Source organism: Perissodus microlepis, chromosome 11, assembly GCF_051167445.1.
Source record: "Perissodus microlepis isolate ML-2025 ecotype Zambia chromosome 11, ASM5116744v1, whole genome shotgun sequence".
Lineage (NCBI taxonomy): Eukaryota > Metazoa > Chordata > Actinopteri > Cichliformes > Cichlidae > Perissodus > Perissodus microlepis.
In genome coordinates, this window is record NC_140471.1 from 32,121,493 (window position 1) to 32,257,749 (window position 136,257).

General features: G+C 39.7%; 6 protein-coding genes, 1 long non-coding RNA gene and 1 other non-coding gene across 9 annotated transcripts; 2 read left to right on the forward strand and 6 right to left on the reverse strand.

Annotated features, from left to right (window-relative positions):
- The first annotated feature begins 17,015 nt into the window (after window positions 1-17,015).
- On the forward strand, window positions 17,016-19,265 carry LOC146378251 (uncharacterized). Its single transcript, XM_084944824.1, has 4 exons — window positions 17,016-17,748; window positions 18,160-18,357; window positions 18,526-18,736; window positions 19,004-19,265. The coding sequence occupies exons 1-4, from the start codon at window positions 17,016-17,018 to the stop codon at window positions 19,263-19,265; spliced, it is 1,404 nt and encodes a 467-aa protein (XP_084800950.1).
- Window positions 19,266-24,017: 4,752 nt separating this feature from the next.
- On the reverse strand, window positions 24,018-24,136 carry LOC146378252 (5S ribosomal RNA). Its single transcript, XR_014801760.1, has one exon. It is a non-coding gene; the product is annotated as a 5S ribosomal RNA (ribosomal RNA).
- Window positions 24,137-25,800: 1,664 nt separating this feature from the next.
- On the reverse strand, window positions 25,801-26,862 carry LOC146378253 (uncharacterized). The gene is made up of 5 exons (XR_014801707.1): window positions 26,783-26,862; window positions 26,642-26,707; window positions 26,479-26,567; window positions 26,256-26,361; window positions 25,801-26,189 (listed from the first exon to the last, which is right to left on the reverse strand). It is a non-coding gene; the product is annotated as an uncharacterized LOC146378253 (long non-coding RNA).
- Window positions 26,863-27,055: 193 nt separating this feature from the next.
- Window positions 27,056-39,491, reverse strand: LOC146378254 (uncharacterized). The gene is made up of 8 exons (XM_084944729.1): window positions 39,243-39,491; window positions 29,887-29,915; window positions 28,981-29,254; window positions 28,713-28,753; window positions 28,135-28,408; window positions 27,860-27,960; window positions 27,602-27,772; window positions 27,056-27,527 (listed from the first exon to the last, which is right to left on the reverse strand). Exons 1-7 carry the CDS (start codon window positions 39,484-39,486, stop codon window positions 27,761-27,763), a joined length of 975 nt encoding a protein of 324 aa, XP_084800855.1. The 5' UTR covers window positions 39,487-39,491; the 3' UTR covers window positions 27,056-27,527; window positions 27,602-27,760.
- Window positions 39,492-40,710: 1,219 nt separating this feature from the next.
- Window positions 40,711-41,833, reverse strand: c11h7orf78 (chromosome 11 C7orf78 homolog). The gene is made up of 2 exons (XM_084942654.1): window positions 41,264-41,833; window positions 40,711-40,863 (listed from the first exon to the last, which is right to left on the reverse strand). The coding sequence occupies exons 1-2, from the start codon at window positions 41,696-41,698 to the stop codon at window positions 40,711-40,713; spliced, it is 588 nt and encodes a 195-aa protein (XP_084798780.1). The 5' UTR covers window positions 41,699-41,833.
- Window positions 41,834-51,366: 9,533 nt separating this feature from the next.
- On the forward strand, window positions 51,367-78,353 carry vwde (von Willebrand factor D and EGF domains). Of its 2 annotated transcripts, XM_084944204.1 has the most exons (31): window positions 51,367-51,644; window positions 53,061-53,251; window positions 55,100-55,331; window positions 55,836-55,910; window positions 56,494-56,723; window positions 57,334-57,423; window positions 58,569-58,716; window positions 59,553-59,767; window positions 59,859-59,932; window positions 60,077-60,350; window positions 60,469-60,665; window positions 61,122-61,927; window positions 62,193-62,329; window positions 63,737-63,901; window positions 65,213-65,317; window positions 67,922-68,036; window positions 69,426-69,682; window positions 70,871-71,090; window positions 71,909-72,046; window positions 72,124-72,330; window positions 72,590-72,985; window positions 73,327-73,422; window positions 73,532-73,627; window positions 73,735-73,830; window positions 73,965-74,060; window positions 74,289-74,384; window positions 75,045-75,140; window positions 75,227-75,322; window positions 75,981-76,076; window positions 76,879-76,976; window positions 77,696-78,353. In XM_084944204.1, exons 1-31 carry the CDS (start codon window positions 51,569-51,571, stop codon window positions 77,708-77,710), a joined length of 5,229 nt encoding a protein of 1,742 aa, XP_084800330.1. In that variant the 5' UTR covers window positions 51,367-51,568; the 3' UTR covers window positions 77,711-78,353. The 2 variants fall into 2 exon arrangements, 1 of the variants encoding a protein (XP_084800330.1); XR_014801662.1 differs by lacking the exons at window positions 73,965-74,060; window positions 74,289-74,384; window positions 75,045-75,140; ... (2 more) ...; window positions 76,879-76,976; window positions 77,696-78,353 and having other exon boundaries at window positions 73,509-73,627; window positions 73,735-73,828.
- Window positions 78,350-82,672, reverse strand: seraf (Schwann cell-specific EGF-like repeat autocrine factor). Its single transcript, XM_084944206.1, has 5 exons — window positions 81,590-82,672; window positions 81,258-81,353; window positions 80,740-80,844; window positions 79,555-79,650; window positions 78,350-79,127 (listed from the first exon to the last, which is right to left on the reverse strand). Exons 1-5 carry the CDS (start codon window positions 81,795-81,797, stop codon window positions 79,015-79,017), a joined length of 618 nt encoding a protein of 205 aa, XP_084800332.1. The 5' UTR covers window positions 81,798-82,672; the 3' UTR covers window positions 78,350-79,014.
- A 2,630-nt stretch (window positions 82,673-85,302) lies between these two features.
- tmem106ba (transmembrane protein 106Ba) lies at window positions 85,303-97,533 on the reverse strand. Its single transcript, XM_084944205.1, has 8 exons — window positions 97,238-97,533; window positions 93,282-93,483; window positions 92,435-92,498; window positions 92,132-92,291; window positions 91,734-91,874; window positions 90,506-90,555; window positions 90,367-90,420; window positions 85,303-86,503 (listed from the first exon to the last, which is right to left on the reverse strand). Exons 2-8 carry the CDS (start codon window positions 93,469-93,471, stop codon window positions 86,383-86,385), a joined length of 780 nt encoding a protein of 259 aa, XP_084800331.1. The 5' UTR covers window positions 93,472-93,483; window positions 97,238-97,533; the 3' UTR covers window positions 85,303-86,382.
- Window positions 97,534-136,257: the final 38,724 nt, after the last annotated feature.

Sequence of the window (136,257 nt, forward strand, 5' to 3'; positions counted from 1 at the left end):
GCAAAAAGTAAACCGAAAGATGAAGCAGTAAAATTTGCATCTTTGGGGCAGGACAAAGATGGATTTGAAGTGAAATTCATAAATTCAGTAAAAGGTGAGATACTAGGATACTTGTTGAGGATTTTTGGCACAGTCATAAGTTTAACCATTGCAGTAGACCAATGTTGACATTTTCTCGAGGAGTCGAGGAGTGTTTAGTAGGTGCAACTATAACAAAGGAGACTTCCTTCTGGAATATCAAGACGTTGTAACCCAGAAGGAATATGAAAAGAGAACAAGATTGTACCATGACGCCTTAAAGGTTTTTCTTTTTGAATTCCGGTACAATGGAAAACAATTATGGTATGTAAATTAGAATAATTAATTTTTCAGCCTACTTTTTGCAAAAGTTATGACGACCACATTAAGACAAACTGCTGGTTTGCTACAAATCCATATAATTAAAAATGTAATCAAATTGTTCAGCCTTTTTATACAGCTTGTGTAATTTTGTGTCTTACATTTTTTTGTTGTTTCAGCATTGATGCAGCCAGAGAGGATGGCTCCTTGGGCAGACTGGTGAATGACGATCACGTGAGCCCAAACAGCAAAATGAGGACAATCACAGTAAATGGAGAGCCTCATCTCTGTTTATTTGCCATAAAGGACATCAAGCTGGGGGAAGAAACAACATACAACTACAGTGACTCTGACTGGTCATGGAGAGTAAAGGTACATATTTATATTTACATTTACCGTAGTGTAGCTACGTAACTGTATTGTATAGTCTCAACGTATCTGTGTTGAATGGATGTTAATGTACTTTTGTGTTTGCTTGCACAAGGTTTCAGAGCACCCTGACTGTCCTCAAGCTGATGTGCCCATGGCATCGTCGTCCCTTAAAGATGATGAGCAGGTGACTAATTTTCTGCTGTTGTTATTATTGCAACAAGAACACAGCAGAGTTGTTTGGATGTTGAGTGAGGGTGTTAGACACAAGTCCTATAGTGTTGGTTAATGTAAGATACCTACATTATGAGGACTGTGTGTGTTTTGAATGTGTAAGTCTACTGAAAGATGATCTCTTCCACAAAATTTTCCTGATGTTTTCCAATGTTTTAAATCAACAGCTAAGCCACTTGATTTGCATTTAACTGAGACTTCAACTTAAAGTCAATGAGCAGTGGTTACATAGATGCTCTTTTACTCAAAAAGTATAGTCAGTCTATCAGAAAATATGCTTAAATCATGATGGGGAAACCCTGAAATGTTGGATCTTACTGTATGTATTCATGTCACATGGTCGCAGCAAATGAGTGAAGTTTCTGCATGGCATGAAAGAATTGAAAATGAATGGTATAAACTCAAGGAACTTTGTTTTTCAACAGAACTGCAAACATGATGTGGTGTATTCGTCAGAGAAGATGTTGAAAAAATGTGCCTTTTGTAATGCACATTTTCCTGCTTTCAAGTTGATTTGCGTGAAATGTAAAGGTGAGTATTCTTGTCCTTTTATTTTAGATGATTGTCAAGATATTACTCTATTAACAAGAGGAAGTTATTACCTGTAATATTTAATTTATTGTTTCTGCTGACATTATTTATTCGCTTATCTTGTGTTTTTTTAAGTTACTGGCTCTACACTACGCACCAGCTTTCTTACATTTGTCTGTTTTTATTCTGTCATCTGCCAGTGTATAATAACTTGGGGTACGGTGTGTGAATTCTGCTTAACAGAATGTAAACACATTCATGAGCAAAACATTGTCACGCTGGCAGCTTTCTAATTCTTATGGAAATATTCAACTCATTTCAATTTTAATCTGATTCTTATGTCAAATATTAATGACACAAGTTATTCAGTAACCAGTGAAGACATACAAACAGGTTTTAGAAGTAAACTTTTAAGTTCTGCTTTCCTGACTACATCAAGCAGCATTCTGCTTTTAGTATTACCAGCTATTACAGGCCTTTTAATGGAGTAATACCAGTTTACCAAACTACGGCAAAATAAAACTCCATCTAACCTTCAGTCATTGACTAAAAAAAATGCAACGTGGTCATTATTAGTTGACCATTAAAATCAATTTATGTAAAATAAATATTGTGACACCATTTGTTCCACTACTTTGATACTTTAGTACCAACTCGTCTTGAACATGTACAAGTTAATTACCAATTCTCAAAAACCATCCCTAAACAAATGTCTTTTGTATGATATGTAATTTTTGCTTTTGTTCTGGGAACCTAAAATCATTAAGCTGCATGGAAGTACTTGAATATCTTTTGTAATGTAAATGCATAAACACGTTCTGTTTTTCATCTGTCTCGTGTGCTCTTGTATCTGGCACAAGTCCTGTTACATCAAAAGCACAAGGCTTGGACTTGAACTGGTAGGTTATTGTAAGAATTTATATTGTTAAATTTTAGTACTTAAAAAAATGAAAAATAAGTCTACATCATGTATTTTTTTTTTTTTTCAAGGTTAGTGAAGAAACTAGTTCAAGTGAAGAGATGTCAGGGGAAGAATATATACCGCATTCTAGCAGTTACTCAGACAGTTCAGCTGAAATTACCCCCCTACGTTCAAAACCTTTAAATATGCTCATAGTGGAGGATTGCAGTGAACTTTCGCCAGAAATTCCAAAAATCAGAGACAGCACAGAAATTGTCTTGGTTGAAGGGCCAGTGTCTAAAGGTGCAGATACTACAGAGAAGCAGGTGAAAACTTGCTTGCAACTTGCAAATCCAAAAAATTATTGTTTCATCTGTGACAAACCACAGTCAAAATTGGCCCGACACTTGAAGACCCATGAGAAGACGAATGCTGAAGTTGCTCAAATTTTAGCACTCCCAAAAAACTCAAAATATCGTAAAAAGATGCTTGAAAAAATTAGGAATAAGGGTAACTTTAAACACAACACAGATGTTTTAACAAGTAGTAGTGAACTGTTAAAACTAAAACGTAAATCCAAGAAAAACTATGATGTGAAACAGTATGTGCACTAGTGATGTGCGGATCGATCCTGAAATATCGATTCCTCCGATACCAATCATTTATGTTCTAGAATCCATTCTCACATTAAAATATCGATATTTTAGTAATTTAGAGTAAATTTGTAGTTTATCATTAACAGGAACACAGTGGAAACAAAACTATAACATTGGATTGTCTACATTCAAAGGAACTACTTCCTCTTCCGCCTTTCATAGTCATGTGCGAAATACGGCTGTATAAATGTCTCGCAGCCCCTTGGCGTGCGCATTCACAACAATGGCTGAGCGTAATCGGAGTCATGTGCGGACTTATTTTACCTCCACAAACAGCTGAGACGTGGTTTGCGATACATGTGGCAAAAAAGTGCTCCAAGAGTGAGGTGTTGTGGCCATACGCTCACCAGACCTAGAGTACCTGATGATTAAGTGCCGGCCATTCTGGCTACCGAGGGAATTTACAGCAGTGATTATTACGGCTGTTTACATTCCCCCACAAGCCGACACTGACCGAGCACTCAGGGAACTGTACAGCGCGATCAGCAGTGAGGAAACCACACACCCAGAGGTGGCGTTTATCACAGCTGGAGACTTTAATAAGGGAAACCTGAAGAAAGTTTCACCAAAACTCCACCAACACATCCATTTCAACACTTGTGGAGACCGGCTACTTGACCACTGCTACACCTCTTTCCGGGATGCGTACAAAACCCTCCCCCGCGCCCCATTCGGCCAATCAGATCACCACTCCATCCTGCTCCTGCCTCCTTACAGGCAGAAGCTGAAACAGGAAGCTCCAACCATGAGGGCGGTGCACCGTTGGACAGACCAATCGGAGTCTACGCTGCGGGACTGTTTTGATCACGTGGACTGGGAAATGTTTCACGTGGCTGCTAATGGCATTGATGAGTACACAGACTCAGTCTGCGGATTCATCAGGAAATGCGTGGAAGATGTCGTCCCATCCAGAACAGTTAAATCCTTCCCAAATCAACTGGTGGCACGGCGCACCGCTTTTGCCTCCGCGAACACATCGGACTACAAACACGCACATTACCAACTCCGGAAGACGATCAAAGCAGCCAAACGTGAGTACAGGGACAGGGTGGAGCAACAGTTTGACAATCCTCGGAGTATGTGGCAGGGACTAAACACAATCACAGACTTTAGAGGGAAAACCAGCACACCGCAGACCACGGCCTCTCTGTGTGAGGATCTAAACGTATTCTACGCTGGATTCGACACAGCGAACACCATGAGACCGGACAGTGTGCGCACCGCGGATGACGTCAGTGCGCACACTGTGTCTGAGGAGGATGTGCGGAGGTGCTTCAGGAAGGTGAACGCGCGCAAAGCTACTGGTCCGGACGGGATTCCCGGCCGAGTCCTTAAGTCATGCGCCGCTCAGCTGGCTGGAGTGTTTACACACATCTTCAACCTTTCTCTCTCTCTGTCTGTAGTACCAGCCTGCTTCAAAATGGCCACCATCGTCCCTGTACCCAAATCCTCCACCATCTCCTCATTAAACGACTGGCGACCTGTAGCCTTGACCCCCATCGTAAGCAAATGCTTCGGGAAGGTTGTCAGGGACTTCATCTGCTCTGCACTACCCAACTCACTGGACCCTCTACAGTTCGCATACCGCCACAACAGGTCCACTGATGATGCCATAGCCCTGACACTACATACTACCCTGTCACACCTGGAGAAGAGAGACACGTATGTGAGAATACTATTTGTAGACTACAGCTCAGCATTCAATACGATCGTTCCCTCGAAGCTGGACAGGAAACTGCAGGATCTAGGACTGAGCAGCTCCCTCTGCAGCTGGATCCTTAACTTCCTGTCTGACAGACTCCAAGTGGTCAGGCTGGGCAGCATCACCTCATCCCCCATCACACTGAACACTGGTGCACCACAGGTGTGTGTACTGAGCCCTCTCCTGTACTCACTCTACACCTATGACTGCACGGCCACTAACAACTCCAACATCATTGTGAAGTTTGCGGATGACACTACAGTGGTGGGTCTTATCACCAAAGGTGATGAGACGGCCTACAGGGAGGAGGTCAGCGCCCTGACCCACTGGTGTCAAGACAACCATCTCACCCTCAACGTCGCAAAGACAAAGGAGTTGATAGTGGACTTCCGGAGGTGCAGAGAAGTACACAACCCCATCACCATCAACGGCGCTGCTGTGGAGAGAGTGAGCAGCTTCCGCTTCCTTGGTGTACATCTGGCTGAGGATCTTACGTGGTCAGTACACATAAACAAAACAGTGAAGAAGGCGCAGCAGCGCCTCTTCTTTCTCAGGAGACTGAAAAGATTTGGCATGAGCCCCCGCATCCTCAGGACCTTCTATTGCTGTGCCATTGAGAGCATCCTCACTGGATGCATCACCACCTGGTACGGCAACAGCACCGCTTACAACCGCAAAGCTCTCCAGAGAGTAGTGTGGTGCTCTGAACGGATAATTGGAGGTGAACTTCCCTCCCTCCAAGACATCTACAGGAAGCGGTGCCTGAGGAAAGCGGAAAGGATCATCAAGGACTCCAGTCACCCCAGCCATAAACTGTTCAGACTACTTCCATCAGGAAGGAGGTTCTGCAGCATCCGGTCCCGTACCAGCAGACTGAGGGACAGCTTTTTCCATCAGGCCATCAGACTGCTGAACACTTCATAAGACACCTCACCTCCACTACTGGAACTTCAACATTATGCACTACATACTGTACATTAATGCCACTGTTTTGCACATGTCTCAACCAACTCTGTATATTTTTTTATATATTTTATTTTATTGTTTACTCTATTTAATTTGTAAAATATGTATACACACACACACACACACGTAGAAAAACATTTAGTATACACATCCAGTAATGCATATACTATTATATATTGTACATATATTTATTAGTCTCAGGTTTAGCCATTCTTATATTTTGCTTGTTTTACGTTATTGTATTTTTGCACAACTCTGTTGCTTGTGAAGCTTGCACACAAGAATTTCACTCACATGTACTGTACCAGTGTACCTGCACGTGTGATGTGACAATAAAAGTGATTTGATTTGATTTGATTTACTAGGGAGACATTCAAAAGGGCTGTTGGGGGGGTAAATACATTTTACAGGGTTTATTTATCGGATAAAATACGTTAAATGTCACCGTTATTATTGGCCGGCCTGGAAACAGCGGGGGTGTCCAAATTCAGAGGCTGCTTCCACCTGAGGACCCGGCCTTCGCAGTCTAAAGAAAGCCGGGTAGTACGTCACGAACTCCCTCGGTGGAGTGAAACTCTGCTGTCTGCTCCTTGCTATCTAAAATATAACCGGGCACTGACGTAAACTCTTCTGTTTAATCATTTTCTGTTTGACGTTTATTCAGCTGTGTGAAAACCCCAGAGGAACCCTCCCGAGGGATTGATAAAGTTAATCTAATCTAATAACTTTAATCTCAGCCAAGCCGATTTACTCACGAACAAATAAAACACTGAAAAAGCCAAACAATAAAAATTTTAAGTTATCAAAGTGACTTATATATCATGTTTAACCCGAGTAGCGAAAGACCGCGGGGGTTTGAAAACGATGTGTCGGTCTGCTCAGATATTTGAAGTTTACACAGCTACATTCTCACCTGAAAATATGTTAAAAGTTTTTTTGCGACCCAGAAAGAGAAATAAGAGTAATATTAAAACTAAGTCGCTGCCGCCATTGTTGGAAACTGGAATTGGCTGGAAACTCGCAGAAACTGGAATACTGCGATATGGTTTTTCAATTTTGTTGTCCAGGTGGAAAATCGGGAGAAATTCGGGAGAATGGTGGCTCCGGGAGATTTTCGGGAGGGGCACTGAAATTCAGGATTCTCCCAGAAAAATCGGGAGGGTTGGCATGTATGGTTGTGGCAACATCACTAACCTTGTCAAACACCTCAGAGTAAATCATATCACAGAATATGACGAGTGTATGTTGAGGCGAACTGAAGAGGAGGAGAGGGACAGGTGCTGCTAGGGCGAGACAGACGTCTCTTATGGAGTCCTTTAGTGCTGCTGGCAGGCAAGGTGTTCAAATAGCACACAACTTCAGTTTTTTTATTTCTATATGATGAACCCTGCATTATTAAGTGATAAGAACAAGTAATCTGATGTCCTGTAATCATTATGATGCTATAATTTGAGATACGATAAATAAAATAACTTTTTGTACAAAGTATCGGTATCGGATCAGTACCGTCAATACCACCCTGAATATTACTTGGTATCGGATCGGAAAGAAAATCAGTGGTATCGCACATCACTAATGTGCACTGCATGTATTGTCAAGGAATGTACCTTCGGAGAGACCTCGTAAATGTCTCTCAAAACGATGGAGGCTGATGAAAAGGCAGGAAGAAAAAGTCTTGTCCTTGTCCATGATGGTGGACTCAACACTGTGTCAACAAATATCCCATGGTGTATGGAAGCTTTTAACTGTGATGAAAGATGATGAAGTTTCTGCTGCTGTGCGAAGTCACTTTTACATTCTTCTCAAGGAAGATTCGATATACAACCTTGAGGATGCGATCAGACCTGCAAATTTTCATAAACTTATCCAAGCTGTCAAGGAGGTGGCTGGGTTTGATGAAGACAAGCTCTCCTATAAAACTCCAAGTCTTGCTCTAAAGTTGGGTCACTCATTGCACAAGATATGTGACATCATACAGTGTAGGGCTCTGACAGCAGAAGACAATGAGCTGGAAAAGTCAACCCAGTCTTTCAAAAAACTGTACGCATCAAAATGGTCTGAGCTTATCCTTCACAGAGCTTTAACAACACTGAGTGACAAGGACTTTAACAAGCCATCCACACTCCCTTTCACTGAGGATGTGCAGCATCTTCACCAATATCTTGAAAAGATGGCAAATTCAGCATCAGAGAAATTGAAAAATAATCCATCACCACAAGCCTATGGGGAACTTTGCAGAATAACTCTGTCAAAAATTATTTTATTCAATCGAAGAAGAGGAGGAGAGGTTTCAAAGATGCAGCTGGAAGCGTTTCTTCAGAGGGACACAGCTGCCCTACATAAGGATGTTGCAGTTGGCCTCTCTAAGTTTGAGCAAAAACTGTGTGCACATTTCAGTCGTGTTGAAATTAAGGGTAAAAGAGGCCGAAAGGTTGCTGTACTGTTATCACCAGACATGGTTGAAGCCCTAACGCAGCTCATAAGCAGAAGACTAGAGTGTGGAGTCCCGGAAGAAAACCCCTTCCTCTTTGCAAGACCCAACTGTTTGACTCCTTACAGAGGACAGGACTGTCTCAGGATTTATGCAAATGACTGTGGTGCACAAAGTCCTGAACTTCTTAGGTCAACACAGCTACGCAAACATGTTGCAACTTTGGCTGTGTCCGAATTCAGGGGAAGGATGCTTAAAATGCCATATTTGGATGCAATGACGTCACAGCGACGTGGCAAAGGCTGTCCGAATTCAAAGAGCACTCAAAATGTGGCGACAAATGCGTCCTACCTCTCTGCGAATTTGAAGGTTAGTCGTGTCCGAAACCGGGGGAAGGATGCGCCAATGCCACATTTGGAGGCAATGACATCACGGCGACGCGACGAAGGCTGTCCGAATCCAAAGAGTACTCAAAATGTGGCGACAAATGCGTCCTACTTTGCCCTGAATTCTAAGGATGGGTCCGATGTATCCTTCATGTCCTACTATATCCCAGGAGTCATTGCGGGCCACCTGCTGCATAAATTCCGAACCAGTAGAAGGATTTTGGATCGGAACAATGGCGGGCGAACCGGGCGTGACAGTGGGAGAGGAATCCGCATTCAAATGTAAGTACTTGAAAATCTGGTGTTACTAAAGTGAAACCCCTGTAGCGGTTCTGTTGGTAGTCTCTGGGCATATGCCTGTGTTTAGCTTATAATCCATAGAATCCCCGTGATAGATTGCACGTGAACTAGTATGGTGGCCCCAGCAGTTTGTCATGCATTGCCACTCACATACAGCTACGTTATATCTTGCTAATTAATCGGTCTGTGATACGTTGCAGGGAACAAAGAGCAAACAACTCTCCTCATCAGATTGCGAGGTTGCAAAAACGACCACCTCTTCACTGGGGTGAAGAATACTGCCACTGTGGCATGGAGGTACAAGAACAAATCAATTCACACCCATATATGAGTGTAGTTTCATGAACCCTCATGCTGCACAGAACCTGTGATGTCCATTCGGTATCACTCTGGCGTGCTGATGTGCAAACATTCGGATGTGGGGATCAACATAGTTGCAAAGGTTTCTGTCTGCTCTTATTTTTCAGGTGTGATCAGGACTATACTGGAGAAGATGGGCTTGCAGGGGACAGTCACCCCCTTGCAGGCAAGGAAAAAGTGGGATAACCTCAAGACAAAATACAAAGTATATTCTTCTCAAGCAGATAAGTCACGAGGACACAAGTTAGTAAATGTACACCTGCTAAGAAGTGTTGTGGTGTTATCATGTGTTAACTGTCGTGTTTTTATTTCCCCTGCCTTTAGGACTGCAAGTATCCAGGGTCAGGAGAGGGTGTAAGTGGGAAGCCCACTGCTGCCACTTGGCCCTGGTATGCCCTCATGGACGAGGTAATAGGACAGAGGCCGTCCATCAGGCCCCGTCCTACTGTCCACTCTCCCTGAGGACACTCCAGGGCCAAGTTCAGCAGTGGGTGACCAGAACGTAGCAGAATCTGACACTGATGAGGGAGACAGTCAGCCACCGACAACAGCAAGGAAGAGGAAATGGGATCGGGATGACGAGCTGCTCAACCTCATCAGGGAGGACATGCAGCAACAAAGGGAGGCAGAGGAGAGAAGGGCGCAGGAGAGCAAGGAGCGAAGGGACAGACTTTTTTCAATCCTGGAACGTCTGATCCCAAAATGACTGCTGCGCCCCTCTAATTTTCCTTTGACAGTTCTGTGACATTTGTGTGTTGAGATGATTTTCCAGGCACCAGACACCTTCTATTTCCTGCATTGCAGACACTTTCCTTTAAATCATTTGGTGACATTGTGCCCTTTGTTTTGGACGTTACAAGTCTTATTTTCGCAATAAACAGAATCAAACAGTAATAGTCACTGAATCCATTTAATCAACAGGTATTGACATGATGCCAAGTCATAATTACAAATAAAGAGAGTACATATCAGCAACAACAACAACAAAAAACAAATGTGCAATGCATAAGCAGCATTTGAAGACTACAATATTTGCAGCTATGTACATGTGTCCACACGAGATTAACCTGAGTGTCCTGTTCCCGGACCATTTCTGTCACAACTCCAATACATGCCAGGAAGTCCCTGGCAGTGTTGCTGGATCTGCTGAAGATAGATCAGACATGGATGGGGTGCTGCAACTGTGACCTGCGGTTTGTCTCATCTAGTCAGCGAGTGGAGAATCACACAGGGTGGTCTGCAAAGAGAGCTTAAGGATGCATCCTCCCACTGTCCACTGCAACGTCCATCCACAGGTTTGCAGGGCTGGCTCTATCGACGGCTGCTGCACCACTAAGATGTCAGAGATATGCAAGCAGGAGTGCCATGAAGTGTACTTCATAAACACTGAAAGGTGGTGGATTGGCCAGATGCTGGGAGGTGTGTAAAAATAACTCAATTGTTTGGTGGTGGCTATTGCAGAGCCACCACCAAATGTTACTGAATCCACAGATTCAGTAACAGTAGCAAGTGGTGGAGGCCAGCAGATGTAACACGCTGGCAGGTGGATGACGGAAAGGCAGGAGGAGCAGAGACCCGAGGCGGTGAACTGAACTTCAGGTAAGAAGTTATGACCTGCAGTCTATCTGGGTCAGATATAAACCAAGTTTAGGTGTAGTTTATTTTTGTTATGCTGACTTTTTACAGTCAGTTACAATAACTTGTACTGTGTACTAGCTAGCATGACGGAGTTTCTATATTGCTGGGCGGGTGCTATGATATTATTGATGTTGAACTTGTTTTATCTTATTTTATTTGTAAGGTTAGTTATTAGAGTTTCCAACCGTCCGGTAAAAAACGGAATCGTCTCGTATTCAGAGAAAATATTGCGCGTTTTGTATTGAGGTGAAAAGGAACGCAGTTTGTCCCGGACTTCAGCTACAATGAAAAAGACACAAAGTTGGAGTTATTCTGTCTTTGCTGCACAGCTGCCTCTTCTTCTCTCATTTTCTCCCCCTCCCTCTCCTGTTTCTGCTTCAATCATGAAACTGATCAATGATCAGCTGATCGGCTTTTCTCTCTTGTTTGTTTATCAGTGGATGTCACGCTAAACAACAGCAGCACGTTTAAGCTTGATCAGCTGTTGTTAGAATTTATTTAATATTAATTTCTAGTATCAGCTGATGTTTGCTGGAGCCACAGCTGTAAAAGCTGCTGGTCATGATGTCGGTTTGGTTATCTGGTGAGAGGGAAACATGCAGATGAAACCAGGAGATGTCCTTACTGAATCATCAGAGCTGAACAGGTGATGGAGAAACAGGTTTACCTTTTAGGTGAAATGAATGAGTTGAAGGGAAGTTATGAACTGTTTCTGAGAGACAAATAACACCAGGATCCTTTTCTAAGCAGCTGACAGCTGGTAACTGTGCAGGGGCGGATCTAGCAAAGTTTTGCCAGGGGGGCAGGTAGGGCATTAACAGGGAGAGGGGGGCACAAAGAAATACTTTTCTTTCTTATTCTCATTTAAAATGTCTCGCTTTTAACAAATAATTATCTGAATCTTACAGCAAACGTTTTCATCTGACGTAAAATGTATAGAAATCCATTACTGTACATAGTAATTTTTTTTTAGGGTCAAAATCATATTTTCCTCAGAAGTAGCTAAGTACTGTATATGATGCCAGTATTTTCCCACATTTTCTAGATACTGTACCAGTACTGTGTGTAAAATGCCATCAAAAAGTCAATTAAGTTTTGTTCTTTCTCACCTGTCTTTCTGTCTCCTTTCACTTTTTAAAGGTTGCCATGTTAGAAAAAATATTTTGCCCTGCCATGCTGTTTATTGATGTGGCAAATGAATGGTTTATGAAAATATATCCAAATCTGTCATCAGTAATGATCATGTCTCACCTCTAGTCTTCTCTGTCTTAATTTCAGGTTTTCACCATGTGTTGTAGATAGTTCAGGAGGTTAACTCGACCAAGCAGTCTACTTTCGGGTACTGTTTAGTACTGTTTAGGATGGTGTAGGTTTAAGTTTATTAGATTGATACATATATACCAACAAGACAGTGTACATCACTGTGACAACAGCGTTTTCATTCAAAGGCTTTATGGTTTTTCCTATAATACCTGGTGGGCTCGTCTCTAGTCAAAATGCCCGGGCCAATTTTCTGTCCCAGTCCAGCCCTGAATACACTAGCTTAGAACATGAATTTATTTTAGGTCTTTGTAGTCATTGGCCTACTTGGTGAAAACCCTGCACAATACTTTATTATTATTATTATTTAATTTGAAGATTTATCTGACCTATTCACCATGATCATGAAGTCCTTTTAACTTGTGGAAAAACAAACTGAGCATTTAAACCGAACTGATTTTGTAATATATATTGGAAGAAAATTGGAGAGGGATAAATATGCCCCAGCACTGATAAGTGAAATTTCAATAGGTTGTTGTTGTTGTTAATGAAAAGGAGAGAGAGAGAGAGAGAGAGAGAGAGAGAGAGAGAGAGAGAGAGAGAGGGATAAAAAGCCGTTCAGAGTGCTGGATAGTTTCTGGCCTCCAGGCATTTTTATGACAACCCTGATAAAGATGTTAATTGCTCTGACAATGTTTGTGCAACATTTTCTTTAGATTGGGTCTTTATCTCACCGTTCTTGACTTGCCCACCCTAACGTAACGTAATATAATGATTGGACACTGGGAAAATAACCTGTTAGAAAACAGCGGAATCTTTCAGGATGTTAAACTTAAAGCAGACTTGCATGAAAAACATTGATTTTAGCCACATCACAAAAAACTCAAAGCCTGTTATTGCATTACATTCTGTTAGGTTCAGAAATTAAATAAAAAAACAAAAACAAAAAAAACAACCAAAAAATAGATTTTTGTTGTTCAGATCAATATGTTAGCCAGATAATTGGGATCATGATCATTCACATTATTTTACTAAATTTAGGTTATTCTGTTAGTGTGACACTCTGTTGTTTATGTAAGAAGCTGTTGAAGGTGTTAAAGGTTGTTAACGATTGTTTTCACCTTTCACAGTTGTTTTCATCTGTGTCCAATCACTGGTGCATATGGTCTCCACCTTATCATTTATCACTCTGTTCTCCTTGTGCATGTTTACCCATGTTTTTATTTTTATCAACTCTTTGCATTTTATATATTTTTTCAGGTTACTTTCGTCACAATACTTTATTTGCATTGCTTAGGAATTCTTACAATACACAAGAATGAACGTTTTTAGGAGTCTTTAGAAAAACTAATTGAAAAGGAAATCGAAGAGTTGCATTTTCTGGTATTTATGTGTCCATTGCAGAGAGTATGTCCACATAATGACCAGCTTTTCTCTCCTGGCTTGTCTCACAGCTGATTCACATTCTAAAAATCAGCAGTGTCTACTCTCATGTTGATATACAGTAACACAGTGATATGAGGACAGCTTACCTCACTGTTATGCTTCTTGGCCAGCTTCACTTCTTCAGCTTAAAATAGATCTGACGGAGCTCAGCTGCACTCAAACAAAATGAATAAAAATGACCAAACTAGAGTTAAAGTGTTGATTTTTGATTATGCTGATGCAAACTGCTCATCACTTCTTTGATAAAACAAAGTTTTTACAAACATTACATATTCACTTTTAAAAAGTTGATATGACTTATCATCAATGATTGATTCAACATTATGCACGAGTTTATTCTTTGTGTTTCAAAGTCTTTGGGCATCTTCATGTGACAAATCTATTTTCGTGCATTGAGCCAGTAGAGATCTGAATTAAGCTAAATTTACGCTGTAAGATTTTTTCATATAGAATTTATTTTTTGTTGCCCCCAAAAACATTTTAACAAACTGACTGTGATTAAGATTTTAATAATAAAAGATAATATTACAATTATTTTAACCATTTTGTTTCATTTAAATTAAAATTTGTTTTCAGGTATTTTTTCAGGTAACTGATTAATTTTCTAGTAGACAGATCAGTCATGCTTAAGAGGATAGAATTGCCCATAAATACTGATTCTGAGCCACGATTTTTATTAAATAACACTTAAATAAATTAGATTTTTTTCTGACTCTGGTACTGCTTCTTTAATAGTTTCCTTTAAATGGCACCTATGTTTTCCCATAGTTTTTCCCATTCTCACATGCACTTCTGTCCTTTAATGTGTAGAACAGTGTGTAGCTTTTTTGCATGTCTGAAAACAGCTGACTGGTTTAGACCAGGCATGAACTTTAACCCCTCTTTTGGGGTCTTTAGCTACAGAGAGCTGTTGAGACTCGTTGACCAAGCCGGCCCTGAGACGAATACATGTAGATTGTAAACAGCAGATAAAGGTTATGCAGGTTTTGTTTAATTCACAGTTGTACGACGCCCTCTCGTCCCTGCTCTCTCTGTTTCTTTGTTATGCTAGTGCATCATTAAAAAGATGTTTGCAGTGGTTTTGGTGGGAGAAAGTGGTCGATACTTCTGTTAAAACCATCTCACAACCACTAGATTCCCCGAGAGCTACTGTCCTGCAGCTTTTAGACACATCCCTACTCCAACACAGCTGAATCAGATGTGCTTCAGCGTGCCATCAAGTTTGGCAAAGGCTTGATAACAAGCTAGCATTTGATTCAGGTGTGTAGCTCTCGAGGACTGGAGTTGAACACCCCCGCTCTAGCTGCTCTAAAAGGATTTGGAAGAAATTAATCATCATCATCTAAAGATTAGATCAGTTCTTACTTTAATTGGACTGTTTTTGTAAGTGATCATGGATAAAGTTAAAGTGCATAAAAAAATAACCTACTACAGAGTAGTCACACGTGTATGTGTGACTCCATGCAGATTTTGGGCTGCTGAAAATAACTTATGCTAAAAACAGATTTTTGCTGGCCTCTGAGTTAGCTGATATACAGTGATGGACTGCAGATAAGATCTGTGTAACTATTACAAAACCTTTGGTGCTGTAGAACATTCAGTTATTACAAGCTTGAAATAAACTCTTTTAAATGAAACATTGAAAATATTCTTTACTTTGATTTACATTTAGCTAAGAAAAAGGGACAAAAATGGGTGGCTCAGTGTGACTGGTGTTGTTTTCTAAGTGTGCTAGTTTAGACGTTTTACACAGGAATTCTGCATGAACACATGCAACAGCAATATGTCATGGTGAGCTTTCAGATGCGTATTAGAAAGAGAAAGGACATGAAACAGTGAGTGGGGTGTGGAGACATGTAAGTGATGTGATCAAGCAGTCTGGAACACAACAATGGAGTGATGAGCTTTAGGCTACGTCCACACGTACCCGGTTATTTTTAAAAACGTAGATTTTTCTATGCGTTTCCACCTTTCGTCCACACGTAAACGGCGTTTTTGGTCACTGAAAACGGAGATTTTTAAAAACTCCGGCCAGGGTGGATATTTTTGAAAACTCCGTTTTTGCATTTACGTGTGGACGAGAAAAACGGAGAAAACGCAGAAAATGCAGCGTCAAAGGTGTGCGCATTTTTTGACGTCACACTGTGCGCCACGTTATTGTTTCGGTGAAATGAATTTATACAATACTGTTACTGTTAATTCTACTCTCTGCAGTGTTTAAATGCTTACATATACACACACAGTTACTGTCCCTCCACACATACGACTCGGTTCTGCTTCTATGCCCCAGCTTTGTTTACTTTTTCCCACCGAGGCTTCTAGACTTCTGATTGGCCAACATTTCTGCACGGTTAGGAATATATCGCCACCTGTTGCTTTGGCATGTTCATAGCAGCGTTTTCCTTCATTTCTGCCTTTACGTGTGGACGGGATTATTTTTTAAAACGAAAACGGAAAATCTCCGTTTTCAAAAATACCCGTGTACGTGTGGACGTAGCCCCAGCCTCAAGCACGTTTGATTGACCTATCGAGAGTTGTTGAGGTATAAAAGGAGTCGTTTACACACCCCACTTGACTGATGATGTCAACAGCAGACAAATAGGAGGATATACAGGGATTATTTTATTGAAAAAGTCATATGTTAATTAAGTACCAGCAAGCTTTTTAAGGGTCACAGACCAGGGATGGTCACTCTGCTTTGGCCCAGTGTGTGTGCAGGCTGGAAGAGCTTCTTCATCTGCTCCTTACTGGATTTGAACTTTTCAGAAAGGTAAGGATTATTCTCTACCACAAACTATAATTTGCTGTGTAGTTCAAGTTTACCTGTTGTAGCATCTCTGCTGGTTAGATGTACTGCAATGCTGTTTTTGTCAAGTTAAGCATTTAAAGTATGGATAGATCTTTACTGACCTATTTTAAGTGATTTTGGGAGTGAAAGTGGTTTTTCTGTTAAAATACATCTCAGATTATCCTTCATTTGTTTCTTTTTGGCTGGCTGTAGGGAATTAACATGTGCATGAAATGCTTTGTGAAAATAATCTAGGATTGTAATAATAATAATATGACTTTTTATATCCACGTTTCATGAAGCCAGACTGAGTCAGAGATTAATTTATTTGTTTGTTTGGAAATAAATACAAGGAGGCCTTGTTTTCAGTGACTCACAGGCACAAGCAAATTTCACCTCAACAAGCTTCTTTAAATTCACATGGCAACCCACGAGGACGTTGGGATAGTTATTTCATATTACCATCTTGCTGGAGGTGTGAGGCTTGCCTGAATAGTTTGGGGCAAAAATAAACACCTTTTACATTAAAAAAAAAGAGCTTAAGTGAGGTCTTGGTCATTTTTTGTTTAGCCTGAGTTGTAAACTGTTGTTGTTCCCTTTCCAGGTGCTCCTACCTTTCAGCGAATCAGTTACTCAGTGACAAAGAACTATTAATTGTAGGTCTGCAGCCTCTGCATTGGTTGAATTTGTGTAAGGAATTGAGGTGCAATGGCTCAAACAGTCAACATGAAGGTCCCGGAGCTACCATATCTGCCACCTGAAGTTTGGGTTTTGGTGTTCGGCTACTTGAACACTGAGGAAAAGCACACAGCCCGCCTCTGCTGCAGACACTTCAGAGATCTCATCGACCACCCGTCCCTGTGGAAGGATTATACAGCAGGACTCTCCAACTTTCCTCGCTACACATCTGGATTCTGGGACACCGTGCAGTGCCGTGGGGTCAGCCGTGCCACAGTGCGACATTTACGACCCAAAGATTGGAAAATCCTCAGCAAGTCCCTCCCATCGCTCAACACCATTGTCTGTGTGAGGGAACGGCGATATTACAAGATGAAATACTTAGACAACCTGTGTGAATTCCCCAACCTGACGAGTCTTGGGGTACGAAACGCCACCTGGGTTGGGCCGTTACTGGTGCAGTGTCAGAGTCAGCAACTAGCAGAGCGGTTGACTCACCTCAGCATCTGCAACATTCAGATGTCCTGCGACAACACTGTGGCGTTCATTAACAGCGTGTCACACTTGGTCAACCTGGAGTACTTGCTGTTCCACCAGCAGGAAAGTGAAGGGCTTGAGAGGATGAGGCCAGTGCCCTCTTGCGTCTTCCACAACCTGCTGCTAAGCCTGAAGAAACTCAAACACTTATCCTGGGGAATGAAAGGGGAGCCACCAGTGCCACTGCCCAACAACTACTTCTACCCACTGGACCCAGAAAACCCAGGTAAGCCAGTCTCCTGATTATATTTTACACTTGCAAGCATCAGAACCAATACAGTCACTTTTTACACCTTTGACAAGAGCTTTTCATCAAGAAAATACAATATTTTCTTGACATTATGCCTTAATATTGGAACAAAACCCATCATATTGAAGTCAGTTGAGCTGCACACATGCTACATGATCACATATATTTCACCTCTGTAATATTCTTGATGTTTATAATTGAGCGATTTGTATATATTAGTGCTATTTCTTAAATTTTGGAAACTGTATTGTACTTGTAATATATTTTATTATTTAGTTTAGTCTATTACTGTTACTATCTTGGACCAACTGTAACCCACATAATTTCCTTAGGAATTATTACTGACAGAGACTAAATGTTTAACTAACCACCTCTTTTATCCTGTAGGAGAGTACGGCGGCCCAGAACTGATCTCTTTGGAGTTAGTCAATTACACAGAAATCATCCTGTCGGAGGACGCGCTGAGGGGTCTGACTTCACTCAAGTCGCTTGCTGTCCACTACAGGTACCCCTGGGATGGTCTCCAGTGCCATATCTATTCCTGGCTCAGTCATCTGCAACAGCTGGAATCACTCTCAATCATTGGTGAGTCAAAACATGCATTTAATCTTTGTATTGTGTGTAAGTGTGTGTAGTAAGCAAAAATCTGTTGTCTTGCATGCATCTCTTTTTTTGTTTTTTTGTGAAGCTGTGTGAAGCTCCAGGCCAAAACTGTTTTCTGTAACTTCTGTCCTGTCATTTCTTTCCTTATAGGAGGGAATTTTCTTGCCTCTTATACGGAAGACCTTCCATCCCAGGTGACCAGTCTGACCCTGCGAACATCTATATGCGCGTGCCAGATGAGCTCCATTGCATCTCAACTCCAGCGAGTTGAGCATCTGGACATAGATAAGAACCGCTTTGCTGACAGTCTCTGCAAACAGCTTCCTGCACTGTTTCCTCAACTCAAGACTCTCAGGATACGGTATGCCCAGCAGATTTTTATTTTTTATTACTATTACAAAGTAAAACTTCCATTCGATGGTTTATGTGTGACCTGCAGCATCAAATCATCTCACTTGAAAAAAGTGACATCATTTACATTTTGCTGCAAATTAAGCTTTTTTCTGTCATGATTCCTTAAGTGCAACTGAAACACTACAGAAAATCTTGTCAACAATTTCCCATTATGGGCCTATAGTTGCCAACATGCAACTAGAGCTGACGTTTTTTCCTGTCTTGTCTTCTGTAGCTTCCACCGTGAGGAACCAACAAGAGACCTGCTGTTCCTCAACAAGCTGCGACACCTGGAGCGACTGGAGCTGATCAAGAGACAGACATACATTCTTATAAGTGACGAAAACAAAACTTGGCCGAGTCCATCTTTGGAGGGACTGATCAAAGAGCTGCGGGAGATCTCCAGGAACAGGTTCAGCATCCTGACCACAATGCCCGAAAGGGATGTTTTTCAAGAATGCGACTGCATTTGGGAAAGAGAGGAAACACGATTCTAATCTTGAGCAGTGCAAAGTGAACAATTATTATTATTTTTTCTCCTCCATGGACTTTCATATAGATGCAGCAGGTCCTCAGTTCTGTAACTGTCAGTAACCCAAGGACTCGCAATGCATGCAACACTACCTTTAAAATAAATGAAGGTCAGAGCAAGAAGCTGCAGCTTTTTTGCTGCAGAGAACTTTACACATAGTTAAAATGATGTGATGAAATATTCTGGTTTTTTTTTTAAAGGTTTGGTTCAACAATGTTACGATGACAAATTCTCTGGTTCTGTGAGTGTTTATGATGTTTTTGTTTTTTTTCGATCAAATAAAAACTAGTTTTCATAAAGAACTGCATTATTGTTTTTCTGTGAATTTAGTTTATTATTTCATTTAACAGCTTTCAAATGAAAATACAGACCTTCAAGTGATTGTATAGAAAGCCTCCCTTCTAAGAAGGATATTATCAGTGTCACGCTCATGTCTAGCTGTGGAAATTCGGTTCAGTTAAAAAAAATTTTCAGCAAAAAAGACAGTAATCCAGAGAAACCCAATCACAACAACCCTGAGTGCTTGTTTTTTCCATTGTACCAGTGTTTCCACCTTGGGAAGAAGGGGTGTTGTCTACTCGGATTGGCAACACCTGTGTGTAATCAATGTCTACGGGGATTTAAGACCAGAGCTCACTTGAACACTTCAAAAGGTGGAAAGAGGCAGTGGTGGGAAACAGGGGAAGGATGATACAAACTAAGGAAATTACAGACCTATAGCTTTAACATCGAGTATCTGTAAAACGATGGCGCAAATGATAAATCAAAGTGGGTTCAGAAGAGGGAGAAATTCAAGGGATCTGGTGTTGTGTTTGGAACACAAAGTCAGGAAAGCACAAATAAAGAGGGTCGTGGCAGTGTTTTTTGTTTTTTTTTTGATATAGAAAAAGCCTATGACATGATGTGGAGAGAAGGCCTACTAATTAAAATCAGTTAATTGAGTATGATGGGGTCAGGCAGAGATAAAGAGTATGTTCTCCCTGTCACAGTTTGATTTAGTTCTCTTTCGTTAAAGTTTTTATTGCACGGTCCTAGGGGCCGCTGGATCAACCAGATTTCTTCTTTAAGACTCCTGTTCAACTTCTCTGCTGCTCTTCTCCTTCCCTCGATGGTCCTCTTTGGAATATACTGTAGTCGATCCCTTATGACTGACTGGTTCTTGTATTAAATGATTGTGAAAATATTCAGCTTCTGAGCTAACGGGAAGTGTGGTAGATATAATAAAATATAAATTCTAATAAATTAACTAAAAACACTATATTAAAACCAGAAAGGCAGACAGATTCCTGCATTAAATTGTGGAGGTGATTTAGCCTCCACAAGACACTGAGTGCTTTTGTGCTTTATTTTGTTTAGTAATCAACATAACCACAATTCCTGCGGGCGGTTTTATCCTTCAAGCTCGGGTCCTCTACCAGAGCCCTGGGAGCTTGAGGGTCCTGCGCAGTATCTTAGCTGTTCCCAGGACTGCGCTCTTCTGGACAGAGATCTCCGATGTTGTTCCCGGGATCTGCTGGAGCCACTCGCCTAGCTTGGGAGTGACCGCACCTAGTGCTCCGATTACCACGGGGACCACTGTTACCTTCACCCTCCACATCCTCTCGAGCTCTTCTCTGAGCCCTTGGTATTTCTCCAGCTTCTCATGTTCCTTCTTCCTGATATTGCTGTCATTCGGAACCGCTACATCGATCACTATGGCCGTCTTCGTCTGTTTGTCTACCACCACTAGGTCCGGTTGGTTAGCCACCACCATTTTGTCCGTCTGTATCTGGAAGTCCCACAGGATCTTAGCTCGGTCATTCTCCACCACCCTTGGGGGAATCTCCCATTTTGACCTTGGGACTTCCAGGTTATACTCGGCACAGATGTTCCTGTACACTATGCCGGCCACTTGGTTATGGCGTTCCATGTATGCCTTGCCTGCTAGCATCTTGCACCCTGCTGTTATGTGCTGGATTGTCTCTGGGGCATCTTTACACAGCCTGCACCTGGGGTCTTGCCTGGTGTGATAGACCCCAGCCTCTATGGATCTTGTACTCAGAGCTTGTTCTTGTGCTGCCATGATTAGTGCCTCTGTGCTGTCTTTCAGTCCAGCTTTGTCCAGCCACTGGTAGGATTTCTGGATATCAGCCACCTCCTCTATCTGCCGGTGGTACATACCGTGCAGGGCCCTGTCCTTCCATGATGGTTCCTCGTCTCCCTCCTCTTTCTTGGGTTTCTGCTGCCTGAGGTATTCACTGAGCACTCGGTCAGTTGGGGCCATCTTCCCAATGTATTCTTGGATGTTCGTTGTCTCATCCTGGACTGTGGTGCTAACACTCACCAGTCCCCGGCCCCCTTCCTTCCGCTTAGCGTACAACCTCAGGGTGCTGGACTTGGGGTGAAACCCTCCATGCATGGTAAGGAGCTTTCTTGTCTTTATGTCAGTGGCTTCTATCTCCTCCTTTGGCCAGCCTATTACCCCAGCAGGGTACCTGATCACGGGCAGGGCGTAGGTATTGATGGCCCGGATCTTGTTCTTACCGTTCAGCTGACTCCTCAGGACTTGCCTGACCCTCTGCAGGTACTTGGTGGTTGCAGCCTTTCTAGCGGCCTCTTCATGGTTCCCATTCGCCTGCGGGATCCCCAGGTACTTGTAACTGTCCTCTATGTCTGCAATGTTGCCTTCTGGTAGTTCAATCCCCTCAGTTCTGACTACCTTCCCTCTCTTTGTTACCATTCGACTACACTTCTCCAGTCCGAACGACATTCCAATGTCATTGCTGTATAGCCTGGTAGTGTGGATCAGTGAATCGATGTCTCGTTCACTCTTGGCATACAGCTTGATGTCATCCATGTACAGGAGGTGGCTGACAACTGCTCCATTCCATTCCGTAGCCAGTCTTGAACCTGGGGGTTCAGGCCTATGCAGAACAGCAGTGGGGACAGAGCATCTCCTTGGTAGATCCCGTACTTGATGGTGACTTGTGCTATGGGCTTGGAGTTGGCCTCTAGTGTTGTACGCCACATCCCCATTGAGTTCCTGATGAAGGCTCTTAGGGTCCTGTTGATCTTGTACAATTCTAAGCATTCCAGTATCCAGCTGTGGGGCATTGAGTCATAGGCCTTCTTGTAATCAATCCAGGCAGTGCACAGGTTGGTCAGTCTAGTCTTGCAGTCTCGGCTGACTGTTCTGTCTTCCCACTCATGTATTGACCCATGTGCCTGTTCATCTTAGCCGATATGATGCCTGACAGGAGCTTCCATGTAGTACTGAGGCAGGTTATTGGTCGGTAGTTGGATGGGACCAGTCCCTTCTTGATCAGGACCGTTCGACACCCGGAATGGCTAACCGTTCGACCTTCGGTTAGCCATTCCGGGTGTCTCTCGTTAACTAGCAGCTGGTTCATTTGTGCTGCCAGACGCTCGTGGAGTGCAGTCAGCTTCTTCAGCCAGTAGGCGTGAACCATGTCGGGCCCTGGTGCTGTCCAACTCTTCATACTGGAGACCCTTTCTTGGATATCTGCCACTGTGATGGTTACTGGTCCCTGTTCAGGGAGGTCGCTATGGTCTGCCCTCAGATCCACTAGCCACTGAGCATTGCCGTTATGGGTTGCGTCCTTCTCCCATATGCTCTTCCAGTATTGCTCCGTCTCTCAGCCTTGGTGGTGCTGTTCTCTTATTGTTCCCTTGCCACTGAGAGTACACCTTTGCTGGTTCTGTGGAGAACAGCTGGTTTATTCTCCTGCCTTCTATCTCTCTGGTGTACCTGAGGCTGGCAAAGGCTGTGAGTCTTTGCTTGGCAGTTTCAAAGGCCTCACTTCAGGTATGGACAGTTTGCTGTATTTCTTATGCACCTTCTTTGTCGCACCTTTCTGCAACTCCGTTAGTTGGCTCACCTCCCTCCGTGCTACGTTGATCTTGCCCTCTAGCCTCCTTCTCCATGGAGGGTACTGCCCCTTATGGCCAAGCATCTCACTGATCACTGCTGCCGTATTGTAGATCAGCTTGTTAGTGTCGGTAATCGTGGTTGTAGGTATCGTCCGTAGTGCTGCATTAACATCATCTAGCACTTCACGTAATCTTGGTAACCGGCTACGGGGGATCCAGGTTTCAAGCTTGGCCATGATCCTATTTTTCAGGTCAGTTCCTCTCGCACTCAACAATCCTTCTCCTATCGCACTTGGGGCTATGTACCCAATCTCGGGTGGGGGTGATGATATCTCCCCCCTGACCTGGCGTCCTGACTCCTCCTTGCCGTAGCATTTATGTTGTACCTCGTCAATCTCTAGCTGTGATAGCAGTCCCTTCTTTCGAATGTTGGAACACTGAGCTACTAGTTGTTTCGCCGTCATTGTGGATGTTGGGTATCGAAGAATCCATAGGTCCCTCATCCTATTCATGTAGCCCCTTCCGCCAGGGTTACTTGCGTAGTAGCATTCCAACAACGCCCTGTTTTCGTCTCTTGCCCACCGATGCCTTCTTGTTCCAGTAGCCCACTTGTCGTCAGGGTGCCCTGGTTCCTCAACACCTGACGCGGACCTTGTTGATCCGGGCGACGTCCGAGCCGGCATGCCTTCATATTTATCTGTCTCGCTCATGTCTGCGGTAGGCTCGCTTAGCATGGGGGGTCTAGCCTTAGGACCCTTACTGGATACAGACGCCCCAGGCAGGAATCGAACTTGCGATCCTCTGCTCCAAAGGCGTATAGTCTAACCACTACGCTATCCAGCTGCTTCTCTTACGGCACCTGGTGTTCCCAGGCGGTCTCCCATCCAAGTACTGACCAGGCCCGACCCAGCTTGGCTTCCGAGATCAGACGAGATCGGGCGTGTTCAGGGTGGTGTGGCCGTAATATATATATATATATATATATATATATATATATATATGTATATATATATATATATATATATGTATATGTGTGTGTGTGTGTGTGTGTGTGTATATATGTGTGTGTGTGTGTGTGTTATCTTCCCTCCTTTTACACCTGTTTCTAAATAAATAAATAGGGTTCCAAAAAAAAAAAAAAAAAATGCAAAACAGAACTCACTAAGCTGAATCTATTTGTCAGTCCTGAATGGGCTTAGTTTGGCATATTCATTATATTTTCCTCCCTACAGTATACCTTAAAAACCTTACACGGCTCGCATCCCTTCCCTGACACTAGCGGTACTATCATCACTGCTGTTATGTTCATTCAGGTCCAGGTTACAGTTAAAATTAGGATGGAGGGGATCAGAGCGGGCAAGCGAGACTCTACTCCTCTTTACCGCTTTTTCCCGTTGTTCTGGGGGTTCTATCGTCATTTCCCCCACCTCCTTTTTACCTGTGTCTATTTTGTTTTAATTCTGAGCTGGTTATGCTGGTTAGCTGCAGGCCGGTAAATCTTGTGCGGCGAATGTAACCCCGCCAGGCTAGGTGGACGCCGGGAGCGCGGAGGGGCTGAATGAGGCGTCGTCAATATAGGAGGTGCCGGTGACCGGGCGAAATCCACCCCTGCCCCTGAGTGTGCCAAAAAGGAAGCAGAGGGAGATGCAGGTAACTCCTCCAATCCCTGTATTCAAATCTACAGCCACATTAGAGCAAACCATCTTATTGGGATGAATCAGACCCTCCCTCCCCACTGTCCTCCTCCCTCCCTCCTTAGCCTTCAACTTCGCCTTAAAACTAAACTCCCCACCCTCCCCAAGCGAGGTGCGGGCATTCCCCTCCCCATATTTCTTTACCTCTTGTATCTACTCCATTAGCGTTTTCCATTCACCTAGAAAAAGTGTGTTTTTTCGAGCAAAATCCAATTTTACGGGAGCCTGAGTCGGCAACACTGGAAATTGCTCCTCATCATTTAAATCTATTCCTAGTGCTTCAACCGCTATTCCCTCTCCATTTTCTGCCTGTGGATGCCCGCCCTCCAACTGTTTCCCACGCTCGTCGTCTCTCAAAACCAAAAGTGATTCCACAATTGTAAAAGTGGAGGCCTTCAACCGGGCCCCATATCTCTTCCCTGCCCACCCTTTTGCAATATCGAGTGACACCTTGTTCATTTTCACATATTTCAAAGACTGTATCACAACTTCATAATATGCATACAGAATGTTCATGTTCTTCATCCAGGAGTCTGTGTTATGCTAGTTGCGCTTTAACCTTATCATTCAGTGCTGCTGGTTTGATAAAATCAGAAAGTCTGGTGGCCTGCTTTACCATGGCCCGTGGGTAAATGCCCGTTTCCAATGCGTCCTTTACCACATTTTTATGATGTACAGCTTGAATTAGCTTGAAGGTGTCTTTTGCGCACTGTCTGGTGTTAATATCGGGTGCATGGTTTATTCTAGCAGGTGGCACATCGGCTCTCCGACTCCTAAACCGTTTCACCACAGGCTTGTCTGGCCTCACCGGTACTTCAATTTGTCCCGTCCCTCCCAGCCCCACCTTGCGCGTTCCCGGACCAGTCTGCACTGGGCTTTCCCTCTGACCCAATTCATTATAGGATCTAACTAAATTACCGGTGAGCTCACCTGTGTTGTCCTGCGCGTGCCAGCCCGATCCCAGCCTGTCGGGTGGGTTCTCCCGCTTTCTCCGGCGTTGTGGGAACAACGCGTCATGTTCCACCTCCTGTCATTGCTCCTCTGCCGATGCCGCATAGCATGCTGTCATCCCGGGTGGTGGTTCTCCTGTTCCTCTCACACAGAGTCTGTTTGTAACGAGGCTCAGCAAAAACAATTAATCCACATCCACATATGTCACAATGAGGATATACACAGAAATATTTTAAATGGAGGTCCAAATGCCGTTTCTCGGGTATACCTGAGTTTTGGATCAGAGAGAGCGCTATGTCCTGTCTGAGCCTGGTAACCCCCTCCTCGTCAACAGGGTAGAGTATATTGGTCCCCGAAAGTATTTGTTCTGCAAGCTGAACATTGTCTACTCATTAGAATCTGTCCATTCAGGTACAATACACCATGAGCATTTTACCTACCTTGCATACAAAGACGCCACAGGATGTTAGGTCCTGCTGTTATGGATGGGCAACAGTTGAGCACGTCCATTTGCCGATGGCTGGACATTTTCTCCTAACCAGAGCTCTGGAAAAAAAAAAAGAAACGGGTACTGAATGTTATTCAGTGCAGCAGCCTTATGTAATTCACATGTACAAGTTAGAAAAATGACTGCTGTGGTTAACTTTAGCCTTTTTTGCTTACCTTGTTACATCCCTGCACTTATCCATTTGTGCTTGTGTTGCCCCAAATGGGTCAACAAACACAACCCGCATCTCTGTTAGATACATTATCTTGAAAAACAAATGGAGATCATGTTAAACCTAGTAATTTCACTTCAAATTCTCATGGTTGTGTGATGTCTTACAATGAGTGTCCAGTGTCTGTTGTCACAGACTGCCCCAGCTGCCACGTCATAATTCAGCAGATCCAGCTACAAAGTGAAGATCTTGGAATTAAATCATGAATAGTCTTAAATGAGGATGTTTAAATGTCAAAGCCAACTCACCTTTCTGAAACCTTTTGTGGACCCCTGCCAAACTGATGTAATGAAATAGGAGTCCATAATCAATGCAGTGTGTTGTCGCCCCACCAGTGTCAAATAGGCATTTATGATCTAGGAGCACAAACGGTGCATTGTCATTTCCTTCCAATGAGGTGACCACTCATATGGAAAACATTTACAAACCTCACTTTCCAACTCTTTCCCAGGGGCCAAATCAGCAATGTTTTCCGAAAATAGCTTGTAAGGCCCAATTTTGGACCACAGCACCTTTCCCCTTGCAGGGAGGCGGTGACACTGGTGGTGCTGATGGACCCTCGCAGGGAGGCGGTGACACCGGTGGTGCTGGTGGACCCTCGCAGGAAGCAGACAAGTTCTTCAGTTTTGCTGGGACCCTCTCCTCAGGCTGGAAGTAGTGTGTCAGTTGGTCGATGTTGACCTTCAGAGTCCTCTTGCCCTTCTCTGACACCAAGTCAGCACTTTTGCCGTCCAGCTTCACTATCTTCAAGGGTCCCAGCATATCAGCATCCAGTTTGCCACCTTTTCTCTGTTCTTGCCTCACATTTTTGCAAAAAACCAGGTCTCCCACCTGAAAGCCATCCTCCTCTCCCCTTTTTGCCTTTCCCCTGCAGATTTTGTCTTGGGTGGTTTTAACATTTTTGGTTACTTCAGCGTATACCACCTCCTGGGATTGTAGGCCCTCACACACGTCTTCATTTGAAATGATTTTAGTGACCATGTCTTCTGTAATCTGCCAAAATAGAATGACTGAGTAACTGGATTAGGATTGAGACATTTTCTCTCTTGTAAATTACACCATTTTACCTTGTATTCCTTTGGGATCTCCGATGGATACCTTGCTTCTCTGCCGAACATGAGGAAATATGGGCTGTATTTTGTCGTCAGCTGCTTTTTTTTGTCCTCAGTCCAAACATGGTGGACTGCAGAAATTTGTCCCAGTTCTTGGGCTCGTCACTCACCAGTTTATTGAGGGATCTGAAATGTGAATGCATAAGAACAATATACTTAATAGCCAGCGTTGTGACATAGTTACAGCACAAAACATAAATGACAGTATTGTACCTCTGGATTGTGCCATTTAATCTCTCCACCATTGGTTTGAGGATGGTATGGTGAGCAGAGGCTTCTTTGGATGCCCAGGGTTTTACACAGCCATAGTTGACCTTGAAAAGGTGATCACATTAGTCATCCAAGCTTACATTACATATTTGCTTGAGCTATTAATCCTTACCTTGTTGCAGAACTCTGAGCCCTGGTTAGCAGTCTTTCAGTTAAAAATAATCCCACCATATTTATTGACATTATTACAGAAACTCTGACAGATTATTTTCTCTTACCTTTGAGTCCTGAGCTGCTCTCTGACAGCCTCTGCACCAGATCAGTTCTCTGCATGTCTGTTAAAACCTCCCTGATCACCTCCACAGACTGATGACCAAGTTTATCAATCATATCATTCACTATTTCTCTTCTGTCAGTTCTCAGTTCGATTTGTGGAAGACTCTTCTGAAACCGAGTGAACTGCAGGAACAACATGAATTTGTTGAGATCCTGATCACTCAAATCCTCCAGTGTTTCTAGAAGCAGATCTGTAACAGCTGCCATTGTTGCAACCTGGAAAATTCAAAGCAAACATTCATAAAGAAAAAATGTTTCCTCACTGAGAAAATTACAGATTTATGTTTTTGTAGCTGTTTTAAACTTTGAATGTTTTCTCTGAAACACTTTGTTTTCTTTTATTATCTTATTTATTAAGATGTATTTATGTAAACACACTTTTTAATAATGTTTGATTTTTAATCTAAATACATTTCTATGAAAACTGTTTAATCTAAATGATGAAATTATGATTTTCAAACTGCATCTTATTGAATCAAAGCTGAACTCTGCAGAGTCAGACAGATGAGACGTTACTCACTTTATGGATCAGTGCAGACAGATGTTCATCCAGATGTTTGTCTGGAAAAAGAGAAAATAACAGAAATAGAAATAAGTGTTTAATAAAAGCTAATCGAGCTTTTAAAAAATACACAGAGATCAACAAAAAAAAAGTTACATTTAAACCTGCTGAACATCATTTTCTGCTCGTCAACAATGCTCTCTTTTCTCTGTAAATCTGACCGTTTAGAATATGAACTGAAGCAGAAACACTTTTATGATTTTAACATGTTTTGTCTTTATCTTACTTTGAGCTTCTGAGCTGCTGTCTGTCAGCCTCTGAGCCAGATCAGTCCTCTTCATCTCCTTTAAGACCTCCACGATCTTCTCCACTGACTGTTGGCCAAAAGTCCTCACCATCAAGAACACCACGTCCTGCACGTCTGACATCTCAGACAGACTCCTTGGGACCAGTGACCCACGTTTTCTTCTCAGGATCTCGATGAAGTCTCTGACCTCGCTGCCTCTCAGATCAGCCAGTGTCTCCAAAAGCAGCTCAATAAGAGACTCCATCGTTTCTACCTGGTAAAAACAGATGTCACATGACAGGGATGCACCATTCAAATATCTGTTTGATTTTTAATCAACAGAAACATTTTAGTGTGCTAAAAATAAATTCATGTTTGAATCCAATTCTTTCTAAAAACCTGAAAAGATGACCTTTGACCTGCAGACATAAAGCTGCGTCTTTTTAAGGTCATGACCGGTCGACCAGATTTAGAGCAGAAAATAACCTCCATGAACATCTGGTGCTCGGTGGGTACCTGCTTGGATTCGTTTTTTATTTCTTTGCTCATTTTTTCCTCTTTTTGAAGGATTTAGTTTTCATGAACAGGTTTGTGACTCTGTTTTACTGCCTGACTGTAACTCTGTCAAAGACTGAGCTACAAAAACTGCAGTGAGTCTCCTGATTTTACAAACAGAGGGGAGCTTTAACATCTTTACTGATAAACAGAAAGACTTGAATTTAATCTGCTTTTAAAATGTAAATAAGGTTTAATATTTCTATATCAATCATGTATAAAACTCATGTGTACATGACATAGCTGCAGCTTGAATTTCATGTGTATGATTTCTGTTTAAGATCATTTTCAGTCTTCATCTACTGAATCAAAGCTGAACTGTGTGAAGTCGACTGATGTGACGTTACTCACTCTCTGGCTCAGTGGAGGAAACTGTTTGTCTGAGGAGAAAAGAAAGAGAAAAAGTCAGATTAGAAACTGTTTTATCATCAAGGTTTATGAGGATTTAGAACACAAAAGATATCCTTCAAGCTCGGGTCCTCTACCAGAGGCCTTGGAGCTTGAAAGTCCTGCGCGGTATCTCAGCTGTTCCTAGGACTGCGCTCTTCTGGACAGAGATCTCCGATGTTGCTCGTGGGATCTGCTGGAGCCACTCGCCTGGTTTAGAAGTCACCGCACCGGGAAAGACTCAGGAGAGGTAAGTGACGGAAGTGACGGGGAAAGGTAAGCGACCCATGTTGTAGGTGACGTCAGACGCCGGAGATTTGGCGGGAAAAAAAAAAAAGCGAATGGTAGCATAGAATTTAACAAAGTTTCTTTAAACTTCAGTATTGCCAAATAAACTAACCAACTGTCATATAACTAACAACATCTGTCCTATCATCTCTAACACCCTGGAGGACAACGAGGAGAGTTTAGACGCTCTCCAAGAATACATCGACCGGTGCTTTGAAGATTTAGTAATGAAGAAGGCCCAGAGCGCGTCTTCCCCGGCCAAAGCTGAGACGCCGTCATCTAAAAGATATCGCCCGGCAGACTCCCCCGGCACAACATCGCCTGCCGGCAAAGATATCGTCGACATCCTGGAGTCAATCGATAAGCGATTGTCCAGTTTCGATGCAAGGCTGTCCCTGGTGGAGATCTTACACCGGGAATTTAAATCTCTAAAAGAATCCCTGGAGTTCAGCCAGCGGCAGGTGGAAACACTTGCTGCGGAAAACGCCACGCTACGGGACTCGGTCAAATCTCTAACCGATAATGTGACCCAATTAAACATAGAAAATAAAAAAATAAAAGAGACCGTTATAGATTTACAAGCCCGTAGCATGAGAGATAATCTGGTGTTTTCTGGTATTCCAGAGTCTGCCGGAGAGGACCCGGAAACGACCGTGAGAAGCTTCATTAAAATCCACCTGAAGCTGCCGGAGGACACGGTGAAAAACATAGGGTTCGATAGAGTGCATCGCATAGGGGCTCCGAAGACAGGAAGTGGGAGACCACGTCCTATTGTAGCCAAATTCGGCCACTTCAAGCAGAAGGAGCAGGTGAAGAGTCGCGGCAGAGAGCTGAAAGGAACGGATTTCAGCGTGAACGATCAGTTCCCCAGAGAGATCCTGGAACGACGCAGGGTCCTCTTCCCAGTCCGACGTAGTTTTATCCAGAAAGGCTCCCGGGCTGTCATCGCCGTGGACCGGCTCTACGTGGACGGACAACTCTACCGCGACCCTGGCACCACTCCATGGCTGTATTGACCGCACACCGTATTGACTCACACTCTCTTGTATTAACTTTTGCTTAACTATGTAATTTCAGTTTGCTAATTTAGTATAACGTCACCATCACTCTCCGCCAATGCTTTAATTGGAATGTTTCTGTTTTTATTTCTTTTTTCCTCTCTCTCTCTTGTCGCGCACCTTGCTCTTTGGTTTATTTGCTTCTCTTTTCTATCACTATGTCGATCACCTGTTTCCCTATCCATTCACAAACGACACTGTCTATTTCTACATGCTTACTCTGCACGATCACGCACACACATGCGTTTAAAGGCAACACATTTACAACAGCCACACAGCGCACACAGATATAGGACACATGCACACATTTGCTCATATTAGTTATTATGCACACACATAGTCAGACCTATGGAGCTTCTTGCCGCGCATTTTCTTCTCTTTACTTACCAAAAAAAAAAAAAAAAAAAAAAATGATGTGTTTCCATTTTCCTCACCCGTCTAAGCGAGACACACAGCGTACATCATTAGCCACAAACACACAACTATGGGCATGCTAAGATTTGTCACATGGAATGTGCATGGAGCTGGCTCTAGGGAAAAAAGGTTAAAAATACTTAACCAACTTAAAAAATTACAGGCAGACGTTGTTTTATTACAAGAAACCCACATGCCTGTCACAGGTTTGAATAAACTTAAAACACCTGAGTTTCCTAATGTGTTCTCAGCCTGTTATAATTCTAGACAAAGAGGAGTAGCAATTCTAATACATAAAAATATTAATTTCACAGTACTCGATACAGTTATAGATCCAGAGGGCAGATTCCTAATCGTCAAACTATCTATACTTAACCAAAAGCTAGGTATTGTAAGTATATATGGTCCAAATGTTGATGACCCCTCATTCTTCCACGGTTTTTTTAGTACACTCTCCGAACACCTAGACTGCACAATTGTTCTGGGGGGAGACCTCAACCTGGGACTAAATGAAGAAATGGATAGGCTCAATACAGCAGGAACTCAGCGTAACTGGCAGTCCACAAATATAATCAAACAGTATATGAGCGACTTTGGTCTTTGCGATGCATGGCGCTCCCTTCACCCCAATAGTAAGGAATATACTTTCTTCTCACATGTCCATCACTCCTACTCTCGTCTGGATTATTTTCTGGTCAGCAGCTCACTGCTGAGTAACATTACAGACACTGAGATTCATCCTATAGCTGTCAGCGATCATGCTCCTGTATCTTTAACACTAATACAGATGAATAATACTACACCAAGAAAAAACTGGAGATTTAATACATCACTGCTCAAAGACGAAGAGTTTATCAAATACTTTAAAAAAGAATGGACTCTATATTTAGGCTTTAATGACATTCCTGGAACATCAGCATCTGTCCTCTGGGAAGCAGGGAAAGCCGTGATGAGAGGTAAAATAATCTCTTTCTCATCACATAAGAAGAAAGAAGAAAACAAAAAAATTCAGGAACTAGAGAAAAACATCAAATCCTTAGAAAAAGCCTATGTGTCACACCAAGATCAAGAAATATTAAACAAAATACGCAAGACAAAACTAGAATTAAATGAAATTATTAATAAAAAGACTAAATTCTTAGTACAAAGACTTTGCCTGCAAAATTATGAACACGGTAACAAATCCGGACAATTTCTTGCTAACCAGTTAAAAATCAATAAAGAAAAAACAACTATATGTGCTGTTAAAGATTTATCTGGGAATACAATATATGATCCTAAAAAAATAAATAACATTTTTAGGGATTTCTATGAAACTTTATATACACCACAAATAAACCCATCTAAAAACGAAATTGATCAATTTCTCGACAACATAACTCTTCCAAAATTATTAGACACCCAAGCAATAGCACTGGATTCGCCACTGACGCCAGGTGAACTCCAGGAAGCTCTGATAAGTATGCCCAATAATAAGGCTCCAGGTCCAGATGGTTTTCCAACAGATTTTTACAAAGAATTCTGGACAATTCTGGCACCAGTTTTTCACAGGATGTTGCAGGAAATCAAAGAAAATGGTAGACTACCACCAAATATGAACTCTGCAAATATCAGTCTCTTACAAAAACCAGGCAAAGACCCTGTATATCCCTCAAGCTATCGTCCAATATCCCTTATTAATGTAGACCTTAAAATAATCTGCAAAGCTCTCTCAAAGAGATTAGAGAAAATAACCCCCCTTTTAATTCATCCTGACCAAACTGGTTTTATAAAAGGTAGGCACTCATCAACAAATACACGTAGATTACTTAATTTAATAGACTACTCATGCAGTAAAAACACTGAAACCATAATATTTTCTTTAGATGCAGAAAAAGCATTTGACAGAGTTAACTGGAAATTTCTATTTGCAACTTTACATAAATTTGGTTTTGGACCCTGTTTCATAAACTGGTTAAAAATATTATATAACTCCCCACCAGCTTGTGTCAGAACAAATGACCAAACATCCTCCCGCTTCTCTCTTCTGAGGGGCACCAGACAGGGATGCCCACTCTCCCCTTCACTGTTTGCAATTTTTATTGAGCCATTAGCAGCAGCAATTAGACAGGCTACAACAATTAAGGGCATAAAATGTAAGAATATAGAACATAAAATCAGCCTTTATGCAGATGATGTGTTACTTTTTCTCCAAAACTCACAAACCAATATCTCTGGGGTAATTGCATTGATAAATTCCTACTCAAGTGTCTCAGATTATTCAATTAACTGGTCGAAATCAACAGTTCTTCCGATTAATTGCTCCTTCCATAATTCTTCTCCTTCCCCACTGCAATGTGGAAATATAAAATATTTAGGTATCAATGTCTCTCCTAAACTTTCAGAATTAACTAAATTAAACCACATCCCACTTTTAAAGACAGTAGAAGGCGACCTGGCTAGATGGAAATCTTTACCCATATCACTCATGGGAAGGGTCGCCGCTATAAAAATGATGATCTTGCCAAAAATAAACTATTTATTTTCAATGATCCCAAATAAGCCATCACAAGATTGGTTCAGATCTCTAGACTCGTACATTTCTAAATTCCTTTGGAAAGATAAACCCCCACGTATCAGCTTAAAAACACTACAAAGGACCAAGGATAAAGGAGGATTAGATCTGCCTAACTTTAATCACTATTTTTTAGCCAACAGGCTTCAGTTCATCTCTAGATGGTTTAAACACACCTTCTTAGATGAACCTTGGATAGATGTAGAACAGGCACTATGTAATAACCTAGAAATTTCAGACCTACCATTTATCAGCTCAAACATCAAACGACATGAATGCTTTAAAAGCATCAATATTAGCTCTTCTCTGACAGCATGGTGGGAGTTTCTAAAAATGACAGAGTCTTCATTAATCCCATGCAAACGTACACCTATCTGGAACAACCCGGACATATTACAAAACAATAATATGATAAACTTTTCAGATTGGAGTTGCAAAGGAATTAAATACTTGGAACATATATTGGAAGGAACAGACTTTATTTCGTTTGACAGACTAGTTATACAATATGGGATCAACAAGAAACGATTTTTGGAATATCAACAAATTAAATCCATAGTAAAAAAGAAATTTAATCCCAGTGAAGCTGAATTACAAACACCACCAAGTGTGGTACAATTTCTTAGTCTAAAACCCCCCAAATTATTGTCTAAAATATACAGAACACTTTCTAAAATAGATGAATCAATATCCCTTCCTATTGCAAAATGGGAAGCAGATTTATCAATCAACTTAGACCCAAACCTTTGGTCTCAGATATGCTTAAAAACCTTTCAATGGATCAGAAATCCCAGTTTGCAATTAATACAATACAAAATATTACACAGAGTGCACTATACTGGTCATAGGATGTTCAAGATGGGCTATACGCCTTCCAACAACTGCTCACACTGCACAGCAAATACACCGGACAATTACATCCACGCTCTTTGGTTCTGTCCACCAGTTCAGAAATTTTGGCGTGAGATATGTGAAGACTTATCAAAGTGTCTGAAATGTAACATTCCAGCCTCCCCTTTAGTATGCTTGCTGGGCAACTTGGATGAGGTCACTGCAGAAATAAACACAGCCCACGTTGTTTTTACGGCCCTATGCATTGCCAAGAAAATGGTCCTCATTAACTGGAAAAATAAAAATAATCTTAATTCTAACCAATATAAAAACCATCTAATAGATCACATTAGTCTTGATACAACCTCTGCCATCACATTTGATCAATCCCTTTGGGCTCCTTTGATCGGCTTCATCACCTAGTGGGGGTGGGGGGTCATGGTTTGATCCTGCCTTCGCTATTGTGGTTGATGTGGGGGTAGGGACGGCCTTAGGGCGTCTGGGGAGTCCCTAGGGACGTTTCCCTGGAGGGCCTAACCTGGGGGCTGTGGCCATGACCTGGTTAGAAGCTCTGGGGCTCTTGGATGGTGTTTTCCTTGTGGCTGCGTACAGCAGAGATGGGGGAGGGTCTGTGCTGGCGGACGTTGGTTACTGGCCTGGTAGCCTGGCTGCCCCTGGGAGGGTCCGGGACGGGCGTGGAGGCTTGGGGGTCTGGGGGTGCTCCGCCCCCCGGTCTGGGGTGCTGGCCGGGCCTTGGGGGCTTGGGTCCTGGCTGTTGTGTCGTCGGAGCAGTGGGCGGGTGGGTGCAGGGGGGCTCAGCCCCAGTGCAGGGGACCTCTGGTGCATCGGCCCAACTAGGGGGCTCTCTAACTGGTGGGGAGGTTGTTACATCTTTGCAGGTGGTCTCCTCACTACAGGAGCTCACTCTGCAGGTGGGGGGAGAGATATAGGAGAGGGGGAGAATGAACTCAACCTGGGTGTCTATTGTCTTGTGTAGTTTGGGAGATGATTGGATGATGGGGTGGGTGCAGTTTTCTCTGGGGTGGAGTCGGGTGGGCTGCCCCGGACTCTGTGGGGCTGGGCAGTGCTGCTGCTGCGAGCCCCGGTCCGGATGGGCCTGGGCCTCCTTGCCCTGGTGGGTTCCAGAGCGTGCCTACTGGGGTCAGCGGGGGAGCTGGCCCCAGGGAGGGGCCGCTTGCCCCTCCCTTTCTTCCCTCCCCATCCTCAGCTGCCTCCCTATTCCCGCTCTACCACACCCACCCACACACGCAGGGCTTGGGGTGCAGGTATGTCACCAGGGTGCAGGGGAGGCACTCCCCCTCTGTCCCCTTCTGGCCGCCTGTGCCTCAATTTTATTCTGCAACCTAGACATCCACATTACTCACACTCTCACATAACACATACATATAGGGCCTTGGGGGTGGGCACGTTTTACAGCATCCAGAGGATGGTCGTTGTACTCCAACCCACCTCTGGCGCTGGTGCCCTACACTCAATTTTAAATGCATTTAGACACTGAGGGTTTTTGGGAGGAGCCGTGCTGCTCTCTGAGAGGAAGCTAGTACCATGCTCTCCTGAGTTTTAAATGCACTTTAGAACAGCACACAACAACATTACATATGAGCGGGCGTAGGGAGGTTTGAGGTCTTCACTCACCCCGGTTCTGTTAGCCGTCAGGGCTGGGGGGCTGGGAGGAGGTGCTGGCCGTCAGACTGGGGTCTGGGATGCGGGGCCTCCCTGCTACTGCAGATAAGGAGGTGGTCCGCTTGCCTCCACCCCAGAGAGAAGGGTTACATCTCCTGAGTCTAGGTGCGGCTTGCCCCTCTGGGGGCGGGGGTACCTGGACCTGGGATATAGAGTATGTTTGGGGAGTGCGACTGTCTGTGCAGTGTCTATTTGTGTCTGTCTACACGTTGGGTGAGTGCCGAGTATTTGGTTGTGCATATGGGGGTGGGAATGCACGTCTGTGTCCGCGTGTGCCTGTTTGTCTGTGTCTATATGTCAGGTTGGGTCTTAGACTCAACCTCTCTGGGTACATCTCAGGCCCTCTAAAGTACGGAGGCCTATCTCCCCTCACCACACTCCCTGCCGGTGGCTGATGCCCTTAGACGTTGGTGTGTTGGTGGTCCTTGTCATCTGGGGCTGGGCGCTCATGCATGTACCGGCTCACTCCTGGTGGCCGATTGGCGGGGCCGGGCGCCTGTGGCCCGGCTGGGCTCCTTCCGGGGGGTGGGATGCCCTCAGGCCTCTGGCCTCTGGGCCTGAAGCTCGGTCCTCTCTGGCACAGCTGGCTGCCGGCGGAGCCCGCGGGCACGCCACTGCAACCCCCTCTGGCCTCTGCTCCGTAGCTGCGGGGTGACCTCTCGTTTGGGGCTCTACTCAGCTCTTCCCAGGAGGGTGGCACGGTTCCCCCCCCCTTTGGTGGTCCTCCTCGGGTCCTTGTACTCTGGGGCCTCTGGATATCTGGGGCCTGGATCTCCTCCATACCTGCTTCATACCCTGGTGGACGGGGCTATGGCTCCCCACACTCCCTAGCAGATCGTTACATGGAGAAACCTTTGGAATACAAGCATGCTGATCCACACAGGTATGCACACAGGTGTACACACGGGTGTTCACAGACGCGGACTACACCTTTCTTGGCTGCTGCCTCAAAGCACATTGTGCGCTGTCTATCTTGCGTGCTGCACAATATCGTTTATTATTTAGTATCTACTGTTATCTACTGCTAGCTAGTTTATTGTGATGGTGCTGTTTTTATTATGTTGCTCTTTGTTGTTTGCTTTCACTTCTATTTTTTTTCTCCATACAGGTGATCCAGGCGTTTTGTTTGTTTGTTTGTTTTTTCCTTTCTTCCCCCCCTTCTCACCGTCTCTTCTCCCCTTTGGTTTTCTTTCTCTCCCTCTCTTTCTTTCATTCTTTCTCCCTGTCCTATCCCCCAGTCACGTCTGTCCCGTTTGTAGCAACCGAAAATAAAATAAATACATAATTATAATAAAGGTCAATCAAATGGACCAATATGGCAAGGCCATGATGATCCACTTGGTAAAATAAATCCGCTTGGCATCTTTCTTGGCCTTAAGACAACAATTCTGATGGCTAAAGATCCAAACGGGACACAAAAAAAAAAAAAAAAAAAAAAGAAGTCACCGCACCGAGTGCTCCGATTACCACTGGGACCACTGTTACCTGCACCCTCCACATCTTCTCGAGCTCTTCTCTGAGCCCTTGGTACTTCGACAATTTACTTTACTTTACTTTATTGATTTATGTAGCACTTCTCACGGGATAAAAACCATGAAGTGCTTCATAATAATTTAAAACAGATAAACATAAAATAGCACAAACACAAATCTAGTTAAAAGCTAGTCTAATTAAATGAGTCTTAAGATGGGTGTCGGAAAGTTGACTCAGAAAACTCAGAAAGATCAATTGGAGAAAAAGAGTCTAACTTAACATCAATGGTACTAAGAGTAGCTGTAGATAATATTACATCTGTGGGATGATTATTGGTAATTTTTTCTCTAATGATTAAAATTTTATTTGTGAAGCAGTTCATGTCATTACTAGTTAACGTTAAAGGGATGGTTGGCTCAACAGAGCTCTGACTTTTTGTCAGCCTGGCTACAGTGCTGAAGAGAAACCTGGGGTTGTTCTTATTTTCTTCAATCAGTGACGAATAGAAAGATGTTCTGGCTTTGCGGAGGGCTTTCTTATAAAGCAGCAAACTATTTCTCCAGGCTAAATGACGATCCTCTAAATTTGTGACACGCCGTTTCCTCTCCAGCTTACGACTTTACAGAGCATGTGACCTCTGTAACTGTCTAACTGTGAATAAGAAGAGTTTCAGTGGTTTGTTGTAATTGTGAAGTCCTGAAACAGTCACATAATATCACTGCACACCGGCTATAAGCTGCTATTATTTTGTAGTGTGCTGTGTTTGAGCCTCCTGTAATGAGCCAACCTGCCTGACCTGCACATATTCTGCTCTAATCCACGTTATAAAAAGCAGTACTAAAATATAAACGTCTTTGTTCATCATTCACTACACAACACAGAGTCAAGAGATTTTTCTATCAGTCAGCACCTGGTTTCATATGAATGTGATAAACTATATGCAGTATTCTCACATATTTAAGTCTTTGTTCTCTTATTTGCGTTTCATGAGGGGATACCTGATAATCTCTGCACCAGATCAGTCCTGTTCATCTTCATTAAAGCCTTTCTGGTCTCCTCCACACTCTCTCCTCTGTATGTCTCCACCATCAGCTCCACTACATCCTGTGTGTTTGCTGTTTTCAGTCGACCCCTTGGCTTGGATGATAGATCTTTCTCCAGTTCAATGAGTGACTTGAACTCAGCAAAGTCCTCTGGACTCAACTGGTTCAGTGTTTCAATGAGCAGCTTCTTAGTCGTCATAGTTACCACCTGGAAAATGAAGAAATCATATTATACATGAAGGACAGCATGTCTGCTGTTTGTTCATCTGATGGATGGAAACTGACTGCTTTGTATTTCACTAATGACAACATTACTGACATGGACGTTTGTTACTTTTCTATCACCCAAATGTAAAACTGTGATTGGACGTGAACGTCAAACATCAGCTTGAACCTCATCTAAAATTTGTGTGATAAAAACAAAAAAAACATGCAACCCACAGAAGTGTGTGAGTGTGTGTGCTAGAGTTCGGCTTGTTGGTGAGGCGCACCACAACAGTCTCTTTTTCTCACGTGGCTCCTTGAGACAATTTATTATGCACCCCTGGTTTATGCAAACTTTTTAAATTGAAAAGACCTGTAGATTCTCACTGATCTATATGTTTATATATACCTATTGTGAGGAGAAAATTGTTAGAAGGCAAAGAAACTCAGACTCAGATATCTATTTTACATGTACATGGGCGGTCACGGTCCGATCTGCTCTGCACCAACGTGTGCACAACAGATGTGACACAGAGAAACCGCCCAGGGCTCTCAGCACATTCTTTATTTATACTTCAAGTAAGCTTTCAAGGAAGTAGGAGTGGCATGTTCAGAATACAAAAACATTTCCTTAAAAGGAGAGAGACTGTTAGCTTGTCTGCTGAAACAGGAGGTAGCTTGGTATGTATAGAAACTCAAAAACATTTCCATAAAAGGAGAGAGAGAGAGAGACCGTTAACTTGTCTGTTAACACAGGAGGTAGCATGGTATGTCACAGCATTTTTCTGCACATATGGTCTCACTCCCTTTTCCTGTGGTGGTTCCAATTCACAAGCTCTTCTTCCTTTAAATGAAGCTACAAATAAACGTAACACAAAACTAAAAATCTTCCATCAAAAAGAAACAAAACACTACATTTTAGTAAATATTTGTGGGTGTTTTCTTGTTTGTTTGTGCTGCTTGAACACTAAAGTGACCTTCACATGAGATGACAGTGCCCACAGATCATTTAAGTTTGAGACCCCTGATTGAGTTTAAACTTCTCCTGCAGAGGGCTGTAATCTAAAGAAAAATTGTATTTTCGTACTTTGTTGCACTCACATGGCCTTTAAGCCTTCCCACAGAACATAATCTGTGTAACGATTACATGATTTGGGTTTGTTTTTTAGATAACAGCCCCCTGAGACTTAATAAAATTAGCTACTTTACAGAACTAAAATCAAGAAACTCTACTGACAGTGTAGGAAGCTGATTTTGGAGGCCAGGGAAGTGGAGGGAGAAAGAGTTGGGCATCCCATTTTGGCTCTGCAGGTTTATAGGTATCCATCCATGTCTTGGTGTCTCGAAAACTAAAATCTGTCTCAGACCTGATCTTCACTAGAAGAGAAATAATATTAATCAAGAGAAAAGAGGCTTTTGATGTTGTCACAAATCAATTTGTTTCACTAAATGTTGCTGCCTAAATAGAAAAGCAAGATAAAGCTGCAAATCAAACTCAAGAAAACTACTCACAAGTGTCCAAATGCTTTAATTTTAACTTCAAGTTGCCAGGATCTCTCTCATGTGCAGTTATCATGTCTGGAAGCTCCTCATCAAGTTGAAATCGGTGATTTAAAGCAAAAAGTCCAGTGATCATGTTAATGTTTTGTCTGCATCTTCCTCTTGTGTTTAAACCAGATATTGTGCTCTAAAACACACTGTGTTGTCTGCAGTTTGCATGTGTCTGTGTTTCAAAAAGGTACTAAATCCATGGACTGTTTGGGGACACTTACTGGTCTGAAGTCGTGAGGTTTGTGGTTCTTGTACGTCCCAGAATGATACTTTCCAATCTTGACAAACATCAGTTCAGTCTCCAGAGCATCAGGAGGCCTGTGTGAAGTGATGAACTTTGGAGGTTCTTTTCTCTTGGGACTTGAGGACAGAGAATTTGGTAGAAATGTTCGATATTGCCTCTTCATTTCTTTGGGCTGAGGTGCAACTATCTTTATATTTTTCTTTCTTTCCCTTATTTCTGAAGTAGACAGACTGCTGTACAGTTTCACTGAGAAATCTGGTGGCCCGATGCTCTGCACATCACACTTCCTGTCTGTGTTTCTAAGCCTAAAATATTTGCTTCTTGCAAAGGAGAGATCTTGACACGCAGCAAATTGTGTTTGTCTTTCAAAAGAAACTGAGGACAATGGCTGTAACAACTTGGTTGGAATCATTTTTATTTGCTGATGTCCAAATAATAATGGAGGTGCTTACCCTGAATTTCAGGAAGATTTCTCATTGCAGACCTAAAATATGAATCCTCTGAGTTTGAATGTAATGTCCTTGTACTGGTTGTGCAGATGTCCAGAACCCAGTTTTAGCCTAAGAAGAAGGAAACAGAAAGGCTAACTGCAGACACATAAAACAAGCTGCTTGGTAACCAGTGTCCTTAGCCTTCTTAACAAAAAGAACTGGGCTGAGCTCAGCAGGACATTCAACAAAACAGAAAACAAGAACTTGGCAACGCTGCAAACAATGTGGCCTCTGGATTACAGAGACCATGGCACCCTGCAGTCCATTTTATTTGTTTTCAATAATGCAGTAAACCTTCAGTTTTACACTGTCAAATACAGTATTTTGAAGTCAAATTCAACTTTGTCAATTTTGTAAAATGTAGAGGACATACACAGGCTCAAATTGTCCTTTCCCCCAGCCAACTGTGTGCAGCTAAATAAGTAAGTTTAATTGAAAAATGAAGTAAAGCAGAGAGCTATGAAATCATGAGATATCAAGCATAATATGAATTGCATGAGATATGTTAACGGCCATGTACAATTATTATGATGTGTGTATATATATATATATATATATATATGTATATGTGTATATATGTATATGTGTGTATATATATATGTATATATATATATATGTATATATGTATATGTGTGTATATAGATATATATGTGTGTATATATATATATATATATATATATATATATATATATATATATATATATATATATATATATATATATATATATATGTGTGTGTGTATATATATATATATATATACATGTGTATATATATATGTATGTGTGTATATATATATATATATATATATGTATATATATATATGTATATATGTATATATGTATATATGTATATATATATATATATATATATGTATATATATATATATATATATATATGTATATGTATATATATATATATATATATATATATGTATATATATATATATATATATATATATATATATATATATATGTATGTATGTATGTGTATATATATATATATATGTATATGTGTATATATGTATATACATATATATATGTATATATACATACATATATGTATATATATATGTATATATACATACATATATGTATATACATATATGTATGTATATATGTATATGTATATATATATGTGTGTATGTATGTATATATACATACATACATATATATATGTGTATATATATGTAGTGCCCGAAATCTGAAAAATGGACTTGTGGATACATCTAAATGCTCTTTGTTATGGGGTTAATTACTGGTCTGAGTTAACTACCTGATCCTGTGGAATAAATTTGTCTATTCTAGTTTATACAGACACACTGTGGAGGTTTAAGACTGGTTTTAATTGCTGTAGTTTTGTATAAATTTAAGCTTGTATATAATTTGGACCTGATCAGTTATGTCTAAAGCCCCTGTATCTCGCAGCCTTTTAATCATTATAATCTTATTAAAATTGTTAAGTAAGACCTTGTCAAGTAAACCAAAAGAGTGCAGACAACATCCAGTAAAGGTGCATGAAAACCAAGAGTACTTGATTGCAGATTATTATTATTTATTATTACTTTAAGCTCACTTCAACTAACCAGGAATTAAAAATCACATTATTTTACAATTTGAAACTGTTACTATATAAAGAGTTTAAAGCACAGATATTCTTATATTTCTCAAAAAGTCCTACCACAAATAATTGTGTGTGATATCTGAGTGACCGCTAGATGGCAGCAGATATTGTGATCCTGCAGCCGAGAAGCCGAGAATAGCTGAAGTTCACAGGTATGACATGCTTTTTCATTGTTCTATCAGGAGCAAACTCTTCATTCCTATCTTTCATTTCCTGGCCTGAAGTACTAAAGTTCATCCTCAGAGAAACTCAGAGATGTGAACACAAACCAATGTGGTATAAACCGTTCAGATGGCTTAGAGCACATACAGAGTTAGAGGAAAGCCAGGATGTGACAAACAGTGATGCATCTTCCAGATTCAAGGTGCAGTCAGTCTGTTAGAGAATACTGCTTGAAAGTTTACGGCTGCTACACAGCAGATTTTTATTGACTGAACCACACAGTGGAAAGGAAGCCCACTCTTTTTCCTTCATGCCAGACGTTTTGTTTATTAGAACCATAACACCAGACTTCCCAAAGTGACCACATCTCACTACATAAAAATAATATTAGATTAAATTATTGCTTTCATTTTTGTTGTTTTTTCTTTATTCAAAAGGTTTTGAATATAATTCTTATCAAAATGTCTGTTTCTTTATTATTATTATTATTATTATTTTGTTGTTGTTTTTGTTGTTATTACGTTTCATGTTTAATCTTTCAATATTTATTTGACCAAGAAGTGAAAATAAGTGTAATTAAGGATCTTTTCTGAAGGAAAATGAAACGTGAGACTGGATGTGAAAAAGAAAAAGAACATTCTATTAAACTCAAACTATACTTTAAAAAATAAACTTCTTCAAACAGTATTGTATATCTATAGATTTCACTAAGATAAAATAAAAATGTTTAAAAAAATAGTCAGATTTGGATGGTAATCATCAGGGAAAGATTTAATGTGTTAGAAGAAGCAAACCAAGATGACAAAGTTAAAAGGACTATGACTATCAGCGAACTAATAAAAACTGAACTGAAAAAAGCAAATCCAAATCCATCCAAAAACATCTAAAACTAAAGCAAATGTTTTTTAAATAAAATAATTAATTTAAAAATAAATGGAAAATTTCATACTACTGTGTAATAATAGTGGTAAGAGATAAGAAAAAAAATCCAAAACAAAAATCTACTTTTGTGGCTCTAAAATATTTGAAAACTTACTCCAACATATATGTTTATAACTTTAGGCAAGGCAAGGCAAAATGATCCAGATGACCTGAGGGATCTGGAAGGTTCATACTGGGTCAGGAGGTCACTGATGTATTTTGGTCCTAAACCATTCAGAGCTTTATAGACCAGCATCAGAACTTTAAAGTCTATCCTCTGATGGACAGGCAGCCAGTGTAAAGACCTCAGAGCTGGACTGATGTGGTCCATTTTTTTGGTCTTAGTGAGGACTCGAGCAGCAGAGTTCTGAATGAGCTGTAGTTGTCTGACTGATTTTTTAGGTAGACCTGTAAAGATGCTGTTACAATAATCAAGCCTACTAAAGATGAATGCATGGACTAGTTTTTCCAGGTCCTGTTGAGACATCAGATCTTTTATCCTTGATATATTCTTGAGGTGATAGTAAGCTGATTTTGTTATTGTCTTAATGTGTTTTTCTAAGTTTAGGTCTGCATCCATCACTACACCCAAATTTCTCGCCTAGTTTGTGGTTTTTAGGTGTATAGATTGAAGTTCTCTGGTGACCTGTAATCGTTTTTCTTTGGCACCAAAGACTATTACTTCAGTTTTGTTTTTGTTTAGGTGGAGAAAATTGTGGCACAACCAGTCATTAATTTCCTCAATGCATTTACCAAGAGCCTGTACAGGACCTCGGTCTCCTGGTGACATTGTGATATATATTTGTGTGTCATTTGCATAGCTATGATAGTTTATTTTGTTGTTCTTTATCATCTGTGCCAGTGGGAGCATGTAAATGTTAAACAGAAGGGCTCCCAAGATGGAACCTTGGGGAACTCCACATGTGATACCTGTCTGCTCAGATGTGAAGTTACCTATTGATACAAAGTATTTCCTGTTTTCTAAGTATGTTTTGAACCAGTTTAGTACAGTTCCTGAAAGACCTGCCCAGTTCTCCAGTCGTTTGAGTAATATGTTGTGGTCAACTGTATCAAATGCTGCACTGAGATCCAGTAAAACTAAGACTGACATTTTTCCACTGTCTGTATTCAGACATATGTCATTAAACACTTTGGTCAGAGCGGTTTCAGTGCTGTGGTTCTGTCTAAAACCTGACTGGAAGGCATCATAGCAGTTATTCTGTTTTAAGAAGTAATTGAGCTGTTGAGAAACTGCTTTTTCAATGATCTTACTTAAAAATGGGAGATTTGAGATCAGCCTGTAGTTGTTCATTTGTGTCTTGTCAAGATTGTCCTTTTTCAGTATAGGTTTAATTACAGCAGTTTTTAGTGGTTCTGGAAACACACCTGACATTAAAGAAAAGTTAATCTGTAACAGGTCTGACTCCAAAGTCTTTGAGACCCTTTTGAAAAAAACTGTTGGCAGGACATCTAAACAGCAAGAGGAGGAGTTCAGTTGACCTAAGATGTCCTCCAGGTCTTTGCTGTTAATAGTGTGAAACTGTTTGATGGTGTTCAAACAGTTTTTCGGTGAACACAGTATATATCCTGAATCTGCTGTTGATGTACCAATTGCTTGTCTAATCTTTTGGATTTTGTCTGTGAAGAATTTGGCAAAGTCATTGCATGCCATGGTCGAATGAAGTTCAGCTGCCACTGACACATGAGGGTCTGTTAGCCTGTCAGCTGTAGAAAATAAGACCCGAGCATTATGACTGTTTTTGGTGATGATGTCAGAGAAGTAGGACCTCCTTGCACTCCTCAGTTGTAAATTATAATTGTGAAGTTTCTCTTTATAGATGTCATAATGAACCTGGAGGTTTGTTTTTCTCCATCTGCGCTCAGCTTTCCTACACTCTCTTTTTTTCATTTTTCACCAGTGTGGAGTTTCTCCATGGAGACTTTTTCCTTCCAGAGATAACCTTCACCTTAATGGGAGCAATAGTGTCCATGAGATTTAACATTTTAGCATTGAAGCTATTGACGAGCTGATTGACTGAACCTCTGGACAGGTCAGGTGTTAATGGGAAGACCTGGTTAAAGATCTCACTACTGTATTCAGTTATACACCGTTTTGTGATCACTGCTGTTGATATATTTGTGTGGGCTGAAATTTTACTTTCAAAGAAAACACAGTAATGATCAGACAGGCCCACATCAGACACAGTAACCTTTGAAACGCTTAGGCCCTTGGAGATCAGTAGGTCAAGAGTGTGTCCTCTATTATGTGTGGCCTCTGTTACATGCTGAGTCAGCCCAAAGTTGCCCAGAGTGTTACTCAGGTCTTTAGTCCCTTTGTCCTGAGGGTTGTCCACATGGATGTTAAAATCCCCAACAATAATTATTGTTTAAACCTAAAACCTGAAAGATTTTTTTTTTTTACCATATTTCAAAATTAACTCATCATAACAATAAAATACCCATTTTATTTTATTTTCACAATAACAAAAAAAGAAAAAATAACATCTGTTGTGTTTTAGAAGAGGCTGACAGTAAGTAGAAGCAATCCCGTCATGTAAACACTGATCTGTATGCAGCACCACAGTTGTTGCAGCAGTCACTTTGTTTGTAGCTTGGACAGCTGACATCAGACAGCAAAGGCAACAGGAAACCTGAGCTGAGACCAAACAGCGCCTGTGAAGGAAACTGACCTCACTGAGCCTGTAAAATCAGGAGCTGCCACCTTCAGAGGCTCCGGTCGACCTCCAGGCCCTCAGTCCTGTTTCTGAACAGCCCGACCACTGAACCGAGTAACATTTCACCTGTCAGGTAATCAGGAGTTCCAAAGAAACACTTACAGGATCCGGTGGTCAGACATGAAGACCCTTTATCTCCAAGTCACTCAGACAATCTGGCTTTGTTGTTTTAACACCAAGAGAAGATGTAGCACAGATAAATTCAGAGAGAGAAGTCTGCAGATGACAGATGTGTAATTTCTTTTAAGGAAAATACTGATGTAACATGGAGTTTCTCATGTTCCCATCCCAACGTCTGACTGACCTTCAGGGCCTCCATCTGTTTTTACGCTTGTTCGAGCACTGCAGCTGAAGCAGGAGTTTAAGGTTACATTGCTGCTTGTCCCATAAGATCAGTCTCTCTTCCTTCCTTTTCTTCTTTGTGTTTATCTTTGTTCACATAGAATAATAGGGTGAGGAGTGTGTTAATGTGGAGGCAAATCAGTGAATAAAAAACGTCAAATTAAATACAACCAGTCAGAAAATTAGAAAAGGTTTGAATTTATGAATGATAATGTGGAGGTCAAAAGGAGCAAAATTCTGTATTTATGGACATGTAATGTTTGTTTATCAGTTCAAAAGGTGGGCTCACACACACAAAAAAATATAAATATCTTGTTTTATAGATATTATTGATTGTTTATGTATGTTTAGCATTTTAGGCTCCTATATCAACTGGTCTTAACTTACAGCATGTTTGTCCATGATGGGATTTAGGATTCTGATTAGCTGAATCAGAGACTACACATATAGTTTGCATTGTTTTTGGGTGGTGTTGATTGCTCCGCCTTGGTCGGGGAATGCGACGGGAGGTTGGATGTCGGGAGCTGAAGCAGGAATAGCTTGTGTCATCGTGACGCAGCTGCTCCAAGGTCGCATCTGTTCCTCACAAAGCAGCTCCCTTTGTAGCATGAGCAATTACAGCAGATCTATTGTTATACGAGGCTTTGCAAATATTTATGAACCACGTGGACAATCTGTGTATTGAATCTGCAGTGTGTTCATTTTTCTTTAATGTGATCTTTTTTTGGTTTTGTCTATAATATCTGACTCTTTGATTTCAGTTTTCTGCTTTTGTTTGTAAAATGTGTTTTTACAGGCACCACATAAAAAGTTACTATCATGTACACTGTTGTTTGACAAGCTAACACTGTTAAACAGGAAATGTAAACTTTTTACCCAAATGTTTTGTTAATTATAGCTCTGTTTGGCTGTGACTGATTATTTTTTACTGATTCTTAGATTCAGATTCAAATGCGCATCGAGAAGGTGAATGTAAGCCTTTGACTTGCACATCTTTTTTTCCAGCATATTAATTCATTGTACCAACAGGGTGATTAACAGAACTCATCACCAGTATGCTCGGGCCTAAGTCAGCAACCTCGCCCTCACCCTGGCTGTAAATCAGAGCACAGACTTACAAACTTACCTCTTCCTTTTTACTCTGTCTTATTTCACTAACTCCTGATGTTGTGCTGTTTATGACTAACTATATTTGTCTCATATTTGTTCATATGTTTTTCCCATCAGTGGTGAATGTTACAGTAATTATTTAGTTTACCTGCATAGTGTATATCACAGTTCTCAAAGGGACACTGCAGTGCAGCCATTTTTGCATTATTACTGATTATAATGAGAGAAAATTGGACACAATTAGCTTGTATGATTAGCTTAAGCTATTAGGCAATTATGCCAATTTTCCTTTCAGTTTTTTCTTGCCTGGATGTAATTTGGCAGTTACACAATCCAACATATCATGCAAGTATATATGTATGCTTGACACTGATACAGGTTTTCCCTACCTGATTGAGCTGAGGCAAATTTGCTTCAAAATCTGTAAAAAGAAAAAAAAGAGCCAAAGATCATAACTTTCATTGTAATTAAAAGCCAAAAAGCCAAAGTGAGAAAAACCCCACTATCATTATAACAGTCACGAACAACCTCGGCTTCTGTATTGAGGTTTAATCGCTGGTTGTGTAAGACGAGGAAGGAAAGTAAGTGGGTTTTACCTAATGGCTTTTCCAGGCTTTTACCAGGTTGATGGTCCAGGAGATTTATGAGGGAGGGCTTAAGTCCTCCAAACAGATGAGCGTCTCAACAAGACAGTCAGGCAGCTTCATGTTGCTCAGGGGGAAGAGAGGAGGAGGTGCGGTCCACAACCTGCTTAGCTGTTAGGTATCCACTGCTTCTGGTTGGCTCTGCTAGTTTACTTATAATTAATCACAGACCTTTGTCTTCCTGCTCTTAGTGAGACTTTACAGTTTATTTAATCTGGAAATAACCTTCCTGCTGATACTTGAATGTTAAAAATGTGAGACCACAGCAGTCCTGCAGATGTATAATAACTTAGTTTAACAGCTTAAACTGCTTTTAGAAAGGAAAGTAGGAACTGAAACAAAGTTTTGTTTGATTAATAATTTGTCTAACTATTCAAGCTGATATATCAATCATTTGGTGGGACTAATTTGTAAGATTGTAATCTTAACCTTTCTAAATTAGGGTGGATAAAGAACACATAGATGTCCTTCAACAGTTTTATAGAAGAAAGAATTGCAGCATCACTTCGTTTCTTGATGCTCTTAAATGTTAAAAAAATAAATAAAACAACAACAACACAAATCCCCCTACATTTTCTTTCCCTGTTTCTTATATTATGTCTTCTTTGTATATTTTGTTTTGAGAGCCATCCATTTTTTTAACAACTAGAATTGAGCTATCACTTCCTCTTTTTCATATTTTCCCCTGAACAGATCAGTTTCAGGTCTTTTAACAGAGCAAACAGCTTCTCAGCTCCTGCCGGCAAAAAAATATCTGAGGCACACAGCTGCAGTAAAAGCATGAGAATGGAAACAAGCAGCTTGGAAAAAAGATGTTAATGTGATATCTGGTTTATACAAAATCCCACTTTTTGGCGAGGATCAGTTCCCTAAAAAATCGAGCACAAAGGCCATCTGTTTTAGCAGTTTGGAGTTGTGACTAATGAAATACCACTGACTGGCCAGTAATAAACCTCTTGTGATTAGTCCTTTGGTCCTTTTCTTCCCATTTAGAAAGACAAGAAAAAAATGTGGTGAAGGCAGTTTTACAAGCTTGAGCTGACTGAGATTACTGATTATTAACATGCATTTCCCTTCAAATAAAAATATGAAAGAAGCAAAAACAAGTTGAATTTCATTTGCTGTCTTTGTTAATTTTCCATCGTAAATTGTTGCAGAAAAAAATGCAAAAGTTTCTGACCCACAAAACATCCTGGGGAAGGATTCCATCCCTGAATAACAGCAGTTAGACTGATGAAGGTTTGCCTTTAAAGCTTACCCAAGGAAATATATATATTGTTGGATTTTCCTAACATTTGTTAGTTAAAATAAGTTAATATCTAGTTACTTAGTTGAAATAATTCAGACTTGTGATGTTTTAAATTTAAAGGTAGGTAAAATTAGTATAAAAATTACTATTAGCTGAAATTCTCAGTGGACAGTATAACTTGTTATACTTTGATAGCTTTTCTCTTGGCCTTCATTAAGCTCAATGAGAAAACGATATTGTTAGATTTTATTTGAACCGCCTTATTGTCTACAACCTTTCTTATTTTAGAATCACTTAGAAACATTGATGGGTTTTGCTCCTCTGCATTTATCCACTTGAGGGTGCCCAGGGTTTTTCCAGAACCTGGTGAACAGTGTCCTCCTGTTTTGTGCCTTGGTCATGGAATGATGTTCAAACCAGAGATAAATATTTTTGTGTTGTTTGTCTTCTGTACAGTATTCACTGCTGTTCCCGAGCTGCACTTCATCAGCTCAATTATTGGAAATAATCAATTGTTTCTGATTTGAAGAAAAAAAAAACACTCACATGCTGTGGCTTACATTTCTATGCTCATGTTTAATTTCTCAATATTTCCTGGTGTTAGATGATACCTCCTGAGGGGAAATCATTAGAAGATTATATGACAATGCATCCGTTTTGAGTTGCAGCACGATTACGATTAATTTGGATCTTTCAGCATCTGAAACAACTCTTTTTCCACTCGTGCGGATATGTGCAGAGGTTTGGGTCGTCAGTAGGTTTGCTCCTCCTAACACACTGTAGCAGTGCAGCGTGCAGCAGTTTGAGGTCAGCCGCTGCAGTCCAGCATCTCCGGTGAGCTTCTTCGTCTTCCCTCAGCCTGAAGCACCTCCGGATTTCCTGCTGGTCCGTTCGTTTTTGGCCTGAAAGCCGATAGAGAGAGAGAGGGGTGGGGGGGGAGTGAGAGGTCTTTTGGCACAACAATCGCGCTGTTTGGTGGCAGAGTCGCGTGCTGGACACTGAGGGACGATGAGACCTGAAACTCTTCCCAAACTTCTTCTCTGTGTTGCATTTTCACTGCCCAACGCAATGCACGTTCAAACGGGTAAGCTCACAGCTAAGGTAATCAGAGACACCGTCTTTGAGTATTTAAAGTATTTAAGTGTCATTTTGTCATTTCATATTGCCACATACAAATAACTTTTAAGGCTATTCTCGGTTTAGGGGGATGCAGGAGGTTTTCAGGAGGGTTAATATAAAGACAGCTAGCTTTATTGTTGCTGCATGACTTCTTTAGCAGTGGCAAAAATAAGCTGACGCCTTTCCATCTATCATGAAGGTATCCAGGGCCACATAACCTCCAAATATCCCACATGACGTGTTTTGCTCTCAGGCTTCCCCTCAAATAGGCAAACAGGATGTGGATTCTCTAAGTTCCTGTTCAGCTGACGAGGACTGTAGTGACCAGGTGTTGATTAGAAAGGATGCTTGCTTTGAAAGCTGCCGTCCTGGCTTTCAGCAGCTTGTCTGCCTGTCACTGCTGTGCAGGCTCTTTGAGGATATTACCTTTCACTTTGACCTCTCAGGTCAGGAAACTTTACGGTGCCAAAAACAAGCTAGCTCTTCTTGGTTACAGCCCCCCCCTCCCTCAGTACATGCTGAATTTCAACTTGGTGTCTCTGTTTGTGTCTCACAACAGCAGTCGCCTAAAGGTGCTTTAGATTGTAAGGTGATATGAATAATTACACAAATTGATTGAATTAAAATCCAGTGTGGTGAAGTCAAAATTACAAAAAAAATAATTGTCCAAAAACCTATAGACACAACTATATATATTTAAAAGGAAATGTCTTTATTATCTTTTGAAATGTTTTGCTTGGGAAAGAGCTAAATATTTACCATTGCCATTAGGTGTTTGCAGTAACATTCAAGTCTAATGGTAGCTGACATGTACCCCAGTGATTTTTGAACAGGCCTATAGAAGTACCCATCTTTGAAAGTAAAGAGAGGCCATTCATCAGCTTAAAGTATGACCTATGAAGTATGAATTGGTTTTGGAGATTCTGCATTCACAGATGTTTACTGCAGCTGTCCTTGTGTGTGTTGAGGTCAGCAATCCACCAGTGCACCTTGGGAAAATATCTCTCCAAAACTGGACACTATGTCATTTAAACTAGCTACATTTGCAAAGTGGACTTTGCACATACATAATTGTAACCATGCATAACAGTTTATGATGAACTCTGTTTTGTGGGCATTTGGTCTAAACTTCATGAGACAGCAATGCACTGGCTTCTCATCCTACATTGGCTCGAGATGTCCATAGAGTTTAGTGAGTGTGTTATCACCTTTCAGATTCACTTTGAAATGTTTCTGTTGAACATAGGCCAGCTGGAGAGTTGATGTCCACAATGCAACATTTGGCCAGCAGAAAGCTTTCCGTATACAGTATTTGAACATTGCTACTGACAGTCTTGGTGAGAATCCAGTCCTTATGTTGTCTCTCTGGCTGTGCCTTCAGTGCTTCCTCCAGAGTGTGCGCCAGGAGGCCACTCGGTCCTCCAGAACCCCTACCGTAGCACCACCTTCAGCTCCAGCTGGCTGCAGCAGTCATCCCTGCAGGACTTCATTTGTGACCACTCCCTCACACCGGGCTGGTACCAGTTTCAGATTTTTGACAAGCCAGCGAGTATGCCCACCCAGTGTGTGGAGGTAAATGATGTTTTTGTAAAAGATTTTTCAAAGAGAGTGAGATCTGTTTACAAGTGTTGTGTTTCTTATAAATGAGCTTCCAAGGATGTTGATGCTGTGAGGAACTATTCTATTCTTTTTATCTGGTCTATTTCCTTCATCTACTATCTTCCCATGGAACTCCATTAATTTGATTTTGTTATTCAAACCATTTAGCTAACTCCTTACATTGTTCGAGTTACACATAGTCCAATAGTGTCACCATACTATAAGATATGTTAAATGTACATTAGAGGAGGCCTATATGCTCATTTCAAAATCCATATTTTTATTCTTGCATTCTAATAAAGTAGCTTTGTGTGAGTCAAAGTTCAAAATAATCTTTGTTTATGCTTCACTGGGCTTTGGTGCATGCATGTTTATTACCTGCCTCGAAATATCCACTTTTAGTGACATCATAGAGATCCAAGTCAGGAAAACTATATAAAACTAAGCATTTAGAGCAGTTTGAAGGGTGAGCTTCAGGCTCCCAGGGATTACTTGCATGTACACTGGCCTAATTATTTGACATATCGTCATTATGAGCAACAGTCATTGTTTAGAAATTTATAGATATTATGTAAGGTCAATCATAAAAACTGCATATAACTCAAGTGCACAATCTTTTTTCACATTGCATAGAACTGAGGTAAATCAGCTTTATTAAAAGACTGCAGCTAAAAGTCCAAAATGATTAGCTGCATTTGAAAATTTCCAATAAAAACTTCAAATATACCAATGAGAAGCTGTAAAAACACTCCAACTGTCCCCATATCCATCTACTGCAAGTAATTAACTGAACTTAGTTTAGGAATCGTAACCTTTCTATTTCTCTATCAGCTTGTATAATTTGTTAAAACATTGATTGTTCTAACTTTGAGGCTTGAATTCTAGATGAAAGTCATTTTTTTAACCAATGTAGGAATTTTTCACCAATTTTTAGAACAATTTCACAGGTATACTGCACAAATTCAGTCACTCATTGTGACCTCTATTAAAGGTCATAAAAAATAAAATAGAATTGCTTCCATTTCTTTGTTTTATATTCATGTGATAAACTTAAATGTATATGTATATAAATTATATGCTTGTTTAATTACAAATATAACCTGATAAGATGTGAAAGCCCTTGAGACCCCATCCATGTCCTCATGAGGGGAAACTCTGAGGTAGCCTGCCTGTCATGCGAGTTGTGTGTTTGTGTGTATACACATATTTATGAAGGAGAATGAAAGGAGAGTTGGAATATGTCTCATGTGTTGTGGTTGGCCTGCTGTGAGCCTGCAGGATCCATCTAAAGTGTCACCCTCTCAGCCTCCTGCTTTCCCGGGGCATCGCTGCTCTCCTTGGGTGATGGATAACTACAGGAGTGGGCGGAGGAAGGAAGAGAGGATTGCTGTGAACATGTGTTACATAACAAGGCAATGTCTTTTTGATGATGTTAGCAAATAAAGAGTTAGATGTGTCAAAGCCAAGAACCTTTTGTCTTTAAGGAGAACCAAGGTATAATCTGTAATGTTATCAGATATCTTATTTTGGACATTTTCTAAATTATTCAGTTGCAAAGTTATTTAAACCATTTCACTCATTGATTGATTTCAGTTTTGGTGTCTGTGGATGTTTCAAACTCAGGTTTTCAGGGCATGTGTGGCAGTACTGTGCTTACTTTCTGGCATTTGTTGTTTTTAGTAGAAAATCTCTATTTCTCTTTATTCCAAAATAGCTTTTACTGGTTTTCCTCCATTCTGGAGGATTAGTTTTGTGAAAGAATGACCATAATACATCCATACATACTGATTCCCCCTGCCCCCTCTGTTTCCAAACATCTAGGTAAACCACTGTGGGACTCAGGCCCCGGTATGGCTGTCTCTGGGTGAGGGTGAGTCCCTGCCGGGGCCGCTGGAGGTCAGGCAGTTGACAGCCTGCGCTGCCTGGCAGTTTTTCTCGAGCAGCAGCAAAGAGTGCTGCATGTTTCGCATCCCAGTCACTGTCCGAAACTGTGGAGATTTCTATGTTTACCTGCTCCAGCCCACACAGGGTTGCATGGGTTACTGTGCACAGGGTAAGTAACAGTAATTACTGTATGACTGTAATGTAAAGCATGATTCTTATGCCGATACACTGCTCAAAAAAATCAAGGAAAGACTCAATCATAGCAGCATAACAGTAATTCAGTTTAGTATTAGTGGCCATATGATGCTTAAAGAACAGGGAACGGATGCTGGATGCTGCATAGCTGGAGGCTTTTTGTGTGAAGTTTGTTCTCCTTGTGCCTTCGTGGCTTCTCTTTCTCTTTCCACAGTCCACAGACATAATTTCTCAGTCTAAATTTGCTGTAGCTGTGAATGTGACGGGCCAGGGTGTACTGTCTCTCGCCCAGTGTCAGCTGGCATAGGCATCACTGTCCTTTGATTTCTACATTACGTGCTAATTTATAATGAAAAATGAAAAGGGGAAGAAATGAAATGTGGAAGCAAGGATGTATATATAAAGCGCAAAAACATAATTGTTTTGAAGTCATGCTATTTTATAATTATCTGTTATAAATCTCCTGTCTCCCTAACAGGGATGTCAGACACTTTGCCCACATCATCGCTGCTCTGCGGTCCTGGTGAGGTGAACGTCGGTGGATCGTGTAAAAGTGAGGACCCCGCTGTTGTGTTTTTATGGCTCTCGCTTGTCTCCTCATGTTAGATTAAATACCAAAACACTTTGGAGGTCAGGGAGGTCATATGTTCAGGAACACACCTCTCCTCTTAATGACCTGAGCCCGTGTCCCGCTGTCCTTTGGTCCCGGTCTCTAGTAGTGACTCAGACTGTGAATTATGCCAAGCCAGGCTTTAGGAAGTAGAGGTTGAAATTAGGGAGAGAAATAATTACAGACTACTGAAAATGTTCATTAGTGTGCTTCAAATAACAGTATAAATCTCAGATTTCTGATAATTAAGAGAATTTATAATTGCTAAATTAATTCATCTTCCTGTTTAATTCTTTGCTGTTGTGGGATGTCTGTAATTGTTCTTGCCTTGAAGAACTCGCACCCAACAGGCATCCCATGTAAATAATGGAGCACATAGAATACCAGGCGTATGTTCAAAAATATTTAAAATTAGAGAATGATGATAAAAATGTGGATAGAAGTACCTCCACATTTTTCAGAGGACCTTAAAAGTGCCCATTAGGCTTCAATAACCTGCCTCGTCTTTCTGCTCCTCCCCCAACAGCTAATCAGCCCCTGACTCCGTCAGTGCCAGTGATCGTCTCAGAGGTGACAGGTAACACTGTCTACCTGAAGTGCAGCTTTGAGAGCAGGTCTAACAGCTCCCTGGGTTATGTGGTGGCCTGGTCCCGCCTCTCACCTGAGGGCCGGAAGGAGGAGCTCAAACAGGAGACCACAATCCAGACCTTCGCCTTTATCGAGCTCGACGGCTTCAACCTGCGATTAGGAGACAAGGTGTGCATGTGGGTGAACTAGTCCTTTAAAGAGTGGAGTGGGACTGCTGTTTAGCCACTCTGTGTTAGAGGGAGTTTTTTAAAACCAAATTTTAAAATGATTCAAAAATCTAACAAAGTATGTCTTCAGAAACTGTTCAGCAGGTTTTTGCTGGGTGGGCTTCTCTTATTTTTTAAGGATTTATGCAACCTGCCACTCGTCAGTCTTCTGCAAATAAGATCTGCTATATAAACAAAGACGAGGTTCCTGGATTTCTAAGGCAGCAGGGACTGAAGGAATTACCGATGCCTGTCAACATGTCATTTTATTTTACTGTGAGCTGCTCATGTGTTTAACTGGGCCAAAAGCCTTCGACACAGTCTGGAGTTTTTCTCTGCTTTTATTTCCTATCTCTACTCTCCTTTGTTCAATTCATTTTTTCTTTATTACCATAACATTTGCTTAGTGTGGTGCTGTCAAGGCCTGTTGTATGAGGACTAGGACATAATATGCTTAAAATAAGGAAAGAGTGCCTGGAAATTGCAACATAGCACACTATATTAAATACTTCATCTTTAAAAATAAACTAAAATGGAAGTAATATATGTACATCTCCCTCCCTCTGGCTCAGATTTACTGCTCCAGCTCCAGTTTCTTCTTGGACTCGCCCAGTGTCCGGGGTATTTCGGTGGAAAGTCAGGAGTTCTTTGCTGGGATCAGGGTAAATAATATTTATCTGACATTTATATTTGTGATCTCTCTTTCTAGTAATTTTTTTTGTTGGTCATTAGTCTGCAGACATGTACAGGTTTAGATGGGTTTTGAGCTTTCTGTCCTGTAAGGTAGTCTGACTCTAGCGTCAAGGAAGGTGTTAGGTGAGCAGACTCAGCAGACATTTGGGTTCCCATAGATGAGCGATTTATTTACAGTGAAACTTAACAAAACTCCCCCAAATTAACGTAAGTAACAAAAGTCAAACACAGCAACACAACTCAGCTCTCCTCCCTTCTCTGAATCAAGCAGAGACTGGCTATATATAAGGCTATCAAGTTCTTTTCAATTAGTCTAGCCAATACCACTAGCTTGAGCTGAGGAATCTAAAACTCAACACAAATGACTGAGAATTAAATAAAGCTCTCCACTCTTCTGATTAACACATTTATACAACTAAATGGCCCTATATAAGAAGAAATATTCAGCAAATCCTTTTGTATTTTGAAACAAACAAAAGGAAGCATTCCTATGGTAAAAGAAACCCCTCCTCTTGGTTTAACCTGCTGATGTCACACATGACATCATCAGTACTTTAAAAATCAGGAAATGCTGGGCGGGCCTTTCCCCACACCTGACCTACATGAAGACTGAAAACAAAAGAAACAATGTAATTATGCACAAATGACTTAATTCTGCAACATAATAAAATACAATGCAACATGTAACTGAGTGTTTGCTTTAATTTCTGAATGTTTGGTTTGCTGGCAATGTAATGCTTACACAAACGAACCCGGGATAGTCAGTAAGCAATGTTACTTTGACAATACCAAATCATAGCAAATAAATATATAGAGAGAATAATGTGCATAATGTGCAAAAAGTCAATACTTCTGGGACAAGTGGAGAGGATTACAACTGCTCATCCACTTTGTCACATGTCCATGTAAATAAAAATTAAGAGACGTGTACACAGACATAAAACATATTAAAAAAAGAGAAGATTATGCTTTCATTTAGATTTTGGTTGTTATTTTGACTCGGATCACTTAAATATCAGCTTATCGTAACTGTCTTCTTCTAGATGAGTTGTGGATAAACACTCGGTATAAAAGACCTAACCACCCTCTCTTTCTAAAATCATGTTTTGTGCAGTTAAGACCAGAGGCGAGCAGTGTATCTGAGGATGGCAGATTGTATGAGATGGTGGTTGAGAGCACGGTTCCTCTTCCATGTCCAGAAGGGTCTTCAGCTTCTGCAGAGCAGTGCACTCTGTCCCTGCAGCTCAGCACAACAAGTGAAGGTGACCTGGTTGATCTGTAAAAATGACAGTGTGTACTGTTGCTTTCTAATAGCACAGGCTGTACTGTAGGCAGTTTACAGGGAACATTAATGCAGATTTTATGCTTAAAATGCATTTTTAAACAGCAGGTTATTAACTTGCAGTAATCTCTTAAATGATCCAATATGTGGATTTGATTATTAAATATAGCATATGATGCCATGTTAATTCAATGCTGTGCAGTGAGCCTAACATTAGGGTCAAATAAAAAAATATGATATATATAGTAATTTGATTACTTTTTGTTATACTTAAAAGGTATTGTACCTGTATGATGTTGTATAACATTTAAATATAAATATTTTTTATAAAAATATCAAATTACCCACTGAAACATATTCACAAATGCATTTCAGGTTGATGTCACAAAACTATTTTACAGCTGTGATCTAGTAAAGCGTTTGTTCTTGTGTTCAGAGATGCTAAATATGTTGTGCCTCTTGTTTGCAATCAGTGAAGGGCTGCTCCCTCCCTCAATCTATGTGCATAAGAATAATTAAATCAGTGTTTGGAGAAGCTTTAATTGTGGTTTAAGGCATATTTAATCAAATTTACTATGCTTCATTTATTTCAGCCCATAGGAAAGTCTCCACCACTTTTTTTTGTATAAATCTGTAGAAATAAATGAAAGGAGAAGGGGCTGATTACATGTTAATAAATCTTTGTAAATGTCTCTAACAGCAGGACCATTTAAATGCTGTGTTATTGCTATTTAGCTATAAAGAAATGTCTGTGCAGTACTTTTTTGGTGTTCTTTAATCCTTCAAATGAAGTGAAAATAACTCCTTGTATTGCAGAGGATGGTTTGCTGGGTGCAGATCTGTCCCTGTCTTCCTGTGTCGTGGATCTGTCTCAGGGTCCCTGTCGCGAGGGCATTTGTAGCCGGGCTGTGATCCACTTCAGTCCTGTAACCGACTTTGTTAAAGATGGCAACAGGACAACTGAGATCACTGTTAAACCCATCATCACACAAAACTTTCTTTGGAATGGATACTCACCAAAACCTGTCCAGGTGAACACATCAAACTATTAAACTCACACTCCCTCACCTCATCATGTATAATTTCTTTTAAGAAAGAATGAAATTGATTTCTATATTTCAGATAACGGTTAAAGATGTTCCCTCAGCCTACTGCTACTCCTTCACTGATCCTCACATAATCACATTTGATGGCAGGTACTTTAATTCAGTTAATAAAGAACCTTACTTCTGTATTTATGCTGTGAGCTGTACTCTAGTGAAATAAACTCTATTACTTATGGAAGTTTTAAATTGTCCATAATAAAAGATGAGCTTTCTGTCTCGTTTTGCATCTTACAGATACTATGACAACTACCAAATAGGCACCTTTGTCCTGTATAAGAGCAGCTTTTGGCCTTTCGAGGTCCACGTCCGTCAGTGGGAGTGCGGTAGCGTTGTGCATGCCGCCTCGTGTGTGTGTGGATTCGTGGCGAGGGATGGGGGAAATGTTATTGCTTTTGACATGTGCAATGGGGAAATGGGTGAAACCAAGCCTCAACTGACTGTGAAGAACAGAGACTTGAGTAAGAGCGGCATTCGGATCACAGAGTCCTACCAAGGACGCAAAGTCACTGTGAGTGAAAATGAGTTCACAAGCTAAATAATTTCACAATTTAAGCTACCTGGTAAACTTCTTGCCTTTCTTGGTTTTAAAGTTATATTTTCTTTTGTCAATATTTGACTTTTTGCAGATGACCTTTTCTTCTGGAGCATTTGTTCGTGCTGATGTATCTGACTGGGGAATGAGTCTGACACTGAGAGCCCCCATTTCCGACTGGAGGCACACTGAGGGTCTGTGTGGGACCTATGATGGACAATCGGACAATGACTTCCACTTAGCAGGGGGCGCCAAACTGGAGGATCTACATGCTTTTATCTCCGAATGGAGGTCAGGCATTCATGTTCTAATTGCTGTAAGCAATAACAGCTTATAAGCTACGTAGTGCTCTAGCTATGCAGGAAGAAGAAATCCTCAATCTATATATACAGCTCCATATATCAAATGCTTTCCTAGAAGTTTTTTTTTCTTAAATAGGCCTGTCCACTCATTTTCAGCCCATTTTTCACACATTGAAAGGCAATGTTTGACCATGAATATTGCCAAAACTATTAAAGATACCCACTGTGGGATTGTATTTAGTAGTATGGGTTTAGGTTAGAGAATGTATGTTTGGATTATTTCACTTGGACTTCACATCCCAAAGGCTTAAATAAACTTGAAAGCTGCAGCCAGCAGGGACCACAATACTGATATTGCCACTATGAACAATTTATTGCGACCATGCAGAAAAACAGTTAGTAACATTTGTTACCTCTTTACTGACATTGTTTCCTTCTCTCTCAGGTTACCCCCAGGCAATAGCCTGTTTGACACTGTGCCATTCCATATTAGTACACTGAACTCCCGCAGGCACTGTACCTGCCAGGAAAAGATGCCCCGCTTCTCATCTCCCAGAGCCCCGTCTCAGCCAACTAGCTCATCCGACCCCAGCTGCTCTAATCATGGCAACATGCGTTTCCCCAGTGTCATCCCAACTCTGGACGTCACAGCCGAGTACATCACCTCTGTGGAACTACTCAGTGAAAATGAAAGAGAGCCACTTCCCTCGAGAGCCTCAAGAGTTTCAACCTCAGCCTATCAACAACCCAGAGGCAGGCGCAGTGCCCAACGTTTCATTTCTAACTCCCCACATCAAAGTCTCAGCCAGTCTGATCTGGAAGGCTTTACCTACTTTTTCCCAGAAGACCACGAACCTGCAGTTCAGCCAGAATCTCCCCTAACGTGGCCCACACCCTCTGGCCTCACCGAGCAGCAGGCCCAGGCCCAGTGCCGGCAGACTGTGGCAAACTCGAGCATAGTGATGGGTTGCAGGAACCTGCTGAAAGAATTAATAGTTAACCATGCCGTGACCATGTGTGTTACTGACCTACAGCTAAAGGACAGGCAGTCGTGGTTGAATGCGACTATACCGCTGCTAGAGAACGAGTGTGAGAGGAGGCTGCTGGAGGAGGGGGAGGGAGAAGAGAAGTACCAGGATGCTGTGGCCATCCTGAAGTGTCCAAATCTTTGCAACGGAAACGGCCAGTGCTCAAACTGGGGTTGTGTCTGCTTCCCAGGATTTAGCTCCTATGACTGCAGTGCGCTTTCTGGTAACATATATCCACATGACGACACTTACATATAGTAGACAGATCTTAGTATTGTGATAATGCTGTACTCCCACAACACGATATTGTAAGGTATCCCTATGTTTATAGCGTAGTTGTAATATAGTTATTAGTTACATACATTTATCTTCCATTGGATGTCCATGATGACAGACTTATGATCGTCAGACATGTGGTTTATGATTTGGACTGAACTCCCAAGGGTAACATTTCATGTTCATCTGCACTTTTTGTTAATGTTGTGAAGACCAGATCCCAGAGATCACTACGCTGCAGAAGGATGGTCTATGCGATGTCCGTCAGGGAAACTGCACCACCGTCAACATCCATGGTCAAGGCTTCAAGGACTCCTACGAGCTCAAGTGTGAGTTTGTTAAAGAAAAGGTAATTTTCCTGCTTCTCTTTTCCTTTTATTCCTTAGTTGATGTACATCTTTTTTTCTGTAGTACCACCTTACAAAATACCACAATATACTTTTTCTCTGTCTCTTCTGCTCAGATTTGCAGACTGTTCAGTTTTCACTGGCAAAATGACAAAATAAGTTCAGTTCAATTCAATTTAATTTAATTTATCCAGCGCCAAATCACAACAACAGTCACCTCAATGCGCTTTATATTGTAAGGTAGACCCTACAATAATACATACAGAGAAAAACAATCATATGACCCCCGATGAGCAAGCACACTGGCAACAGTGGGAAGGGAAAACTCCCTTTTAACAGGAAGAAACCTCCGGCAGAACTCAGGCTCAGGGAAGGGCGGCCATCTGCTGCGACCGGTTGGGGTGACAAAGGGAAGACAGGACAAAAGACAAGCTGTGGAAGAGAGCTAGAGATTACAAGAAGTCAATCACAAATGCAAGCAGTAAAAACTCTTGTTGCTTCTGGTTCTTCTTTCAGAGAGAGTGCCTCATTCCAAACAGCCTCTTTAGATTGCTTAACATTAGCAGAGGGCCACTAACTTCCAAAGTCCATTGAAACCATGAGATTGGTAGCTTTAGCATTGCTTTCTGATATTATTTTTCTTCTTCTTTCCTTTTGTTGATGGCTCTTACTGTTGGTTAGTTGTGGTTTGTTCCACACTAGAAATGGTTCTACATTTCCCTCCGTGATTGAATTAATCCTCCTCACTGTTGTTCAGAACTTTCATTCATTTGTCATGCTCTCATAAATCCCACCAACCTGTAACTGAGTGATTAGGTTTCCCTTTGACCAAAGACTAATCACAGAGATCTTTAACTTAATTAATGACATGAAGTCCCAAGATCCAGTTTGTTTCCCTGAGTCTAATCAGGAAATGAGACACATTCATGTCCTTTGTATTAAACTGACATTAACAAGCTAACCATAGTGTGCATGGATGTAATCAATTAAATTTTACATACAGTAATAAGATGTATCAAGCTGTAAACACAACAATGGCACTGGAACAGTTGCTTGTTAACACATCCACATATGTAGTGCAAGTCCAATATTCCATCACCTTTTGGCATCTTACCATATGTTTAAAAGATCTGATATTTGTCTTTAAATGTGCTGGTGAATATTGCCGGATCAACAAAAAGTGGCAAAGCTGCACATTTTGATGACTGTAAGAATGCGAATTACAGCCAGATGTTGCAGAATTCGGCTGACCTCTATCAGTAGATTTTTTTATATATATTTATACCAAGTTAATGTTGTTTTCATCTTTTTATCCATACATCTGTTTTTTTTTCTACATTACCATACTACCTTACACATCCTACCATGTTCTACCTTAGTTCTTCTTCCCCTATTTGTCTCATATTTAGTTTGTGGATGGGGAGTGGGTTCTGGACGAGCCTCTGTTTGTGTTGGCCACCTTTCTGAATGACACAGCTTTGGAGTGCCAGCTCCCCCTGGAGGACAGCTGGGTTTCTGCAGGTGTGGACTTGGAAACGGTGACAAACAGACCACTGGCCCGCTGGCAAATTAAAGTAAGTCATTTTTCCAGGCATTTTATGAAGAGCACACTGTGAAATTATACATTTCATTAGGTCCTGCCTACCCATTTCAAACTCATCTTCTGCCTCTCTTACAGCATTTGTTTGTCATTTTCTTTCATGCTCCTGTCCGCTTCTCAAAACTAATGATAAATATGAAACTATACACTTATTTTCTGACATATGTAACAATCTAACAACGCATCAGCAGCAAATTTGCAGTAGGATGTTTAAATTGCATGGATGCAGTAATAGAAAGCGTGCACTGAGTGCAGCTGGAGGTTTTTCTCCAATTTCTGTTTGGCTTAGAAAGGAAAATGAACTCAGTGGAATATAAAAAAATAGTTGAGTTACACAACTGACAAATATGTTTCCACAGTTACGTTTAGTGAAAATGTATTACAGAGTACTTTAGCATTTACACAGCAGTGAGATGACAGAAGACGTTATTCTTAGTCTACACTGGAAATATTTATTTTTCCATTCAGACTACCAAAAGCCTTTTTTTCCAGGGAGCTCATCATATCGTTCAGACCACTGTTTGTCTGCATTTCCACTGCAGTGAAGATCTACTAAGATTAGACCAATTAGTCCACTGACTCATCTGTTTGTACTCACTTTTCTGTTCTTTGTGTCAGGGTGACCGGTGCAAAGACAAATACACACCCACACACACATTCTCACACTCACAGTACTCGTAGGAGACACGGTGAAAGCTAGTTCTTTTGGCTGCAAAATCCTGACAATGCAGTGCATACCTGCAGGAATGTACGGGTGCATTTGTTAGTGCTTTCAAATGTAATGGCTTTGATCGGAAACAACATTTTTTTTAGTGTCTTTATTTCTTAGATTCACCACTTTGTGTTTTCGCTGAGACATCGTCCTCTTTTTATACATTTTCTAGCTTGACCATCACCACAGACTCACTCTGTTTGTCTTGCTTGCTCTCTGTTTTTTTTCTTAAATCTGTTTCTGTTTGGTCCGCTCTTCTTCGTCTGGCTTCTGCTAGGTTTTTAAACTGGCACATGTTGGGATTGTCTTCTCTGAGTTTAAACAAACACTGTCAAGTCCAAACATGAGATTTTTAGGATCACTCAGAAGTACCAAACTCAGGAGAGGCCAGCTTTATCCCCTGATAGAATTCCCAGAGCAGTGGTTTTCCCATGGTGAGAACTATGGGAAAATTCAGAGGAAAATGGCCTTTTGAGTAAATAACCCAGTGTTTGTGATGACCGTTTACCCTTTTCGGCTTGTTTAACGCCTTTTCCCAGTGATTCTCAGTAATCAAGCTTCTGTTGATGACAGGTTTCCAATGACGGTTACAGCTACAGCAATGCAAAGATACTAACTCTTTACGATGGAGCCTGCCAGATGTGCAGCCTCAGGACTGAAGTCGTCTGTACCCTGAGGGTGAGATATCTCAAATTATTTTTATAATTTACTTCATAGTTGGACAAGGAGTGAAATGTTTTGCTCTTAGGCTACTTTATATGTTAACTGTGAAACTTCTAATTGAACTAATTCTTTCTAGCAAAGCTCAAGAACAGATCCAGGTGTAGCATGGACTACAGAGTCTGCCTGGTATGCAAGAAATTGTGGACTATAGATGACGTGCACATGCTTGCGGCTTTTATGATGTGTACATAAAATAAACTATTAAGCAGCCGCTTTTAGAATAAGCATTAATTAAACCACTGCAAGTATCTAAAGGTATTAACATGAACAATTAAAACTGCTCTACTAAATTTTCAGCTTCCCCCCCATTTTTCTTTCTTATTTTTAAACTGAACACTACTCATTTTGCTTAAAAACACTTTATAGGCTCAATAATTTAGCACTAAACAAAAACAGCCAGGAAACACATCAGCTAGTCTGCTGACGGAAACCTTTAGCGGCAACAGCCAACTTTTAGGGCTTCTGTGTTGCCAGAATCAATATCAGCTTTAAGATAGCACATCACAGATTGAAGACTTCCTGCTCTGTGCAGCAGCCATTGTTTACAAATGCAATAATTTTTTAATTTAAAAGGTAACATTTCATCACTTGATAGGCAATAGCTTTGCAGTTGTATTTCATCAAATGCAGTCCCTGCGTTGCTCTTAGCACAGGCTGTTTACCTGCATGGACACAAAGTTAGTGTACGCGTGATTGGCCAACAGACCTCAGATTCTGCACATGCATGTGAGGAAATCTGTTAATAGAGATTTAAGAAAACTTAATTATCACGTGTTCTTAGAGGCAGATCTTTTGTACACATGGGTTTTGTATTGCTAAAACCAAAGCCTTTTTTTCAATATTAGTTAGTTGCTCACATAATTTTACAGTTATTTACATAATTTTTAGTTATTTTAAATGTCTTTGAAGCAATTTTTCTATCTACATGATAAACATCTCAAAAAAACTTCACTAGTGTAATTTCATATCTATTTTAAAATGTGCAGAAATCCAAAAAACATTTTTTCTATATATTAGAATCTGTGATCCTTCTCTCCAACAAGCCAACGAACAGGTGCTCTAAACATGTGCAAAAAAGGAAAAACCCACCAGCTGGTAACATGTAGGGAGGATTTTCTTCTGCAATCTGCACCTATAACTGCAGATTTCTCATCTATTCATTTATTTCCTGTGGCTGTTGTGCACTCTGTAGTACCCCGGGGCTCCCAAACATTTGCTTATGCCTGCAGCCGCTCCTGCCAACAACTATTACATTCAAACTTTCAGCCTTATGTGAATGTGGGTGTGAAGCAGAAAGATGCTGAAATCAAGCATCCAAGCCCCGGAGAGGAAATTTAACTGCTGCTGTGCTTTGATATTACTTATACAACTACAATACACTAATAAAACACAAATTTGAAACTTCAGCCAATAAAATATCTCTAATTAGACATTTGGAAAAATACCATTTAGAAAAGCAGACTTGCAGTCCAGACAATACCTTTTTTAACACAGTAACACAGACAATGAAGGACAGAAAGTTTGGTCATCTTTAAATGAAACAACAAATCGATATCAAAGACGAGTCCTTCTCCTGCCATGGTTTAGCAAAGGTAAAAATCATTTTAAGGTGGGTACACAGTTATAGATCCTTTGGCAGCTTTCTCTATCCTTCAGAATTGTCAGAATTGAGTCATCATGGGTTGCTGTCCAGGTCACAGGCAATAAGACAGAAGATAGGAAAAGCCCTTTGTGTGTCTCTCTCTCCTTCACTTGATTTTCCTGTTTTGTGATTTCTGCTCCACCTCATTATGTTCACCTGTATCAGTTGTTTTTACCTGTGCTCAATCATTGATGTGTATATATAGTCCTGTCTACTGTTACCAGCCTACGTGTTCTCTCTCATTTGACCTTGTTTTTTAATTTTTCATTTCCCATCCTTTTATTTCTGTTTTAATTTGGTGTTTGTTGTTTGTCTGATCCTGCATTTTGTTTTAGTCCCTTAAGCTTTCCTTTGTTGTTCAGGCTGTTTTGTCATTAATTCATTAATTATCTATTATTTCATTTTTAGAAATTCTAATAATAATGAAGAAGAGAATGAAGACAAGTCGGTGTGTTTTTGGAAATGTTGTAAAAGCTTAATTTTAACTGACATGGAGTAGATGTGTTTTCCAGTGGGTACATCATCAAATACATGCTGTTCATGATCTGATAGTGTTGTAAAACACCAAAAATGCTGATTAGAAGCCACTGTTTCATTTACCAAAAGGCTTTTAATTAAGAGACCTTCAGTCTTTTGTGCGACTATGTAAAGTTACTCTTGTCACAGGCTTGGGCAGACACAATTAGGGCTTGACAAACAATTGCAAATAAGACAGGAAGCAGAGATGGATAATGTCAGAAACACAGTACACTAAACAAAAACAAAAACTCTGAATCTAAATCTGACACCACGGGTGTTTTGGATATGCACACACATTCCCCACTACCAGTAGTTTTGGATAAGGGTCTTCTAAACAACATGTTGTGTGTTATGAAAGGCATTTTTAATGTAAATAATATATGTTTGTTGCTTTCCAGGAGAAAACCTGTAACATTGATGGGCTGTGTTACAATGAGGGGGAGTCCCTTCCCAGCAGCCCTTGCCTCGCATGCCGTCCGGACTCATCCAAACACACCTGGTCCATTGCAGAGAGTATCTGCTTTTCTTTCTTACTTTTTTTTTTTTTCAATTTGTTCACATTTTAAAAATTATCAGTGTCTACTCTGATGGTGAGGTACAGTAACACAGTGTTAGACTGAAACTCCTCATAAGAGCTGAGGTTGGATACTCATCACTGAGTTTTGTAGCTGGTAGTCACTCGGGGCAGTTTTGATCCTTCATCAGCAGATTGGATCCACTGAAGTTGCTTCTGTCCCGCAGCACTGATACAAGGACAGCTTACCTCACTGTTACGCTTTGAGACCAACTTCACTTCTTCAGCTTAAAGTAGGTCAGACGCAGCTGAGCAGCTCAGCTCCACACAAACAAACTGACAAAATAACCAAACAGGAGTCAATGTGTTGATTATTCATTATGCTGATTCCACCAATTCATCAATCATTTATCTGTTAACACAATGAAACAAGAACATAAAACAGATTTTTTTAAAATCTTTTTTTAAAAGATTTTTTTAAATAGTTAATATGTTCTATCAACGGTAACTAGTTCATCATTATATATGAATTTTAACTTTATGTCTAAATCTAAATCTCTTTGTGCCCAAACACAGAGAGACTTTGAGAGATTTGTCTGAATGAAAATTTGGTCTGACATAAGCTAAAACTGCCCACTCATGCAGATAAATGGTGTAAATGGTGCACAAAATGCCCTCTTTATAAAGGCTACTTCTGGCTACTTTCTTTTTCACAGGCATGTTTGATTTGCTGGGTTTTTACCCCAGATGCCCTTCCTGGACTTGTGTCTCCTCTTGTGATAAAACTGGAGATCTTGTAATGGTTACAAAAAGGTTTGATCAAAAAGTTCTAATCTGCTTTGAATTTGGCCAATTTTCCATTCAAGGTAACCTTCGGGGTCATGTACAGAAAGCTTCCGTGTTCACTGTGATTCCACCGTGGACCTCAAATTTGCACAAAAAATAAACATCAACTTCTATTTAAAAGTGTCCTCATGTTGAATGGAGGGTCATAGCTTCTGATTAGAGCTGTTATCAAAAATCCACAGTTTCCAAATCCAGCAGCAGTGATGAGGTGGGCCTGTTATCACAACATAATATAAACATAAAACATTTTAATGTTTATATTATATGGAAAAATATATATTTCCCAAAATGTTTTCCCATAAAAACGTCTAAACTCTGGCACGCAGAAATGGTGTAATATGACGTATCTATTGGTCTGGCATCATCAAACCAAAGTGTTTTTCCAAATTAGTTGTGAATTTTATGAATTTTATCTGCACAGTTTTTTATCCTTCCTGCTACACACCACCTTTTCACACCCACCTTTCACCCACTCTGAGCCAGTCACACGTAGGTTTATTTAGTACCTTATTTCGACTCCCTTCTTTTCTATTTTCCCTCAGACAATGAACCTCCGCTGCTCCAGTTGCTGACTTTGCCTCTGCAGTCCTTTCAGGGGGAGAATTTCATTTACCAGCTAAATGCTCGAGACCCCGAGGGCTCCACGGTTCTTTTCACCCTGCTATCAGGCCCTGAAGGGGCATCTCTGTCTCCAGCTGGTCTGCTGATGTGGAAGGCCACAGCTGAACCCACCAACAGACACACTTTCCAATTCACTGTGACCGACGACTGTAACGCTGAGACCAGAGCTTCTGTAGAGGTAAGACTCGGCTCATTAATGTAAATGTAGTGTTGCTGGTGAGTACAGATCTACATGCACGTCATGCAAAAGAATAATTCATTTAATAATTTAAATTAAATATTCAGTTAAATTTCATTTAAAGTTGGTTTAGCTCTATAACTGAGCGTAGATTTGATGCCAATGCTTAAATTCGTCCTTTTTGAATTTCAAACAGAAACATTCTGATCTGTAGTCCAGTTTCAAATAACACAAAGTTGTGGTGTTGATCATATCATCTTGCATTTGGTTTTTCACTTGCTTTTTTACAGAAGACGTGCCATTAAGCCATGACAGTAAGCAAGTACAAGCAACATTTAGTCTTTATCGCCTGTGTTTTTTCTGCTATAAGATGTTAAAATTTTGGAAGTTATTGTGGCGTTATTGCTGCCTTCTTCCACTAGAGGGAGATACTGGTATACAGTATGTAGTTTGGGGCCTGAGGTTTCTCTGTAAGGTGTCACTGCAGTACACACTGAGCAAGTGTTTCCACCAAAAAACTGCACAAAGTTGTCAGACTAAATCATTTTTTTCCTTTTTTAATATGATGTTGCACAATTCAGCGTACACAGAATAACTGCTCACAGATGCAGAAATATATCACTGTGGTTTTGTTTTATCAATATCATGAAAATGCTCTAAAGCTATAATCTTTGGATAGAGCGTTTTCCATTCTCGGGACACGTTGTATCATTGCTCTTAGCAGCATACGAGTAAAATACCCCTCATGTGTCAAGCCATGTGTTCTGTACTACAGTCACAGCCAATAGCGTTAACTAAGTGGTTCAGGAATCATCAAATAAACATTTGGGATCCATGGTCAGGAAGGTTAAGCCTCCTAATCTAATAAAGCATCTTTTCAAGCATCCTTGAAAAGCAGGTGGTCCACAAATAGGACAAGCCTTCAATAGTGTGCTGGAGTAGAAAAAATATACACACGGCTTTGTGCATATAACTGTTAATCATGCAAAGTTATTTGTTAGTTAACTTTTGCTACACGTTTTGATTACACTGACTGGACCCTGAGTGTCCCTGTACACTCTGAGTTTTTGTTTTCTGATTTCTGTAACTACATTCATGTGTCTTGTTCAGTGTGTCTAAGATCATAAACCTGTGTGACTTAAGTTCAGATGTCTAAATGACAGGAAACCCTTTCCTTTTCCTCTCTAGGTGTTTGTGCGCTCCTGTGAATGCCTGAACGCTGCTTCATGTGTCGCCAGCGTCAACCTCCCTGCCGGCAGTGGGGAATATGTGTGTGTGTGTCCTGATGGATTTACAGGGAGGAGGTGTGAGGTGGACATAGACAACTGTAAACCAAATCCCTGCAGACTGGGTCTCTGTATAGATGGGCTCAACTCCTTCTCCTGTGTATGCCCACCTGGAATGACAGGTCAGCTGTTTCCTTTAACTACACGGAGGATTAATCTTTTGAATATTATTTTACCTGAACTAACTTTACTGTAATTCCTGCATAATTATGACGCCTTTATATTGCATTCCACTCATTCAGTCCAGTACTGAGAAATGTTGTAACATGACTGCGAGACACTCCTTTGGGTATAACTGTGTAACTAAATAGATGGTTTACAGTTCTGAGCGCCCACAATAAAACTTTATCTGCCCTCGGAAATACTATAAACTGAATGCAGATACTTGAGTTTTGTGCTGACTTTCCTTTGAGAACCTCCTTTAAAGACAGAAGCATATTTTGGTTACAGCTTTGACTTTGTGTTTATACTTGAGTGACTTATTACATTCAAATAAATGCTTTAAATTAGTCACTGGAGCTCAGGTTTAGTCACATCCTGAGCTTACTGTGTTCGAGATGGAGGCCGACATGTAAGCTGTTTACACATATAAACAGTGGAAAATATTGAAGCTGAGGACTTTGTTGGAAGCTGGCAGGTTAAAGACTTTTTAATGTGTGATTTGTGTTGTCAGATGCAGTTCAATCTGTGTAAAATTCTTAAATGCCTGCAAGAGAGAAACAACTTTTCATCAGAAAAAACTTGGAACAGCTTTATTTATGATTAAAAAATGATCCCAAATGAAGCACCAAACCAAACGATGCAAACAATTTACAAATTTGCCGTATAATTACTCTCCTGTTTTCCTCTTCTTAGCAAATTTATGATTTTAAATATTTGTTTATTTATTGAAATTGATTCCATGTTTCCTCATAAGGTCTGTTGTTTCATGTGTTGTCAGGGCGTACATGCAGAGAGGATATAGACGAGTGTGTCTCACAGCCTTGTTTCCCTGGGGTGGGCTGTAACAACACGGTAGGCTCTTTTTCTTGTGGATTGTGCCCACAAGGATACAGCGGTGATGGGAAAAACTGCATAAGTAAGTCTACATTTTATTTGTATAGTTATGGGTAGTTCTACCTTAGAGAACATTTATACATTCCATTTGTTTTGAAGGAGAGTCTGTGGTTGAAGCGTTGGTGACACCAGTGAGGGTACCACAGGTTTCGTTGAGGTCCAAACCGTCGGGTGTGTCGCCATGCTCCAGAGGGCCGTGTTACCCAGGGGTGCAGTGTTTCGAGAGCATCCATGTTTCAGCAGGCTTCGTCTGTGGACCCTGCCCTGCTGGTCTGCAAGGAAATGGCCAGAAATGTACATCAGCAGGTGAGAGTGGAGCAATTTATGCACCTTTGGCTTTGTGCACCTTGTAAACGAATGAAATAAGTTGGGTATATGTGTATATTTTGCCTCCATTTCTTCATCTGATTTTGTTTACAAAATTGTTTAAATGCTTGTCTGTGAAAGTAAGACAAGTCTAAAGTTTTTCTGGCTATTATCCAGCAATATATAAGTGGAATGTTTTGAATAATGTTGACAATAAAGCCTGTATTTCTATGACTTTGTAAGTCATGTCCTCTAACAGCTCAGGGGACAGTCACCAGTGGAGCAGACAGTTATTTTCACGTCACCAGATCAAATTCCACTTCCTCCTCAAACAGACGACCTCCTGACAGGAGGATGAGACCAGAAGCAACAAATATCAGGAGACTTTCTCCTGCTGACAGAAAAAGCACAGCGACTTCACAGGATCAAACCACAGTCAGAACATTTGCTCCCACTGTCCACAGGGGTCAGCCCAGTGGGGTGGATTTGACCCCTGACCTCTCCACGGGGATCAGATGGGGGTCAGCAGCTCCCCATGCGACCTGTGCTGACTCTCCCTGCTTCCCGGGTGTCTCTTGTGAGCCCAAAGTATCTGGGTCCTTCAGTTGTGGCCGCTGCCCTTACGGTTACACCGGAGATGGAGTCACATGTAAAGGTAAAGTGGTCTTATACTTCTACTTTTCATGACTGAATAAATTAAACTGACAACAAAAGTGCTAAAGAAATGATTTTGATAACAATGTTGATTGATTTTCCTTTGGCTCTGGTGAAAAAAAACTTTTGCAAGGGGCATAAATTTTTCAGTGAAGGTGAAAAAGTGATATTTTGTACCACAAAGTGCTTCAGTATTTAATGTTATCTCACAATTGTACCTTATAGTCATGGTGGATTTTGGTTAGCTGTGTGGTCTTTGTCTGAAATGATGAAATGAACCCTCAATTGGGCAACTTTTGTTTCCCCTTCTGAAACATACTCACAAATGTACTTTGTTTTCAGCTGTTTGCAGGTATCCATGTGGGCGGAACATGGAGTGCACTCTACCAAACACTTGTACCTGCAAAGACGGTTACACTGGATACAGCTGCCACATAGGTGAGAAACAGAGCGTGAGCTAATGAAATCACACTCGCCTCTGGATTTGGCTCATATATCTCAGGGTCTGGTTGTGTTTTTTAAAGCTGACAGTTTCCTTTCATCCCAGCCATTTGCCGGCCTGACTGTAAAAACCAGGGGAAGTGTGTGAAACCAAATGTGTGCAAATGTCCTGCAGGCTACGGAGGGCCCACCTGTGAGGAAGGTAACCTGGAGTCATAGTCAAACCAGTCAAAACTGCCAACTGGTTTGCATTGCTTACATACTTGAATTGCTCGCAGAACACTGAAGAGTGTCACTGTTTGTGTTCAGCGAGCTGTGAGCCGCCCTGTCAGCATGGAGGTACCTGCCTGGCTAGAAACCTCTGTACCTGCTCCTACGGCTACGTGGGACCACGATGTGAAATCAGTGAGATGTGACTTAAGTGTTTTTGCATCGTTTTTACATTTTACATAAACCTCCACAATGCATTGATCAGTCCCCCTTTTGTTTAAGTGGGTCGGTTTAATCTAGGATTGCACTACATGATTTATGTCTGTCAGTGGTGTGTAACAGGCACTGTGAAAATGGAGGCGTGTGCGTTTCTCCTGATGTCTGCAAATGCCAACCTGGCTGGTACGGACCGACGTGCAACTCAGGCAAGAAACACGACCTGTAGCTAAGCATGCATTCAGACTGCAGCTTCCTTCTGTTAGAGTGTTTAATTCTGACAGCATAATTAAGTGGCACAAAACTCAATCTGACTTGCACATAAGCACTCAAAATATATCAGTACTGCAGGAACCTTTTCTCTTATTTATACTGTAAATCTAAAAGTACATATGTTGGCTCTTAATAAAGCTTTTTGTACCTTACGTCACCTGCAGCTCTCTGTAAACCCGTCTGTCTGAATGGAGGAACCTGTGTTAAGCCTAACGTATGTGCCTGTCCCAGTGGTTTCTTTGGCTCCCAGTGTCAAATTGGTAAGCTTGTGATGAATGCATACAATGAGGAATTATAGTCAAATATTTCCAGCAATTTGTACAGACTGACTTTCATTTTTATTAAAACTAGCAAAAGCCTGAGGCTGCTTTCTGTTTGAAACAGCAAAACTCACTGGCATACATTTATTAAACTGCAGAAATCTCTGTAGGTTTGTCTCTCTTCTCTGCACATTGCAAGTAATGTTAATGGCATCTACTAGTAACTTGCAGACAGGAGTGAGAACTGTGCAGAGTGTGAGGTCATTTAAATCAATGATTAGCATATTTCTGCTAATATTTCAAACAGCGGCATACATATTTTACACATTTAGGACACCCACTGGCAAAATGCTGCCCCATGGTAGAAAGTAACTGGGGTTGCAATCTCTGTGAACAGGCTGTGCCCTAGTTACAAACATATTCAGCTTACTGAGGTTTCAAGTAGTTTCTTGACTCTGTTTATCTTTCATAATAGCTAACATCTGTTGAGAATGCCTGAAAGAAGTGAAGTGATGCTTTTTCAACAAAACACACCTAAATGTTGCATTTCCTCTCTTTTAAGTCATATCAATGTTGCTATAAAACCCAATCTCTAAGCTTCAGTCTGATTGAAATGTGCATTTTCTGGGTTCCTCACAGTTTAATATTGCTGTCTTTCAGCTGTTTGCAATCCTCCTTGCAAGAATGGAGGTCAATGTATGAGAAACAACGTGTGTTCCTGCCCTGAAGGCTACACAGGAAAAAGGTGTCAAAAGAGTAAGTGATATCACAGCCTAAATATTTGAAGTACTGTTCAAAGTAACAGCTCACAATTTAAACATTTGGGTTTTAATTTGTTCCAGGTGTGTGTGAGCCTATGTGCATGAACAGAGGCAAGTGTGTGGGACCCAACACCTGCTCCTGTGCTTCTGGATGGAGAGGGAAGAGGTGTAACATACGTGAGTGATGCATGGATGTCTTGATACACATAAAATACACAACAAATAAAAAATTACCAGCTATAGCTCCAAAAAACATGTAATTCAATCAGCTTCATTTCTTATACTTTGGTTTAGGTTTAGGTGGGGTTGGGTAATAGCACTAACAAGAACTAACAAGAAGTCATACACAGTAGTTGTTGTAAGAAATTCTCTAAAAAGCTTACAAATTGTCTCCTAATAACAGTGCACTATTTATATTTTAATATTCATATGAATATGCATACGCATGACTTTTATTCATGCAAATCTTTTAAATCGTCTTGTCCTCGAGACGGCATCCACTTTTAACAAGAACTACATAAAATGAAGGAAGTTGAGATACGTTAAAAACCAAAAGGTGTTTGCTTTTTTGCCCTGAATTCAGGCTTCCAGGCAAACATTATTTCTTTCTTTCTTTATCTTTTGGTTCTTAAAAATTATTTTAGTGGCTAGAAAGTCCTATTTTCGTTTTAATGTAGCACAGCTAAAGATCTTTTCTCGCTGACCTGCAAATGCCTAATCTCAGCACTTTGGGTTTTAACCTTTTACCTATCTGTTCAGTCCAGTTGGGCTTCTGAGATAAAACCTTTTAGAAGCTGCTTTGGTGTTCATGCCTCCCTCACTGTTCTTATTTTAGCTGTGTGTCTACAAAAGTGTAAAAATGGTGGCGAGTGTGTAGGACCAAACACCTGCCACTGTCCCGCTGGCTGGGAAGGCCTTCAGTGTCAAACAGGTGAGTCTGTTCCTCAGATGTAATAATATCACTATTTTTCTTAGGTAAAATCTGGCAAAGGTACATACCGAATACTTTAACTTGGACTGCTTTATAACCAATTTTCCTGAACTATTGCTGAACCAAATTAAACTGTTCCTCTGCCAAAAGGAGAACTGCTGTCTCCTTAACTCTCAGGACAAATACACAAAAACTACTGTACCACATTACAGGATACTTCTTGGAAAGATGAACTCTTGCAAAGGAAAAACACACATTTTGATGAAGATTGAGATTCATCCATCCATCAGTTTCCTTCCACTTGTCCAATTCAGGGTCGTGGGCAGGTTAGAGCCTATTCCCAGCTGTCACAGGGCAAGAGGCAGTCTGGCCTGGAGAGTTTGCAGGCTGAGATCACTTTGTTTAAAAAAGCGAAGCAGAAGACATGATCGTTGGTTTTCCTTTAAGTTCTTTTTTTGCAGATAATTGTTTTGATCATGTGTTTCAAGTGTTTCCAAATGACAATCAAACACACCCCCTGAAATATAATAAAAGACTTAAAAGAAGAGAATTAAGGGTGAGCAAAATGTGTAGCTAGCTTATTACAGCTACCCTGTTTTACTGAATGGAAACAGAAATGGATTTCACCAGTTTGTTCAGAGCAAACGCATATAAAACATATTTTTTCACATATAAGACACTGCATTAATGAGCATAACACAAATGTGTCTTACTGTCTTCTGATTGTATATTTTAACAGGAATCAACCATGAAAAGAAAAACAATAAGAGATCAAATGTTTTAATTGTGACTTTCTCTCCAGCGGTGTGTAAACAGCGGTGTCTGAACGGAGGCAGGTGTGTGCTGCCTGACTACTGCCACTGTCGGAAAGGTTACAACGGACTGACTTGTGCAATAAAGGTGAGAAATGAGGACACGGTTAACCTATCCCGGTGGGAAAAGTCATACACAGCACTGATAACTCCAGGATTTATAGATTTATAAGATTTACAATAGAGTCATAGAACAAAGCTTCATTAGATGAATATCGTTGATCTAGATGACTGAAATGTTTAGTTCTGTTTAATATTTCAGGCTATAAAAAATAAATTAAAAAAATATAGTGTCTTTAAGAGAAATGTGATATTAATGACACACCAAAAAACTCTTAGGCACCTTTTGTGCATCTCAAAAAATGGACAACTCTGTATTTTTTTTTTTGATTTTTTTTTTTTTATCTTCTGTTCCTTTTTTTTTTTAAAAAAAATAAAAAATCTCTGTTTAATTCTTTCTGACTGCTGATAACCACTATTCAATTCAATCTTTTTCTACTAATGTTAAGATATATTTTTTAAAAGTCGGATCAAATATACATCAGAAAAACCTTGAATTTAACACACTGCTTTTATTTTATAACCTCTTATTACTTTGAAAAATTTACATTTTTTTTAATCATATGTATTTTATGGTTATTTCAAATTTACTTTTTAACTGCAAATAGCCCCATGGAGCGCAGTACTTTCTTAGCCCACTAGGGAGCTGCAGGCTACATTTTGGGACATTGCATCAAATAAAATGGCACCAAACAAATTACTTTTTTTTTTTTTTAAGTGAAACCTGAATTTGTTTGTGCTTCACAGGCATCACAGGCATGATGGCGAACAAATCGGGAATGTGACTAAAGAAGCCACAAAGAACAAAGAAAGCACCATAACCTGTGGTGTGTATGAGTGAGACCGTGGATACTGGCATGTGCTGTAATGTGTGGCTGTGTGCACATTAGAACTGTAACAGAGCGATTTGATATATGCACTTGTCTTTTCCTGTCTGTGTAGATCACTACCTCAAGGCTCAAAGTAACACCCATCTGTTAAATGTATTAACAGTGTATTTTATGCAGGCCTGTGTGCCGTACACAGTATTTGGTTAAGAAAAATAACATAGTGGAGGTTATTGCCATCACACATTTTAGATATGCACTGTTTCTTTCTATCTTATGAGGGGAAAAAAACAGCTTGAGCCTGCTTCTTGAGTAAGCATAATGAAGGCTTTGATATGAATATGTTGCAGATTAACAAAAGTTGCATTTGTTTTGTTTTCTTTATTTGCTGTCATTAATATATTGCCTGATCAGGCCTGTTTGAGTTTGTTATACATTTATTGGCAAATATGGATGAAAGCAACGATGGTGTTGAGGTTGTATATAGGGCTTGTTTTCTACGCTCTCTGTACTATATATTAAGCCCTATATTTTGCTCCACATTACACGGTGGTACTATAATAAAAACAATGTCTATTTTTTCTTCATTTAATGACAAATTACAGTATATTGTGTGTTTATACAACATAAAACACATTCAATATTGAAAAATAAAATAAAAACAAACTAAAACGGTACACTTTATATAAAAAGAGGGATGAACGTTTTTCTGAAATGTGAAACCACTGCTGTAGTACCTTAAACCAGCCTCATTTCTAATGAACAGCGGGGGCCAACTGGTTGCAAAAAAGTAAGTTAAAGTAAAATTGTTTGTAATGTTTATCTTGAAAGTGCTATATATAAAAAGTGCTTCACAACAAAACACTAGAAATAAAGACATAAATGCTACCCAAAAGGAAGCTTGAAAAGATGACTTCTTAGCTGCTTTTTAAAAGAGATCACTGAGACCACAAATTCCACGGTCTGACTGTGTAGAAGTCTATAAAAACATTTATTGACTACAGCACGATGTTAAATTTGCAAGTTATGTTCACATTTACAGTAAAATAGGTGAGAAAGAGGGTACGTTTTATGGTGTTTCCAGCCTGTTTTTAAAACTCCCAAGACAGGTCTTCACTAACTTTAAGGGTGACATCATAGTGGCTACATCCATCCTTTCCACACAGTTGCTGTAAAACTAACTACGTCCCGGTATAAAAACATAATCACCCCCACAACATTGTTTGATCCTTGGGTGCACTAGTGGGACTTTTTCCTCTCCTCGCAGCGAGGTCCAGAGAAAGGAGGTCGACAGCGACATTTGTTGGGAGAAACGCACTTCCCTCCGTGCAAGCAGGGCTGACTGCATACAGCTACAGACAAAAGAAAACAAAAGCACAGGCACTATTTATAAAACCAGGGAAATGGGAAATGATTGAAGAGCTTGTAAATTCTAGCATCATAAACTCCAGCAGCTGGTCTCAAAGGTGTGAAGTGTTGTGACATCTGGAAATACACGAAGCTGAAAAGCAAATCCAAGGTGCAAAGAGAAAAATTGGGTATGTAAAATGCACTGGTGTGAGAATGGTGCAATGTAGTCAAGAGAGCAGAAAGTACCGGAACTGGATGAAATGAAAAAGACTTTATCATAAGGAATAAATGCTCCCAGTGGATGGCCAGCATCAGAATTGGGGTCATAACACGACTCCGTACATCTGAGACTCCTCGATTATTCTTTAACCCGGTCTCATCAAATGTGCTCAGCAAAACGTTATCGGTCTTTGGGAACAGTGTACTCACCCATATGGCAGGCACCACCCAACCATCCCTCCGCGCAGCTGCAGATTCCTGGAGCCACACACAGCCCTCCATTCCTGCAGCCCTGGGGACAAATTGCTGCATGGGAAACAAACCATAGAGGTGTTTGCTCAGCGTGGAACAGAAATATGAAAAAGAAAAACTTACAATAAAAGTTTGTGCTTTGTGAACACATGTGAACATATTTTTATTCAATTCAGGCAAAAGTCAAATGTGAAAATTTGACTTTGGTCAGACCATACAGTGGCAGTAGCAGCTGCAATGTACCATTGGTACATGCACATGTGACGTTTTTCAGGCATTTTCAGCCTTTATTGGACGGTGACAATAAAGAGTGGACAGGGAGAGATCAGGCCTTCACCATTATTACCGAGCTTTGCAGGACCCTGCAGCACTTCAGCATATTGCTCACTTGCTCAAGCATCATCCTGGCCTTTATGATTCCTGCTTAACTACATATGTAACTATCCTATGACATTATGTTTAGCATGTGATTGGTCTGTTGTGTTGGTTGCTAAGTTAATTGTGGTTTTATGTTGATGGTGTACTTGTAAAATTAGTGCCATGCATATAAGAGAAGGAGTTCATATTAGATTTAAGCCCTCCCGGTGCCAATGACCCAATGTGTATAATGTGTATGCTAGCAAATATGGAAAATGAGTGTAGGAAGTCATCGAGTCAGCTAATGAATGAAACAGCTTTAATCCTAGAAGAGCAGCAAGGCTGAATATTTAATCTAGACCACAGAAGATGGATTGCTAGTGTCCAACAGATCCTTAATTTCACATGGAGACTGCATTAGTGGAAGCAGTCTAACAACAGATTTTCAGGACTCATCACTAAAAAGTCAAGTCTGAGTTTCTTTTGAAGAAAAATCTTGATAGACATAAAAATTGGCTTTTCAATCTTTCCTGTTTTTTTTTTCCAGTTCAAACTGAATTGCAGTTTTCTGCCAATATTACAAACTTCACCACAGCTCTCCAGCTGTTACACCTGCATGTCTGCCTCATCCACTATGTCAGACTGACTGTTGCTTCCCTGGTGACAGCTACTTGGATCCATAAAAAGCCTTAAACATCCACTAATGTCTGCAGCTGATGAACAGCTCCATTTGGCACCTTTGACCTCCTGTGTTAATTGGGTAATTAGATACAGCCATAAACGAACCCTCTTGGCATTTTGATCCGGCCCAGCTTGAAGGGCAGATACACTTGGCCACGCCGTTGACAGCGGTGCATTCTCCTCCGTTCCAACATCCCCCATCGCACGTCACTGCAAAACACACACACAAACACATACACACACACTGTTCATGAGATAGTTTTACCATACCACAAAAGATTTAAGTTAATTTGGGTATAAACTCCCCAAAGCACCCAGGAAATTCTTCACTACACACCATTCTGTTGGAATGCATTGACTTATGCATTCATAAACTTAATAAAACACATTTAAAAAATCGAATCCATAAAATGTTTTAAGAACTTAGACAAACAAATGAGGCAGTACGTTAGCAACAGCTGAAAACTGTGTGTAGTATTCTATCTGAATAATAGTAAACTGAATACAAATGAATAGAGCAGGAAAATACACCAAAAGCAGATAATAACTGTCATCATGACACGCACACACGTGTTAATACACTTATTGTATTAGAACTGTCCCGCTCCCATGAACTCGTTTACCTTTGTGACAATATCTTCCTCCAAATCCAGGAGGACATCTGCATTTTCCAGGGCGAAGACACACTCCTCCATTTTTACATTTGGGATCACAGTTGGCTGCAAAAACATTACCACAGTTTTTTTTTTTAATAGGCTTCAAAGTTTTGACCTTCTTTCTCGGAAGTCTTCGTCACTTTAAATTAATTTGCAACAAAATAAGTTAGTCATAAACTAGGTCAATAAATAAAGTGGCACATTAAACCATTTATTCATCGCTGAGCTTGACACGCTGTTTTTCCTGTGCCATCATCAGAATTTGAAATTACGCGCAGATAAAAGGTTTGTCACGTCACCATACTGGCAGGTCTCTCCTTCGTAGCCCCGGGAGCAGTAGCATGTGTTGTTGCGGATGCAGACTCCGGCGTGTTCGCACGGCGGCTCGCACTTCGCTTTCAGGTCAAAGACGAAGCCGACCGCGACGCCCCGGGGCGCGTCCGAGCCTCCGGAGCACACACCGGCGAGCGACATCAAAGAGGCAAACAGGAGAGGCGCAAAGCCCATGGCCGGATGTGCTTTGTTGCTCAAATGAAGAGTGAAAAGAAGCTAAGCGGTGGACGGATGGAGGAGGAGAAAGTCTCCTGAAGAAACAGGGAAAACTTCTCGGCCAGGATGGTGGTGGTGAGGCGGAGCAGGGAGAGCGCCCTGGGGTGGGGGCTGGGGCTGTTTTTCAAGGCTTTGGATCAAACCTATGCAGTCCATATTTGCATGAAACATATAGGTTAGACAACCGCGCAGATTACGCAGTGGGGTTACATGAAGTAAAAGTTTGACTCTGCCACAACAGATTCATAATGATGAGGTTTCCCAATAGTTTGTCTGGAGTTATGACAGAGATGCTCAAGATACTAATTAAATTAGGCCCTAAAACATGTGGATAGCACAGCTTCACCATGCTGCTCTATGGTAAAATACTCCAAAGAAGGATTTAAGAGTAATCTGATTGTATTTGCAGTCTGTTCGTTGTGCAATAATTTATCCAAGGAATGCTACATGTGGTAACATAAAAAGTATTTTTATTGTTGCTTAGATTAAAGCGGTTGTGTTTCATATGTAGTTTATATGTAGCACCCACAAAAAGAGTAATATAACTGCTCCAGAATGCCTGGTCTAAGATTGTGGAATAAATACATTAAAGAAAATCTGTAGTGTAGTTTGTTTTGTTTTTTTGCTAACCATAAAATAAAAATGTTTCAACAAATGTAAGAGCTCACCTGTATGAACTGTATGAAACACTGCTACCTGCTGTTTAATCCTCATTGATCCTGTGCTACATGTTTGGGACAGTCTACCATAAGGTGGCTGGATGAAATAAATGGACAAGTTTCTGGTACATATGCACATTTGTTGAGTAACTATATTCACTATACTTGGTATCTTCTAGTACAACATTTGCTTCACAAAATGAGACACAAAAGATGCACAACTGATTTTGAAGGTCCTCAGTTGACCTAATATATCTACACACATACAGGAAGCTCACTTTACCCAAATATTTAACTTTATTAAAGTTACATAGCATCTATAACTAGCGGTATTTAAACAACATCTTACTCACTCATGTTATAACAGCAAGGACTGATTTCTAAGGCACATAATTCATAATTTGTGCAAAGTATTATTTTTCATGGCTACACATCTAAGGTTTAATTTTGGTTTAAAGAAACTGCTGTGAAATATGCAACAAAAGGAAAGTGCAGTATTTTATAATGAGTACATATTTCACAGCGATGTTGACAAACTATATCTAAAAGACTGCAGAATCACTTTAAATGTCTATGATTATATTTGTCAGAAAGACAGAGTTTGGGATGTTAGTCTATGCAGAGCACATATGGAAAAACCATTTCCTCTTGTTTGGTGAAAAGAAACCCTGGGCCTGTATGAAGGATGGGGTGAGGGGGAAGTTCTGTTGTAATGACAATAACACAACCAATCAGTAGCGGATGTGGTTCTTCTCTCTGCTCCCTTAAAGCTGTTCAGAGGCCGAACAGGCAAAGTAGCTTTCTGTTTGATTCTCTGCGTTTTGCATTTTTCAGTAAAAGTGAACAGTGCTTCTTTATTCTGAGTTCTGTGAGCTCAGAATAAACAGAGTTTGCATAATACTTGGACTACTCCAAGTACAAGATTTAAATTTCCATAAACGGTATGGAGTCGCTCTGCTGCTTATTCACGGAAAGCTTCTCTGGACAAGCAGTCAGTCTTTCCTTGGACTCACTACATCAGGCTTGTCGTGCATGACAGAGTCCAGCTGGAAGAGAGACAACTGGACTTTATGAAGACCTTAGCATAGTTCTTCCCAAACAATCTGAACTGAAGTAGCTCACAACAAATGCAGTAATGTAGATTTAGTTGGCACAACACACAAATATCCCAAACATCTAAAAATCAAGAATCAGCATTATACTAAGCAGTGTCGGGACAGCGAGTCTGACCTTTTAACTTGATTTAAATGGGTTTCCTCTGTGGCCAGTTTAGAAGTGTGAGTTTCACTCATATCTGGGTGGATTTCTTTGGTAATAAGATTTTCATTGAAACTGGTGATAATGTGTTGAGTCACTTTAAATCAATATAGTCCTGTAGGGAGAAAATAATAGGTTGTCGCTTATTTGCAGAGTGATATCTTCATGTGGTTTATTTGATAATGCACTATATTCAACCTGCTAATCAGCAGTTAGTCTGTGTAACCACCAAAAAAGATAAAGAATAAAAATCCAAAGGGGAAATCACTCATTTAGTAACAAAGTACCTCCAGAAGCAAATATAAGAGTACAGTGCTGCCCCACTAACACTCTACTGGCAATAACTAAAGTACAATCAGTAAGCAAAATACATTAGCGATGGGGGCGAGAGGGTTTTTTCTCTGTTGTATGTATTCCAGTGCAGCTCTGGTCTAGACCTGTGACCTGGATCCCGGAGTGGAAGTGAGCTGGTGGTTTAATGACTGCAACAGATGTGAACATACCATGATACACAAGGGGCCTGTGCCTCTCGCTTTAGGAAACAAACAGAGATGGATAACACCAGAAAGAAGTTTTGAAAGCAGAGAACAAAATTTGGTTCTTTGAAAATAGTATTAAATATTACTATTATCATTAATAAATAGCTTAAACACACACAGCTTTACAACCACATCCTCAATTCTAATTTATTATGAGCATAAATGGAAGTTAATAGATGTTGCTTTATGTGTGTGCTTCAGCTCTGTGGATAGTTGCTGGAGTGAATAGGTTTGTGACAGGATCCCAACAACATTAATGAGTGTGTTTGTGTGGGACACCGTACTAATGCTAAGAGGCAGATAAACAGATTTGGCATGAGGAATATGAAGGACAGTTATGCTAAAGTTTGTCACTGGTCTCCTGCAATATTACTGCAAATTTGCAATCTTATTTCCAAATTTCATCTCTGAGTTTCAGTAGGAATGCACAGATAATGACAAAGAGAAAACGTTATTTGGAGACATGTGTTCGTGAACTAGATCAGAATATGGGACACTATTTCATTTTGTGAGAAGAAAGAACAAGTTCCAGATAAAAGTACAGTATCTGGTCACCCTACAATAGCTGCAGCCCCCTGGTGGGTTGTGAGGATACTGCAAGTGTAGTTCTTTTGGTGTAATACAATAAAACCCTGTTATCCTCAATAAAAGGAAGATGTGTATGTCGGGTACATTTTCTAGACAAAATCATTTATGGACAACTAATTTATGATCAGATGAAATTTGTTTTTGCACATTTGTAAGAAACCTGCAAATTTTATCTCCTATTCATTGCTCAAACATCTGCATCAAGTCCACTGAAATCTTTCACCACAATAGAAAACATGAAGACCTACTTTTTCTTGTCTTTTAAACGTCCAGTTTCAAGTATTAATGTGCAGTAATAACAATGGAGTAATGAAAAGGTAAGAATTTGGGGACCTTCATACTTCAGCAGAGTGAGACATTTGGCACCACTCTGTGTGTACACAGTGTATTACAAGCACACCAAGAAAACACAAGAAACGCTCAAAATGAATTGATTTTATTGTCACCGGCATGCATGAAAAACACAAAACCACTGTTTAGATGTTAGAAAATAGCTGGGAAACTTTCACATTTATGGAATATTACGAACAGCTTGATTTCGGTTTACTTTCTTCAAAATGACGTGTAGAAATGTGGAGATTTTGCAGCGATTTAAACTGTGAAACTTTGCATGTTGATTTAAGAAATTATATTTATGTGATCAAAACAGCAAATTACACCATGGCCCACAAAAATAGGATTAATTTAAATTTTTAAAAAAAGGTGACATTTGTATGAATAAGCCTATGACATAAAAATATTATTATAAGTTATTTTCTTATCAAGTGAAAAATGTATTTTATTTTTCAGTAAAATATGCTCATTAAGGTCTTCAGAGTAGTCACGCGTAGCTTTTAACCTGATGATTAACAGAGTTACACACACACACCGCACAAAAACTAAAAGTTTAGAATAAATCAGTGATGACATGAGTCTGCTGTACTGCTCTACACACTAACAAAATTCATGAAACGAAATGAGAGAGGCTGTTTGTAGAAAGGAGTCAAATAAGAGCAGAAAGGAATGATTAGGAACACCTCAGTAGTTTTACTTTCAAAAGTTATTTCTCTCTCACACGTTTTAGAAACGATTTCATAAAGTGGTGTAGAATGAGAGGGGCTGTGAGCAGCTTTCTATTTAAGCAACATTCACATTACCTTCTCTTCAAAAGGCCCAGCTAAAGTGCATCGTAAGTAAAGCTATTGCTTCCAGTATTTCAAATACACAGGAGGAGTGATACTGAATATTGAATAATGTGCTCTGTTTTTACCAGCCTGGAAAAACTACAAACCTCTCGTCTATGGGCCATGAGGAGGATTTACAGGTCTGGTTCACGAGGGATAAACCATCGGTTGGTGGTTTTATTGCAAAACGTCTATTCTAAACATCATGTTTGTCCTCTAAACAGAATAAACTATTCAGGACTTAAAAACTGATGAGCCACTACGACTAAATTAAAAGCAAAGATGTTTTGTATGGAGGTCAACAGCAGTATCTGATGCCTAAGCTCTTTTGCTTCCCTTATTGGTAGACCTGCACATGCCCGTGCAACGAGGTGGTGTTCCCCCCACAGTCCACATACTGGTACATCTCCTGGGAGACCTGCTCCGTGTGGCCAAAGTAAGACGTTGTCACCATCACCCTGAAAAGCAAACAAGAGTCAAACATGATCAAAGTGCGAGAGATCAGTGGAAACAGTTGTGCAGCAGTCTGATATCACTGCTATCATTATTTGCTTTTGAAAGTACTGTAGCTCAGAACTTACACCAGTGCATTTCCTCCATCTATAGATCTATCACACCTAGACTCGAGATTCAGCACAGTAAAAATCAATAAGAAACAACACATTTTATCTTCAAAACAATCAACTTCTGAAGTTGACTTTTTGACTGCTGGGTTTGGACAGCTTATTGTTCTGATCCTCACTTGAGGGGTAGACTACAAACAAAATTCAACACAGCCAGGCTTTCTTCATGCTAGCTGTCCTAACAAAACCCAAAACCTCAGCTGGAGATAACCGTTATCACAGTTAAGAACAGGGTTTATCAGCTTCCTCTATCTGGCAGGGGTATTATGCATCAGGCTCTGTGCGTGCTCAAACAAAACTGGGCATTTTGCAAGTCATGTGACTCTTCTTCTGCATGAAAGAATCATAATAGGTGCTGTCTACTCCAATCAGAAGCATTACCAACTGATGATGATGATAATATTGTGATTAAGAAGATAAAAAAAACATTACAGCAAAATGCATAACTCCAAATAAAACAAAAAATAAATTATATAATGTTGCAGAAAATCATTAATCTGGTGATTTCGTGCACAGAGTAGTCCAAAACATTTGAATTCAAGTTATTTTATCTCTGAGCACGCTCTCTGAGCTGCTGTTTAGCTGCTCTGAAACTAAACTGGATCCATTTTAACATGAAAACTAAATTAAAATTGCTGCACTTTGTCAGCAGATCAAAGTGAAAACAATTTTTCCTGCTGTCTGTTTTTGTAGCGTCCAGCAGTGTAAAGGAGACTAAGCAGTAGATTAGAATCAAGTACAACAAAGTTTATACAATTTCTGCATAACAAAATAAATCAGTATACATTTCAGGTGCTTCAATCAGTGGTTTAAGCGGTGGTACGGCTTAACGACTTGCACATATAAAACATATTCCCCCAGTAGATAATCTACATAGCATTTAATGCATGCTGTAAATAAAAGAATCAGTGAAAACATGAAACATAATCTGATTAGAAGCAGGTTATCTGTTCAGTCTAAAAAGAAATCCACTTTTGTGACACAGAAACCTTTAGACTGGACCTGCTCACTAAGTCATTAATCTGGCTTCATAGTGCAGGCCTCAGGTCTATGTTATTCTGCATTTACTACAACATGCATCAGCAGCAGGAGATCTGAGATAGCATGGAGCAAAGTGTCAGCAGTTAGCTACACCAACAGCCAACCACAGCTTTTCAGGTGAGTCATGCTGAAAAGCTCAGACAACACCCTGTTGACTTCTCTTTCTTGCTCTTATTACAGTCAAAAACTGGTTGGGAGGCTTTCATTGTACATATAACATCACAAAATCGACTCCTAGGAATATGACTTCACAGCTATCAGTTCCACTCCTCACTTGACAAGTTTGCATGATAGTAAGAAAAGTCTCATTGAGAGCAGGCAAAGGAGAAACTAGAATAAACAGTAGTTGTGAAGAGTTGCACAGTGAGCTGAAAAGAGATTGGTGCAAACAATGAGGACAGTGACCCCCCCTGCCCCTGTATTCGCTTTGGTCTCACTGGGATTTTTTAATTTTACTAAGAAATGCCAATCAACTAAATTTACATTCTTGGATTTATTACATTTTATTTAAACAAAACAGTGAAGCAAAGCCTGACATTGTCTTATGTATAAAATTAACTTCCAGTCTGATCCTCAGAGTGACTGTGAAAACAGATTATTCATTTAACATTAGTATCAGATGAGTACTGGACATTGAAAAATGCATGAAGCCAAGAGATCTGTGTCGTATCAGAGCTGGGAAAAGTTGCATTGGTGCATCGTTAGAAAGCTGTAGTTGCTGCCGAGGTGTCGCAAATCTTGCAAATAAAGCTGATAAGAGCCCTGCTTCCTCTGCACATTTAGACTGTAGTCTCATGGATTTTAAATTTTCCTAGAGGTAAAACTTAAATTAGTCCATCTGAAAATCTGGTATTGCCAAAAGCTTTATAAATTTTTTTATTGATATTACCTCATTGGCCTGACATTTATAATAATGTGATCAATGAGGTTAGCAGCCTCATTGTAAGCTTAGTGTGAGAAGCTTGAGCTTGTTCGGTTTAGAGGGTTTGGATGTCATCTTGACACACCTTATTTTGCAGAAACTGCTTTTGAATACTGAAGTGTCCAGTACAAATGTATTAAGCTTAAATGATTGATATACAAAAAAAAAAGGTTTAACATGAAGAATGCAGCTTTTGAAAGTGACGGGACAAACTGATGTAGAGAGTGGACATCTGGCTCTGTTGGAGCTGTAGAAACACTTGCAGGTGTACGGGAGTGCTACAGAACGGTGCTGCTTTTAGCTTAAGACATTTCTGGCAGACTGCAGCAAGACGCAAGCTTTTTCTTCCCCTGTATGTCACTGCATGGTATTAATATAATTACTTATTTGCTTGGTATGCTTGTCTGTTTAAATAGCAGAAGTGATTATCAAACCAGTTTTAACATGCACTTGCTTCCTAATTTTTTTGAAGAGAGTCAATTACTAGTGCAAGCAAATAATTTCTCACAAAGACACGCCATCATTTTCATACTGTCAGCTGTGAGAGGCAGTGTCCTAACACTGGATTGGGGGGAAACCCCCCACAAAACAAGACAGCCCAGATTGAATAACTTTGCTCATCATTACTTCTGTCAGAACTGACTTTTTAAAGAAAATCTATTCTTGGACTCTTTTAGAGTCATTCTGCATTCTTCACACTTGGGGGGTGGGGGCGTTATTTAGCTTATACTGAACTTCTGCCTTAGGCTGTTGTAGCACCGACTCTTTACGATCACCCTTTAAGCCAGCTTTCTTCTATGGAAGCCCGTTTCCGCCACTAAATAAAAACAAAACAGCTAGTATCCATAACTTGAAATTTCGAGTTATTTTCTCGAAATTTCGACTTATTAACTCGAAATTTCGAGAAAAGTAACTCGAAATTTTGAGTTATGGATCCTTTTTTTTTTTTTTTTTTTTTTTTTTTTTTTTTTAAGTGGCGGAAACGGGCTTCCATATTCTTCTAACTGGCTGCAAACGCAGAAAAAAATTACAGTATTAGTGACATCTTCCCTCACTAACATAAGAAAATCTATCTGAAACTGACCCATCCCCCATTTTTACAAGTGTATACGACACAATATAATTTTCTCTTATGTATACTATAGTTATTCTTATAAATCAAACTGTTTGATTCATCTTCCTAAAATATTCAAGACAGACTGAGGGATTTTAAAAATAAATGTCTTTTTAGAGGCAAATTAATACACTCAATTGCAACAAGACACTCGATTAGACAGTCACAACTGACCTTTATTGTATCATGGTCCAGATATAAAACCACTGAAAGGCTACATTAGGTTTTAGGATATTGGCTGCTTTTCTCATCCTCATTTTTACTGGCATTCATCAGTGTAATGATACTGATGATACTTGGCTAGAGACCAACGGTTTGCCTTCCCCGACATTCGATTCACAGAATTAATTAGGAGAAATGTTAACTGCTAAATTTACAGTCTGCTTCCATGTCAGATTTGACGTGTAAATGAGCAAAGCACCCAAAGGCCTGGGGCTTCTGCTGATCTGAACAGTGCCCCACAGCAGAAGGCTGTTTGCTCTGGGCAGATCTTCAGTGTGTGTGGGTGTGTGGGTGAAGTTATGCAAGTGTGGAGGAAGGAGCTGAGAGAAAAGACTGATGCTCAGCTGAGCACAGTATCAGACATAAAAAGAAAAATATTCAATATCTTGTCATACTTACTGCATCATGACCACTATGTTGTGAACTTTAATCGTTGGTAAGGTGCAGTAGTCACTGAAAGAGAGACAAGTAAGATTAAACATGACACTGATCTGAGTGTAAAATGCCTTATTAATAGGACTTCAAATAAGATACTCACAACATGTAACTCAATTCATCAGCGATTATGGTGGGGACCATGTAATCAATCTGTAAACACAGTTCAGAGAGAAAAGATATTAGATTTGAAAATCCATTTTCTTCCACTTATCCAGCAGGGGGCTGGGGCCTATCCCAGCTGTTACAGAGGAAAACCAGGGTGCACCCCGGACAGGTCGCCAGTCTATCGCAGAGCTAACACAGAGACACAGAGATAACATTCACGCTCACACTCACAACTATGGCTAATTTAGACTTGCCTGTCAACCTAAACCTATGCATGTTTTTGGACTGTGAGAGGAAGCTACAGCATCTGGAGAGAAACCACACAAGTACAGAGAGAACTTGAAAACTGCACACAGAAAAGCCGCAGCTGGGCATGTTTTAAATCCACTAGCAAAATAAAGAAAAAAACCCGAAAAAACCCCCAAAACAAAACAGAAACTGCAAAGGATACTTTGTACTCAGTTGTACATTTTTAGGGCTCACTGAGCAAAGTGATCAAGACAATCTCCAAACTACACTGCAACATTATAATACTGACACTGGGGTGCAGAAAAATGGTAACCTCCTACATGGCCTGCTATGGTATATCTATCAGAACACCAATGCTGTAGTGATTTTAATGATTTAGCCTTTTTTTTTAAAAAAATGTATTTCTTACCATAACTCACAAACCAGTAATGTGTGAAATGGTTTTGGTGAATTGTATATTTTTGAAGCATCTTCCAGAGCTGAACTTTGTAGATGACCTCTGCACACTCATCTCACACAAAGACCTTTACTTTATTTCCCCATGTTTTTAAAGCCTCACTCTGTACTGTGTTTTCACAGTAAGAAGGTGCTGCAGTAGTACAATAGGAATGACATAGTGAACTGACGCATTTAGCATCAACCTGGTCTTAGATACACACATACACCTCGAATTAGCTTGTGGGTTGCCAAGTTGTGGTAAGTGGAAATTGTATGTAAGATATTTATGAGTGTTTGTGTATGTAGGCTGTTTCATAGGACCTGGAAAATTCAGAAAAACACACAAAGCCGACTGATGCACAAATTCCATTTATGCATAATAAAGTTTGAGGTTAGTGCAAATCATGTGAGTTTCCTGAGAGAAAAACGCATCATATTTGATTCAAGAGGATTTCAACATTTAGGAGAACCCAGATTTTATCTGAGAAAATATGTGAGAAAAGTGGTTTAAACACAGAAAACGTATATCAACCTACCTGCTGTTCATCCAGTGGTATGATCACTGTGCTGTTGCTAAGCCTGGCCTTCCCTATCACAGTCTTGGAGAACTGCACTTGGGCTGTGATGTTGGTCACAGTTATGGCATAGTAGTTATTGTTTGTGATGTTCAGTGTGTTCTAGAGAAAAGAAGGTAGTTAATATGGCAAACTTGTTAGCAAACATTATTGATTTAGAGCTGTCCTTGGTCATTGCCTGTCTAAGCATGCTAGCATCAATTTAAATATTTTGAAAAATGCGTAATTCAAAAATTAAGAATTAAACCATGCAGCATTCTACTGATGCAATACTATCAGTAGATTCTGTTAGATTATTAATAAAGTTTTATTTTAGTAGATATTTTATGTATCATTTATTATAAAGGCCTCACACTTACTGTAAGGTTGAGATAGACAATTCGTTTGTCATGGTCATAGGAGACATAGGCAGACTTCACTCCCACATAGGAGACATCAATGGAGCGAGGGAATAGGAAGAAAACTGCCAGGCCAGACAGCAGCAGGCACAGAGCGACTGATATTGTGACATACAGCTTTCTGCAGGAGATTGAAAGGAGAAGTCAAAAGCTGAAACAGCTGTTGGCTTCAAAGTCTGTTGTGCTGCTGTGTGTTCATTTTGTTTCATCACACGCACAGCTAAGGCAGCTAATTTATAAAAAGAGCACACAATGCAGACTTACGTCCTGCTTGGTCTGAGCCTTTGGTCGCTGTATGGAATCAGAGCCACAAGCTGATTCTCTTGACCTGTTGAATGAGTTTTAAAAAAAAAAAAAAAAGTGTAACTGCTGGAATCGATTTTGCATCACTGCTTTAAAACTACATCCAAAGAAGAATCTTCGCCTAGTTTATTTTTCTCACTTAAAATTGCAATTGTCAGGTCTTGACTAGATTTCTAATAAGTAATTAAACCACCTCTTTGAAGTAGGGCATATCCAATGGGAGACAACTTGATAATATCAATAAACTAATTTAGATCAGTATATTCCTCTTGATCCAGAAAACTTGGCCTTGGCAGAAATGTGCAGTCCTGTGTTCCAGATCTGGTTTTAAGTAAACTGGGATGACTGGTAAGCAAGTGCAGGCCAAGCCAGTTTTAATAGTTGCCAAGAAAAGAACTGTGGTCTTAAGAACATAACTACAACTTTAAGTTATAACTTTCGACTTTAAGTTATAACAATTTTTGTAAGCAATATTTCCGTTTTTGTCCTTGCTTTTCTTACTGGTTGGGAATTGAGGTGACATGTGGAAAAGGGTGATGCAAAGGCAAGCAACACTTGCATGAAAATGTGCAAGCAGTTGGATTGCATGTTTCCTTATAATGCAGAGTTGTCAGTCAAACTTGATAAAACCAAATGCATACAGCATTCATTAAGCCATTACTAAAGGTTTATAATAAATTAGGATGGTATTCTTGTAAATTTCAACTTGATTCATGGGTATTTTGTACAGATGGGTACTTTGATATCTCTGCTTTAAAAAAAAAAAAAAAAACTCTTAACAGTTAAACATTTAACAGCTAAGTTTTACCACGAGGGATTCTGCCAGTGCCCTGGCATGTGGGGCAGGTAACGCTGTCCCGTCCAGTGAACTCCACATAGGGGAACTGAGACACATCTCCATTCTTTCCATCCTCTTCTGTGTGACTCCCCCCATACTCCGTCAGAGCGTCTTGACTCTCGTCTTTTTGCTTAGCTAAGAGTGACTGGGTCTTGCCCATAGCTGCAGCTGTCTGTAATCAGCAGAAAAAAAAGAACATACAGAGAGAGGAACTTCTGCACAAGTTCAGCACGCCATGCTGACTAACCACATGCCAGAGAGCCATTTGGATGTAAAATTAGATCTGGATGTATCCCAGTAAACACTTCCCAGGGAAACAAACTTCATCACAAAAGTCTTTTGTAAATCTGTTGGAATTCAAACATAGACTCTATTCTTCTCTATTTTTCAATGTTGTATAAAATACATTTAACTAACACATTTGTAAGTTAAATATTTAGACCACTCTCATGGCAAAATGTGACAGGAATGAAACAGTAATTGAATTGCTCATGGTCACGCAGACAAACTGTCACATTCTTTTCTCCACCGTCAGTACGACTTTACTGTCAGTGACAACCAAGGAAACAGAGTTTTAAAAGAAGCTGGAACTGCTGTATTTTAACTCAAACCAGTCTTTTTCCTAAATCTAATGAGTAGTTTTTAAAACACAACCCTAAATGAGTACTTTCTAATAGATACTAATACATAGATAATAATCCAATCAAATTGATACAACTGAAGTACAAGTCTTTCCTGTCAGGGGAGGAGGGAACGGGAGTTGGTGCAAACTATGGTGTCTAGCACCTACCTCTCCAACCTCTAAATACTGACCATTTCTCTTTTTAAAGTATAAAATATTAATTTGTATAGACTGAAACAAACTCAGTACATGAGACCGTTGAGATAGTAAATTGCCTCAAGTTATGCTTGATTTGGACTACAGTGGGAAATCTATGATGTAACTGGAAACTCCTATTAATTGCAAGCGACCACGCCATTCAAGTTGTTGTGGGCTTTGTCGACATGACATGTAGTTACATTTCTCACTAGGCGCATGTCAGGTTACATAGAAGGTTATAACAAAAGGTTTAAAATGAGTTGCTGGTTACTACGCAACATAGACACAATATAGTTACAACATAGATTTCCCACTGAAGCAAAATTCACACGTTACCTTTCAGTTATTTATAAATTGCTTTTAAGGACACTAAGGACACAGACTTTCTAGTCATTTTTTAAAGTGGTCCTGAGCAGTAATTCTCCAGGCTTTCAAAGTCTTTCTTTGGACATTGGCCAGTCATTGTAGCTGAATCCTTTAAAGTGTTTTTTCCCTTCCTTTAAGTGACTTTTGAATCACTCAAGATTTTAGAAAAAAAAGAAATGTAACTAAATCCAGGGATGAACTAGTGTTGTCTCTGTACACAACAGACAACTTTAAGAACCAATTTTGCACCAACAATGTGGTTTCCAAAGAGCTATTAGCCAAAAACTTCGGAGTATCTCAACATGGTGTATAGTGAATCCTCTAAAAACCTTTAAGGAAACCAGACAAGTGGAAAAGCCATAAAAAAATTCAATTTCAAAATTCCACATTCCCTCAAGTGTGACTTCTGTATCCACACCACCCATCCACCAGGCAGCATGATGACAATACTCTTTTCATCCTTTTACAGCTATGGGGAAAAAACTGTCTGCAGCAGATGAACAGCATCTGAGTCGAGTCATGTCCATTAGAAATAGGAAAAAAAAAATCCACCAAAGACCTGATACAGGACCTGCGATTGATCTAATGTTCACTGAAGCCTTATCGGAAATGGTCTCAGAAGAGGGGTGTCTGTCTTCCATTCCTTAACCCTTTGTTAAGGAATGGAAAAAAGAATGAGGTGTGTCAAATTATACAAGACCTAGACTGAAACTGAATGGTAACAGGTTATATGAAGTGATGAATCCAAATTTAAAATGTAAAATCAGTATGTGAGGAGGAGGTCAAAAGAGAAGCAAAACAGTGAGTGTCTAGTGTAAAATGGTTGAGGCTCTGTCATGGTTTGGGGCTGCATTTCACCAGTTTGTTGAAACTGATGGAATAATAAATACAAAAACTACAATCAGACTTCAATCCACCAGAAAATACCATCTGGAAAACATCAGATTGTTAACAGCTCCAAGTGTTGACTTTAAAGCTTCTCAGAACTGCACAAATTCTGTTTTTATCTTACATATTGTATTTCCATGTATGTGTGTGCATGTTTCAATAAATCGCTGGACCTATTTCCTATTTTTCCAACAAAATATGAAGAAGTGATGGGCAAATTAACTTTTGCACAGTACTACAGCTTTACATTCATAGAATGCCATAACTAGGAATTAATAGTCATAATTCAGACATAACTTGAGGACTCATAAATATGCTTTGCTGTGTGATGTGCTTCTTCAAGGTTATAAATATGTGAACAATCTGTTTTTTTAATGATATTATTGCTTTAAGACTGCTTTGTCAAATCAATCTGACTCTAATGACTAGCAGACGTGTTCACTGAACAGGAAAAATCTGCTCCATATTTTCCAAAGTACATTTGCTGCAGTGTGAGGCATTTTTAGGGCTGTGCTCATTTAAAACAGATGCTGCTGGGCACTGGTACCGGTGCATTTTATTTTTTCCACTACAACCAGTTTCAAATTGTCCAGCTCTCTTAGGTTATTTGCTCATTTTAGCAGTGCTGGCATGGCTTTCTGACTATGTATTGTCAAAACAATGGCATCCAGTGGGGGCTTTGGACATGCAAGTCACACACTTGCTATCTGCCTGCTCTGTGTCTCTGTATTGTGTTCGGTCTCACTGATGATAAAATAGTTGGAATTTAGGCCCATTTCTATATGAGAATTAAGCAACATCAAAGACAGTGGTAAAAATATAATGAAATCTTGTTTTGAGGCAAAGTCAGTAAACTTTTTTAGCTGATTTATCAGATTTTTCTGTTACTTTTATACATTGTTTTGTCCAGATAGCCACTGAAATTAAGGTTAATTTAAATATTGCTTGAAAAGTCCCTTAATAAGTGTCTGGATGCATTTCAGGGTAGCTGCTTAGTTGCAAGTCATTCTTTCCCTATAGATTTTCCTGTAGCCATGATCAATTAATGCCAATCAACATCCACCCTGACTTACATCCTTTTCTGCGTTTCTCTGGTATTTAAAACACTACTTACTCAGCAGTTGTAAATAATAATGTAAAGTAAATAAGCAGTACCATATTCAAGTATAATAATATAAGAAAACGTGTTATATAAAGTGGTTAATATCGGTCTGTCATACACTAATATCAAAGAACTGCTGAAGTATTAATAAGCCAGTTATAGTTTCAAATATACTAAGATTTCATGTGAGTACACTTAAGTAAATGAGCAGTAACTTGCAGTTCTGTCTGAACTAATATCCTCATGGTAAAGAACTCTAGTTATTTGTTTTAAACCGTAAAGTAGGCCGGTGTTTCTCAACACGTATAGCACCGTCATGTTTGAGTTGCCTTTTTCCACACCGTTGGATATTCACGCTGTTTCATCTGAGGGTTGCTCAACATAAAACTATAAAGAAATGCTCCAGACTCACCCAGGCTGTTGTCTACATACACGACACACAGCACAGGCCGCCATGCTGTTACTGCTACTGCTGCTGCTGCTGAGCTGCTAAGGCTAGCCGAGGACACACAGTACCGGTCGGAGGAAAGCGGGTTTTACGCCTTTATTCTTACAAACAAGAGGCACATTTAGCTTATACATTTTTTAAAAATGTAAACACACTCTGAAAACCCGTATTCCGCGTCGACTGTAGGCTGCCAAACGTAATCCAGACATTTAATTAAAACCCGCACGGATCGACGGTTCGCCAGTCGTCGAAGTCGTTAAATATCCAACAGACGTTCGTTTAACATTCCGCTAACCGCTTACCTGATGTGTGTTTTAGTCTGTTTTACTTGCCATCCGGTGTATCTCCGTTGTTTGTTGTGGTTCACTCGCCAGCGGAGAAATAACGCCAGGAACGCCCCCCGCTCTTCTCATTGGGCAGGCCGGTGATGGTGGATTTATCCGTCTGCACTGTTGTGTTCAAACAAACGGGATGCTGGAGGTGAAGCTGCACTGGGGCACACCCAGTCATTACTCAAATAACACGTTTGTTCTTTGTGTAATCCTATGAACTATGAACTGCCTTTGTTCAGGTCATTATTACTTCTTCTGGTATACTGCTGCAGCAACAGCAGTTACTTCCACAATTAGTGACAAAAATGTCAGTTGCAACGTGTAAACTGCGCCCCCTGGTAGGACGTGAAGATACTGCAACTTACTGTGAAAAGTTGCAAAAAACATTTTAGTTGAGATTTAATAGTCGTTACCATCGCTATACAATATTTAAATAAAAAAAACAACAACAATAACAATAAAACAAAATCCCTGAAATTAAAAAAAAAAACAAAAAAACATTTTATATTTATTTTCTGACTTGTTTACCATCATGTCGCTGGACATTTCATTAGTTACACCTTGCTAGTACTGCGTTGGGACCTTTTTTGCCTTAATAACTGCCTTTATTATTTGTGGCATAGATTGACATGGTATAATCAATGCTTAGTTGGCACTAACAGGCCCAAAGCATGCCAAGAAAGTATCCCCCATACATTTACACCACCAGCAGCAGCCTGAATCGTGCAGAATGGATCTATTCTTTCATGCTGTTTACCCCAAATTTTGACCGTTCCATCTCATGAGTCATCAGACCCGACTAGTTTTTGGTTGTGCCGCTTTAGTGAGTCTGTGAATTGTAACCTCACTGTTCTGTTCTGGTCTGACAAGCTGCTGCTGTAATCTGTAATCTGCTTCAATGTTTGACATATTTTACGTGCTATGCATACCTCAGTTGTAACGAGTGGTTATTTGAGTTGCTCTTGCCTGCCTATCAGGTCAAAGCAGCCTGGTCATTCTTACCGGGCCTTTGATATCAACAAAGCATGTCCAACCAGAGAACTGCTGCTCACTGGATATTTTTAATTTGTTTGAACCATCCTCTGTAAACCCTGTCATAGTCTGGGTAAGCTTCCGGTACCTTTCCATTGTTGTTGTTATGACTCTCCAGTATCCGCCCTGGGGCGGAGCCCTCATCGTCTCACCTGTGCAACTCACCTGACCCTGTTTCCCAGTGATAAGCGAGACAGTCTTTAAGACTAGCGTCACCATCTCTTCTCCGCCAGCTCGTCAACTAACCTGGTAAGTCTTTGTGCCTGCAGTGGTATCGGCACGTCACCATCCCACTCCTCAGCCACTCGCATTCTCTGGACGCTGGTCTGTAAGACAGGATTCACGCACCTCCGCTCAGGAATAACTCCCCTTTGCACACGCCTGCTTGTCCTCCTGCCACCGTCTGTCTCTAAGTAAGCCACTCTGACCCAGTCATCTCCATTATAGTAGATTCCAGCTTCTTCTGTTTCCCTGCTAAGTGTATTCTCATTTGTTCAGTTTCGCCACGCCATGCATACTTTCCTCGTGTTTCAAGTTTATCCCCGTGTTAATAATAAGGCTTGTGAGAATCAATTTGCTGTCTCCGTGTCTGTTCTGCACTTGGGTCCACATCCAAGTACTGACCTACAGGCCCCCGGACAAACCCAAGAGAGCTGTTTAGGAAAATCCCAGTGGATCAGCAGTTTCCGAAACTCAGACCATCCCGTCTGGCACCAACAACAATGCCCCAATCAAAGTCACTTATATCACCTGTGATTGTGATGTTCAGTTTGAATTTCAGCAGGTCCTCTTGATTGTCTCTGTATGTGTTATGCATCAAGTGGCTAAGTGTTGTTGCATCTCATTAGATACTTGCATTAACAAGCACTTGAACAGATGTGTTCTACTAATGAAGAATTCACTTCAACAAATAAATAGTCAAACATTTTCCAGCAAGATAAAAAATGTTATTTTAAATGAATCAACACCCCTGAGTCATTCTTACTGCCAACCTTAAAGCACAGGGTGAGGAGGAGGAGTGGTAGCAGTTTTTCACCAGCTTTTTTTTTTTTAAGTAATAAACCAAGGATCTAGATCAGGGGTGTCCAATCCCAGTCCTCGAGAGCTACCGTCCTGCAGGTTTTAGATGCATCCTTGTTTTGACACACCTGAATCAAATGAATGGTTTGTTATCAGGCCTTTGCCAAACTTGATGGCATGCTGAAGAGGTAATCAAACCATTAGGGATGCATCTAAAAACTGCAGGACAGTAGCTCTCGAGGACTAGGATTGGGCACCCCTGATCTAGATAGTCATAGCCAAGCCTGCCTTGTACACCTTAACTCTCTCTCTCTCTCTCTCTCTCTCTCTCTCTCTCTCTCTCTCTCTCTCTCAAAAAAAAAAAAAAAAAAAGAGTTGTTCAGTTTAATTCGGCACCAAATTAGCAATCACCTCAAGTCACTTTATATTTTAAGGAAGAGACCCTACAAGAATACATGTTTTTATCTGTCATCCTTACTCAGAGTTTCTGTCTTCTCTTTTTATCTGATTCATTACTCAGTTCTGATGAAATAATTATAGTGGGTGATTTTAACATTCATGTAGATGTTGAAAATAACAGCCTTAACACCGTAATCAATTCATTATTAGATTCAATTGGCTTTTCTCAAGATGTAAATGAGCCCACCCACCACTTTCCCCCCAAAACCGTCTTTTGTCTGAACATTTCTTAATAACATTTAATTTTAAAATAATAGATTACATAGCAGTGGGGAAAAAGATGCTTTTCTGAATAGAAGAATAGAATAAAATCATCTTTTAATTGTCCCACAAGGGGAAATTTCGGTGTAACAGCAGCAAGAAAGACACAAATATTCAAACAAACAGTACACAATTTTTACATATTTATTTTATTTTTATTTATTTATTTTTACAAAGGGCTGTAACAAAATTTACAGAAGCGCTAACCATATAATATGAATGTGAATATGAATGGCTCTGTTAACACTGTTAGAAATCTTGGAGTCATTTTTGACCAGGATGTCCTTCAAAGTGCATATTAAACAAAAATGTCAGACTGCTTTCTTTCATCTGTGCAGTGGCTCTGAAATTATAAACATCCCGACTCAGAGTGATGCTGCTAGTTATAGGCTGCACTGTTGTAATTCAAAGCCTACAGTTAGTCAACCAGAGTACTAACAGGGATGATAAAGAGAGACCATATTTCTCCCATAATAGCTTCTCTTCATTGTCTCACTGAATTGAATTTCAAATCCTTCTCCTCACATGTCTTACACAATTAAGCCCATCAAATCTTTAAGACCTCATATTATCCCTACAGAGCACTTCATTCTCAGACTGTGGTAATCAGAGAGGCTGGGTTTTGTATAAACATTTATTATTGTGGATGTGCAAATGTTGAAATTGCATCTGATAGAATTAAGTGGCTGAAGTTAAGAGCATTTTACAAACTTATTATTTCAGTAGCGCCTCATTTGAAGTCTAGTAAGGTAACAGTATTTGTTAGGCAGAATGACATCTTTCCCGTCCATCCTAAAGTAATAGTATCTATTACTAGAAATCTAAAATTTAAAAAAAATAAAACATCCACTGCGTATAATCAACCAAAATGTCGGAAGAGTAAAACTAAGGCAGAAAAATTATGTTTTTATATAATATAAAAACATAATTTTTTATATAGATTTTTTATAATAATAATGTTATATTTTTATTACAGATGTATTAAAGTTGATTAGGCAAACTTTAAAAGGGAAAACAAATTTCACAGTAATATTACTGCAACACAATCTATGCTCTCCATAGGAACAAGTAGTACTATTAGATACTTTAAGTTTAAGTATAAAAAAAAGGGCATTTTTAAAAAATATAATGTAAAGAAAATTATGTTACGGAAGACACATCTGAATCCTTTCACTTATGCTACTGCCAAGCTGTAAATATAGTATGCTGCAAGTGAAAGTCCTGTTCCTGCAATATTACATAATTAAATGTATATGTATAAAATTGTTTGAATAGTATTCCATACAGAATAGTGAACTTTGAGTTTAAGTAACATTGTTGTCGGCTAGAGAAACTGTTGCTTTTTTCCCCCCATCACATTTTTGCACTCATGCAAGTGTATCACTGTGATCAAATGTCTGCTGTCGGCCACAGCTGATGTTTGATGTCTTTCATCTTAAGTGCAGATGTCACATTAATCACTGTTCCTATTGAAACAGTGGCACGCTGAGCAGTCTTTGTGACTGAAGCTTTTGTGATAAAACATTGAGCCCTCTTTCAAAGCTCTTTAGATCTTTTCCTCTTGCCATCTTGACTCAAAATCAGAATCAACTGGGTCTGCTGAGCATTTTTATAGATGCCATAGAGCATGATTGCAGAATTATAATGTAAGGCATCTCTGTGCCACTATTGATTGTGTTTCTAACCTTATTTAGTTTAGTATTTTTTCCTTTGATTGTTTTCATCTTTTTGAATGTTTTGTCTTACAGCATGAAAATGTTAATGTTATGTATTGTTGACATAGAATGAAGAAAGTATGAATTTGAGATGCTTCTAAGTGCAGTACTACAGTAAATGTACTTAATCCCAGTAATCACTAATGTGTGTGTGTGTGTGTGTGTGTGTGTATAAATAAATGTAAAAATCTATAATATGTAGACTTTGCTTTGAATAATTTTAATTTTATAAACCAGGCAGAATTATTTTTTACATTAGTGCATAACCTGTTTAAACACTATGCAGTCCAAATTTAGCACAAGTGGCCTGAGGAAAAGCCATCCCAGAACCCTTTTTCCAAACACAGTGACTCAGATGATATGGATGGAGTTCCTGGAAAATGTAAATGAGGTTCTGTGAGAAATTTTTCCCTCAAGAGTCAAGACTGTCACTGTTAATGAGCAAGAACTGACCGTATAATTCCATGAAATCCATGAAAACAGATGCTTCTAAATGAAACCTTTATGTTAGATCATTAAAAAGCGGAAGTTTTTTTTTTTTTTTTTTTTGGGGGGGGGGGGGGCTTTCATGAGTTTATTTTATTTTTTTTTGTGTCCCGTTTGGATCTTTAGCCATCAGAATTGTTGTCTTAAGGCCAAGAAAGATGCCAAGCAGATTTATTTTACCAAGTGGATCATCATGGCCTTGCCATATTGGTCCATTTGATTGACCTTTATTATAATTATGAATTTATTTTATTTTCAGTTGCTACAAACGGGACAGACATGACTGGGGGATAGGACAGGGAGAAAGAATGAAAGAAAGAGAGGTAGAGAAAGAAAACCAGAGGGGAGAAGAGACGGTGAGAAAGGGGGGAAGAAAGAAAGAAAAACAAACAAAACACCTGGATCACCTGTATGGAGAAAAAAAAAAACAGAAGAGAAAGCAAACAAAAAAAGAGCAACATAATAAAAACAGCACCATCACAATAAACTAGCTAGCAGTAGATAACAGTAGATACTAAATATTAAACGATATTGTGCAGCACGCAAGATAGACAGCGCACAATGTGCTTTGAGGTAGCAGCCAAGAAAGGTGTAGTCCGCGTCTGTGAACACCTGTGTGCATACCTGTGTGGATCAGCATGCTTGTATTCCAAAGGTTTCTCCATGTAACGATCTGCTAGGGAGTGTGGGGAGCCATAGCCCCGTCCACCAGGGTATGAAGCAGGTATGGAGGAGATCCAGGCCCCAGATATCCAGAGGCCCCAGAGTACAAGGACCCGAGGAGGACCACCAAAAGGGGGGGAACCGTGCCACCCTCCTGGGAAGAGCTGAGTAGAGCCCCAAACGAGAGGTCACCCAGCAGCTACGGAGCAGAGGCCAGAGGGGGTTGCAGTGGCGTGCCCGCGGGCTCTGCCGGCAGCCAGCTGTGCCAGAGAGGACCGAGCTTCAGGCCCAGAGGCCAGAGGCCTGAGGGCATCCCATCCCCCGGAAGGGGCCCAGCCGGGCCACAGGCGCCAGGCCCCGCCAATCGGCCATGAGTTTATTAACAGGACCATCTCATTTCCTCAAGTTTTTTTTTTTCTTTTTTGCTAATTATAATGTTTATTGTTGCACACCATGCAGAGATGTACCAAGTTCTTTGTGCTATGATATGTTAGCGGTTGAGCTAATTTGTTGGTACAAATATAAGATTTTATGGCTGTTAGAATGTGTTATATGTTTTCTGTCTAATAATTCATAGGTCAGTGTTAAATGGCTTAAAAAAGCAACATTCATCTGAAAATGGTCGTATAGAAGAACTGGAATGAAAATGAGTGAAAAAGCAGCCAACATCTACAGATAAACCGAAATGGTTTTGTACTCTGCTGTAGGTGAAAAGATTGTTTTTAACCCTCAGCCACTAAAGGCTAAAGGGGTACTATTGTCACCCTACTGGGCAGGCAGGCAGATGGCGTGCACACCTACGTTTGTGAATGCAGTAACTCGAGAACATAAAAAACATCTTCTTTTAACCATGAAGGTTTTGATTGTAAGTAACGTGCAGTGCTGCTAACTACAGGAGAACATCTTTCACTCCACCCGGGTTCACTGTTGTCTTTATCGTGGTGCCGCCTCTTTGCTGGCTGCTGTGTACCAGAGAGGAGAGGCAGCAGCTCCACCATAAACAACACCCCTGATGACAGTGTCGTCTTCACTGCTGTGTTGTGAACATTTTTACTAAACAAAAATAGAAGTGTCTTGAGCTGATTGTTAGAACCCCGTGTTCCTAAATTTTACATTTTACAGTCTGCATGAAAAGTATTTTTAGCTGAGCCCTCCACCCCCATGAACATCTTCCTCCAGTGTTAAATTCTTTATTCTAAAATTACTGACTGCAAGACAGAAAAAAATCCACTTGTTAGCCAAGGTGTGCTTCACCCTGTTTTCTTCAATGGGGAGCTTGATTGATGGAGAAGGCTGTCAGTGGCCCAAATACTTAAAAAAAAAATTCCCTCTTGGTTATTCTGATCCCTGCAGCCTCATTCCAAATACATAGAAACCAATTACCTGAAATAATGGTCTCAGTGGAAACTTGAAATATAACTCTGCTGGACATCAAAGAACAAATGATGAAACGTCTCCTGTATCCAGACTCTAAAGTCGCCTCATGAGCCACGTTCAGTGATTTTACAGCACTTCAGTCAACCAGATGATGGCACTGTGCTGCCATGTGTGAATGTATGATTCAGCAATAGTGAGGCTGGTGAATCCTCTCGTCAACAACATGGTCATTAATGCCAGAGAGCAAACATCAAATTATAGTGATAACAGATTTTATTTAATCTGTTTAATCTCCATGAGTTCAGAGCATCCACTCTGAATAACACATAACCTGGTAAAGTGAGGGAGATTTCAGAAATGTGCAGTAAAAATGAATGCTTTTGCACCAGTTGTGCTGCAAACTGACTTGGGTCAAGGTTTCAAATACCAGTCAGTCTTTTTTTGAATACCAGCTGGATCTGGGTTACTGAGTTTAGGACAATACAGATTTTCCACATATTGTTTCCGTGCTTGTACTGCACACTTTTCTCTGATTGTTTAACTGAGTGACAATTATGAGTCATTGTACAGTGCCGTGTGCTGCAACCATCTGCTAGTCACATTCAAAATGTGCTAAAAATAAGCAGCAAATACTGTTTGACACAGGTTGGCTTTAACAACGACCTACTTGGCATCATCAGCAAGTTTACCATAATGCCAGCGCTAAATGACAGAAATCAGCATCAACAGTGGCCCCGAATATCCGCCTAAATACGGATTTGCTGTTTTAGAGAAAATATGTTTTTAATGACGTGCATTCATGTCTATTTTCTAAATGTTCTATGAGCCATCTAGGCTGTGAATCCCCCTGATTTCCACAATAATTATGCAGCCAATGTACAGCAAGACACAACGTTAACTTAATGCTGAGGACTGGAATAAATGTCCTCAAGAAATTGGAGTGCAGATCTCCTGCTGTTGCTGATACAAGAGTTTGGGATCAGAATACTTCCTCTTCTATTATTAACTGGGTTAGAAATTACCACCAGCTACTCTCTGTGCCAGTAGATGGTGGTGGGTTTGTCAACTAACTCGGCACTTTGGCAGGAAATCAGCCATTGTTCCGAGCTCCAGTTGCATCGAAATGAGGCCATCACTGCATTTTTATTTTGTCTCTGATCCGATCCACTGCGGAATAGTTTTCTAGGTTTGTTAATCTTTCATCTCACCAGGTTAGACATGTTTAAATTTTGATTTTCACTAACTCATGTTGAAGCCTGGCATAATGAAAAGCACTCCCATCTCCGCTGGTGTTCATTCCACTTACAAACGATATTGGAACATGCCACAAATTGAGCATAACTGCACGCTGTGTTACTCTGTGGTTTAATTTTTATTGTACTCTGCGTTCCAAGCGTGGGTAACTCCTGGTTATTAGATGTCAGTCTTCCTCAGTTTGTGTGGCATGATTGTTTCTTGCAGATAGCTTGCGTCACTTTCTGATTAACAAACCAAACCAGGCATGATTGTAACAAAATGTGATGCCATCACATACCCAACAATCTAAGCTAATAAGAAGATGTGCTGTCAACATTCTTATTATCAGTTTAATGCCTGCTAATGGGCAAACAGGTCAACATCCTGCCCTGTCTATTGATGCAGAAGTCTGTCTACCCTAATCTTAGAGTCCTCTCCTGTAGCTGCAACTCACAGTACCAATACAGTCATGTAGTACACAGAGAGGACTAATTCATTCAGAATCACCATGAGGAAAATGAAAACACCGCTGTGCTAGTCTGAGGAAGCAGGTTAAAAGTGGCAGTGCTGGTCCAGGCTGCTGTGTGAGGAAGCTGCCTGTGTGTCCCCGATAAGGGGGAGCGAGTGGTGAGGACACGTCAGCCTACTTCAGGTGTCAGCACTTCAAACTAGAAGCATGGCTTCACAGGGAATGTGTAAAACTCCATCTTGCAGAGGTGAAGTAGAGGATATTCTGAGTTTGTAGTATTTGATGTCCAGTGTCAACTTGTTCTTAACCTAAAAAAGGAAAAAAAGAAAAATGAATCCTTGAGTTACTCTGTGGATTTCTGCTCTTTAAAGCTTCCTGTGTCTTTTCATCCAGCATGTCAAAACATACACCCTGTTGGCTGACAGCACCCTACAACAATAGGCCACTTTAGTTATTTGACATGATTGAACATATCATGCCAGTCTGTTCTACAGATAATGGGATAAATTCCCGAAATCTTACAGCTTACATGATTACAGTTATGAGCTGCTGTAAGGGTGAAACACTGAACAGTGACAGCAGAAATAAACAACAAACACTGAACTGTTAAATCTCATTTAATTTCTGAGGAACACCAAGCGGCATCCCAGAGGACTCCAAGAATAAACTACTGGGAGAAACAACTATCACAATAAAATCTTATTTCCTAAAACATAAAACATTATCCATTATTAGTTATGCATTTAATATAATCTGACAAAAACAACAGAATTGTTAATTGTAATTTTAGGAAACTTGCTAGTAATTCAAATTGTGTAAAACAGGAAAATATTTATATACTTTTCTTGCATATAACTTAAAACTGAAATCCCCAGAGCAATTCACATTTGCATTCATGTAGCATCCTTTGATTCTAGGATCATTTAACTTTCAATCATTTAAAATGTTATCTGTCGTATGTTTAAATGCTGATATCAACTGGGGGTTTATTGTAAGGAGAAAGACAAACTGAAAGTGACTATAATTTTTAAATTTTATTTATCTTTCACTTCAAAAGTAAATAGTTTGGTCTCAGTATGACCCCCTCCCCAAATAAAGCCTACATGAATACAATAAATGCCACTTTTTGGTAAGATTATATAGACTGTCATGACAAAAATACATGAATTAAGAGTACAACATGCTTATCATGCCTGAATGCGTGAACGTCCTTCTAAATGTCTGAGACACCCCTCCTGAAAGTGTGTAATACTAACCTTCTAGGACCTGGCGTCCACATATGTGGACATCACATTTTTGGTTGTCTAGACCAAAATAGTACATTTTTCTCTATAAGGGCCTGATATCCACTTACGAGGACATTATGCTGCCACTGTTCTATTGAAATTTAAAACAAATGTCCTCTTATGTGGATCTCATTTTTTTCAGAAACAAAAATAAGGTAATTCTTTCTTTTTACATTCATCAGGTCCCAATCAGCCCAAATAGCAAAGAGAAATTAAAAATGCATGCCATGAAAGAGTTCGGGTCTTAGGAGGCTAAATTAGTTCCACTATGACCTCAGTAAATAGTTCAATCCATTAAAAACTGGATAAACAACATCTGCCCCTGAAAGGTTCTGTTCCCTCGGACTCCAATATATGTGTACCTTTAAAAAGTATAGATTTTTTTTAAAGCAGATTCAATAATAATAAAAATTCTTTAGGGACAAACTGCAGAAGTCAGCAACATTGTAATGATGTGATGAAACATCTGTGGACAATAACAAAACGGATGCAAAGAAAATAAATACCTCCAAACAGCTTCGAAATAAAATTAGCAAGTTTTCCCACTTTACTTAAATTGTTACTTAACCATTTATATAGTTTTACTGTGAGTTGACAAGTTTTGGAGATCAGCTATACAGATGTCTAACATCTCTAGAATATGATGGAACAACACTTTTATTGCAACGCTTGAAGCATCAAAAAGTAGCTTTTAAAAAATCAGCAGCAATGCATCTGTCCATAAAACATAACCTGCTTACTCAACAAAATCCAAAAACATTGTTATGAAAGGTTCGCGCATTGAGTACTTTCTTTCTGCTGTCTGCATTCACCACCCAAAGGCAGCATGCAGCTAGTTAACATTACAGCTGAGCTGCGGGGGGTACCATTAATGTCTACATCCTGTCACACTGTCACAAGCATGAACCTCTTGTCATGGGTAAATGGAGGTTTTTTCCACATATACAGTTCCTGCATGAAACTACTCAAAACAAGGCTGTGGGGGATTTTTATTTATTTATTTATGTATGTATTCGACTAACCATGTCTTGATTGCTGAGTTAAAAAAAAACATTTCCTGGCTCAGAATGGGTATTTGTATTTAAGTACCCACATACAGTAGTTAAGACAAGGAGTTGTGGTACCTTATTCAAAAGAATTCTGTGCATTACCATTGTTGCTGTCATTTTGTTAGCTATATCTGTTCAGCTGCTGGTTAACAGCCAATCAGCCAATCACATAGCAGCATCTCAATTCCTTTAGGCATGCGGACATTGTCAAAGTAACCCATTGGCGTTCAAAAAGTGATTTCAATTACTTTTAACATGGCTTGGTTGTTGGTGCCAGATAGGCTGATCTGAGTATTTAACAAACTGCTGATCTACTGGGGATCTCCCTGAACAAGAATCTCTGGGGTTTAAAAAGAACCGTCTAAAAAAGAAAAACTGTCCAGTGAGCAGATGTTCTCTGGATGAAAATGCTTCGTTAATCTCAGAGATTAGAGGAGAATAGCCAGACTGCTTTGAGCTGATCGGAAGGCATCAGTTGGTATGCGGTATCCAAGGTATGCTGAAGAGCATATCTGAATGCAAAACACATTGAACCTTCAAGCCAATGGGCCACAGCAGAAGACCACACTGGGTACCTCTCCTGTGAGCTAAGAGCAGGAAATTGAGGTTACAGTTGACTGTGGCTCGCTTCGCGTTGGAAAAATATTGACTGGTCTCTTGACTCTGGATTTCAGATATAGAAGGTAGGGTTAGAGTTTGGCATAAACAACATAAAAACATGGATTCATTTTGCCTTTTAACAGTTGAGGCTGCTGCATTATAAAGCTTGAATCATCTCAAACTGGTTTCTTTAACATGTCAGTGAGTTGATTGATTGATCATACTTTATTCATCCCAAGGGAAATTGGGTTAAGGCTGCCAGCTGTGCCAGCGCCATCTTACCCTTCCGACCATACATACATTACACAAACATCACACGGGGAAGACAGGTCAGAGAGGTATAACAATGGAAAATACACAACATGAGGAAAGACGAGGAGAAAAAAGAACTCCCCCCAGACTGAGTTCACTGTAATCAAATGCCTTTCACAGTCACCAGATCTTAGTCCAATAGAGCACCTTCAGGATGTGGTGGAGCAGGAGATTCCCATCATTGATTTGCAGTCAACGAATCTGCAGCAACTGTGTGATGCTATCATGTCAATATGGACCCAAATCTCTAAGGAATGTTCCTTGCACCATGTTGAATGAATGCCATGAAGAAATAAGGCAGTTCTTAAGGCAAAAGGGGGTCCAACCTGGTACTAGCAAGTTGTAACTAATGGAGTGACTGGTGTATACAGCCTGAGGTGACACATTTCAATAATTACCATAAAGTGGGATTACTCAACACAAAATCATGCTGTTTTGAAATGGATTCTTAGTAGGGATGCTAATTATGCAGTAACCACATAGAAATAAACTGATTCAGCTACACACTGTGTGTGTAATTTCATTCACCATGAATGGAATTAGTAGGAATTTTGGAATAAAAAATGGTCCCTGTTTTTTCTTCTGACATGGGATGTAATACAGATGCTGTCCATCAGGAAACAGATGCATCCTATTTCCAAACTCTCCACTCCCACCTAAGCACAGAAATACAAGAGGTCAAATAAAATAATAACGCAAAGAAGAATCAAAGAAAAAGGTTCACACAAGAAATCAATATCAGCGTAGTGTCAGGTTATTGTTTTGGGAAGGTTCTTGTTCTTGAGGACAATCTATTTCCTGCTACATTGTAAAATGGGAAGTCTTTTGCATGGAAAATTTGAAGCAAAATGTTTTTACGAGGCTACATTTAACAAACATTTGTTGCCTCTAGTTTCCAGCAGAGCTTTCTTGATATCTTTGCCATTGTTGTTTGAAAATTTAAGATATAAAAACATCCATTGTGCAAACAAACAAACACACACACACACACACACGTTCATAACAGTTCAGTTAACAAAAACTTGGATACTTTTTTGTGCAATTTATATATTTTTTGTATTTGAGAACAAGGGACTCCTGCCTTCTTTCTCAGAATAATTTCTTTATTATGAACCCAGGGGAAGATTGATTGAATAATAGGCTCCAACTGGGCTACTGCATGCTTCCAGGCGCTTAACCAACTCTCATCAGTGCCAGTGTTGTGACACCTCGGAGGCCAGCTACACCCCAGCAGGGAGTCTGTCAAATAATTCGAAGGCGATCTGGTCGGGCAATTTATACCATCATTTTGATGCTGTTGTCTTGCGCAGCTGACCTCTGATTCAACTCTGGCCAGCTCAGCCAGCAGTGGTCACATCTGTCCCACTCTGGCAAAAAAACATCCTTCTTACACCCACTGAAGGGACCAGTCCTGCCGTGTTGCAGTTGGCACTAATATTTCATGAGCATGAAGTGCATAACTTCATCCTCCTACTACTAATGCATTATCAAGCTGACTGTCCTGATTTTTAGAATCAGAAATGGTATCATATAATGGTTGGGTGCCTGCCAAAGTGGCTGACTGATTTGCGTACCAGCTTCTGTCAGAATTTGCCGGAATTTTGTCTGGAGGCTGGAGACTGATGGTTATTTTCCATCTCACTTATAGAGCATGACATCTTTGAGCAGCATGCAGCATTTCTGATTAATTCGTGTTGGAGTCCAATCTGATGGTTTAGTTTATAAAACAGAAAACATCTTGGCAAGAATACAGCTAAAAATATTTCCATATCAGAAAGATATTTTTATGAGGGTTAGGTGATAGATGGGGGGAAAGAAGAAATTTAGCATATACTCTCATCTCTGCTGGACAAGGCTTTAGTCAGAATGTAAATATGGGTCTAAATTGCAGTATGTTTGCAGGTTATTCTTGATCAGCCACAGAATTAACAACTGAAAGGTGTAGTCACTAACACTGATAATCATTTTCATGCAATACTGGGGAATCTTGATTACTGGTATTCATGTCTACATCTACCAAAAAACTTTTTGTAGAACATGCACATTTAACACATTTTTTTTTCTCTTCAGACTTTACACAGGGTTTATTTTGGGGAGAGAAGCAACACTGGGCATTTAGAGATAAAATCTTTATTTGATAGACTTACAAAGTTGATGTAAGGAGGTTGGAAGAGTGGCAGACTACTGTTTGTGTCCTGTTCAGGTCACTTTTATCCACTGCACCACAAACTAAAAGCTACTTGGTTAGATTTAGCAAAGAACAGCTGTCTTGGGAGCTCTCACTCCCAATGGCGAGTTGGGAGTGAGAGCCATAACCGCATATGTCAAGCACCATGGTCAAAGGAAAGCGTCTGTGTCTTGATAATTTTTACAATGCAGCCTTTCTTCCACACCCGGAAAACAGCTCGCTTCCAAATCTCTAGTCTCTAAAAATTGCCACAACCCAATCCAGTGGTTCATATCCCATTAGCCCCTTTTTGTTGCACTTGCATCACTTCTTTCTCTTTTTTGCCTCGTTATTAGTTTAATTGTCATTTTCATTCAGGTTCATAGACTTAAAGCTGCTTAGTTAAATTTGGAGATAGATCATTTCCCCTTTCACACCAGTAGCCATTCTCATTTAAACCTGACAAACTTTAAGTACTGCCACCTTCGGCATCACAACCACTGTCAAATGATAATTGTTTGTTGGCCAGCTTCTAAACTTCCCAGAGCCCAGTCTGGTTCAACACATATTTGTAACACAGTGCAGTAAACCCTGTCTACTGTCTACTATGGCCATTACCTGACACCACCAGATACCTTGTGTCCAAGACCCAGGGGGGTTAGAAGTGCCATTCTTTTGTTTGTTTTTGGTTTTTGGTGCCACGCTACAGACTTACCAACTCTAAACCGGGAGGTTTTGATGTTTGTCTGGATTGTGTGTACTGTATTAAGAACTATAAATTACCTGATCAAAGGGGGAAATGGTCCAGTAATATAATTTCCTGTCTTAAGCTGTTTTTCAGTGCTCTAGGGAGCAATCACAAGTGCAGAGTAGTCTAATTAGGTTCCTACACAGGTTAAGGTCAATTACCCAGCCAATCATCCAGTCTGCACTGCATTACTCTTGCTGTGGAACATTGAAAGCTACACAACTGCTGCTAGAATAACACAGAGAAAGCTCCAGACTTTTGACTGCACTGCAAATTGTGGTCAAGGAGAAATTCATAATAAGCACACAAAGTTTGCACCAACTTACAAAACTCTGAGCTGACTATATTACTTAAAATAAATTTCATTTTCATTTGCCTGAAAAAGTACCCAGAGTGGAGCTAGACACTGACTTCATCATCCACTGCTGGTGTCCCAATCAGGGGAGGGAAAAAGAAAGTTTTTATAAAATTAAGTACAGGTAACACAAAAAGTATTTCATTGATAAAGGTTTTTTTGTATTTATATGTATTTGAAAAAATAAATTGGGTACAAATTGAATCCTGTTGGTTTTGGTGGAGATCTGAAATCTTGAAGATTTCTGTATTAAGACTGTGGGGGGAAAAAATACTGCTTTCATTTTACAAGTGTGCTCCTGCATGTCACACTGTAATAATTAAGTGTGACATATTTTCTTTATAGTATAGATTTACTGTAAAACATAAGAGAGAAGATAGCCTAAAGATCAAGAAGTAAAATACTGTTTCTACATCAGCTGGTTTAGTAACATTCAATAAAAGGCTCTTTATTCTGTCTGTGGGGCTATTTTGGTGTTAGTTTTGCAAATGGGATGTGACAGTCTGTAGTTACTCTAATCCCCTCGATCACCTTTTAATTTACCAAATTGCAGCTCGATCTGGAAACAGGAGAGGGTGAGGCGAAACAGAACACAGCACTGCTGCAAAGCAGGTTGGGTAACTGTCGGTCATGTTTGGGTTTTTGTGCACAGAGTTGTCTTGTTCTATAACCTACAGCCAATTCAAATGCATTTATGTAATCTTGTTATTGTCATGTCTCTCCTGTAACTAGAAGTTTTATTTTATTTTTTAAAAAATATCCTGTAAAGTAGAGATCCACCGTCCTTAATAGGGATCAGGGATTACAGAGGCACAGAGAACGAAGCGAGAATTTTGTCTTGATACCTGATTTCTTGGCAAATTGAAATGCTTAACAAGGTTTTCACAGCAGTTTTTAGAAGATCTCATGTAAAATTCAGATGGAAGAAGTATTGCTTTGGCAGCAGTTTGTTGGGAGAAAAAAATATATAAGATCCCTATCTGTAGGAATGGGTAAAAAAAGTCTAAAACCAAAAGTGAAATGCACTATGCGTCCACTCTGCTTCAGCCTCTGATTCACACTTATTCATGGGAGTAATCTTTTATTTGTTTCACAGCATTTACTCTGTTAATGCAGCATGCAGTTTTACAAGAACAAATAATATTGGATATATTAGAAAATGGGGAATTTACAGAGGAGAAATTATGGCATTTCTTGTAATTGTGGACATTGTGAGTGTGTATCGCATCAACTTTAGATTTGCTCCATAAAGATTAGAGGAATGCAACTACAGGAAAACAGTGTTTACCCGGGTAAGCAGCCATGGCCTCTAAAATCTTTTTACTGAAATTATTTTGCTTGTCTCTCAGTCAGAAAGTAATTTAGTCCCCTGGATTAGCAAATATATACTGCTGTAGCTGCATGGGGATCTATGTCTGGGGGAAGGGATTGCTTCATGAGGGTGGTTCAAAAGAGGTGCGAGTGCAGGCTTAGTGTCATGCACTGTCAAAAGGGTCACTTTCGTGAAGCAAACACCCTGCTTGAGAAATACAGGAGTCTCGCTTTTATTTGTTTGGCAGGCAGTAAATAAGCTGGTTCTAAGTGGTTATTTATGGCAACTAAAGTAACGAAATGTAGATAAATATCTAACACAGGACCAAAGTATATTGTAACACTGCCTATGGACAATTGGTATGCTCTCCATTAATCAGAGCTTAAAAATAATAAGTCCACAGTTGGAGTGGGGGTAATTATTGATCAACAACACTATCAGATCACTGGGGATACATTTGGGTCATTTTGTGCTGAAGCACTGGTTTCCATGCTGTATAATTTTAAAACATGAACAAAAAAACTTCAGAAAATTGCAGCGATTGAGACTTAAGTGCAGCATATTCACAAACACTAACCTTGTGGGTGAGTGCTAGGACTAAGGGCTGTCTCCGCTCTCATTTTTGCTTAAGTCTCAGCTAAGAAGCATAGCAACGGCACATTGAGGAGTTAATGAGCTTTACATACAAACACAGGCATGCATGCACACTGAAACACACAGAGAACATGCACACACAGGAAAGTATGTACTCTCAATAATAAAAAAAAAGGCCTCCCACACACATGCACACACATGCACACACACACATTCTTGCCTGTCAAATCATATTAGCATCAGGTCAGGCTGCTTTTTTTTTAGCTGGTTGCTATAGCAGCAGCGAGAGGGTCTCTGGGTCGCTCCTACAGGCGTTTCGAACAACAGGGCTGCAGCAGCAAGATTGGTGTAACTACCAGAGATTGCTCCCCGCTGCTGTAGTGTAGGAAATGTAAGAGTGTGACTCAAAACTACATGAATAACTGAAGTGCTGTTGGTATATGTGAAATTACTTCAATTTGGTATCATAAAAAGGGCTCAAAACCTTTTAGGCTTCCACATTTATGCAGTAAAAAGTTAAGTTCACTCTCTTAATATTTCTCACTGGGGTTACCAGGGTGAGCTCGTAAAGCAATTTGGAAAATTGAAGCCTAACATATTTGTCTCCATTTCAGTTTTCTTTGAGCTGATTATGTTAAAATATTACTGCTCGAAAGTTTTGGTCTCTTTGAGATGGGCTTGTTATTTGAAGAAAATAGATTTTTGTTTCATCTGATATAACATGAAATTGGCCAAAATTTTCTAAATGCCAATAACAATGATTTAAAAAAAAAAAAATCATTCATAGTTTTTAATGGAATATCTAGCAGAGACATGGAGGTCAGCACTGTGTTCCAGTGGTCCACTGTACTTTTTTATTTGTTTTTGTTTCTAATGTCTCTGTAAAGCACTTTGAATCACCTTGTTGTTGAATTGTGCTATACAAATAAACTTGCCTTGCCTTACTACCTGATACATTAGAAAACCCTTTTTCCAGTTATGCTATGAAACTGTTCAGACCAAGGTTTTTTTCTGAACCTTGTTAGAGTAGTTGTGTTCTAAGAAATGTTTTTCCATGTGGGGGAATAAGAAATCTCACTTAAATCTCTGTCCTGTGCACACAGAGCAACACAAAGTGTCTAACAAGAACAGGAAGTCAATTTTAAAATTGAGCTTCATTAACGTGAGACTCATATCAGACAGATACAAGTGCAAGCTGATGAAAGGAGTAGTACTTGAAAACTTCAGTTTCTGTTGAATCTTTCTCAGAGAAAGTATACTAGTTTTTAAACTTCAAACCCTCAAGTCCTTCAGAAACCAGACTAGCGAAATTTAATGATCCTTTTATTCAGCAGCTTTCAGCTTTTTTTAAAATCAGTTTGTTTTTTAACATTATACATTTGCATTCAGTGAGTCCGTGAAACCCAGGAATGATGGTTGCTGATAATGAACCCATATAGATATTCAGTATATAAAAATCGCAATGTTTTTCAATTAATGGTCTAATTCAATATTAATTTTCATCTACTACTTGCATTATTTACTAGATGCATCTACTTTTCTGCTGAATTGAACATTTCCTGCAATGGCATGTACTGCTCCCTTCACAGAACAGCCCAAACTTTTTCTAACCAGAGAAAATGAATAAGCTCCAGTGCAAAACTGAGCAAGAGGACAAGCAGATCAGAAATACATATCTTATGAAAAACAGATGCCTCACAAGTCCTGACTTTTGTTATATCATGCCTGTAGGAGGCAAATTGTTCTGATTTGTTAAGGGAGTAGTACATACTGTTGTATGGAGACTTGAGTTTGTTGAGCAGTTACCTGCATGAAATAGCTCTTATTCCCTAGAAAAGGTCAGCTCATTTCAAGACTACAAGCAAACTCACAAAGAGTCATTCTCCTGACTCTAGACTGAAGCTGATGCTTTTTAATGCAGTTCTCAGCCATTACCATGATATATTTGCATTATGTAACACATTGTCCCACTGGAACGCAGGAGCGATGAACATTAACATCTTAGTATCAACTCCATTGATCTTTTCATTGCATACAATGGAATGCACTGCTCACTTCACAGAACAGTGCAAACGGCAGCAACTGAGCAACAGCAAAAATGCATGAGAAGTACATCTCTAGTGATCGAGAAATGGATGTTTCAGGGGTCCTGACCTTTATTAAATTCAACCTGATATGCCACATACTGCTGGCTTAGAAAGGGAGTCGTACATACTGTTGCAAGAAAAACTCTTTTTTTGTTTTGGTCTTTAGAGAATAACGTTCATTTCTTAGAGCAAGAACAGTATTGGTGCATCAACACCAGACGCAGAACAATGTTTTTGCATGGTGCACTTGATACAAAATCTGTGCAATGACAACAAGTGGTACAAATTCAAACAAAACATAAATTTGTGCAAGATAAAATATTTCACGTCACTCTCATACTCTCATTTACAATAACCCATCAGCTGGGATTCTCATTACACGGCTGACTAGATATATTAGAATCCAGAAACATGATTTCAAAGTGATTTAATGTAAAATCCAATATATCAGCTGATATTTAGTTTTTTGTTTCAGATACACAAAACATAAACAGATTTTTTTTTATATGTGTATTTAATCATTTATTTACTCGTTTATGCTTTTCAAGCCTCTGCTCGTCATCGTGTTTGTGGAGTTTGGCCGTTCCCAACATCAACAGGTGCGTTGCAGAGTTCCCTCTGGTGGTAAAAAAATATCGAGCATTAACATTCATAATGTGATTGAAGAGTGTTTCTCATGTCTCTTCTTTACTTTTTAAATTTTTCATTAAATTAGCAAATAGTTAACAACATCAGACCCCAATAAACTGGGCTTTAATAGAGACTGAAACAACCGAATAAGGAGAGAGCTTTGAGAAGAATGGGCTAATTTGCAGGACTTTAAATTCTGAAAATACCTTCCTGTGAGTTATTGGTTGGACTCTGGCACTGTGTAAAAGGCTTTGGCTTTTTGGTTTGTGTGACTGTACCACAAGTCTTTTTTGTTTAAATTTATCTGTGTAGATATCTTTAAAAATGAGTAATTATTTAGTTATTTATTTAAGATAAAAAGTGATCTTCTTTCAAAACAGGGATATTTTGAAGAGACCCCATGCCAGTTGTCTTGAATGATAAGCTATTAAGAAATTCACAGCAAATTTCCTGTTTGCTCCAGTTAATTATGAATTGAGTGTTAGCTTTCTAAAGTCACACATATGGTCCTCTTTATACATTATACCCTCTGGATTCCTCCAGTCTAATTACATTAGTATCATCAGTATCTGTCTAGGTCAAATTTTGCCAATAATGTTATAGACAACGTGCGGTTGCCAAGTTTTTCTCTCTGCTCTGATGTCAGCTGCAGTGTGCCAAGTCTTTCTGCCACACCCCGAAAGCAAGAGTTGTTTACCACAAAGTGAGTGTGAGTGGAGTTGAAAATTAAAAAACCCTCAGTCTGGTGTAGCTCATAAGAGGGATTGTATTTCACCCTGCACTGCCTGTTAACATAAAATGTCATAAATTCCAGGCAGCTGTAAAGCCCTAGTCCTACATTTTTAGTATATAATTGATAATAGGGGCAGTTTTGCTGTGTTGTAGAAGCTCTTCTATCAGCAGCCAGGAACCTATGGTGGCTTGACGCAGAGGCAGAGATTGGGCATGTGGGTCGATTTTTAGTTATTTATTTACTCTTTCCTCTATTTTGAGTAGCTTGGCAGAGTGGCCACCAAAAAAGCAGTCCTATCTGACCCCGTTCTGCTTCAGCCCCCTTTTTTGGTTGCTTCTGATAACGACACTGACCCATATTTGCTGTGACTCCTCATATAGGAGTTTGTTTAGAGTGCTAATAGAAAGATTGGGAAATCAAATACAGTAAGACTTCCAGTGCATACCTCTACATGTAAAAATCAAAGAAGTACCTACATTTCAAGCATGATAAAAATTAATGAAACACTGATGAACATTTTTTTTTAAATCAGCATTTGAACTGGCAGAATTAATGATTGATGATTGATGTTTCCCCCCTTTTTGTACACACTTTGATACACTATAGCATGTTCTTTCAAATAGCCGATTTGGCTAAAAAATCTGAAAAGTGAGATATTAAAAATTTTAAAAATCTTACAGCCTGTACCAGAAAGTTCATCTGGATGTAGTGTTTTCAAAACGTTGATTCTCCAGATGAACAAAATCAGCTTGCTGGGATTTTCTTACTTGGATGATTATGCTTGTATGAAGAGGAAGAGGCTGTAGCTTCACAGGGTAGGCAGCTGTTAGATTAGACAATTAGATGTGCTTCGTGAACGTCTGAGACAGTCGTGTTTAGGGTTGCTGTTTGAACTGGCTTATTTTACACCCACATGAATGAATTAAGAGTTTTGGAAAATCTTGTTTGTAAATCAGACCCACTTTATTGACACACGAGAATGAGATATCTTTAATTCTAATCAAATTAATTACCAAAAATTCTGCTCGTGCTCAATATTTAATTCATATGCCCTTTTCAGAGAAGCTTGAACTGTGTCTCCAGCTGCACATGCTGGTTTTGCCAAATCATTTACTGCAGAAAAAGTTCTCTAAATTTAACAGAACTTTTTCATGCACACAGACATTAACTAATGCAGTGGTGTCAAACTTGCTTTAGTTAATGGGCAATATATAACGCAATCTGATTTCAAGTAGGCATGATTGCATGTGTTCTTTTTTTCTTTTAAATGGTAAAAAGTACATGTAAAAGTAAATGTTTACATTTAATGAACAATCTATTTATAAAAGATGATAAACAACCCAGGATAGCTTGAAAAAGAAGTGCTATTTCAACATATGTCTCGTTAGACATGTCTTACAGATCACAGTGGATCTACAAAAGCAGGAAACTTTCACAAATACATGATTTTAATCTCTATCATTTTTATAATTTGTCTGGATCTGGAAATAATTTAAATTTTCTCTACGCATTTTTATGCCTGTGCAATAATGCTGATAACTCACCAGAAAAGCAAATGCACTTTTCTGAAAAACATGGACTTCTGGGTCACACGTTTGATACACCTAAGTTTATTCAGCACATCATAGCGATTGTGTTCTTTAAATTTTTCTTTTTCATTTCGTTGCTTTTATCATGTTGTCTTAATGTTACATTTTTGTTCAACTGACATAGAATGAAAAAAAAAAGGATTTGTTTGTAGCAAACCTCAAACTAAAATAGTATGCAAGTGTTTTGAGTGTGTCCAAAACCTCAATAAGTATTCTATCATATGGCTTCTACATACTATAAGCCTGTGCAACCATTTTACACTGCACAAGCAGAAATATCCCACTGTGCAAATCTCTTTGTTTTAAGTGATTCTGATGTAAGTAGTGCAAGTGAAAAAATACATATTACTGAGAAATGTGTTTCTAGATAGTATACACGTTGAGTCCAGAGAATGCGGTTTCAGGCGTGTTTCAGACACCGCTTTTGGCGTCTGGTTTGCATGTCTTTTTTGTGAACTATTTACTTTATTAGAGATACTTTATGTCATATTTGGAGAGTCTAAGTTTGCTAGAATTGTTAGCGCAGATAAACATCTTAAAGTGCATAGAATAAGGGCCTGTATGAATGCATGGCTTGTATGCTAAAGTGCTCTTAGGGGAAGTAAGCTTAGGGGAACGCTATATAAATGCTAGTTCATTCTCTGTCTCAAATGTTAAATATGCTTTAACACCCACTTTTAGTTGAGTTTAACTTAACTGTAATGACCTTGGTCTAGAAAGTAAGCGGATTATTAAATGTCCTGGACAACCCAGAAGACAAGAAGACGGATGATTACAATAAAATTATAGAACAAGGGCTGTGAGGCTGATTGGCAGGAAGAGAGTAGTGATGTTTAATTTTCAGATGAGGTGATTCTGACAGTGAGGGAAAATGGAAATTGATTAAAAGAGACCAGCGAGCAAAGCCTATATCACCAGGAGACCACAGAGACTGAAAATAAGGGACAGGTCTTCCTTACTGATCTTAAACACGAGCATCATATTTTTAATTTAGAAGCTTAGATGTATTTTTACTTTCAGCTTACAAAAAAGCTGCTTCCTTTGAACTTCACTCACAGTTACATGGACTCTGATTTGAGTAATTCATATTGTAATATTTTCACAGATTATACATATACAGGGTTTCTTCTAGTGTTGTGTTGCCCGTGTTTTTGTTTTAGTAACTTCTAACAAATTAACAGCCCTTATTTATAAAGAAGAGTCTTAAACAAATGTCTCTAAATGAGTGATTGCATTAATATGCCGGCTTTTCTGCTGAGGCTTTATTGCGCATCAGGGAGTTCATCAATTGATTAAATTGTTGTGTCTCGTATAGGAAGGTGAAAGTCAAGTCTGAGTGGAACACTGCACCTAATCAATGGCAAGCTAAATAAAGTATCAGCCTTTTACACAGTGACAACCCTGTGATGGAAATTCTTCGTCTTCCTGTGTGTCATCAGACTAATTGGCTTTGACCGGTAACCGCTTGATGAGGTCAACAGCAACTGATCGCCTGGAATGAGTAAAACCTTCATCTCACAGATTTCTTGCTTCTACATATCTTGTCCCATGTCCCAGTTTTAGACCAGCCAGGACTATTACACATGTGTAGACAGATGAATCCTCGTCCACTGCTACTGTATAAGGAATTTGTTTACTTTAAAAATGTCAGCCTACTTTGAATTCTTTATTTCCTCAGTTGTTTTCAGATTTTTTTTCCCTAACCATAAGTATCTACTTCATTCCTGTTTAGGTTGTATTCTGGGTCCAAAGAGTCTATCAACATTTCACACAAAAGTCTTGAGGTTTTTATGCACTCATATAGAAATATACTCTCTGGTGTGTATTTGGAGCTTCAGATGGTTGTAACACATGCTGACATTTCCTGATTGCTGAAGAACGGGGGGCTGGGAATGAAACCCCTCACCCTTTCAAGAAACCAAAGGGGGAAAAAATTAATTTATTTACCTAATTTATGCACATTTTCATTTCAGCACAGTGTACGAGTCTCTACTGCAGTTTGTGCTCATTTGTGGTCATATTAGTTTTCTCTTCTTTGCCTACACTGCAGTGAGCTCAGAGAGAGAGTTCATCCTGAAGAGGAAGCTTTCAATTTGCCTCACCTGTGGTCACAAGGTCTGGGTAGAGGCTGAAAGAATGGGGTTTGGGGTACCAGGGGTCAAAGTTGGTTTCCTCCATAGGATATCTGGGCTCAGCTTTAGGTTAGGGTGAGGACTTTAGAGTCAAACCTCTGTTGCTTCATCTGATCAGGATGCCTCCTGGATGCCTTACTTTAACGGTTCATATGACCAACTGGGAGGCGACCCTGGAGTGGATGCAGTACTCACTGGAGAGATTATATATCTGGATATATATATCTATATATCTGCTTGGGAAATGGACCTCGGGCATATTCTCCTTAGGATACTGTCAATTCAACTGGAGATAGATGGATGTGTTTGAGTGGGAAGAGATGGAGTGGTGCATGTAACACAGTAGCAGAGTATAAATGGGTAGAAGAACATGTTAGCTTACTGTAAGTGAAACAAGAGCTTCCTGGCAGCAAATGTTAATTTGTCTAAAACCAGAGATGGAACGATATTGACCAAACCTAAATGTCTTTAAGTCTGAGGGCAGGGAAGCCCTTACTGGCTGTCTGGAACATAAACAGCTAGCTGCTAACACCGTAGCACAAACAAACACTGGGTTTAACCCTCACTTTCAAAACTTGGGAAGGAGATGCAATTATTAATTGCCCTATCATCTATCCAGGTTTAAAGCAGTTAACCAAACTAAAACCAAGTTAAGCACAGTAACATGTTACCTGTTCCTGCTACCTACACATTTAATTTTAAAGGACGTTTCCATTATTAAAATGGAAATGAATGCATTTGAAGGTCCGGTCTGTGACGTATTATTAGTATACAGCATTATACAACATTATGAGAAATGTGGAAACTGGTTTCGTGTTGGTCTACAGTATATACAGGGTTAGTATCCTAGTAATGTATTGAAGTCAGCTTCTCGGTTGGCTGGTCCATCAGCCATCCAGTAGCTGAGTTTACTGACATTAATGGACATTATTTGTCCCTAAAGGAGCATAATGAGTTTTTAGTGACCTTAAATTTACTCAAAGAGTAACAATTATGGTGATTCAAACTCATCTGTAGTAATTTGGATCCTGTATCAGTCTGTTGTGGTTAAAAGAGAGAGCTGAGAGTGAAAACGAAGCTGTTGATTAACTGGTTGATTACTCTTTCACATCGAAAGTGGATGGATTATTTAATTAAAATAGAAAATGAAAACTAAAGCAGTGTATGCTAGAGCAGTTTCTTGATCCATACGTCATTCATCAAATCCAGTTCCAAAATACCAAGATGGCCTTCACCAATAATGGCTATCATTATACCCTTAAACCAGGTAGCAAGACAATTAGTTAAATCTCTAAACAACAGTTGGATGGAGTATACTTAAATGTAAGATATGCATTCAGATTTTTCAGTATTTTTTTTTTTGTTTGTTTGTTTTTTGTTCAACATCATAGACTGTTTCTTTACTTTGGAGCTATCTGTTGACTTAGTTCTGTTGTGCTTGCATCTTTCTGAGTCTCTTGACTCTTTGGAAGTAGTACTTTGTAATACTGCTCCCTTTTAATCAAAACAATTTCAAATAGGTAAACATTCACATAGCAAAGATTCACCCTATCCCCTCTCACACTATGATATTACTGTTGTCTGTTATGTTGCTGCACTGAGCAACAATGTGTGTGTGGGCACACTCCCTGAATGGGTGTATTTAGCTCCTCTTAGATGTCTTAAACTTACATTTTTTAAAATTTGACCACATAACTAACATGTGAGCCATGGATATGGTGGAACTTCCTTTCTGTAAATGTCACATTAGCTTAAACAAAGTAACTTTTTGGTATCACTTTAAATATAGAATAAGTCTGAAGCAAATGGAAATAGATTATTGTGAACGCTGCAGGTGAAAACATACAGTCTGTGGGTAAAAACCCCAGAAAGAGTCTACGTCTAGCAACACCCTCAGACATTCATACAATGAATTTCTATCTCAATCTTCAGTTCTTGTGCATAAACTCACTTTTCAACAAAATAAAAATTATGGAAATAATTTTGGAAAATACGTGGGAAGATGTGCATGCTGTGATGTGGGGTGGTGGGGCCGGGGGGTGGAGGTGGGGAGCAGATTTTGCTGTCAAAAACAACAAATGATAACATGTGTACCAATCTCACTGATAGAAGTAGCAAACAGCTTCCTTTATTCTCATGATGATCACTTGTAACATTGTAAAGGCAGTGCTAAAATCATCAGTGAAACTGCCTGAGGGAGGATGTGAACTTGGAGTTAGGGGACTCTGCCATTTAAAAGAAATCATAACAACATTACCTGATTTCAATTTAACCAATCTAACCTTCAGGGTGGTGCTGCTGCTGTTTCAAGAGACTACCAGTTGCAACAGCTGTTTGGCAAAGAGCTAGTGGAGCATGCTTATTCTATTATTTAACATTTATTTGGTGGCACACCTCGAGTCTTAACATAGGATTCTACTGTAACATCCTGAAAAACATGCAATGGAAACTAGATGAACTGCACTTCATGCCAGCTTTCCATCATGCTGTGCATGAAATTGAAAGTTCTCTCGCCAAACATATAAAATGTTCCATTACCATCCACCCTTCTCACCAGATTTGTCACCCTGTTCCTTTCCTGAAATTATTAAAAATAATAATGATAATAAATAATTAAGAGCTGTTTAACATATCAGAGGAAATCCAGCACTTATTACAGACTCAAAAGTGCATGGTGATAGAACAGGACTTGAACAGGACTAAAATTAGCCCAGATGTGATGACCTTAAAGAAATGATCAAATTCAAATCAGTTAAGGTTTTTGATTGTTATAGTTGGAGTCCTGGTACTTCAAGACATCACCTCATACAAGCAGGGTTTTTACTGCATAGAAAAATTGGTTTGCATAGTATGGTTTGAGCCAGGAAAACCAGTATAAGTCACTGTGACAGTGAGGTGTGGTTTCCTGGATTAGCTGTAGATGTGGAGGTGTGTGGTTTGGGAGCAGTGCCAGCTGAGAAGGGTGTCTTTTCAGCTAATATTGCTCTCTTCTTATATAGTAGGTACAGAGATGGAGGCAGAGACACAACTGAGGGCTGCGTGCATTCACGACCAGTGTTGGTCAAGTTACTTGAAAAAAGTAATCAGTAACTAATTACTGATTACTTCCCCAAAAAAGTAATCCCGTTACTTTACTGATTACTTATTTTCAAAAGTAATTAATTACTTAGTTACTTAGTTACTTTTTAAAAACACGATTTACAACCTGAATAGGTGATAAAGCGATAGATCTTTCAGCCCAATTCTACTTTTTCTACAATCCATCATACAAAATGTAATCAAATGGAAAAGTCCCTTTTTAAAACTTGTTTTATTAGTTTTAATCTTTTAACTTTATGCATCAAGCAAAAATTTAATTATATGCAACATTCTCTGACTGGAAGAAATTTGTTTTAAACCTATTTAAACCTATTTTCTGCACATTCCAGCACATAAAATATTTTTTTTTGTGTGTTTACACTCAGTCTTTCAAATAGATGCAAGTAAAACACAGCAGAAAATAAATAAAGTCAAAGACTAGCGGTCCTTTTGCTCTATTTTCACCTGTAAAGCAGGAGTAGAGCAGGCGGAGGTTTACCCTGATGCAGGTGTGCCGCAGCGGTCAGTGGAAGAATCCGCGAGTTTCTCTGTGAGTTTCCGATTACGTCGTTGATCTGCACACAGCTGTTGTCACGAACCTCGCACTCGCTTACGTCACTGTCATGAGACATTCTCGCAAAAAAATCACGGTTTTAGTAACGCAGTAACGCAGCGTTCCTACGGGAAAGTAACGGTAATCTAATTACCGTTTTTGCAATAGTAATCCCTTACTTTACTCGTTACTTGAAAAAAGTAATCGGATTACAATAACGCGTTACAAGTAACGCGTTACTGCCCATCTCTGTTCACGACCAGTCAATGCTCCATGGCCGGGCATATTAAGTGGAGTAAGGATAAACTGTGTAAATTTTGATAATAAAGAATTAAGTGTGCAAATAACAAACTCACGCCCATCCTTACTGAGGTGAACCCATAATGGAGGGAGCCACTACGACAGCCACCAACATCTTATAACATTTCCCTCTATGCCTAAGAGCTGCTGGTGCTAAATATCACGCCAGCATAGCTTTCTGTAAATGTACTGTCATGTCTTACTGTAGCTCTAAAAAGGCACATCTGTGAATGACAGAAAAGTAATTTTAAAGGCTTGACCATTTTGGCACTGTTACATAATCAATATCTGCAAAGGTTTGGGGTGTATATGAGGAAAGAAAAGTATGTGTAAGAGATGCCAAAGCATGCACACAATTTGTAGCCAGAGAGGAAGAAAAATTAGCGTCGATATCATCTAGCTTGCTGTGCATGTTTATCACAACAGATGCTCATTTTTTTTTTTTTTATGAAATTGAACCCAAAGATTTATCTTGCCATATGGCTGTTAGTCAAATGTTTAGACATATCTGCTACTCTTTTCCCTGCTGGCATGTCCCCCTCTGTGATCCACCTAGGAAAAAAAACCCTTTAAATACTAGGAAGTGCTCTGACCTCAGGATTCATCTTATTAAGCCATTAACTAAGATGTTCTTTAGGATGGATTACAGGTCAACTAATCAGAGACCGACTTATTTTGATGAGACTTATAGAGATAGTTTGTCTAAATATCTCAGATGTCAGCTTAAGAAATATGGATGAACCTGCTAAATTGAGATATAGTACATTCATCCATTCTTTCTTAGCTGTTTGAAATAAATACCATGCAGTGGTCAGGTAGAAACAGTAAGCATGTGCAAAGAAGGCCAAATCGTGGGGCTTAACTACATTAAAAACTTTTTGGGCATTTAAAGAACAACTCTATACTATGAAAATCAGGGAACTGTTATTATCATAATGTTAGATTTTCCCTTTCTGGCATTTCTGCCCTTCAATTTCCTGAGTAGCAAATTCTTCTTTGGTCTTATCATTAGCTGAGCTCTGCTGCTTAAAGTCACTGATAGAAAAAAAAAAAAAACTTCACTGTGTCAATGTTAATGTTGGATACCTCAGTGTGACACTCTCCTTGGTGATTCTGGTGCTTCCTTCTGCCCCAGGCAATGAGTACAGCAGCTTTGTCTGAGGGGCAAAAATGCACAGGCATCATTTCACAGAATGCATTTAATCAATTTCATAAAGTTGAGATCATTAAATCAAACACAGCTCCCCCCCCCCCCTCCAGCTGCAGAGGATTGCAGTATTACATCCATTTGGTAGGTCACTGGTGTGTATAACTTAAATCTGTCTGGCTCAGTTTAATCTTTTGTTACTCAAGGGCTCGTTGTATCTCTGTATACTGTAACTGTAAACGAGCCATTTAGTCTTTGTGTTTAATGTAGGATGTGGGTATTTGTGCGTTATGACAGATGTTGAGCTGAAATTTTAAGTACAATTTAATTTTATGCTTTGTGGGCTCAAGTAAATTCAGAAGAGAAGTTTGAATGAGATCTGTTTCTCTGCAACCACCTGTTCATGTGCATGCTGCTCATTGGGGTCAGCATCATGTTAACAACACAACTATTGCTACTCCTACTAACCATGACTGGGTCACTTCCAACAAACCTGAAATCAAGTCATGACAGGACTAATCTACTGAGCTAAGCTAGGTTTTTGTTTTTCAACCTGCATGCTTTCATTTTTAATTTTTAGTACTTTTTTTTTTGACAAGAACAGAACAGAATTTCAATTGTAAAAACATCTTTTCGAATCCTTGGGAATGACCCTGATTTCTCCATTGATAGATCAGAAATTGTGTTCTAGTCTTTGCCTAAGCCACAAATATAACAACAGATTCTGATTAAAGTGAGAACACAAACAGGTGTACTTTTGATTTCTTTATTAATCTTATTTCTTTTAATGCTCTTCATCACTGTGACGGCTTCTCTCACTCTACTTGTTCCTTCTTGCATCCTGACGCTCATCACACAGCTGATATAGCTGTTCTACAGTACTGTGCATAGGTCTTGAGACACCCCTCATTTCTTTATATTTTGCTTCCAAGGAGGCAGATTTTCTCGTCATCTTTTAAAGTGAACTTGAGCAATAAGTTCTCTGGACTTTCTGAAGGTCTTTCAAAGTTTTTCTGTCTTTTTACTCATTTTCAGTCCAGTCCTGGCCATTTTTAGAAAATTTTTGCTTGTTGATTTAATATTTTGTTGACATTTCTCTGGTATTAGATGCCTTATAATCTGGCATTTCTTGGTTTGCTGTGCGGCGCGTCCTTAAAAAATCTGAGCAAACTGGACAAGTGGAAGATAAAAAGAAAAAATTGCAAAAAACTATCAATAAAGTGTCTGAAAGTCACGTACTTGAGAAATAGTGAGGGGGGGTCCAGTAGTTGATCCATCTACTGTTCACCAAAACCCAGTGGTGATCTAGGATCTGATGGGTCTAAACAAGGCACCCATTCAACTAGCATTCATCACCATTATGTTAAAGATATTCTGACACCCCAAGAACAAAAGTCCTATAAAATGAGAAGTAAAACATTTTTGTGAACACACCAGAGACGACTATGGTTATTTTAACAATCCCCAAGACAAAGTATTGTGAAGTGTTAATGCTAATATAACTAATGTCTACATTGTTTCAACCTGGCAATTATACTGCAGAGATGACTGCTTATGTCCCAACTCTGAGTCTTGGCCACTTGCATTTAACTGGGTCTTGTGACGGGTCATGTGACAGCCATGTAACTTAACTAATTTAGGCTGCTCTGCTGGCTAAATGTTTAATGTCAGAGGAAAGCAAAAGAATGATGCGATGCTTTTTGAAATATCCTTGAAACATTTCTCCCCCACATTTTGAGCTAAATTAGATGCATTTAGTTATTTAGCAATATATTTATTTGCTTTTATTTGCTTCCTTCATATCTGTGTTCCTTTTTTTTTTATCCTCTCTCTCATTTTTTTTCTCATGTTTTTTCCTCCCAGAAGAATAACTCCACGTCATTTCCATTGAGTGGCTTTCTTTGTTGCCGTTATGTTTGTTTTTAACTAAATCATCCTTGTCACTTGCAACAGAAGAGCATAGAGTCAAGTTGGGCCCCCTTAGGGCGGTCAGCTCTCTCCTCCTGTTATTTCAGCCCTCCGGGGCCCCTTGCTGGCCTGGTTCCCTAAGCAGATGGCTGGCCAGCAAGTGGTACCTCTGCCGAAGCCTCACCAGAAATAATCTCAGTGGAAGGTTGACTGTCAAGAAGCCATTCTTAAGGAAAAGAAACAGGCTGAAGTATGCCAATTTGAACAGGCCCTGGACTGAAAATCAGTGGCAGCAGCTCTTATTGAGAGTACAAATTTGAAATGTATGTTTCAAATCCTCATCATTAAATACAAAGGAGGTCAGTAGAGAGTGACATCAGTGAGTGTTTATAGCCATCTGTAAAACACGGTGGAGGCTATGTCATGGTTTGATGCTGCCTTTCAGCGAGTGGTCACGGGGATCTGGAATTTTGATCCACCTTGCAATACTATTTGGAAAACATCTGATTGTCAGCCACTTATCTCTTAAACATGACAATGATCCCAAACACACTGCCAACGCAGCAAAAGCATCCCTGGATAGAAAAAACACACAGTGGAACACTGTCAGTCATGGACTGACCTCCTCAGTCCACAGACCTCAGCTTTTTTGAAGTACTGTGTGATCATCTTGAGAGAGATTAGAACAAAGACCAGCCAAAATCCAAAGAAAAGCTTTAATGTCCTTCAGGAAGCCCGAAGAACAATTCCTGGAGCCTGCTTAGAGGCTTAATCACATCAGAGTCCAGGCCTAAAAGAGTTCCGGTTGTGTTAGAGAAGGTCGTCATATCAAATATTTCAAGCTTGTTAGAATTGTACCAAGTCTGTTTTTGCCTTTATATAGTGTATATCTGTGTATGTTTGCATATGTTTCAATAAATTGCTTCACTTCGTTCCCATTTTCATAGCAGAATATAAAGAACTGAGGGGTCTCTCAAGACTTCTGCACTGGCGTTTGTATTGTATACCTTAGCAGTCTGTTTACTTTAATTAAACAAATCCTGGGTGTTTAAATTTGTACATTTTTTGTGGACTCCTATTTGTCTGAACTGTGGCCTGGTTCATGTCTGTTTTCAAATGGACTACTTTAATGTGGGGATGTTTAGCTTGGTTTGTAGTGGTGGTGCTTTTGAACGTTCCTGGTAAGTGGCTCTTAGGAAAGTTTCTTTTGTTCCACATGTATAAATTCCTTTGAGAGATTCACATAGGTAACTGCTTTTGTTCTTAGAAGAGAGGGAGACCATGATTAGTAACTGATTGGTCTTGTGTTTTCATTGTTTGGCTCTCTGTTGATTCTGTATGATTCACCATAACCTTTGTACTTAAAAAAACATGATAATCACCTTTGCATTTTGTAATCTTCCCTCACTCATTCACTGTAGCCCAGGATATATATATATATATATATATATATATATATATATATATTAGGGGTGCAACAATACTCGTATCGATATTTAACCGTTCGATACAGTGCTTTCGGTTCGGTACGCATATGTATCGAACAATACAAAATTTTTAATTTATTTTGTCAACTTTTCTTCTGACGATGCTGTCTGTGTTGAGCGCTCAGTGGATCTGCGCTCGACAGTGCAGCCTAGGCGGAGTAGTCGAGCGCAGATTCACTGAGCGCAGGGCAAGCTAGCGAGACAGAAATTAAGCTCTCGTTGCAACATGGCAAATTGAACCTCCCCCACCCTCATTCAGACCTGGCGTTTGGAACTATTTTGGTTTTCATGTGACGTATGACCCTGAAGGTAAGCGCGTCATGGACAAAAGTAAAACAGTATGTTGGATGTGCCACGCAATGCTCAATTACATGGGTGGGAACTAGTGTGTTAACGCAGTTTGCTCGTTAACGTGTTGACGCTGTACAGCCCCACGCACGGGGCGATCTGCGGTAGCTCGTTAACAGAGATTTGCCGTGTTGTGGCGTTAACGTCATTTCAGATTAACGCTGACAGCACTAGCGGGAACACAATGAATATGACTGCACATTTACTCCGACATCATCCTAGTGCAAAGACAAGTGGAAGCAGACAAAAACAACAAGCATGCATGCTACAAACTTTACCCGAGTCATTTAGACAGCTGTTAGCACATGATTCTCCTTATGGGGACCTGATATGTTTAATATGCTGCTGAGAATATAGCCCAGAAGAAGCGTATAGTATAGCTTTTATTTTGGAAAGAGCCATTTCTCTGTAATAAACTCTCTTTTTCCAAAGATGAGTGATTTCTCGATCAGATAGATTTATTTATTTTTATTACTTTGTTGTTTCAGCAACATTACATTTAAAAACTGTACTTTTGAGTTAAAATATATATTTATAATTTTAATAAATGACAAATTAAAAAGGCATGAACATTTTTTTTTGTATCGAAAAAATATCGAACCGTGACACCAAAGTATCGAACCGAACTGAACCGTGAATTTTGTGTATCGTTGCACCCCTAATATATATATGTGTGTGTATATATGTATGTGTGTGTGTGTGTGTGTGTGTGTGTGTGTGTGTGTATGTATGTGTAGATAGAGATTTTTTTTTTTTCTCACAGTAGTCACATAAACATTGATTTTAGCAAGTTGTTGCTTTGACCCTTTGCTCTTATTCAGGACTGCGTGATCTGTACATGAGTAGGAGGAGGCCTGAATTTCTTCCTGCAGACAGTTTGTCTTATTGTAGATTATTGACCACTGAGGTCTTTGGAGGAAAGTTGTCGTGACCCAGGCATGGTTAACTAAAGAAGAGAAGGCTTTGCCACTGGAAAGGACACCTCTGCAAGCCGGTCAGGTCTCCTTAATTAGAACACATGATCTAGCTTTTGGAGAAGCACAAATCTAATTCTGGTCACAATCAATGAAGTTTCACATCTTATCTTCACAACAATGACATGGCTTTAAATAGTGTCAGCTCTAGCTGATTTGCTGAACAGATGTCTTACTGAGCATATTGTATTGGAAAGTTTGCTTAAAAGGTCACACAGATGGGTGAATAATCTACGGAAAGAAGCAAAGGCCAGGAAACCAACAAAGGAAATACAATAAACCAACTGAAACTCTGAATCTAACTTTACGTAGAACAATGTCTTTATCTACAGTGCTGAACGTGTCCTTTTGTGGTGCTGAAGCAAAAATTAGATGTAATATTAGCAGTCACTTGCTGCTACTTATTGTTATTGTCGCTGCTGCTTATATAGGATTGCAGCTGACGGGTAGGAGTCTCAGCTCACCCACGGGGAATTATTATTCTCCCAGACTGTTTTTATCCCTGGTGGGAGTGACAATATCAAAACACAAGTGCCAAAGCAGCTATGTAGACATTACTCATTAACATAAACCATTCAAAATGTTCATAATATCAGGCACAAAGACATAAATGGAGCTTAGTGTTTTTTCAGGCAGTCAACAAATCCCAGCAGATCAGACGATCACAATGCCAGCCTCATCAGCTGATGGCTCAACTGTCTATACATCCAATTGGTTAATCTCATATAAGGTGCTCTTTTTAAGCTGCTTTGGCCTGTCCACATCAGCTGCACATTTGCTTTGAATCCCGCCTCACCTCAAATAAATTAAAAGGTCTGTTGCCACTGATGTCTGTTGCTGCCAAATATAAACTTTTATAAAAATGAATACCGGATTTGACTGAATTAATTTTCTACCAAACAAAACAGAAACAAAAATTCTTGCTTTTCCAATAAAATAATCAGCACAATTAGTTTCAATTACTTTAAATTTTAAAAGAGATATAAGTGTATTCAGCTTTTAATGCTGGCAATAGACTGTGGTGTAGCTTACTGAGCTGGTTTGCAATAATAACTTCACTGAAAGATTTTTTGTTATTGTATTTCATTATTGAATTTCCACTCAGAGCTGCTAAAACAAAGCTGAGAGTATTCAAGTTCACATCCCAGAGCTCGTTTCTGTCTTTCAGTCGGTGATGTAAACTGATCTCATTGTGTCACAAGTGGTGCACTCATGCCTTGTGCCATATACTGCATCATGGTTATGAATTTCAGAGTTAACCGTATTCTGACAATTCAAAGTGTTCTTACATTGTGTCCCGTCTCCGCTTCCTGAGTCATCCTCTCCAGACCCAGCTTTAAGGGAGCCCTAGCCTTGCTGCAGTGTTTGACATAAGCCTTGATGTCACTGTCACTGTCCTCTGCTTTGTGAGTCATGCTATCACCCACACAAAATCTACCCTGGACTGGAGTAGATAATAATAAAAATAATGAGATGAATCTTTGTGTAGTTTCTTAAATCAGTATACGTGATTGTCAGTTGTCCTTGTGAGATGAACTTTGGTGTAACAAACCACAGACTCTATGTCTTTGTCTGCTCGATGACATCAGTTGCTATTTTGGGCATCGCTGTCTTTTTTTCTTTTTTCTATACTTGACATAATCATGTTTGGACAAGAGGGTACAATTGGGAAGTTATCAGCTAACGCTAGCTCGATAAGCCAGGTGAATCAGTAATTTGTGGTGGTAATTCAATGGTAATACAAAATTTAATTTGAATTAAAACCAATAATTAAAACAAAATGTAAATATCCAGTTCTTATAAACCACAGTGAGTACTTGAGCAACATTAGGTGAAATACGGCACCAAATGATAAAATTGAGTTCATATTAACATATAGCAGTGCAGAGCCCGCGGGCACGTCACTGCAACCCCCTCTGGCCTCAGCTCCGTGGCTGCTGGGTGACCTCTTGTTCGGGGCTCTCCTTCAGCCCTTCCCAGGAGGGTGGCACGGTTGCCCCCCTGGTGGTCCTCCTTGGGTCCTTGTATTCTGGGGCCTGGATCTCCTCCATACCTGCTTCATGCCCTGGGGAACGGGGCTATGGCTCCCCACACTCCCTAGCAGATCGTTACATGGAGAAACCTTTTGAATACAAGCGTGCTGATGCACAACTGTGTGCACACAGGTGTACACACGGGTGTTCACACACACAACTTCACCTTTCTTGGCTGCTACCTCAAAGCACATTGTGTGCTGTCGATCTTGCATACTGCACAATAACATGTAATACTTAGTATCTACTGTTATCTACTGTTAGCTAGTTTATTGTGATTGTGTTGTATTTATTATGTTGCTCTTTTTTATTTGTTTTCTGTTCTGTTTTTTCTTATCCCCATACAGGTGATCCAGGTGGATTTTTTGGGTTTTTTTTGCTTTATTTTTTCTCCCTTTCTCACCATCTCTTCTCCCCTCTTTTTCTTTCTCGTCCTCTTTCTTTCATTCTTTCTCCCTGTCCTATCCCCCAGTCATGTCTGTCCCGAAAATAAAATAAAATAAATACATAATTATAATGAAGGTCAATCAAATGGACCAATATGGCAAGGCCATGATGATCCAATTGGTAAAGTAAATCCGCTTGGTGTCTTTCTTGGCCTTCAGACAACAATTCTGATGGCTAAAGATTCAAACGGGACAGGCAAAAAAACAACAACAAAAAAAAAAAAACATATAGCAGTGCAGTATTTTTGGCATGAGTTCATATGTTTAAAAAAACAAAACAAACAAACAAAATAAATAAATAAATGAATATATATATATATATATATATATATATATATATATATGTGTGTGTGTGTGTGTGTGTGTGTATATATATATATGTATATATATATATACATATATATACATATACATATGTACATATATATATACATACATATATATATACACATATACACATATATACATACACATATATATTCTCGCAGAGTTAACACTGAGACTGATTACTGACTAATAAATAGAAATCACAGGCATCTATAGCCCACATTTATTACACTAATAGTCTATCATACTTGAGCCTCTTGTTATTTATTTATATTTTGCTAGGAAAATCTAGTAAAATTTTAAAAAAGGTGCAAAAACACATGACAACATACTATATAAGGCAAAAACAGAGTTTGTTCATTTTGAAAAAGTTTGAAAAACAATATTTGGTATGGCCACCTTTATTCTCTAACACAGCGTGAACTTGGACTTTCAGGCTGTGTAGGAGGCACACTTTCTTGTAATTTTTAAGCAGGCTTCAGGAATAGCTCTCCAGACTTCTTGAAGGACATTCAAAGCTCTTCTTCTTAAGAGTTTGGCTGCTTTTTATTCTGTTCTCTGTCAAGATGATTCCACACTCATTCAATAATGTTGAGACTTGTGTTTTGGGGAGGTCAATCCATGGTAGGTATGTGCAGATATGCAATGAACTTTGGTGTATGCCAAAGTGTTTGGGTAATGGCTCTTTGGGAATCACCTTGTTGATCAAACTGTGTTATCTGTGTCTGTGCAAATAACAAATTACATGCTTTGCGTCAGGCTGTAATAAAGTGTCTAAAGATACAAATACGTTCATACCCTGGTTCATCCAGTGTGCATCCAGTCATAGGTCTGTGTTAAGTGATTTTAAAAAAATACTGGAAAGACTGGGCTGAAAATGAATGAAAAAGCAGCCAATGTTCAAAAAAAGACAAAGACAAAGCCTGGAAAACTATTGCTCAACACAATTTTAAAACATTACAAAAGTGTCTGGCTCCTTGAAAGCAAAACATGCTGGGTGGATCTTTTTTTTTGGTGGTAGTTTTTTTTTTTTTTTCTTGTGTGGGCTTTAACGTTATGCACTTCCCTTAACTTTGAAATCCCTGCCTTGTAGTGTTTTTTAGTTCAACTAAATGTTTAATAATGCATCGAGTAGCCTTAAGTAAATTTAAATGGGTGAGTTACATAAAAATTACACCCCCCACCCACACACACACACAGTTGTTTTTTATGGGAAAATTAGCTTTAGAGGCCAAAATCTTTTTGTTTTTAATCAGTCTGTGCACATTTCCGACCAATGTTTAAGACTGTTTCTTAGTCGATACATGATCAATTAATAAGTTCATGAATAAATATTATTAATATTGAGTCTGATCTTTTAGATAGCAAGCAATCCAAACACACATATCTGCAAACATTGTGGCATGTTTACCACCACCATTATCTGATGATCAGCTAATAATAACGTCAGTATCCAAACATAAACATAAAACTAACCAATAAAATCAAATAACAAATAAAATGGAAAAACTAACCAATAACATATAAAATATTTAATATTACACCCACCCCACTAGATCCAAGACAAACAAATCAAACCAAACAAGGCAAACATCTGATATCTAACTGTTTGCAGTTAATATAAGCTTGCATGGAGTATTTATCTCTTGTGTTATTTGACCTGTAATTGTCAGAAAATGCAAAAACATTATCAGAAATTTAATTAACTACCCAACATATCTATTCAGAAACATAAGGTTTTTAAACACTGTTTGCTGTAATTCAGGATATTAGGGAAAATATAAAGTAAAACTCATTCTGCACATCAATGATAGTTATTTTTTTCTTTTTAAGGAAAGAAATTTTGGACTAATTGTGATATAAAACCTGTCAACTTTGAGAAATTATGACAAATGTTTTTACTATTTGCTGACATTGTATTGATAGCAGCAATACGTTGATTAACCCTGAGAGAACTGAATGATCATTAATGATAATTATGTCTTTTTGTTTCTCTGCCGCTTCTACTTTTCCTCGCCTGTCAAATCTGGCACTGCTAAACAACATGAATTAATGTAAATTATAATAAAAATGAATT

Coding starts and splice junctions, on each gene's coding strand:
- c11h7orf78 (XM_084942654.1), bottom strand. CDS start 41,698: ATGATTCCAACCAAGTTGTTACAGCCATTGTCCTCAGTTTCTTTTGAA. Junction 40,864..41,263: donor AACCTCACGACTTCAGACCA/GTAAGTGTCCCC, acceptor CTTCTAGTGAAG/ATCAGGTCTGAGACAGATTT.
- tmem106ba (XM_084944205.1), bottom strand. CDS start 93,471: ATGGGCAAGACCCAGTCACTCTTAGCTAAGCAAAAAGACGAGAGTCAA. Junction 92,292..92,434: donor AGGCTCAGACCAAGCAGGAC/GTAAGTCTGCAT, acceptor AATCTCCTGCAG/AAAGCTGTATGTCACAATAT. Junction 90,556..91,733: donor TACCACTGGATGAACAGCAG/GTAGGTTGATAT, acceptor CTGTGTTTACAG/ATTGATTACATGGTCCCCAC.
- LOC146378254 (XM_084944729.1), bottom strand. CDS start 39,486: ATGACGACTAAGAAGCTGCTCATTGAAACACTGAACCAGTTGAGTCCA. Junction 29,255..29,886: donor TTCCTCCACTGAGCCAGAGA/GTGAGTAACGTC, acceptor TGTTTTTACCAG/GTAGAAACGATGGAGTCTCT. Junction 28,754..28,980: donor CAGCAGCTCAGAAGCTCAAA/GTAAGATAAAGA, acceptor CTCTTTTTCCAG/ACAAACATCTGGATGAACAT.
- seraf (XM_084944206.1), bottom strand. CDS start 81,797: ATGGGCTTTGCGCCTCTCCTGTTTGCCTCTTTGATGTCGCTCGCCGGT. Junction 80,845..81,257: donor AGGAAGATATTGTCACAAAG/GTAAACGAGTTC, acceptor TGTGTTTTGCAG/TGACGTGCGATGGGGGATGT. Junction 79,651..80,739: donor CGGATCAAAATGCCAAGAGG/GTTCGTTTATGG, acceptor TTTCCCATGCAG/CAATTTGTCCCCAGGGCTGC.
- LOC146378251 (XM_084944824.1), top strand. CDS start 17,016: ATGGCTCAAACAGTCAACATGAAGGTCCCGGAGCTACCATATCTGCCA. Junction 18,358..18,525: donor GGAATCACTCTCAATCATTG/GTGAGTCAAAAC, acceptor CTTTCCTTATAG/GAGGGAATTTTCTTGCCTCT. Junction 18,737..19,003: donor CTCAAGACTCTCAGGATACG/GTATGCCCAGCA, acceptor TGTCTTCTGTAG/CTTCCACCGTGAGGAACCAA.
- vwde (XM_084944204.1), top strand. CDS start 51,569: ATGAGACCTGAAACTCTTCCCAAACTTCTTCTCTGTGTTGCATTTTCA. Junction 72,986..73,326: donor AGATGGAGTCACATGTAAAG/GTAAAGTGGTCT, acceptor CTTTGTTTTCAG/CTGTTTGCAGGTATCCATGT. Junction 76,077..76,878: donor AGGCCTTCAGTGTCAAACAG/GTGAGTCTGTTC, acceptor CTTTCTCTCCAG/CGGTGTGTAAACAGCGGTGT.